At 40.3% G+C, this 109,908-nt stretch overlaps 2 protein-coding genes and 2 long non-coding RNA genes across 10 annotated transcripts; 2 read left to right on the top strand and 2 right to left on the bottom strand.

Annotated features, from left to right (window-relative positions):
• Positions 1-2,956: 2,956 nt before the first annotated feature.
• LIMS1 (LIM zinc finger domain containing 1) lies at positions 2,957-70,591 on the bottom strand. Of its 6 annotated transcripts, none has more exons than XM_077781552.1 (11): positions 70,492-70,591; positions 19,538-19,697; positions 14,252-14,318; positions 12,063-12,183; positions 11,077-11,226; positions 9,784-9,934; positions 8,912-9,004; positions 7,487-7,535; positions 5,306-5,381; positions 4,867-5,058; positions 4,385-4,481 (listed from the first exon to the last, which is right to left on the bottom strand). In XM_077781552.1, exons 1-10 carry the CDS (start codon positions 70,527-70,529, stop codon positions 4,911-4,913), a joined length of 1,053 nt encoding a protein of 350 aa, XP_077637678.1. In that variant the 5' UTR covers positions 70,530-70,591; the 3' UTR covers positions 4,385-4,481; positions 4,867-4,910. The 6 variants fall into 6 exon arrangements, with proteins under 6 accessions (XP_077637681.1, XP_077637684.1, XP_077637683.1 ...); XM_077781556.1 differs by lacking the exon at positions 70,492-70,591 and adding an exon at positions 21,876-22,348; XM_077781555.1 differs by lacking the exon at positions 4,867-5,058 and having other exon boundaries at positions 2,957-4,481.
• On the top strand, positions 22,353-26,028 carry LOC110478739 (uncharacterized). 2 transcript variants are annotated; one of them, XR_002466810.3, is made up of 4 exons: positions 22,353-22,538; positions 22,718-22,821; positions 23,937-24,083; positions 25,925-26,028. It is a non-coding gene; the product is annotated as an uncharacterized LOC110478739 (long non-coding RNA). The 2 variants fall into 2 exon arrangements; XR_002466809.3 differs by having other exon boundaries at positions 22,353-22,821.
• A 146-nt stretch (positions 70,592-70,737) lies between the features above and the next one.
• On the top strand, positions 70,738-72,533 carry LOC144248897 (uncharacterized). Its single transcript, XR_013342081.1, has 2 exons — positions 70,738-70,874; positions 72,153-72,533. It is a non-coding gene; the product is annotated as an uncharacterized LOC144248897 (long non-coding RNA).
• Positions 72,534-76,840: 4,307 nt separating this feature from the next.
• GCC2 (GRIP and coiled-coil domain containing 2) lies at positions 76,841-106,490 on the bottom strand. The gene is made up of 23 exons (XM_021545530.2): positions 106,358-106,490; positions 103,478-103,540; positions 102,741-102,825; positions 101,601-101,668; positions 100,363-100,467; positions 97,096-99,567; positions 96,357-96,426; positions 95,591-95,691; positions 95,412-95,510; positions 93,717-93,836; positions 92,158-92,322; positions 91,685-91,789; positions 90,960-91,122; positions 90,311-90,411; positions 90,097-90,174; positions 89,290-89,427; positions 88,272-88,393; positions 86,539-86,715; positions 84,785-85,002; positions 83,446-83,640; positions 82,464-82,603; positions 81,500-81,701; positions 76,841-80,422 (listed from the first exon to the last, which is right to left on the bottom strand). Exons 1-23 carry the CDS (start codon positions 106,457-106,459, stop codon positions 80,352-80,354), a joined length of 5,160 nt encoding a protein of 1,719 aa, XP_021401205.2. The 5' UTR covers positions 106,460-106,490; the 3' UTR covers positions 76,841-80,351.
• Between the last annotated feature and the right edge of the window lie 3,418 nt (positions 106,491-109,908).

The raw sequence follows: 109,908 nt of genomic DNA, 5'->3' as shown, positions 1-109,908 counted from the left end.
TAAAAATATAGATGGTGATAACACATTTATTACCGAAATAGTATACTCTATATATGTGTATATATCTATATATGGATCTATATTTAGATAACCAAAAGCTAAGTAACAATTCTGGCACCCACACCATAAGGACGTGGAACTGTTGGAGCAAGTCCAGAGGAGAGACACGAAGCTGCCAGGTGGAGGAGCATCTCCCCTTCGAGGATAGGGTGAGGAAGTTGGGGCTGTGCAGCCTGGAGAAGGTTCTGTGAAATCCTCATGGCAACCTTCTGGTATCTGAGGGCCTACAGGGAAGCAGGAGAGGGACTCTGTCTGGAACTGTAGTGATAGCACAAGGAGTAATGGGTACAGTTAAAAGAGGGGCAATTTAGGTTAGATACAAGGAAGAAATTATTCACTGTGATGGTAGTGAAGCACTGGTGCGGGTTGCCCAGAGAGGTTGTGGGTGCCCCATCCCAGGCAGTTTTCAAGGCTGGGTTGGATGGAATTCTGAGCAATCTGGCCTAGTGGGAAGTGTCCCCCATGGCAGAGGCTTGGGACTAGATCTTTAAGGTCCCTTCCAACCTGTAATAGTCTATGATTCTATAGTTTGTGGTTCAGAGCAACTATAAATTTAATCTTTAAGCATAAAGACCTTCTTCCTGAGATCCAATGTTCTAGAAAATGAGTCTCCAAATATTGTAGCAGCTGTGGTGAGAAGCCTTTTTTTCCAGACACTGTGGATAGTATAATTAAACAATTAAGCCCTAAAACACAGCTGGGAACATGGACTAAAATATGGACCAGCAACCCTCAAGGCAGGACAGATTTGCAAGTTGTAGTTTTACAGGTTTGGTGGCTCAAGGATGAGCCCTGTGGTGAAATTCCCAGCAGGAAGCCTGAGTCTACTCACTGGAATTAGCCATCTTTCCTGCCAGTTCAGGTGCTTTGGTCAAAATGAGGCCACTGGGCCATGTCTCTGAAGAAATGTAATTAAAAATTTCTCCAGTTCTCAATCTCAAACAACCCATTGACAGTCACAGAATTCCTGCTACACCTAAAATATACTGACAGCCTCACAGCTCTTACCCTCTTTGCAGGAAAAATAAGGAAACATAGCCAACTTTTACTTTTAAGACCAGCAACATCCATGTAAGACCCTGACTGAAAGAATTAATACCAGGTCCAGTACTTTGGCACTGGTCACTGTCTCACCATCGCTGTAGAAGGGCACCCCCTTGTTACCCTGTGGTCGCAGGAGCAGGCAGGACAGCATTGGCTCGAGAGCTGTCGCTGCAGCCTGACTGTGCTCATCGGAACTGAGCACAGGATGTGCCACTGCCGGCAGCAGGAAGGCTTTAGGCTCAGCCCTTCCCCCTAAAGCAACATCCACTGGGCTTTCTGGAGTGCTCCCTACTGCCAGCTTAACCAGGCTTTCTAAAGGAACTTCTCTTGCCCACGCATAATTGATCCATACAGCAGAAAGGGACAAAGCTTCTGAGGCATCCATTCCCAAATCTCAGGCTCATGGATTCCTTGACAGACTTTATAGGGGGTCATGGGTAGAAAAACAGTACTAGGCTCTGCCTCTTTTAGGGAAGTATGTGCAGCTACTCAAATATTTATAATACTTTGGACCAGGAAGTGAGCTTAAACATCAAACATGTAATTGTCCAGGCTGCCTAATTGCTAGCTTGCTGCCTGGCTCTGCTTTGCAACAGCTTTTAACTAATCCTCTTCATGACCATGTGCCAGGGTAGTTAATGACAAAGTTCCCAAGAGAGCAGTATGGATTTGGGGAACTCTCCACTTGAGACAGGACTCCAGTAATAGTATTTTCACCAATGAGGGTGATGAAGCACTGGAACATACTATCCACAAAGGCCTGTGAAATCTTGCATAGTGATATTCACAATTTGGCCAAGCAAGACCTTCTGCACTGATGCAACTCTGAAGTTAGACCCACTGAGCAGATGGCTGAGCTAGCTGATTTCTAGTGGTCCCTTCCATCCAGCATTTTTCCATACTCCATCAGTCTTTGAACCCTGAAGTACCCTCAGATGCTTTGAGTGCTACATCGTGGGGTCTGACATACATGCACTAGAGTTCATGAAACAGAAGGTGCTGCCTTGGTGAAGCATTCACCATCAGGAACTTGGAAATGGAAAAACCCAGCCTGTGTCAGGCCCCAAGGGCCAACAGAGTGGAGGGGAAATCTGAAGCCACTGTGCTGCAGATGGATATAACCCTGAACAATGGGAATATAAGCCAGGTCTTGCCATTCAGCTTTGGGGCTAGTGACCCTTCCCAGCTCTAAGCCATAAGGCTGAAGGAGGAGATGTACAGTCAATGTAACATGAAAACCTAGAAGTCAGTTTTAACTTCAGGAGGAAGCAAGAGTGTGTGTGGTCTACTGAATCCATGGCACAGTCCAAAATTCCAAAAGGGTTATTGTGCTAGTTAAGTAAATAATTTTTGAGGACATTTTAAGCTTTTATAGTCTTCAACAGGGTAAGGGACTGACTACATTTATAAATATTATCCTATTCAATAATTATGTAGGATAAAATAGTAAAAAAATACCCTACCTAGGAATAAACTGGAAGTTTTAGGAGACAGCTTCATTACAGTGAAAACAGGAGAGAAAAAGTTAACAGGAGGATGTATGTTTTACACTCAGACAAAATACTTTCTTTAGGAAAACCTAGTAACTGTGCCAATTCAGAAAATATCCAGAAGAATCAAGGTATTCCTTATGAAACAAACATAAACCTTAAGAAACATAAGGTTTCTTTTATGAACCTTAGAACTACATACAGTCAAATATGCTTTTAGGAAAGGAATATGTCTCTTTTATGTCAGGATAAGAAGGAAGTATTTACATAGTCACAGGTAAAAAGCTCAGGGATCCAAGAGAGCCTTACTGTTTTCCCACCCATCTCAAGCATTTACTCCAGAGAGGTAATAAGAGGTAATACAGGGTTTAATAACATGGGCTTTATTGATGACACAGGAAAGCAGATGTTTTAAAGTAACTAATTTTTCATAAACAGGAAAGAAAGTTTTACTTCCTGTTATGTAATTACATAAAATCTGTTTAAGTCACTAATGTACAAAAATAAAAAAAAAAGTTTGCATACTTCGTACCGTCAAGAAGACCTAAGTAGCTGTATTTTCTATAAGAAAGGGAAAAATAAAACAAATTTGCATGGACAGAAATCAATAGTATAAAACAATTAAATGTATGTTATAAAGAATTTTTATTATTTGTAAACTCAGTCCTTGAGGATGGCTGGCTAAAGAAGTAGATCCTAGCAGGATCAAACCTTGCATATTTACACACAGTGGTGTAAAAGTAATATTGCCAGTTAATTGAAATACACATTTTCAGTATTGTTTTGAAAATCAGTGAAGTCTAGAAGCTAGATTTTAAATGCACATGTTCACATTTCAAATAAAGTATTTCTTGCATCCTGTATAATTAAGGCAAAGTATGTTATCTTTTGAAAATACCTTCTATTATAGTTTATGCATAAAAATATGAAATAAAATATAAAACTATATATATATAATGGTAAACTGTTATGTATGGTCCAGCAGAATAAGGCACAAAAAGTAAATAGAATGCAAAAGCATATATAGAAGTTAATGTGTTATTTTAAGTGGAATATAGCAAAATTCAAGTAGTTCTGAGTATGCTCATTTCTTGCAATAGGAATACATTTTTTATATAAGTATCTCATGCTAAGCCTGATGTAGAAACATTCATCATGTAAGCATAATCTATAATTTTTATCATTTTATGTATGTCATTTGTACAGTGGCTGTATTTAAAAATCTGATAGTTTTCAAACCATTTGAAACAAGGCTCCTTAATGAGACGACTCAGCCTGAAATCCAAGTGTGAATTTTTCCAAGAGGCAAAGTGTACTGGTTCCCTGCCCAAATCACTTGAGCTGGGCGAGTTTTGTCTGCATGCTTAATATGAAGGTTAATATCTTCACTAACATAAATGACAATACACATCCAGAAAGTTGGGGATATTTGCAAAGTTTGTTTTCACAGGTGGTGTTCACAAGCAAATTTTCTCTCTCTGAAGAGTTCCACAGAGAATTAGGGTACAGAATGGGCCACCTGCATCAGTACAATGGCATTATTGGTCAGAAACCTTTCAGGTGAGCTAGTATTTATTTTGGAAGTATCGTCTGTTTGTCAACAAGTAAGCATACATTTATAAAGAACAGAGAATCTTAATATATTTTGGGTTGATAGAAGGCATGCATCAGCATCTGTTTTCTGACTGCAGCCTCAAAGCAGCAACTCCCCCCTACCCCACAAGTAGTATCTGTAAGATTTTCACAAAGGAAGAGGAGAGCAGATGAAGCCTTTACTTCCTTCCCAAAGTTTCAGCTAATTTCTTCAGTCTTTTCTTCAGCTCTAGAGGAAACTTCTCATAACACTTTTTGCAGACAGGCTTCATATCAAACTCAACAAATTTATTCCTAAAACAACAAAGCAAAAGAAACAGACAAAGTTTTAGCAGACAAGATAGTGAAAAAAAGAATTTTTAAAAATTCTCCTATCTAATGTGCACAAGCAAAAAAATAACCCTCCAATTTATACAAATACATAAAGTTACTTTTACAAGTTATATACACTGTAGACAGTGATTACAATACCCTGTTGAGTAAGTTATGCAGATTTTGCCCAAAAGCTCATATTTATTAACTGTGTAATTTAGAAAGCCTTTCAAATCTAATTGTAGACTAAACATAAGATAATGGAATAACAAGTTAGTATTTTAAGTTGCAGTTGCGTGAAAAATATTTTGGTTTTGACTGCCATAAGTTCATGCAAAAGTGCAAAAAAAACATCCTCAGGACTAACCACAGAAGAAAGGAGCAGAGGTGGCGGTGAGAAGGAAAAGAAGTTTACAAACAGATTGGCTTTTTCTTTTTCTGCTTCTCTTTCTCCTTTGCATCACGTTCCCGTTTGGCAAGTCGTCGCTTAAATTCATCTGGCATTTTCTCATAACAGTGTTTGCAGACAGGTTTTAGATCAATTTCAACAAACTTATCCCTTTAGAGTTAAACAAGAAAAAATAAAGGATGGAAAAGGAGAAGAGTTAGGAAGACTAACTGAAGGAAGACCTGAGGAGACAGCGAAAGAGATGGAAAGTACCAAGTGGAGCAAGAGGAAGAGACATTTATTCCTTTGATGCTGCTTACATGTTTTTCATCAGTAACAGCTACACTACAGCAACACCTACACTTTGAAGAGAACCACTGGTATGTGTTGAAGACATCACACTTATCCATAAACTTACTTGAGGGTTAACTTAGTGTTGCAAGTTGAACAAGCGAAACAGTTCACACACCATGCCTTATTCAGAGCAGACACAACTAGGGAGATGGGAAAAAAGAAATCATTAGCCTTACCAATAAAAAGAAAAAGCGATTACAAAAATTTTAAGTTTACATATTCATGAGGTGTGAAGAACAGTCATTGATTCTTGTATCAAGTATTAAGGACCATAATAATGTGGCCAGACTGGCGAGGCACATTTTAGAGTGTAATTAGCAGGACTGTGAAGCATTGATACAGCTGTCCCTGAGGCAAGACCAGCTTAACTTATTTCTGTCTCCTATTTTTCCCTTCCACTTCATCTCAAATCCAGCTGATCTCAGGCAATGGTTCTGTGAGGCCAGGTTCCAGCTTAATCAGAAAATGTTTCCAGCTGAAGAGCAATCCAGCACAATTGTGTTTATGTTTTCATAGTTTTATTTCTCAGATCCAGTTCAGAATGCACTGCGATCAACAGTTGCACTTCCCCAGCTGAAGTAAATAATGTGAGGCCAGCAGCCAGACACTGCTGGTAAATCAGCACTACCAAGGTGAAAAAAAAATGGACTCTCTTTATTCTTTGCTTTGAAGAGAAACGAATTATTTCCTATTTGTTCTGTAGGTAAATCCAGTTCCTGTTCTTTCTCTCTTTCAATACAACTTTCCAGTTTCCCCTGCCAAAATTTTCCTAAGAGAATGCGGGACAGTATTTTTCTTACCATGTTTTTCTCACTTGATCTCTCAATGTTTTTCTCACAGTGTTTTCTCAATAATAAGGAGTATCAAAGCATTGTCACTCAGAGGGTTTTTCCTGCACTATGGGGCAAGCATGTCCACAGATATACAGTTATTCCACTACTTTCCAGCATAACACTAGACAGGTGAAAGTCTTTGCTCCCAAGCATCCCCAGTAATGCAGTCATAAACACCCTCCTGGAAAACTGCTGCTACAGATATTTGTTTCACCCAAAAGAGAACAATACTGGATACCAAATTTGTGACAGCTGACTCAAAATTTGTGTGCAAAAATGAAAGAATAAATGTAATTGAAGACATACACTGAAAATAAAGAAATTAGTGTATACTGTATTATTTTCAGTTTAGAGACCAAAACTTACAATATGGGTGTTGGGCTATATGGTGAAAGGTTAGAATCATACAGAGATGTAGTTATCAGGAAAGTTCAATTTCTGCTCATTTCTGTAGAATTTTCCTGAAAATGAGGACTCTTTCCTCTAAAGCATTTTGAATTGTCATTCTGAAGGCATAGTGTGGTCCAGAAAATGCAGGGAAAGCACATCTACAGAATATATGTCTTACCCTATACTTCCATGACTATAAACTAGTTTATGTCACTTTTTGAATGTTAGAAGCTTCCTCCTACTTTGCTAATGCCTTTGGCCTAGATGAGGCTAATATAGTATTTACTTTGGATGGTAAATAGGCACATAATGTCACATTATTTCAGGTAGACTATTTTGCTTTCAGCATTTTATCAGAGATAGTTATCAAAAAAACCCCAAACAAACAAACAAACAAACTCAAACCCACCCCCTTCTCCCCAAAAACCCAAGCAAAAAATAACAAAACAAACAAATTACTTGCAGTTCTGCCTTTTTAGGACATATGTTTCCAAGTGTGATCATTCCTGGTTTTGTGACATTATCATAAGCCTAGATTTTCAAAAGACAGGTGCTTGCAATAGATAGGTAAATATCTCCAGGATAATGTGAACAAGGCATTAAAAAAAAATTCCTAACAGTGCCCACCCATGTCTTTCAGTATCTAAATATTTTTTCAAATTTGGCTCATGATCCACAAATTCATTTGTGGAGATGCCTGTATGCTCCTTCTTACCCTTGCATGTGTTGTTTTTTGAAGGTGTTGTGGCAGGAAGCCACTTCTGAGCATCTTCCAGCATCTCTGGCCTCTACATATCACTAAGGCGTTTCACAGTTTTCTTTGGCCATGGGATGGTCTTCTACCATCATGAAATGATGGTAGGTTTTCCTACCATTTGGTCTCTGACTAATCCCTTCTAATTTAATTTCTGGCCAAGAGAACATCTGTTTTTGTTTTAATGAAAACCAGGCTGCTTCCCCCTTTCACTTTTAAAGAGAACTTCCATCAAAAAGGAAACTTAAGGAAACAGGGAAGTGCTTACCATCTCCTTCAATGACACGGTTGCAATGGAAACAAACATCACCAAATAGCTGAAGAGGAAAGAGAAGTAATACATTTTTAATATAATGATTTTATTGAAGGTAGCTTATCAAACTAGCAAAATAACTATGTTTCAGCTGATGGGCACAATTGCTTTCCTGTTTGTTCCAGTGAAATAAAGAGAATGCTGGCAAGTCTGGTTTGGTTTGCATCATCTCATCACAAGAATTCTTGATAATATTAAAGATGAAAACATTTATCTACCTTTGATTCTCTGTAAGTATGACTTTGTTTTGTTTCAAGATTTCTCTAATCCTGAAGATTTGAAATACAGCAGTTGGTGTCATATACATAAGGTTACTAACCAGAAAACGTGACATTTAGACTAACATGCATGACTAAAACAATGTATTACTGTAACTGTAAGAAAATTCTATCTTTATTAAAAAAGGAAAATTTCAGACAAAAAATAATAATTATTTATCCAGGGTTAACATTTGTCCACAATATAACAAGAAGTGCCAAAAACTTCATGTATTTTTTTTTTTTTACTGTAGTAGTTAACCTTGGAAAAGACATCCACTCTTACAGACAGTTCTTGTCTGGTGTACATACCTGGCCCATCCTAGCTGCAACACTATTACTATGAATGTCACAGCATTTACAGTCTGCATGTGTGCCAGCACCAATCATCTGCCCTTCATCACTAATGACCAATTAAGAATCCATCTGTAATTAGCAGATGCCATACAACTCCCAGGTGTAACCCCTCCTCATGTATTTATGTAGGCAAGGGAGGTGAATGTGACATGACACAGATGGCTTCCAAAGAAAAATATGTTTATGTATCATGGGGTGGACTCCCCATCCAAGGGCATCTGTAGAGGGGTGGTGCTGCCACATGTAACTTCTACATAAATGCAAGCAGTCACTAGAGGGTGTCTTCTGACAAATTTAGTCTTGCAAGTCTTTATCAGCCTAATGACTGAGCAATGGCATATATCAACACACAGTGTCTTAGAGCAGCAGCTGCAGGGAAACCCATGCCACTCACTGGGGCCTCCAAACTGCAGTTAGTGAGTAGCAAATCTTCTTTAACTTCTTGGGAGAGATTAGTTGTCGTTAGCTGCTCTGATCCACAGACACGTCAAAGCCCCATAACAGCTCTACTTAAGTACCACTAAGCTTGAAGAACAACTTGATACTGATTGTCCTGGCCAGCCTTTATGAAATACCTGCAGTTTTCTTTTTTAATGCCACACAGATTAATAGGGAAACCTGTATAAATTAAACACAACAGAACATATACTAATTGCCATTACACCCAGAGGTGCCTCTAACGGAACAGAAGAATGTCCATGATTTTCCATCTCTATCTGATTGTGAGTTTACCAATTAATGCCATTTTAAAAATATGCAACCTTACCTGATTGTAGTGGGTTTCACAATACGCCAGACCTTTTCTCTCATAATGACGATGACCCAGGAATGGTTTTTCACATTTCGCACAAACAAAATGCTACAAAGAAAATTACAATAAAATTTTTATCTTTTGGAAGTAACGTTATTTTCTTCTGGAAAGCAAACTATGTCCAGTACTTGAACATGGCTGAGGTCTACTAAGCCATCTTGAAAAGCAGAGTTAAAACTTTTGTTTCCACATTTAGATCATTAAAGTAATATTTCTTTTAATGTCTTCAACATTTCAATCCAAAAGTTACAAAACAAAATCAAGCAATGGAGTCTCAATTTTTATAAATGAACAGAATTAAGAGTTATTAAATAATCTGCATTATCATTACACCCTTGTGAAGAAAGCATTTCTTAGAGGAGACTTTCAAAACAACAGAAGGAATAAACAATTTATCTAATTAAAATGGAAGATGTGGAACTAAATCTTGTATGTGGCCTTGAAATATGAACTCTCACATGAACTGTTCAAGAAATATGTACCTAGGGGTTTTATGATGCCTAGTAACATGGTTGCCACAGATTTGACTTCTTTTCCACATGTACTGCTTTGAACTTTGAAATTTTATTTTGTAAGGATCTTGCTCGGCTTCCTTTGAATTACTGATTTTAGTTTCACAGTCAAAGCTCCTCTGTAAGGTGGCAAGTAACTCCTATTTCACAGTGGAAGACCAGCCACAATAAGGCTGAAGAGGGATTTGGAGAAGGCATTTATAATCATTGCTGCAAACTTTGAGAATCCTTTCATTGAAATTGAACAGCAAAATCACAGCTAAATATGCTAAGGTTTACATTTGTAAGAGAGATCCTATAGCATCTGATGTTTACCTCCACATGCCATTGTTTGCCCATAGCATTCACCACACGGCCTTCAATTGGTCTCCTGCATGCCCCACAGATGGGGACACCCATTTTGTCATGGCAGGGTAAGCAGTAGAGTTCTCCTTTCAGCTCACGAGCATCAGCAGTAAGTTCCTTCCTGTTCAGAAGTTAATGAATTGAGAGCATGAAAAAGGTCACTCAAAAATGTCAATTCTTGAGAGTTTCTACTCTCAAGTGTAAAGTGAAGTGAAAAGTGAAGTGAAAAGAAAAATTAGCATTTGCTTTGGAAATTATATTTATACTACAGTAATGCAGCAGCATCAAATATAACACAGTTCACCTCTGATCTCAGTAAGCTGAGACCAGGCTGCAAAGAGAGGTGCACCAAGTCTCTCTGGAAACAGCTACTGACCTATTGTCATTCTGCTTAAGCAGCACAAATCTGCATGTGAAAGCTGCACATGTTTGGTTTATATTCTGGCACTTATCGCCAGTTTATTTTAGATTTGCATAACTTCAAATGAAAGTAAAATGTAGTCCTCTATATCTAGTTACATTTTCCTTGTACCAAACATCAGAGAAAGAGAACTACAGACCCACATGAGCTAGGTTTATTCATTTCCCATTGCAGAATCTTATAAACTCTACTTTTTAGTAATTTGCATGGTTAGATACTGAGAACAGCTAAACCTTAAAAGTGACTGTAATCACAAATACTCTCAACTGGTTGCCACTGATATACTGTTATTCAAATCAGTCTTTGCTGTGGCACTGATATAGTAGCTTCCTTTGTGCCAGAAATAAACTAAGAATCCATGCTATGTCCTACAATTCTCCATGCTCCAATGCTCATCCTACATCTCTGCATCAGTGCAGAATGTAGAAATGTGCAGTTTCATGTGTTGCAGAAGAGAGAACAAAGTTTGGATGCTGTTGAACTAAAAAAAAAAAAACCAATATAGGCAAGGCAGTTATTCAAACAACAGAAGAGAACCACTTCTCTTCCCCTTCTAGCAGAATAGTGAGCTATCATTTGACTACTATAGAAATGGTATCTGTGTCAATACTTTGTATTCTGTAAGGTACCACCTTGTCCTGTAGAGTCCAATCTTTCTTTAGTCCCCAGCAGGTCAGCTGTTCTTTGAACCCCACCAAGCCAAAAGCAGTAACACACATCTGGCCACAAGACATCCAAACCCCACCCCCTCTTATCAGTTGTACAGGACAAGTTTTCACTTTAAATTGATGGAGCAAATAAGCCCAGCATTTTCCTGTTTCCCTTTGTAGAACTCGGGTTACCCGCAGTTTGCACAGTTGAAATGATCAGGGTGGTAAGGATCGTTTTTGAATATGAGAGGCTGTTCATCAATAATAGCATGACACTTCTGGCAAATGTACTTTCCCAGGCCTCTGGCTTTTTCCTTGTTATGGCAAGGACGGCAGAGATGTCTGAAATGGCATAAAAAAAGAGAACTAAGTATTGCTACCAGGTACTAGAGTGCAAAATGCAAACAAAAATCTCTCAGAACCTCATTTCAATCAGCTCTTTTTTGAATCTTGTTAAAACAACTTCCTTGCTAAGGCAAATGAAGTTCAAAGTACCAAAATGATTGCCCAAGCTCAGGGTGATCATTCTAATTTTCTGTCACCACAGGAGTATCATTTCTTCATCTGAGTTAAAGCTGTATTGAAACACAGAAAACAAGGTTTCTTTGGGAGTCTCATTGATGAATGTTTTACTTTCAAAATCTTAAACATTTAGAAGCTATATAAGCACACAGGTCCTACTTCTGTAGAAATTCTGTATATTATATTATACATAAGAAACCAATGGCCATATAATCCACTTGTAAAACATTCTTTTGATCACAGCTGGCAAAAATATCCTACTCTTTGAGGGGTCCTACTGAACATTAAGCAATTATTATTAAATATGGTTCCAAACTAGACTAAAATTGGAGAACCAAGTTGGAAAAAGAAAGTAAATATTTTTATTTTAAAAAATACAATGCTTCTGTATCTGAAAGTTTTCTCTATTATTACATATAACAATGACCCCAAAAGGTCACTGGATAAAGAAAATGTTTGCCATGAAACTTGGTGTTGAAGCAGGCAAAATGTAGATATTTTAAGATCTTGTGGTTTTGTGATGCATGATTAGACCATGTCACAATGCTTCAGTTGCTCCATTCAAGCTGGAAAGCCTCAGGAACCAAAACCTCTCAGTCCCACTATTAGTTCATTTAATTTATGGTCAGTTAACAGAAGGAAGAGTGGAGACTTACCTGCCAGCATTCTTGACAAATCCAATATCAGCCAATACTGCTTGGCAGATATCACAGCAGAAGCAGTCTGGATGCCAGCTATTGTTCATGGCTTTAATAACACGACCAATAATGAACTCACCTGTAAGAAACACAACATCAGGATGTAAAACACCATACTAGACAAACTTAAAAGTAACTCACAAATGAAACCCTACAATGACTACAATCATAATTCCTTTCCTTACCTCAAAATTTGGTAGGACACATTGCTTTCAATATCACAGTTCTGATTCCAAACCCCGGAAATTTGGGGTTGTTTGTTGTTTTTTGTTATGGGTTAAAAGAAAACATTTTTTGCTGATAGAGGACCTTCTGCCATTTACATACAAGTCCTTCGACATGCACACTCCACCTTCTCCCTGCAACAATCCTCATTTGGTCCCTTCACTGTTCTCAAGCTGTTAAGAAATTTATGGAGTACTTAATATAAGAAGGGATTTCTTGTGTTCCAATAACTTTTCTCCTTCTTTTCTTTAAGAGTATGACAATTTAAACTTGCCATGTACATAGCAGAGGTTTCTACTCCACTAGGACCAAGCCTTGAAGGCATTCTATACTCAAGGTACAACAGAACTGAGCTTGGGTGGCTGTGGATTCCTGCAAAAAAAACTCCCATGGAATCCAAATGCAAAGGTGCAGTGAAGCTGCAGAACAGTAAATCCAACACAGACAACTTCTGACCTACCACAAGGAGTCCTGTCCCATAAGGCATTAAAAAAATAATGTGAGAACTATTGTTTTGCATGCAGTGTGACTGTACTGCACATGTGACTTAATTGTTCTCACATTAATTATCCATCATATGTGACTTAATTGTTCTCTATGCTGATGGACAGTGTGGCCAGGGGTTCTGAGCAGTGCAAAATGTGCAGGGAGCTCAGCCCAGTGCTGTCAGAGGCTGAGTTCTGGCTTTTGAGAACAACTCCAAGAGCTGCCAAAGGGAGCAAGCAGGCAGGTAATGGTGTGGATGATAACATCCAGCATGAGACTGTAGCATTCTCACAAAGTCATGGCTTTTCAAGAACAAATCTGATGGAGTCCAGACATGTCAGGAATGCTCAAGGCCTCATCACTGACAACAGCCCCATTGACTTTGTCTGTGTTTATTAAGTACAAGCAGTGGAAAAGCCCAGCTCTGAGGAGAACTTTGATGAGGTTTTAAGGGTGCTGGCAATACCAGGAAAGAGGATAGAAGCTGGAACTGTGGCAACTGTGCAGGAGAAATCCTGGAGATAGGCAGCATAGATCCTCACAAATTGGCTCAAACTCATTTCTTCCTCTACTTGTTCACATCTGCAGCCTTAAATTCATAGTTGCATAGCATTTGCTTCCCTTCCCTTCTCCCTTGGTGTTCACTGAACACCAAGTGAGCCCTCCACAAAAGGAAAGGCCTCACTGAGATAGCTTTAGCATGTTGCCAAAGGTGCCAAAGAAACACAAGGGCTTCCAGAGCAGTTTAGGGAATAGTCAAATAACAACTTCCCAGCTCTGGCCCAGCAAAATGTGTCACACACAGGGGAAAAAGAAAACATGCAAGTGATTACAACACAGCAGATGCACAAGCATCAACAGTGGCAAATAAAAAGCATCCCTCAGTATATCATGTAGGATGGACATTAGACACTGAAGCCCAAAAGGTATTTGTTTCCAAAAAATCAGCCGGGGCCCAGCTGACCATCACTTGATTGTAACACCAGACGATGAATATTGTCTCAATTTCTGTGAAGTAGGACAGCACAGGTGGGTTACAAGAGTCAAAGCAGATGACAAAGTCTTGTCACATGGTTTCAGCTACATGAGAAGGGACAAAATGTCAGCACACAGAGACATACAGATATAAATAATCAGGAGTATTACATATAACGGTGTATACAATCAGGAGTTTATGAATGGTCTGTTCACTGGATCATTGGCTCAACAGCTAGATTATTTACTAAAAGAATGCAAATTTTATTTTTAAATCCTACTGGTTTAGGACCTTTAGAAAAAGCAACTCCCCAGTTTCTCTGAAGTCTAGCTCATTCCTGAAGTTCAGCTACTCAGCTGAACATAAGCACCTCCCAGAAAACAGCTATAAGAACAGCACATCTTCCCCCAGTGACACTCCCATTTGTGATCTGTGTGAAGTATTTCACCTTAAAACTTACCACATTGATGGCAGCAAGGGGCAAAAAGCATTTGAAAATCATGTTCACAGTACTTCCTCCCTTCAAACTGCAAATAGAAAGAGGGATGAGGAACTTGCACTTAACATAAATGCTGCAACAGCATGGCGTGTTTCCAGATAAAATTAGGTAGTAAAACATGAGGGGCTGAGCAAAAAGACCAGACCATGAGCTACATGTGCTATGCATTACAATCCACCCACCTTAATTCACCTACTAGTTAGCATGGAGTGTTAATAGCAGACCATTTCTCCAGTACTGCTGAGAGTGTAAGGCATTTTCTGTCACCCATTTACATCACAAGAGATGTCTGAATTTTGACAAACTATTGAAACTGAGGCAACCAAACACATTCTGAGCAGGAAATTAGCTAACAAACAGCCTTGGCCAGCAGGAGGGGAGAAGGATTTTTCCCAAACCTATTTGATGTCTTCCTCACCCTACATTTCCTGTCAGAATGACCAAGCATAGCAAAGGGTGGAGGTTGGGATAGGAAGAACACCTAGGGGCAGAAGTCTTTGCATTTTGTAAAGAGGTTCAGCAAAAACATGAGGGGAAATAAGCCTTTTCCTTCATGATGCATATTTCATAGAATCATAAAATCATTTAGGTTGGGAAAGACCCTTAAGATAATCAAGTCCAAATATTAAAGAGCAAAGTTCACTACATCGATCAAATTAAATTGATTTTAAGGTATTTGAATTTTATCACAGCTTACATAAGTTCAGCTACAGTTCAAGCTTTCATTGAAAAAAACCCATATGGAATAAAAAGATTCAACAGTACTGCATTAGTAGCTTAGACAAAGAATATGTAAAAACATGTAGGCAAATGTGTGCTGAAATGAAGGGAAATATTTAGATACCTTCAGGCACCATTATTATTAGACACAAATGCCAATAAGCATGTCAAAACCAGGTAGACAATATCAGGTATGCTATCAAATGTTTGGATTTGAATGTCTCAGTTTAAACAGTGAAACAAGGAGGACAGCAGGAAACCCCGCTTCTTTTTTTCAACGGCTCTAAGACAAAACCAAGTGAATAGCATAATATACTACCCACAAAGAAAAGGATTTGTGCATGGACAGAGAATACAAAAATGTGTTCCAAGATTACCTGTTGTATAATATGAAATGACAAGGATCAAATACAATATAAATATAATAAATGCAAGTGGCAGGATGGGGATCTAATAAAACATTTCACCAGATGTTTATGGTTAGAAATCTGTGCCCAATCTGAATTGCACCTCTTAGGAACAGAAAAACATTAACTCAGACCTTTTCAGAAGTCTCTGTCAGAAATTTATCAAGTGCTATTCCAGTGTAATACTCTAAAACAGATTACTTTTTAATTTGGGCTTTTAAAAAAATTATAAAATTGAGAGGTACGAGGCTATTACTTTCTCAAGGAGTAATGGAAATTACTCGTTCATTGTGAATTGTACTTGCTTCCTGCATGATAAAATCCTTTCCAAACTGAAAAAAATGGAAAGCTTCCTGTTCTGTTTAAACAGGTGGTCCAATGGGGGATGCTTAGGTTTGCTTGGATTTCAAAGCCACCACACATGTTGATCTGAACAGACCAAACAGGTTTTCTTCCCCTCTTTGTTTGCATCAGGCAGGTTGGTCTCCATTTAGTCTTGTTTCTATTTTCAACCTCTGCTCCTTTGTGCTGCCCTTTGTGGATGACCCAGCAGTTATTATCACAGAAAGCCTTGAGCTTCTGTAACAAATCTTACAGTACATAGTTTAAAAGTAAGGTCATTTCACTGTTGTATGCTGAAGGTCCATGAGGTAAATGGCTCTGCATAAAAAATTTCACTGTAAAATAACCTCCAGCTTACCTGCATGTTTTTAGCTAACTTAAGTGGAAAGTCATGCACAAAAACTGAAACTTTAGAGATTGTTTCTCTAAGGCAGCTTTTGGTAAAAACCATTTTAAGAAAACACTTGAGGTACAACTGGAATAGAAACTAACATGACCATCTGTTCTGCCATTAGTATAGGACTGTGTACTGCTACCTGTAGAGAAACTCTACAATAGCAGCTCTAAGGAACACACACCCTCCGGGTGGTGGAGTAGAAGCAGACCAGAATTGCTACCACTTCACACTTAACAGCAAAGAACAGAGAACTCTACTGGAATGTGCTTGTGCTAACTTTTGTTTAGATTTAGTGTATAAAAAAACTTGCTAAAATGATGTTACTGAGCAAACTGGAACACAAATCAAATATACCGCCGTCCCCAGTTTCTGTGCAACATCAGGCATGCAGATCTCAGGAATCCAACTATCATTTCTAACACAGGCTCAAGAGGACATCCACAAAACCCCTGCTATGCTGTGCAGGCTCTGAGCAGTGGATGGGCACCACTTGTGCCTGTGAGTGACTTGGCCCCAGTGCCACAGCACAGCGAGCTGTGCTGATGGGGGTGCTTGCAAGGCAGCCCAGAGATAAGTCCTGCAGCACAGGAGAGCTGACCAGTTCCACCCATGGAACACAGCATGAAGGCTTATCATGGCAGTGTTTGACAGCAAGTGTGATAAGCAGCTTAATGACTAACTGGGGGAACCCTGCAAGGTTTGCAATAGGCAGGGGAACAATATTTGTCTTCCTAATTGCTAAGAGCTGTAAATCATTTCCAAGAAATACTAGCTTAGCTAAACCAGGCACAGAATAAACACAAGCTCATGCTGGACAATCAACAATGCCTGTGTATACTCACGGGAACCTGCTCAGAAAAACATATTACCTGGCCACACCTCCAAAACACCCATCTTCTCAAAGACTGCATTAAGCCAGTCTGAGCAAGATGTCCTTTCTGCCCCTTTTCTCCAGTCAGGTTTTCTTGACAGTGATACAGATTATCTCAAGTCCTGTGAGCACTGTCAGTCACTCCTGAGCACTCACCAACCTAAGGCCACCTTCTAACTGCTCGGGGCTTTCCTTCCTCTCACAGAATCACAGAATGGGTCATGTTGGAGGTGGAGTCATCTGGTCCAACCTCCCTCTTCAAGCAAGGTCATCCTAGAACACACTGCACAGAATCCAGGTGATTCTTAAGTATTTCGAGTGAGGGAGACTTCACAACCTCTCTGTGCAATCAGTACCAGTGCACAGTAAAGAAGTTCTTCCCCATGATCAGGTGGATCTTCCTGTGCATCAGTTTCTGCCCGTTACCTCTTGTTCTATTGCTTGGCACCACCAAGCAGAGCCTGGCTTCATCCTCTGACACCCTCCCTTCAAACAATTACATACACTGATGAGGTTCCCTCTCAGTCGTCTCTTCTTGAGTCTGAACAGGCCCAGCATTCTCAGCCTATCCTTATTTTGTTATTTTACCTCTGTAATAATTGTGGCAAGAAGTGTCTATCCTTAACTGAAACTTTCCACTTTATATGTAACATTTCTCAGGCTAGCCAGACTGAAAAAAAAAACCCCTAACAACATTAGCCAAAACATATTTAACATACAGTGTTATTTTTAATTCCTGGGACAATCTACTGGCACTCAGTTCTGACTTACTGTCTTTGAGAGCAGCACTTTTCAGTAAGAGAGTGCTCAAAGACCAATCATCATGAATATGAATGTTAACAAGGTAGCAGTAGGAAGCAAAATGCCTACATCCAGTATATCCAAGCACCAATAGGATATTTGCCTCTGCCACTGAGATTCAGGTATGGCCACCCATGAGCAACACAGAGAGACTGCAACATTCCTGAACTAGGTCCAAAAGTAGAACTTTCTTTCTGCAGTAGTCTCCTCTAGAAGATACGGGCTGCCTAGAGCATGATTTCCCAAACTTTTATCTTTAAGGACGATTCAACTGTCTGAAAGAGGTCCCTGGAATGTCTAATTCTTTTCTGAGTCAGAAAAAGAATGAATAAAGTATTCATTATTTAGAGAAAATACATTTTATTGGTTTAATACAGTTTTATGAACATAATTACAAATATTTTAGTTTTGAAATGTTCGTATCACTTTACATTTGCCTCAGATCTTAACATGTCAGGATGGAGTCTTTCCTGAGCCAGCTCAGTATATATTAACAATTGCAATGCAACTTGCTATGTATCCAGGGGGTGTTCTTTTGTTTCTATTTAATTAATTCTGCCTTGCAGCTCACCTTTTGATGTCTTATGGAACACTAGAGGCTAATTTACTACAATTTGTGTAACACTATCCCTAGAGCCTTTTGATCCTCAAACAAGGTGAGAAGATGCAAATCCCCAGGAATCCCCTTAGACAGTCTCTTTTGCAATCCACAGTCCTCCCTCAGCCTCTTCTCATTACCACATAATGTGGCTCTGTAAAATTAGAAATGCTTCAATGGAAGATAAACTATTGCGCTCTTGCCAAAGGATGACACCTGTATGTGAGAGCACATAATTGTTCCTTTTACACTCTGCTCATTTTCCTTTTCAGATCTTCATATGACACAAATCCTGCTACCCTAAGATGGACTGTAAGCTACTCAAGCAGGGCTTTATCTCTCTGACAGTAATTCCCTGACTCATACTACCTATTGTTCCCTATACTAATGACGGTGTATTTTATGAACCAGTCTAGAGCTTTCACTACCACTCTGTGCTGAGCCACATTCTGAATTCCCATGATAGGGGAATGTAAAAGAAAATGAAATCTATTACAAAATACCCTCCTAATCTGAGGCAAATCAACCTGGAGCTGAGAAATATGAATGTGATCAGGTCTTAACCCCTGAAAGTGTGTTAAGAACTGATAATTTCGAATGCTCTAGACTGTTAAACTTAAGAGTTTATCTTATACTGGCTCTGTCTGGTTTGGATCACTGCATGCTCACATACAGAACATCTCTTTTCCAACGCCAAACTGGACTCACTCAACTCAGTGATAAACCTCCTGTGGACCACAGGATGCTGAGATTTCCTTCTATATGACTTTCTCCTCTAAGAAGTATGTTTCTTATATATTTCTGGTATGATACATCAGATTCACAAGTTTCAGGGAGAAAATTTGCACTGAGAAAAGAATCTCCAGGATTTTTTCTCTCAGTGCTGGTAATATTAAGGTCCACACTTAAAGAATGTTATATACATGGATGTCCTCCAAATTAGCACAGAAATGCTTCTGGTTTTTTTCTCCCTTTACTGGGCATACTCTGTTAGAGCCCAGATACTCTCATGGGACTTTCTAAGCTATCCACCTGCCTGTAGCTACTTCTGCTATGGGAATGAAGGCTCAAGAGGGGGTATGGGGACAGCAGGGGTCTCTGCCCCACTTACCTCATAGAAGAGCCCTTCGGGGAACTGCTGAAAGCACTGGGCGCAGACGAAGCACTGCTCGTGGTACAGCTCACCATTGCTGTTCACAATTTTCTCGGCAGGGGCAAAGCCCCCCCTGCAGCGCTCACAGATGGCGTTTGCAAGCGCGTTCGCCATGTTGCTGTCATTCAAAAAAAAAAAAAAAAGAAAGAAAATTAGCCTAAGTAGACAACAACACTGGTCATCAGTCTTTCCCCTGCTCTACCAGGCCAAACTGCACCAACCTAATGATAAGCTGCTCAGCACAAGTTTTTCCATGAACTTCATAGCTTGCGGCATCTCCCTGCTCCCTAACTCTTTAGATAGAAACAAAATCCCTGTGATATGCTCTAATTAATTGAAAACCCCAAACAGAAACCTTGTCTCTTCAGACACATTTACAGGCTTTCTATGATGAAAAAAGGCAATTCAAAGTACTATAAGAATTATGATATACATTAAAATGACTGAAAACAAGGGCAAATATTAATGATTAAGGACTGGCATCACACAGTAAAACATAAATTATTTATTGTAAACCAATTCTAATACATACATATATAACTTCTAAACTATACATATATAATGGCATTGGTTCAGAGCTCTAAATAAACAATGTGAAAGAGTGTGCAGGATCTAGTCTGGCAGATATTAATGAAAAACAGAGTAGTTAAATAATTATCCTTTATATGAGCTCTGCATAGCTTGAAGTCATTTTACAAATTTAGTTTGAAATCATGGGATTTTTGATTGCTTTGTTAGGGTTTATCTCAGGGAGCTCGGCTGATCATGTGCCAGCTCATAGCCCACTCCAAGGCTAGGGGGGAGGAGAGGGTGGGAATGCTCTGGCTGCCCCACTGCGACCCATGCCAGGGATGCAAAGAAATATTGAAACAGCAACCTTGGTTGCTTCTCAAAGGCACAGGACCAAAAAAAAGGCAGTGTGGTAGCTGTCCACATCTGCAGAAGACAGTATAGCTGATTTTCAGTTAATTAAAGCCAGCAAAAGGCTCTTTTGGTTTTCCCTTTGCAAACATTCCATCACTCATATCTAGGCTCTCAAAACTCTGCCTTTCAGGATCATCCTTAATACCATGTGGTAACAGAAAGTAAATATAGGGCAATGGTCTAGTTTCATTAAAATGGGATGTCAGCTGAGAAAACTAATGACTCAATATTTATCTGGAAGGTTATTAGACAAGTGACATTATTTGAAACACATATGCATGCAGGCACGCATTTTGATAAGTTATCATGCTGTGCCTGTAAGTGCAGAGCCCACAGTCCTCTGTAAGATGCCAAGCCTTCCTTCTTATCTCTTCAAGGGGATAAGACCTTTGGGCTCCCACCATGTTCAATAGGAATTGAATTCATTCCTTGCACACTATCCAAGGGAGCAAGCAAACACCTAGCACGTGGTTCAAAATGGAATGTGTTTTATCTATTTCTTACACTGTCTCACAGAAGAGCCCTACACAAGGTCACATTTGACATGTTATTATTAGCTAGCACTTTTTTTTCTCTCTCACTTGATCTTTGCAGATGAGGAAAACGGTAACTGCAATCCAAATATCCACTGTCCTCACAGTGAAATGAGTGGGCAAATTTCACATGAAGATCAGACACAGGATGGTCTAACCCCTAATAACAGACAGACCTATGGACAAACTGCAGTGACTATACATATAAACTGTGATCAACTGTAAAGGTCATCAATGGTCTTCATTGACTGTGTATGCTTTCTGTGGGGCAAAACCTCAGTCAATTTTCCCATCTTCCTTATCAATCTAAATGAAGAATAATCACAAGAGAAACTGGGATCTTTCATCATCACTTCAACAGTGCTTGAGCATTAAGGATTCTAAGCACTGATGTACGTAAAGTACAATCCAAGCAAAAACATGAAACAAAGTTCAAAACCAAGTAAAAACAGTTTCCCTCTTCAGGAAAAAGTGCTTAACTTTGAAACACATCACATATGTAAAACTAGTGAAGTATGTAATACTTCTGCATTAATGAAGCGGTTTATCCATTTGCCCAGAATAACTGGCAAACAACCTGAAGGCAGAGAGACTACTTTAAAAATTCCAACACCATTTTTACTGCTGATAAAAATTCCTGATGCAATTCATGATGAAATTTAAAGCAACAATTCAAATTTTAGTTGTTACAACTGGCAATGTTTCAAGCAGAACAGTGGCAAAGGTTGAATGAGAGAACAGCTTGCACAGCCTGAGCCCCAGATAATAAAATATATTATGTACAATACACCAGTAATGTCACTGCAGTTACACCCCGAAGCTGAACAGAACAAACTTACAATCTTGCATAAAAATCACAAAACTCTTTGTAGAGTTTTATTTCACTGTGCCTACGTTGCAATTTTGACACCGGTTTCTCGCCTTCATTTCCTGCGGAGTTGTGAGCATCAGGAGTGACCTTGTAGGCAACCTCTTCATCCTCTGGGATGGGGAAGGGCTGAGCTCTGCGTTGGAAGTCCATCTCGCTCTGATTGCTTTCCCAGGTGTATATATTCTATGCTTAGACTGCAAACAAACTGTAGGCAAAGTCCGCAAAACAATATGCTGGACTTCCCCTTGTTCCCAGCGAAGTGATTTACTTTCACAGCTCCTGTCATGTAGCTGGAGCTACTCAGCACCCTGCTAGAGCTTCAAGTTAAAAGTTCAGCAGCAGGGCTGGGAGCCTGTCACGCTGAGATTTACGCAGGCTGGCTGTGCACAGAGAACACTCCCCTCACCAGGCCCTCATGTAAACTCGGATGCTGGAAAGGGTCTTCGCTGCTGGCTGCTGACAGAAGCTGCCCAGGAGAGCTGTGGTGTGAGTAACCTATGTGCAAATAAGTTTATCACCAAACTTGGCTGCAGCTTCTTTATGCTGTGGGGGCGTGAAGGCAGAGTCCAACAATATTTTATCATGGGCAAACCAACAGTGGAAAGCAGGATCAGAAGACTCCTGTCTCCAGGTAAATATTGCTTTAATGCTATAGTGTGTTAATTACATTGTAAAAATGACATTTAATGCTCCACTTGTGTCTTTTAAGTCATATGTGTTGAATTTATCTATGTATGTCTTTCCTCTTCTCAGTACTTCAGACAAGGGGAAGGTACAAGCAGATTGTTTGATTTCTGTTCTGTTTCTCAGGCCATTAACAAAACTGACAGGCATGCCATAATGGACAATACATGAAGGAGGAAAACCAAAGCTTTATTTCCAGTGATGTGCTGCATTTAGAACAACTATCCAATGTAAGAACACTAACTAAAGTAAGATTTACAGCTAATAATTAGACTCTTACAAGCTCTCCCTCTTTGAAGCGCAGTGTTTGTGGCACAGTGCCTGTGGGCTTCCAGCACTTTATAACTGCAGAAAAGGAAGGCTTTTGGGAAGCCCCCCTGAGTAACTAACTTTTGTGTTGAACTGTCTCAGCCTTGTTAGCAACCAGTTGAACTGCAGAACTGCATGCACTTTGTGCTCATGACACACAGCACACTGGCAGCTGAAGAATCTGCTAGTCTGTGAGGGGGCATGAGGAAGCAGAGGATGACAAGAAGGAGATGAGTACCAGGAACAAATAGAGAAACTAGAACTAAGATCAGAGAGTAATAGAATAATTTAGATTGGAAAAGACCTCAAGACCACTGAGTATAACCATTAAACTAATACTGCTACATTCACCACTAAATCATGTCCCCAGGTGCCACATCTACACATCTTTTAAATACTACCAGTGATGGTGATGCTAATACTTCCCTGGGCAGTCTGTTCCAGTGTTTGACAACATTTCCATGAAGAAATCTGTCCTGATCTCCAATCTAAACCTTCCCTGGTACAACCTGAGGCCATTTCCGCTTATACTGTCACAGGATATGACAGAATGTCCAGTCAAGGCTACAATTTCTTAATATACCTGCACCTTCCCTAGGACCTACCACAGAGGGTCTGGTTGGTGATGTTTTTTGGCCATATCTCTCACCACCACCTAAGACAGCTTGCTCAGCAAGCGTACAGCAGCCCACACGCCACTCTCCATGCAGGCCTGAGCTTGCATGCAGCCACCTTCCTACAGCTCAGCCAACACAGTCCCACGCTGCTGCTTCTGCTGACAAATTTGTGGAATGGGTTTGGTCAGTGTCTTCCCTTCACTTCCCCTCAACAAGGAGCAACAACCCCCTAGGCAAGCTATTTCCTTGCGTAGGTGGGACCCAGGCAGCATGACCCTGCTGATCTGCCTGTCTGTAGGTGTGATTATTCACCCTATGCCAGAGCTACCAGAAGTCAAGCTCTAACAGGCTAAGGAAGCTGCACCCTCACCACTGACACAGCCTGGCTGCAGCTCAAGTCCTATTTTTATCTGTCATAGGGCACACTGCAGATGAAGCAATGCTCAGGTTCTAGCCCAAGGCCAAAAAGATCTTGCCAGAGCACCACTGCAGTCCTGGAAGAAAAGGTTTCTGCATTCTCTGAAGCATGAGTGATGAAAATGTGCAGACTGCCAACAGACATGCAGGTATAGTGATGCCAGTTCTTCTTCATCTTGCTTCCCAACACTTTTTGCACAGGTCAGTGCTGAGCTTCTGTGGGCATAAAAAACTTCAGTGAGACTGACTACAGTGGACTAAAAATGCTGATTTATTCAGGATTAGTAAAGATAAATGAAGCCACTAAGATAATAAACAGCAAGTGAGCCTACCTCTTCCTCTTATCACTATCTTCTCAACAATTTCCCAACTCTTTTCCTGTATTTTGTCCCAGATCACAGACAATTCTCCTGGGAAGATGCTGCTGTAAATCAAAAGTGCCCCATAGAGACTTTTTCCTGGTGGACTACTACAGTTTTGCAGTAATCTGAAATCCACAGGTGACCAATGTGGTTGGAAACAACTTCTGCTGCCTCATATTCTCTTTGGTCAACAAGAAAACATTTGATTGCTCCTTCACCTTGCTACTGTGCAGTCTTCTGCATGGCTGTAGCAAAGCAAGTAGTACAGCAAGTTAGTGCAGTAAGATGTCCATCCAAAAAGCCTGGTTTTATCTTCCTAGTTTTTGTCAGGAGCAAGTCCTTCAAAGTAACAGGACTCCATATGTGCAGTAAGTAGAAGTTGTCTGGTTCTCCAGTCATATTACCATTGCTGCTGGAGGAATGACTCCAAATTTTTTCTAATAAACAAGAAGGAGCTTAACAAGAGTTTTAAAAGGGCCTTTATGCTACTGAAGCAAAACACAGCTTCTACTGTGAAGGTCTGATAATCCAGAGCAGCTGGCCATCCTTCTCTTTTCTGACATTTTATAGGAGGCATGCTGCCCAGATCTGAAATACATTGTTAAAAATACACTTCATTTTCATGAGGGAATTCTAGGTTACTCTGAGGTGAAGCTGTCCATGGAGAGTGAGAAGTATGTAAGGGGTTGTTTTGCAGCAGCAGCTTCCCAAGGGCATTCCCTGGGATATGGGACAAAACACAGCAAGCAGCCTATTGTTAAAGATGCAGTGCTAGGGAGAAGAAGTTGGGCGTTTAACTAGAAAAGACAGGTATGAAAGAAAAAGACAATCTCCTCTTGGCACACTGAAGATCTTATCAGAAGCCAAAACTGATGGTAGGGAAGGTGCTGAAGGAAATGGTAGAAGAGGGAGGGAGAAGTGTTCCACTGCGGTTACCAGAAGGGCTTTGGTAAACAATAGCAAAAATAGGCGCACTGCCTAATCCCTGCTGAAGGATGACTGCCGCCTCACTCCACGCTGCTTTCGCTGCACAGCTTTCCAGCCTGGCTGCCCATGCCGGCGGCTGCCAGGGGCAGACAGGGACTCTTACAGTGACGGCTCGGTGGCCAGCCAAGCCCGCTGAGCATTTCACTCCGTGCCACAAATAGCCGTGTGCGGAGCAGCCACGGCTCCAAACAAGGTGCTTGGCAAAGGCAGCTGCTGCCTGGCAACCTGTTTGTGCCACCGGGACATACAGCTGCGGGAGGAAACACCCGCGGGGACAGGCGGGGGATGAACAAGCACAGTGCATCCCACCTCCTCCCCCGCAGGCACGAGTGGGTTCATTCCAATGATGCAGTAACAGATGCTGTGCAGTGACTCTCACACGCAAAATACAGAACAACCTAGAAAAGAAGTTTGGCTGCAAAAGACGCGTGGGCTTGCAGTGCCCTGCTCTGATTTCTGCACCAACATTTCAAAGCACTAGTTGACCTTTTGTGAGGGTTTCTTATTGAAATTAAAAACACTCTTGGGTTCTGGTTGCTGCAATTGTTTATCTCTTAAGCAATAAAATACTTTCTGGTCTCCTAAGGCAGTTTGAAAAAAGTAATTAATATTTTATATAATTAAAATGCACATTTTTACAGGTTGGATTTTCACATGTGCTCAGCACTGCTCCAACTACTTCTTCTATTAAAAATTATGGAAAACCATCTTGAAAACACTGCAGTAAAAATCATGTGAATTCTGAGTGTTCCTGAAAGTTTCATTCTTTAGTCTTCACCTCAAAATACATAATTAAGCTTATGTGGTGGGAGTTTAAACAGGGCAAACAAAAAGGCAATTCTAGTTGTTTCATATCCTCCAGTATAAATTTATTCTAGTATAAACATGTCCAAAAAATGCTTTGGTCTCCATAAACAGAGAAGGTTCACATTCCATCTCTCCATAAGGAAGTAAATATAACTGGAATAGACAGGTAAGCAGCAGCTTCCCACACAATGTTTATCAGTCATTCAGGCACAGTGAAATATCAGTCTCTGACAGAATTTATATAAAGGAAGAGCAATATGCAACTACAGCATTTTCCTGTTGTAAGTAATATTTCAGCAAAGTATTGTGTTTTCTTCCTGCTGGTTACATCTATTACCAAATGAAGCATAAACCAAGTAATAACTTCTGTGTACAGATATTTGATACTCTTTAAAACATTCATCTCGTCCTCCCACACTACTGTTTCCTTCAATCCTGTGCAGACAGGAAAAATAAAACAAACAGTACCATATATGAGAAGCTCATGAACTCCAATAATTTTGTGTTGCATGTGACACAGCACATTATTGGCTATTCTTGAAATCTGCACCTGAGTAGTCAACTGCAAGTCTATTTCATTATGGTATCCAAATTCCTCCAACTCTATAAATTTTAAGGATACATTTGCACTGATGCATTTCATATAACACTTACATCCTCATTTCTAATTTAAGAATAATAAAAAAGGTCAGCCACTTAATTCTAGGGGCTGCACATCAAATGTTCCTGAGACAGTCGCTGTGAAAAGAACCATCTTTTCAAGCCTGAAAAGAGAAAATCAAGTCCACCAAGCTCTGAAAAAGTGACAGGACAAGAAGAAACAACCTCAAGTTGCTTCAAGGGAAGTTCAGATTGGACATTATTTTTTTTTGTTTCATGCAAAGGGGCGTCAAGCATTTGGAACAGACTGCCCAGAGAAGTGGAGCAGAGTCAACAACCCTGAAACTATTTAAAAGACATGTAGATGTGGCACTTGGGGACATAGTTTAGAGGTAGACCTGGCAGTAATGGGTTATTAGTTAGACTTGATATTAAGAGGTTGTTACAGCCTAAATGATTCTATGATTCTAAAATGCAGTAACGTATTTCTCTTTAGGGTAATGGCTTCCTTGCACAAATATTCAGTTCATGTCATCTGTCACTGACATCCACCAAAAATCCTCCACTGAATCCTCAGCGTACAGGCAAATGCCAGCCTTTGATTCTGCCTGAGTCATCTGCCTGCACTATGTGGAACCAATGTTTTGACAAGCTGAACATCATGATCTGAACAGCTCATCCAGGAGCTATAATTAATACTATGACTCAACATAACACCCCAGCACTCAGGAGAGACTTCCAGTACATCTATACAGCTCCTTGTAGGGCAGAGTACTGCAAAACCAGGCTTCCCAGCCCACAGCAAGATCCTTATTATAGGCACATCTCCACTGGAGACACCATGCTGAGGACTGACCTACAGCTTCAGTAACCTGCATGTCACACACATCTTTTATTACTTTATTACTATTAATCTACACTTTCAGCAACATAATCTCTTCTCATCTTCATTAGTTTGAGCTTCTATATGATGATGTGCAAGGTTTTTCATTGCCTGAATGAATTAATTTTTAGCAGAAGTACAATGTGTTATAGAAAACATCTCCTCAGCTGTTCTCCTCTCACACACACACCAAATTGTAATTATTAGTCACTCTGGGTTTCAGTTTCACATTTTTCTCTTCCTACATTCACTACAGCATCACCAGGCTTTAAAACCTGCAGAGGATGGCAGACAGCTAAGCCATCTGCAGCTAATACAGCAGCATAAAATAATAATAGCCCTAATATTCAACTGCCAAGAGAACAAGAAGCAGTTTATGTTCCTAAGACTCAAGAATGAGTAATGAGCCAAAAAATAACACTAACACAAAATAGCATTTTGAGTTCATTATGACAGTCTTAACATTTAGATAATGCAAACTAGAGGTCTTCATCTCACACTTTACATTTATCAGCTATTCAATGCTAGTAGCACACTTGTCAAGTAAACATGAATGAATTTCAATAGCAGCTTGTGCAAAGTTCCATGCATTTTTCTAGTAGAAGGTTTGGCAAGGTTTTTTAAACCTTTTTGCCAGGTTTTTTAAAGTAATGGTTTTTGTCCCAACACCTGACTAATCCTCAACGAGTAATGCAGCAGTGGACATTATTATATCACCTATGAGGGAAGAAGGTATTGAAGTTACCCCTCACAAGAATATACTGCTGGGATCATCCAAAAGAACAGCAGGGTTTTTGCTTGACAGAAGAGAAGCAATAGAAAGAGGGAAGATAAAAGAAGATTGAGCTTTCAATCAGAAGGGTTTGAGACCTGACAAGCTTCCTTTTGCTTTGCTACATACCATGGAATAATCTGAGGAGTAGCTTTAGGAAGCATTTTAGAAAGAACTTGAGTTTAAAATTATGCAATTACTTGTATATTTCAGGCAAAATTCATAACCTGCAACTTGGCAGCCTATGGAGTTATTCTACTCTGAAGCTGCACTTCTACAGTGTCCTTTAAAAAAGTACATATATTAGGACCAACTTTATGTATCAGAAATATAGGGTATGCTTCACTTCAGTTTCTGAAGTCAGTGAAGAAGAAATGTAACAAACAAAAACTAAAAAGCCAAATATTGTGCAGGACAAGTAGCTTTCAATACAAACTTCCCATACGGGAACAAGGGGACCAGCCAGAGCACTTTTGAGGCATGACTCTGAGCAGGAATCCAGTAGTTGCAAAGAAACAGAGTTCAAAAGGTAGACTCACCTTGGGATCAAGAACTTTATGATCTATGAAGAGTGTGGCATGCATGGATTTTATATGCTAGAGAAGACAAACATAATTTCACATTTGCTCTACCTTTGTCCACTCATTCCTTGCTGGAACAGCTTAAATATTTTGAATTCTTAATTTAAAAAGGCACAAGCTGAGAAATGCTGCCAGGTATTTCTATCTATGTCTGTCAGTATGTTATTTCCTTTGAGGCTAATAATGTTTGTTAATTCATTTTTTTCTAGTTCTATTATGCTCATTAGGGCAACCAGAAGCAGCAGAAGAGCTACAAGGAAATATGTCACAAAAATCAGGCTCCAAATTTCTCTTCCTGGACAAAAGGCTCCAAAAGATCAGAAAGGTTAATCTATAAAGACACATCACAGTATGACTTAGAATCTGCTGGCAAAATTGAGCAGTATCATCAAAAAACACTGCTCACAGAGTATTATATATGAAGCCATCAGTTCAGAATTCTACCAGCAACTACCTAAAATGAGAATTTCTACAAAGCTGGAAGATACAAAGATGAATACTGAATAATGGCAGCCTAAAGCTGATATGACAAATCAAGCAAGGAAAAAAATACACATAACTATATGTACTACACCATGAGATAATACACATGAAAACTCAGAGCATTGAGTGACTTAATAAATGCCCTGAGATTGCTGGGTGCAAAGCAAGACCAGAGGAGTTAAATGAAAGAAAAAACAATGCCACAAGCTCCATAGGAAGTCCCTGAGCCACAGCTGGTGGCAAGATGGGGTTACTACCAAGGGCAATCCCAAAAAAGGCTCACTCTTTCCTACTACCTCCCTCCACAGGCATCAGCCTTTGGCCATCCTCAGAAGCAGCATACTTGGCAAGCTGTTTCCATGCCTGGAGAGCATCATGTAAAAGGCTCATGGTCCTCTCGAGGACACTGTCAGCTATCTTCAGGTTTCCCAGAACAGCTCAGAGACCTCAGGAAAACAAAATTAAAAATATACAGAAAGGGAATCCAAACTTACAACCTTTTAAACTTTTCTCCCAAATACCTGCAAGTTAGTAATTTTTATTAAGTGGTAACATTGGCATAATTTAGTTTTTCTCTTCTATGTGTAAACTCACTTCAGTATGACAGGCTGCATTCAAAGGACAGCTTAATTATAATGAAGAATAATAAGCAATCACAGTACATTTTCTTTAGAGAACACCTCTGGTTAGGTATCATCAGGACACATGAAAACAACAGCAAAAGAAAGGTGCAATTTACCTTTAGTCAGCTAATCCTGTAAATAAGAGCAGTGAAAATCCTAATTGCTATAATTAAAATCCTAATTGAAGTTTACATGTTTACTAAAATCATAGATTTAAGAGGAAAAGCAATTATTGCTTTGGTTGATATTACACAAGCAGCAATCTCTGGTCTTTGGAGTCATGAGAGGTGATAGTCCGGGTGAGCAAGTCAAACAAAATTGCTTAGTTGTTATGCAATGTAGGAGACAGGGTGAGGGAGAAGGCAAGCAAAAAAGGGTGTGTTCTTCAGGAGTTGTTTTAACCCCTAGAGCAATGAAAAGTACAGCACAAATCAACAGTAAAGCCTCTAGTCATGTGGATACCTCAAACAAAGGTGTAATGCAAATTCTAGGTATCCCAATATTTAAATCTAACCATGAAGCATACTTTTGCTGGCTGTAAGTTACTCTAATTAATAGTACCAATTCAGTGTTACATTTACATGGACAAATCCCTTCTTCAATTAGAGCAGCTAGCAGACAAGCTGAAGTGTTTCTTAGTCCAGAGCTCCCAGGCACCAGACTAAAATGAGTATTTGTAGCACTCAGCTCTCCACTATTCTAGCAATTACAGTGTATTTAGTTATTAGGGAGAAGCACTTTTTTTTTTTTTGTCTTAGCACTTCTTTTAAAGTTTTTCTTGCTTTAATAAATCAATCACTTTTTTTACCAAGGTATGGAATAATTACTGCTTCACCTGTTGACACCAGCAGGGTGAGCAAGTTAAATAACTCTCACAGAAAACAGACATATAAATGTTTACACTGGTGATGCTATAAAGAAACATTACCAGGAGAAATTGAATTTAAGTAAGCTTCCAGGTGCAGACAGGTTTTTATTTTCACCTTAACTAGCTCTCAGTACCCTAAAGCATTTGAAGGCTCAACAGGTCCCTGCTTTCCCAAAAAGTTCCTGACCATCATCTTCATTCCTTCTTCCTAGGAAGAGCAGGTCTTCAGAGCTGATGTATGGCTGGAAACAGCTGTATACCTTGTCTGGCTGCTCCATATGTGCTTTTCATGGCAGGTTAAGGAGATTTGTGACCTTGCAAAACTCCTGAATGCTGTATCTCATAAAGAAAGGGAGACAGCCCTACCGTGTTGCCAATGGGGGGAATTTTATTCATGTGTTTCTTTTTACACTCACCTAAAAGCCTTGCTGTGCAGAGCCTATCCCCTGAAGGCTCAGTGGGACATAACAATGTGCTTATGCCTCCTGTTTCATCTGCAAGGAAAGTCTTTGTGCTTGACATTTTGGGGCACATCCACATGCCTTCCAGTCTGGAGTCAATGTGCAGAGGCAGGCAGGAGCCTGAACAGATCCAGCACAAGATTGTCTGCACCTACTCACATGCATGTACCCATCAGCTTCAGCAGCAAAGAGCAAAAAGAATGCAACTATAAATTAAAACTCTTAATATGGAAAACACCTACATTGCTTTCTGCACAGAACGGAGCAGTGAGCTATGAGTGACTGACAACTACTGATGGAAGCTCATCAATGCTTATTTATTGTAAATGCCAAAATTTACTGTTTGGTAAAAAACTTGAGATCAACCTCTTTAAAAGTTGTTTGTATTTTTAAAGGCATTTGAATGCATATGTACTTAGAAAAGAGAGCTACAGATAGCAGCTAACAGTGATCAAATTAATTTTTAAGTGTAATTGCAAAAAAAAAAAAGCCCAAAGATATTTGCCTCTTCTTTTGTGACTACCTTGTACTGAGCCTTGAGAACTAATAGTATCAATTCTTTTAGACAAATCATTCTATTTTTACAAAAACCCATGGGATGAGAAGGGGAAAGAGCAAAAATAGCAACCATACTGCTATGGCTAAGTGACTCCTAATGATTAATCATAAATATATGTGTACAATTTCCTTTCCATCCTGTTTGCTGAGAAAAGCAAGAAAGAATAGCTCAGCATACAGTCAGAATTTTTTACATGCTGTTTCTAAAGCAAGACAAGACCTACAGAAGACTTCATTGTTTTCCCACTAAATCAATATAGCTGGAAAAGAACAAGTCTACAGAACAGTCTCTTCTGAAAAGCTGATTTTTCATGTTGCATTTAGTTCAAGGATGGCTGCATCTGCTGCACACAGGAGAGAGATAAAGGTGCCTGGCATCCTCCTGCATTTTGAACTCTGCATCCAGGGAGCATCCTGTGTAATTTAGGTTTATGAGCTGGTGAGTCTGCTCAAACAGGCAAAGAGAGGTCTGCATTCAGCACCCTGGCCTCAATGGAGCTCTAAACCAAGCACATTTTTTGTACTGTCCAAGTTCAAGAAAAGGATGAGCTATCCAGACCACCTTTTACACAGTACAGACAGGCTGCAGCTCCCTAAAAAGTCAGTAAAGCACAAGTTGCATATCTAGCAGCAGATTAAAAGGCTGCCAGAGAGGTTATGAGGTTTGTTAAGTTATACATGGGTGAGACAGAAAGAGAAGTCAAATTTCCCATCCCCACCAATGTGCTGTGCTGTCAGGACAAATTAAATGTATGTCATACATGATATAACAAACATATGTTCTGGTGCACATTTGGGAGTTTCAGTACATTGTTTCACAGTTCCCTAATTATTAGTAATCTCACACATTTTAAGTACATATCACACTGACATTCCCAGGAAAGAAAAAGGCAGAATTTTGGCACCAAGCCCTGCTGAGCTGCTTTGTAATGCCAACACTTGGCTATGTCTCAGCTGCAGTTTGCAGGTACACAGGCCCCTGTCCCACCAAGCACATCTGGCTCCTGCTGTGATGGCTGGATCCAGCAGCTGAAATTAAAGATTTTAAATACAGAAGTTCTCCAAGGGTGACCTGGGGACACTGGCATCTTGAGTACCTTTTGGCCCAGGATTAGAAGAAGACTACTTGAACTGAGAAAGCAGGTTTCAGTGAACTGTTGCTTGAGGGCTGATATTATTTAACACATCTGGATTAATATGTATGTAAAACAAAATACAAAGGCACTAGAACAAAGAACTGGAGAGAGATACTATGGGAGGGCATTGAAAACCCATGGATGGCAAGATATATTTAGCAGACATAAAAGCAACCTCTTGTCTTTCTTATGGACTTTAGATACTCTGAAAGTATTTGCTAAGGACAGGCATCTAAGTGGCACTGGGAGAATATATGGAAAAAACTAGATCTTTCCATTTTTAGAAACTAATGAGCTTTCCCTCTTTGCTCCCAATTGCTCTTTGCCCCATTGATATGTCATAATCCTGTATTTTATCCTCCTTTTGTCATGGAGAATGCAGTAAAAATTACAAATAAGGCTGCCTTGCAACACACTGCAATATCACAATACAGGTTAGGAAGGAGTAAGGTTTAGTTTGAATAAGAACCAGCTTAAGCTATTAGCAAACACAAGATAAGCTCTGGTTGCAGGTATGGGTTGTCCCCCTGCTCTAAAAGCATCATCTGACCATGCTCTATTCATCTTCTTGTACCTCCAACACTCTGCCCTCTGCTGATTCACAAGCCCCTGATTCACAATTTCCTCCAATTTGGATTTTATTTCTCAAGACCAATCCCTGTTTCATGTGTTTCTCATCTCTAACCAGAAGAGGCTCAGGAGACTAAAACACCCAGACTTCTACTGGTGCAGTAAACACACCCCTTCCCCTTATCCAGCCAAAATGGTCTCATTCCTATCTTGGATATGCATAGTAATAACAGCAACACAACCATACAGAGCTAGTACCCATTTTTATGTATATGCTTTAAAAAGAGGCTTTTTCTCTCCCAAATAGATCTATTTTTTCCTCATTGCTAGTTTTGTACAAAATAAACTAATTGTAAAAATGTCAAGAATCTGTGCCCATCTCTTACTCTACTAAGTCTGGTTATTCTTCCAACTGCAGTCATATGAATATAACATATATACTGCTGATGCTATTAGAAATCCATCTCCGAAATCAATTCAGAATTAATACTACAGAGAGATACTGAACACACATACCAGACCTGCAAGTGAACACATTCCTAGAAGTGATATTTCTGACATCTCATGATAAATAATCTCTGTAAGTTACAATCATACATTTTGTCACAGTTGAGGTCCTTAGTTGTAAAAAAGAGTAAATCTCCCAGATCTGAATAACCATTCTTCAGAAATCGCTAATGCAGTTTAAAAAAACACAGTAACCTTTCAAATTACACAGCACTCCAACCTGATGCACAACCATTACGAAGGAAAAATAATCTAAAAATACAATGAGACAGACATTAGGAAATAGGAAGTACTTCCTCCCCACTGGGGCTTTTGTTAGCAGATACACAAGGTTCCTTTGCTGAGGAGCTTGAAGTGGGAATGGATTGCTTTCGTGCTGAGCACACTTAGAAAAACATCTTATCATTTTTACTTTTTTTTGGGGGGGGTTGTCTGCACTTACTCAAGTTACAAACAGATCCTTAATCTTTCTGCTCCAAACAGAGGCTTTTTGCAAATTAATTGTTAATTTTTTTCCAAAGGTTCATAGTAGCAGGAAGATAACCCCAGACATTAAATGGCTTTCTAATTTTTGGTCACCCTGGCTGAGTAAGGTCAGGCTAAGTGGCCCTGCTGCATTCTTTTGTCTAAAGCCCATTCCACAACAAAGAATGCCCCAAGAAGAAACTGGGAGCCCAGCAGCCACCCAGCTCCACACCACCAGCCTGGCACAGGGACTGTGCCACGATCCAAGAGGCAGCACAACCCACAGAACCTGGGTGACCCAGAACTAGCTTCAAAGCAGACGGAGCAAAGTTGTCAGGCTCCAAAATGTTTATTTACTTGCGAGTGCTGGCCATCAGAAGGGATCCCAAAGTAAACACTGGCTAGCATTTGCCCTTCCCAGAGTCAGGGAAGGCTGTCACACCACTGCCAGAACACGCAATGTCATCGCATGGCTCCTGCTATCCTTCCTTCAGGGGTTTTTCTGTCGTGCCTCGGGGCTGCTTCTCGATGCATGTGTTTTGCAGCGACTTTCCAGAGCCGTGGTTGCAATTTGTCTGTTACAACCGCGCAAGCGGGCAGCAGAGAAGGGCTCGGTGCCCTGGCAGTACCATCCATTTGCACTCACCTCAGGTTCTCTTCCTGTGACCCGGGCAGGACACTGTCAGGACGATCCCGTCTCCTCCTGTACAGACCTGAATGTGACAACTCTTTCAGCTGCAAGGCCGTCATATTCCCCTACCTGGAGGAGGGTTGGTTTTTTTTTAAAGGTGAGGAGGGGTGTTTTGGCTTTGGGTTGGGTTTCTTTCCCCCGCCTCTCCCAGCTGTGGTGCCGAGGAGCGCGCCTGCCAAGATGCCTGGAGAGCAGCGGCTGGGCGGTGTGTCGGCACACCTGCGCCCGCCGGAGCCACCAACCTCGGCAGGCAGGCAGGGCAGGCACCCGCCGAGCTGCTGCTTCCTGTTTCTCGTAGGTACACACCCTCCCAAAGGGCACCACATTTCCTTATCACTCGATCACACCTAAGGGATGTGTGCGACCGGCTCACCCCCTTCTCTCCAGCTTTCCTCCAACTCTCACCGCCCCAGCAGGCACGACCCTGCCCTGTGCTGGGCAAAGCAGGCGGCTCTGCCAGCGCCTCCGCACACATCTCCGGGACTGCAATGAGCTGTTCACTCTTTCCTGTTCTAATTCATGACAAAAGGAAAGTCATTAGAGCTATGAAAATTCAGAGTTACTCAAGCACTTTGGCAAGCTCTGACAGGGAGGTTAATGCAGCAAAGTGTGCCACAAACTTCAGTAACTAGCATTAAATTGCTCCTTTAGAAACACAACAGCACTGTGCGCATTTTTCTTTTTCTACCTTGAAAATCAGAAGAAAACCACAAAGTAATTGTCTTCCTATTCTCAGCTATCAAACATAAACTACTTTACCAGTGTGTCACATTTTGTAGTGATGGAGTGTCCCGTGTAATTGTAAAACAGGATGGAAGTGCTTGAAGTTTCCTGCAAGGCAGGAAGGCGGCTAGCAGGCAATTTTGCAAGCTCTGCATCTCATTTCATGTAGTAAAATTTTAGTAGTAAATAAAGCACTTCATTTCAGGAGGCATCAAAAAAGCTTACCACTTCTTGAAAAATGTTTACTATTTCTTTGACATTATTCTTGACACATATAAAAAAAACTTAATTCAGAGATTTTACTTCTACATGGTGATTTGGGAAGGTGTGTTTTTTAAATGAATTTCCATTTAATGAAAGCCAAGAAACGTAACAATTTGCAAGGACTGTTTTGACTATTACAGGAAACAAGTTCTATCTGACATGAATTACAGAGTTCATTATTGAAGTGTTTATTTTGTAGCAGAATATATGTAAGAGTATTTTTAATTTCACTAAAGGAAAAAAGTGTAATATAGATAATACTGGGTATATCATATGACACCAATTTTTTTGAGATTACCAGACTGAACACAAACTCAGTAGTTTTATATAATACTATCAATATGCTCCAGTCTGGAATCTCATCAGTGCATAATATTAAACATCACACAATGGAAAAATAACAAAATTGTTTTGGAAAAGGAATCACATAACATGCCAAACAGATAATGGCTGCAAAAACTCAAAGTGATTTACATGATGTTAGAGGGTCGCACACACTGAACTGTCAATAAGCTATATACATCTGAGCTCCCATCCTCAGAAAATAAAAGCAAGAACAATCACATTATTTGCCTAAACATGCTGTGTTCCGGTTTCAAATGAAGTATTTAAAGTTGTTTCTCAGTACTCAGTAGGATAAGCTTAAACATAATTAAATGCCAATTCCCTGCAGTCAGTCAATCAGCAATCCAATGAAAAGTTAATGCTGTTATGAGTGGAGGTTCAGGATGGCAAATGACAGATGTTCATGGCACAGCAGCTTTTATACATTACCAACAGTTTATACTCTGCTTTAAATATCTCCATACAAATGACTTATTTTTGTCCAAATGATCAATTTTAGATAATAATCTAAAAGTGATGAGTACATTTTTTTCTGTGAAAAAGCTCTTTGTAAACTGTTGAAATTAAACTATTACCTATAAATTTGTTCATAGATTCTTAGTCACTACAATAGGCATCTGTTCAGCATATACTGAATACTTTTATATTACACATAACACAAGCCAATAAAAAATAAAAGGACAATTCTTCACCCACTTTGCTGCACATTGCATTAATCTGAAACACATCACTTCATTAAACTTTTATCTCCATGAGCAGCTGCTGTGCTTGGGCAACAACTTTTACTCAAATGTCCTTGGAAACCAGAACTGCATCAAGACAGAGCATGCAAATTAAAGGAATACAGCAAGTCCAGACACAAAAATGAGTTGTTATACAGATCAAATCCACCTAAATATAAAGGAGGGCAAGATGGTTAGGTTTTTAAAGTAAGACCAGAGATTCAACTCCATAGCTCCATTTCACAGGCCTTTTCAGCAAACTCCAACAGGGATCCATGCTGATATAGAAAACACTTTCTTGGAGGGCTTCAGAACAAGCTGAAAGCTTTCTATAAGAAGAAATGCAAACTGGACTCATTTTCTGCCCTGTGGGATCACCCACGAATCTTCACAGGATACATGGTTTCAAACCTGAATTTACTGAAACTGTCAAACTCTAGGTTCTGAGTATCAAATACAAGTTATAAGGGTGTTTTTTTGCAGAGACATTGCAGAACACAAATGTTATTTCTCAACTAACTCACTTAAATGCTTCCACAAAGCAAATTCAATAGACGTGGCTTTCCAAGAAGAGCTTCCCCAGCGAGTGCCTCCTGCTCCCCACACCCCTTTTTACCTTCCTAGCCCCTATCTGCTGTTTATAATTCCTTTTTTTGAGAGATTACATTCTTCTCATGTGGGATGAGGCCACTTGGACCTTTCACATTCTATCAAAATTTTTGAGGACCAGCCAAGTTACCACAGCTTTTCTCATTACCAGTAATGCACAGCCTTCTTGTATATCCTGTACTTTGAAGGTTTACTCTTCATTTTCCAGCACATGATTCTTCCCTCATGCAAGTGACCATCCTTCTGCCCCCAGAGAAAGCCAACATTGCTATTGTGATGTGATGGATAATGATTGTGGTACCTCTGTCTTTCAGTAGAGGAAACTATTCCCCCATCTCTAACCAGCACAAGGTGGAACTGAGACAAAGTATGCAGTCCTTCATTCATCACAAGCAATGAATAACTTTTTATTATGTGGGACTAGGCTCATGGCTGAGTTTTCACAGCAGTCCTACAGAGTCCTAACTTGATACTCCAGGCCACCAGTGCTCTCCCTTAAATTTCTGTGAAAGTACTGCTGTTCTGGTGATTCTAGGTATTCAGCAGAATTTTCCAATTTAAAAATCTTTTAAGATAGACAGGTTATGCCTGGCTGCTTTATACTACATTCAAAGGGACATGAACAGCAATTCATTATACTGGAAAACATGTAATTGAATTTAGGAATAACAATAAATATCAAGTGCTTCAAATTCAGGACATTTCTTCTTCATAAGCCTGTATTTACAGAGAATATACACTAGCTATAGAAACCAGAAAAGATGAAGTTTTAGGTCACTTATTCCACACAGAAAAGTCTATGTGTGTCATCTCTTATTTCCTCTAGTGGCATGTTCTTGTTTTTTTGGGTTTTTCTAAACTTTGAAAAAACTACCATATCTCAATTAAATTTACTTGAAGATTTTCAAATCGATAGAAAAACTGTTTTCATGGCAGCACAGTCAGTCAAAACAATAATCAGAAGAGCATTCTAAGAACACCACAGGAATGCCTGTAGTGTGCTCACAGTTACAAGGTGGCTGCGTGCTCAAGGGAGCACATTCCTCCAATCCCATTTATCACTGGAATCAGTTTCCAGAGGAATGTGTACAAGAGTGACTGTCTTCTACTATTTCTCACAAGATTTGGAAGAAAGCACACTTTAAAGTGAAGGAAAAAGCTTATAACTCAGCAAAGAACTCACTGCAGAAAATGAAGGAAGGTGACAATAACCCTTCTGGCAGTTTTGCAAGAATCCCTGAAGCACCCAAATGATGTGCTGATGCCAACAAAGCTTCACACCTTTCTGGACCTGCAGAATGAGTCCTCACAGATGGGTTTGAGTGTCAAGGAATAGTGTACCACACTGTGAGTCCCTGCTGGGACAGGCACTGATGAAATGCACAGAGAGAATACTAAGCTCAAATGCTAGGGACACACACCATGAAACTAGGATTTCAAAGCTTCATGGGAGCTTAAACTGTTGATTCAAGGAGTTAAATAAGTAATTATATGTTTCCTTCCTTGTCTAATGTCATTCCAACAACTGTTTTGATGTTTCTTCCTGTATTCCACTTAGTGGTAAATCTATACTGAAGCAAGCAAATTTAATCTGTGGATTAGGCTAAGTACTGAGGCACTTGATCTATGTCCACACTACAAAGCAGAGATTTGGATTTACGTCCATGCTCCAGCTGACCAAGTAGGATTGTTGCAATTTAGTAGTTACTAGTTTTTGTTAAACCTCATCTACTAATGCCTGTCCTTGCCATACAAAGTATGGCACCAAGATGGTTGTAACCTGGTCTAGTGCAAGGTGTTCTGGCCCACTGCAAGGTGGGGAGGTTCAAACTAGATGCCCTTAAAGGTCCCTCCCAACCCAAACCATTCAATGATTCTATGGTGTGCTCAACTCTTCAGAGCAGTGATGCACTCATCCCCACTGAAGCCCTCTGGAATTTGATGGGGCAAAGGGAAGGCAGGGTTATTGTGGTGAGAACAGGGGTCCTGTCTCATCCTGGCAGTACCAAGGCATCTCCACCTCCATGGCTGGCAGCCCACAAGGTTTCAGTGAAGCATGGCAGAGATCCTTGCTCTCATTCCACATATTCTATTCTACCAATAAAAAAAAAAGCGAACATGGGAAAAGTATTTTGCTTTCCTTCTCCAAGCTCTCTGCACATGCTGCTCCATAAGCTCTTAAATTAAGCACAAAAAAAAAAAAACCTCCGCAAAAAGCACACTTTTCTCCAGCAAGCAGAAACCTACTTTGGCTGAGTTTTACAATACCTCCCTCTACTGGGAAAACACTGCCTTGTTTCTCGTGCCAGTATTTCTTCCTACAGCCAGAGGGAGGTACAGATTAACCAACACATATTTTAGTAATTCAGACCGAGGCCAAACTGAGAGCAGAGACGAATGAGAGACCAGAGGGTGAAGATGCAGGTTGGCATCATAGCCAGAAATTTATGCTGTTAATCAGCAGATGATCCATGCATGAGTAGGTGTGCAAAGAAGAAAGTGTGACACAACACGAATCAGTTTTGTCCTGCTATTTGTACATAAGTCTCTTAAAAAAAAGAGTGACAAACAAGCTGGCAAACAGTTGATGCCTTAAGATGGGCAAAATTACTCATATGGACCGGTATATGAGGGGGTAACATCTTAAAAGAGAAAGGAAAAAAAAAGCCCACACCAAAATGATGAGGGGAAGGATAGTTTAAAACCAGTAAAATCACGATTTAGATTAATTTTCAGAGCCCAGAACATGTGGAGAAAAACCACAAGCAATTCACAACCTGCATTTCTAGATCCAGGACCTATCCTGTAGGAATTACTGTCTTGGAATTAAAAACCTCTTCCCACAGATATTTTCAAAGCCAGTTGGAAATCCACCTTTCACATTTAAGCACCTTGGTTATGAAGATACTAAGCTGAAAAGCTTTATCTTTAAAACCGTTTACTTCTATTTACACTCTGCTACTGTAGGTATGTCCAGAAGGTTTACTTTATTCTATTATGATGAGATAAATTGCCTCTAGAAATGAGGGCAAAAGGCCCCCAGCTGGCTTATTGGGTAGTTAGAAGTTCCCCAGTGGATGCTACAAAAGACTGAAGACATTGCCATGTTTAAAAAAAAAAAATTAAAAATTTTAAAAAATTAAAAAATAAGCAGACCTAGAAAACATGTGGCAAATGAAGGAAACTGAAAACTGCCCAGAGAGCAGCTGCCCTGATACCCCAAGGAATTACCAACTCTGATAGTTCCGAAAGCCACAAGCCCTTCCAAGGGTGCAGAAAACTGACTGAGACATATCAGATGTGCAATTGCTGAGCCCTGGTTTGGGTGGAGAGCTAGTGGTACACCTCAAAACAGGTCCCAGACTGACTCTGCCCTTTCAGAGAAGGAATGGGAGTATTAGGAAATCTTAATTTTTCTCCAAACATCACTAATCAGGGTTAAATAAATGCAAACAAAACTACAGCAGACTATAAACTGCTTTCTCTGTTGACTACCAGCAGTTACTCTCCTGGACCCTTTGCTTTCTGTCTTACAAATACTTTTCAAATTACTAACACTCCATTAAAAGTAGAGAAAGAAAAGCTTCTCATCAAGGTTTTGTCTCCTTATACTGAAATGAAATGCCAAGGAGAGAAGACAGTGCAATCCCCTTGAGAAACCCTGACAACATGCACATGGCTTGAAGGTATCACCACCTCCTGGCACACAAGTAAATACAACCATGAAAGCAGTAGGTGACACTACTTCACAGCTCCAACAGCTGGTGTTTTAGAAGGACAATCCAACCCTGAGCTCCCAAGAGCGCCACCAGAGCCTTTGAATGCTGCTGGTTTTACAGTGTGGGATGGTGAATTTAGTACCCCAGAAAAAGCAATGATCCTGACTCTATGCCTGTAAAAACATCCATCAGCCACATCACACAGTCTCTACTGCCCAAAAAAACCAAGGCATGGAAAACACATTACAGAGGAAAGGGGAGGAGGCAGTGAGGGGATTCAGAAAACATTTCAGACAGCACAGGTCAGACATATTAAAAAGTGGTTCTATACTCTGAGCAGCATTTCCCAGAAAGGTAGAAAATGGTGTTTCCCTAGAGAATATCACCTTTAAATGCTCAGAAACATATAGTATGATTGTTTTTTGCATATACGCACAAATATATTATCTAAAGCAAAATATAGAAAGTAGATCAGGTGTCTGCAAAGAATGAAGCTGAATGCATGCAAGAACACTTAAAAATCACAGGTAAGGTGCACATTTTAGCAACTCAAAAAATTCTAAGATTTTAAGTATTTACATTTTGGTTTCAAAATTATTAAAACTTGTAATTCATATCCAAGCAGAAAAATCCATACTGGAAAAAACAAAACAAAACAAAACAAAAACAAACCAGTGCAAAAGAAATGAAAGTAATTCAACCTGGATATTTAGGATGATGTAAAATGGAAAAGCCATCCTCCCTTCCCGTAATGCTGTAAAAATTACTTTGGGATTCAGTATAAAACATAAAAATATGATCTCATATGGATTTTTCATAATATTTTAAAGCACATGAAAAACATACTTAAGATTCTTCTCTTAAATCAGAGCAAAAGCCTTAAACCAAAAATGCACAGCTACCCTACCGTAAAAGCTTTGTTTTGCTGACTTCTGAACACAACCACACCAGAAGCGACACAATTTCTGTAACAGGTAGGACAAATCTTTTCCTTCCACTGGAATTACAGTTTTGGGTTTAATGGTTCTGTCACGCAGTGTCCTCTTCCTCAGCCAGCAGAAAACCCGTAAGCAGTGGTGTATCTTCAAACTGACCGTGAATCCTCTGTTCTGGGTGGGGACAAAATAGTGTCCTAAAACCACTCCCAGTGAGCAAACGATAAAAAACTACTGGACATACCAGAATACCTCTGTGCATTTCCAGAACAACAAAGGACTTTGCTAAAAGTTCTGTTACCATGCTGCTTGCTGCTAATAGTAATAAAACCAGCGGAGACACAGCAATTCGTCCTCTTCCTGACTCTATCACCATTCTCATGCATGGCTCCTGCTCTCAAGAATTTCCCTGTAAATGACTAAAAGCCCATACAATTCATAGCCAGGCTGTCTGCCCAGAAGGCAGCACAATGTGCACTCCAGCAGATGCCTGAGCCAGACCCTCAGCCCCAGTGACCAGCTGGACACTTACTGTCAGCCTGTAGCCTCGCTGGCAGCACGTTCACAATGAGCAGCCTTTCCCATATAAAGCTTCACATCAAATGCCCGCTGTTTGCATGTTTTCACTGTGGTTATTACTGGTAATTGAGATAAAATAAAAAAAAATATATTTTAAGTGACTCAGCAAACCACTTCCTTCTTTGGCCCTGTATAAACTTGATGCTGTAAAGAAGAGAAAAAATATTTCAAAATTCACAGATGAGCTCCACAAATTGTATCATGCCAATTCTCCATCTCAAAACCACTAAGGACAGAGAAGGAAGCAAACGTTCTACTTCATAGGAAAGACTGAAGCTTTCATTATATACAATTGTTGTATGGTACAGAAGTACAAAACCATAAGAACAGTAGGACAGTATTCTAGGTCCTTTTATGGGAATAGCAATCCCTGGAAACACTGATGAGCAGCAAAGAGTCAAGCAGGGCCACTTCCAACGTATCACAAGCATCTGTCAGTGCCATGCAGAGTGGAAGACTGCATCTCCCTACCTTCCCACCTGCTGAGAAAGAGAAATACCTTCTGATTTTCTTCTTTTCTGAGATGAAGGCAGACAGTATCACACACTGAAAGGCTACTGCCATCTCTGACAACCTCCCCTAATTGGGGACAAAAACCACCATCTCACAGAGCAGGTTAGGGTAGTGAACCTGCCCAGACAAACAAGATATGTCTCATGTGGACAGAGACTCAAACTCAGTTTTTCTAAAGCAGTCTGAATCCCTGGGACACCTCAAAGGCCTCAGGCAGCTCTTTGCAGATTAAAACAGGAATACCCTTAAAATCAACGTTTCCCTGCCAGTTGCTGCAAAGATCTGTAAAAAACGGAACCTGAAACCTTGCTCACCATCAGTGACAAAGAAATTAGGCCACAACCTGACCTCTGCAGGGACATGCTGCAGGCAAAACTTGTTTCTACAGCAGTATGGCTTCAGGCTTCAGACCCATGACTGCCAGTGCACTCTCCTGAATGGTCAGACAGGAAAGTTTCCTTACCACCTGCTTTCACAGACACACAAAATAATGCTATGCCATACCAACAGAGCCTCTTTTGCTTTTTATTCATCATGTCTCTATATCCTGTTTCTTGATCCTATTTCTGTCTTCAGGCCACTTAACATTATCACTAACCCTTTTCTGTGGACAAATTAACAATGTAAGTTTATCTTTCCAAGCTACTGTTTCCCATACTGTCACATACTGCTTCCTCATTTGAACTTATCTCTTCCTGCAAAGACCCTTCAAGTACAAAAGCTGCAGTAAAGTTTCATTAAACTTATCAGTGGACAGTTACCCTCCCAGACGAAAGAATGCACTACAGCTTTGTCTCTCAAAATAATGTGGCAGACATCAAGGTAACAGCATTTTGTTCTTGAGCATGAAAAAAATCACAACAAACCAGTAATACAGAATAAGTGGCCTTGGTTGCTACTCCAGTTCATGTTATTTAATATATTGCTTGTATGCCAGCAGTTCTGCTTTTATAAAATGGCAAGGACAGTTTGTTGATTCATGAGAACTGCAAAAGCTGCAACACTTCATGGTTAATGTGAATAAGCATCCATTAAAAGGGAACTAGGAAAACAAGAATTAACCCTTCAACTAATGTTTTAAAGCATGTTTGAGTAATTGATTGCCAAGCTGGACTGGCTAAACCATATTTTTCAGTTTTGTTCACATCATAATAGTCGGCTCTTTTATCACCAACTTGTTTTCCAAAAGAGCTGTGCTAAAAGAAAACTTGTGAGCAAAATTATGACCAATGAGAGTAGAAAAAGACAAGCCCCAGAGAGACTATGCTCATAGGCACTGACAGATCGTTGCAGTCTGTGGTTGCCCAGACCAGGCCTGATGGGAAGTGCAGAGCAGAGTGACACAAACAGCACCAGATGAAGTCACACGGTCCAGCCAAGCCCATCAGCTGCTCCTGACACCAGGGCTTCCTGCAAAAGAGGTCAGCAGATGTAGCTCTGCAGTGATCATGAAGCTCCTGCACTAAGCATAGAATTAGACCAAAAAGTTAGTCTACAAGCAAAAGTTAATTAGGGAAGGGAGTGACTGGTTCATATCCACATTTCCACAGATGCAGAGTATTTTTCTTTGTTCCTCTAGCAGGCCAGCATGGACTAGAACTGCAGAACACAGGTAAAGCCAAACCCCCACAACTGCTCCAGGATGCTCAATACTGCAGCTTCTGGACAAGTCAGTGTCCTCTCTGCTTCAGGCAACAAGAGCCACCCTCTGCAAGCAGACCTTTGAGATGCCTGCATTGCCAGGAGCTGGGGGGAAAGCCAGACAGTCACACCCTGCAGCTGTATGCCTCATCACCCCCTGAAATCAGCGTCTCCGGGCAAAACAAGCAGAAGGAAATATGTACTCATTGCTCAGCTGTTCCAGTTTGCCGAGGGTGTATACACGAGACGGCCCAACTGACCTTGGAGCTCACCAAGTTCCTTTTTTCTCCTTCAGACACTCTTCCTTCCCCTTCCCCATACACTCCTTCCTCCCTCACCTTCACCCAGATGCAAGGAGCAGCCCACGTCTTCCTCTCTCAAGACCTCTCTCCCAGCCATCAAAATGGGAGAAGACTGGATTGGAGGGGGGGGGGTAGGTTAGTGAATGCAGCTGCTGTAGGGCAAAGGACCGGCGGCTGCCATACACAGCACGAGGGAGGAAGACGCAGGAAGATGCAGAAGTGAGATGTCCCTCATCACGAGTCCGGAGCCCCGGCTGCAGCCGCGCCCCCCCCGCGGCCCGGCCCGGCCCGGCCCGGCCCGGCCGCGCTCGCACCGGCAGGCGGAGCCCGAGAGCCGCGCTCGGGCCCCGGCAGCCCGGGCCTCTCCGCGTCCCCTGCCCGCAGCGCCTCCCCGCCCCACACCGCCGGGCTGGAAAGGCGAACCTGCTCAGAACACGGGGGGAAAAAGCTCCAAACGCCCCGGGGTTCCCCTTGCAGTCCCTCCTGTCAGTGTCATCACAGCTGCCGTCCAAAGCAGAGCCCAGGCCACCAAAAGCTAACAGCAAATCTATGTAAATCAGAGCCAGACCTCCAAGCCAGGCTGACTCAAACTCACGTAAAAAGTCACAATTACAGCCATTCAAATAAGACATTTTTCACTACGATGGTGGTGAAATGCTGGAACAGGTTGCCCACAGAGCTGGTAGCTGCCCTGACCCTGGAAAGACTCGAGGTCAGACTGGACAGGAATCTGAGCAACCTGATGGAGTAGAAGATGTCTCTGCTCACTGCAGATATTGGACTAGGTGGCCTCTAAATGTCCCTTCCACCCCGAATTCTATGAGTCTATGAAATGGCACCAATAGTCTGCTCTCAACTAATAAGAGGACAGACAACCATTTGTTTTCTTTTGAACTCACTAAAATATTTAAAGACAACTTTTTCCAAAGGGTTGCTGCTTCTCCTGAGCTAGGCCTGGAGCAATGCCCTAGGATGAACACATTGCTGAACTGAGGGCCCGTCACTAGGAAGTGACGGGAAACACCAGCTCCACCACTACACCTGCTCTCCTCATCGACTGTGGCAGTGGCAGAGCTGACTGGAGCAGGCTGCAAGGACCCAAGCAGATGGCACACCTGGCACTGCAGCACTGGAGTTGCAGCAGCTGACCAGAGAAGTATCTGATGTTGGGAGCTGTCAAAAGCTTCCCCTCCTCTAAAATGCCCATGAAAGGCAGGAGAAAGGCTTGACCTTTCCACAAGAGTACTGCTATTTAGAAGTAAGACAACATCCCTGCCATTCTGCCCAGCCTCTTCCTCCACACTGCCCATGACAGGGCAAGACAAACAGGATGGCTACACAATGCCCAGCACAACTGGATGGTTCCTTGCAGCTGCATCCTGATATGCAGGGAGATGCACACACCCTGCTGCATGGACAGCACTGCCATGGGCCAAACTGACACACTCATCAAAGGTACATCAGGACATGAGCCCCATTTCATGAATTCATTCTGAATTCAACTACCTACATTGCTGTACCTGTCTCCTTTCTGACACAAGAGCACATTGGAGGAGGAAATACTGCTTCAGAGAAAAAGGTGATTTTAGTTCCCGGGTAGGGCTATCATATCCCTTCCATTTCAGTTATAGAGACTACAGATGCACTAAAATACCATCAAAATAGATTTGCCATCCATGGATACAACCCTGTCCCTAAGTTTCAGTAAAGAAGCATGCACCAGCCAGTACATTTCCAATCTTCTCCAAGTGCTTTGTTGCTTTAACAAGGCCCCTCTGTTATCCTCCTCTGGCAAGACAACTTCTCTCAGGCTTTTTCAGTAATAAATAGTCTCTTCAAAATAATCTAGGGCAACCTTACTTTATATTTAATGCACAACATTTCCAAAATAAGATCTGTTTTTCTCTGCAGGCACATCATAAAACATGATAAGGCATTTTAATAATCCTTCAAATGGCCCAGCCCATGGTCATGAGTTCTCTTTCATGAGCACCACTCTTATCATTTCTCTTCATGAAATTTCAGCTTCTTGGAGCCTCTTTTCAGACTGCCAAGATAATTTTTAATTAATCTCCCGTATCCCTAAAGGTTTCTCCAAGTTAAGGACATCCACAAAGTTCGCAAGCCAACTTTCAGCTGCAACATCCAAGTCACTGATCAAGTTATTAAATACAAGTGATAAAAGAGAGAATTCCCGCAAGGTGTGATCAGGCGGGTTCTGTTTAGGGGGATCCTGTTGGTGGATCTGTGTCAAAACATCAATTCCTGTCCAAATGCTTCTTTTCATACAGCTGCACACCTCCCTTCAAGCAATTTCACCTAGACTGTTATTTCCAAACTGCAGTATGCCTTCTTGAAACCAAGTCCTGAGTCCACACTAATATGCCTTAAAAGGACATGATGAAGGAACAGGAGGAGGTATCAGCAGCACTCATGTGAATGGGCCACAGCGAGAGCGACAAGAGCAGACAAGTGGATACACAGAAGAGAATTTGTAAGGCTTATGCTCAACAAAGTCAATCACCATCACTCAAATCCTAAAGCCTCTTTCTCTTGTTTGCTTATGAAATTTTGTGTGAGATAGTATCAGCAGATACACCTAATTTATTTCCTCCTTTCTGTTTATAAGACATGCTCATCTGCCAGACCTGGAAAATTGGCTGCTTTGAAACGATCTGTTCTTAGAAATCCATGTGGCTCTTTTAATGCTGTATTATTCAGTAAGTGCTAGTTGTACTCATGACTTGCTAGGGTTCAAAGTTAGGCTGACTGAACTTTAGTTCTCCAGCAGCCTGTTTTTGTCACCATTTTCAAATAAAAAGATTGTGGGCAATCTTCTGGATCTTGTCTGGGGCCTCTTATATGAGCACTGAAAAAGCATTCCTAATAGGCTTAACAGGAGTCTGAATCATCCAGTACTACTGCTGGCAGAATGTACACAGTATTAAGCCAAAACATTAGAGAAATTGTATCACACTATGTTTGACATTAACATTATGAAAAGCATTCTTCCTCACCATTACTAATGCATATTATTATCTGTAAGGATTAAACAGGAAGAGTGGCAGCCAAGGGAAAATAAACAACATGCAACTACGAAGGTTATGTCTATGGAATGGTACAAAAGAACCAAAAAGACAAATCTCTTGTGAGACATTATTTGAATGGATCTGGCTCCATTCACCTCCAGGGTTTCATTAATGTTCGCTTTTCCCCGTGGGGTTATGTGAAAGAGGAAATGCGATAACGCCCAATCCGTCCTTGTTAGGCGCTCTAGCCCTTTGAACAGCCCTCGGCAGTCACACTGACTAACACCATCGGTAGCTGCTTTCCTCCCATACTCCCTGGCAGGGCCCCAGGGATCTCCCCTCCCAGGCGTGCTGCCACCAACCCGGGGCCAGCTGGCTGCCGCCGGCCACCCTGCTTCCCTTCTGTCGCACCTCCCTTCGGCTTCTGTTCCACCCATCAGGAGTCAGGAATAGGAATTACTCCTTTCCCCCTCTCCTCCCAATGATACCAAGTTACTTGTGCTTGGCATTGTCTCACCAGGGCACTGCAAGGGCTTGCCCCACTCCCCAGCCTTCACAAAATGCAGGCAGTGGCTTGGCTTGAGAAGGAAGCCCTGCATCCACAGCACCCGCAGACATTAACTTTGTCCTTGAATCTCAGAGCCAACTCAGGATTCTCTGGATGAAGGATCAGCCAAGGTGAGGTCTGTCTGGACTTGCCCACCTGGCCAGGGCAGGACCACAGGGCAGAAGAGAGTGTCAGGGCATAAATGCCTGCCCAACCTGAGGGAAAATGCACTGCAAAGACTGGATTTCATTTAAGCGTGCTTTGTTCAATGCTCAGACCAAGAAGCTGCACAGAATTATGTTATCTGTGGTAATCCTCCATGCAGCTATGAACTTCTAGAAAATTGATCAATTGTAGCACTAAAAAAAAGTTCATAAAGAAGCTGCACATTTAAGAACACTATTGGTGGAATAAATGTAGGCATCAGCAGAGGGAAAAACAAGTTATTACATACCAGACCAGTGAAGATGAGCTCAGTGAAACAACTTAATTGTTTGGAGGGGAATACAGTGAGTCATCTTTTAAAGTTTCAAGTGTTCTCAGTACAATTTCTCACACAACTCCAAAGTACTTCAGAGACTCAGAAAGGCTCTCCAATTCAGAAACCCCACCTATGAATAAGTGTTCGGATTATTGGACTTCCTTCACATTATTAGCTGGATCCCAGTTTGAAGAAATGTGTGTTCCAACATTAAACTGCCTTCAAATTTTTTATTACATACTGGTTGGCCTATTTGCATATTTCTCAAGAAACAGATAATATTGCCACATATATCTGGCACTGACAACTTCCATGCTCACCATTCACCTTCCCACCTCACCCACCATGCTACTGTGTCCTCTCCTGCCCTTCTCCCACCCTATTTTGGGAGACAGAGAAAATGAATAGTGTAAAGACTTGTATAAGAATTCATCTACTCCAAGAAGAAGAATGTTATGAACAACTAGAAATGTATGCAACATTTATCTCTGAAAGTCATAATAGCTTGAAGTACTTTAATTCAGACAGCCCTTCCTAGTCCACATGTCTGTCTTGTGTATCACTGCAGTAAACCTCAAGAACTACTCCACCCCTTCAGGTCAAGAGCAGTGAGGTCATGGATGTACAGAAATCACCCTTGTATTATCATCCAGTTCCCCTTCTGTCACCCAGAGGGATTGCCAGTCCCTGAGAACCCTCCCCTCCTCCCTCAGCACTCTCCTCTTCCCTCACAAATGGCTTATCCAGGGACTTTCCATATGGGTGCTTTTCCAGCAGCACAACAGGAAGGTGCCACATTATGAGCAGCAACACAGAGGCACAAGTGTGTGCTCCCTGTTGTAAGGAGCAAAAAGATACCATTCAGAAGATAAAACCAAAACAACTTATCTGTAATTATTCACCATCAAAATCTTGTCTTGGACCTTACAAACATAACTTTGGTGTGACTACTACCAGAAACTGTGAAGAATGCCAGTTTGTAGGAAGTCAATGCACATATTTACCTATTTTAAAGCTCTTGCTATTAATTCTGCTTTATGTGACAGTAGCTATGCAATAACCTTCCAAGCTGACACCAGCATCTTATTCCTTTTTTTTTCCCTGAAAAATAGGGGCACTTTACAACAAAGCAGGAAAGTCTTATCTGCAACATAAAGTAAGCTACTACTTCTCACTGTAACAAAACCAATAATAAAGAGGAAACAAGAATACTTTTATTATAAATCACATTTGATCACCCTACTGCTCAGTACGGAATAATAAATTATAAATAATTAATTTAACATCAACACTTTTTTTGCTTGCAATTCCGTGGAATATTAGAGATTCTGTAATTTCAGAACTGTATTCCTCTTGCAGCTTTACCTGATTTCGCTTATTTTAGGAAGGAAGAGGGGGTGTCAAGGCAGTCTGTCATTCCCCAGATGACTAACTGCTTTACCTATCAGTCCTCCACTGGCTACTTCCCTCTGCTATGTATAGGTCTGACTCTATAGTGTTTAAGTATCTCACGGTCCTTGCACTATTTGTCCTCAAGCACTCCTGTAAGACAAGGTGGTGTGGAACTCAGCTGGCAGCTCTGGAACTGGGACAGTGGCAACACCACTTATCAAAGATTTGGGAGCAGAAGATGGTACAGCACAGAGGACCAAATCCTGCTCTGGACTTGCATCCTTGCCTCAGACCACATGAAGTCTGGAGATACACTCTAGCAGAAAGGCTGCTTAGTTAAAAATGAAGAGACAAGAAATGGAGCAATTTAACTTGAACAAAAGGGAAGGATTTCAAGGCTCTCAAGCAATGCCCTTATTAGCAGCACAATCCCACCTCAACTTTGGATTTGTAGCCTGTTTGCTGGCTGGGCTGACAGTCTCTGCATTCAAGAGTCAGATCTGAAAGCGCTGGGTGGGAACACAGCTACATGGGATGTCCTCTGTCTATCCCACTCCTTTTCCTGAGTTTTTTACACTAGGCAGTCTGAAGAGAAGGAATTGCTTCCCTTGCACCAGTAGCCCACTTGGGTGCTCCTGTGGTGGCCATTAGGACAAATTCATGTTCATAATGTCACATGGGGTGACATTGAAGATTTACCTGAAGATTGTTCATCTGTCATGGGGAGTAAGATCATGCTCCTGCAGCCCACCAGAGGCCATCCTCCAAAGCACCTTGGCAGGTTCCTGCATTTTCATTTTTGGAGAGGGTAGGGAAGCATTTTTCTAAGAGAAAAGGAGCGGCAGGACGGAAGGAATCCAGGCCCGGAGGCACAGTGGGGTGGATCAGTGTGAACACTGCTCGAATTACCTCACCTCCACATTTGCTGCACCCTGACAATTGTGGCACCACACTTGCTACTCCTTGGCCTCAGTTACCCCACTGGCTGTGCCCCTTCCCCTTTACTTCACTTACCCGTCCTTGGTAAAAGGGACATCAGAAATAGGCATTTCACTTTAGGAGAAGAAAACAGCTCTTTTGCCTGCACTGGGAAAGCAGCCAGCTCCCATTCAAATCAAAGGCAAGGGATCACGTGGATGCATTTCAATTAACTGCACTGGTGAGGCAGGCTGCAAACAGGCTTCCCTTTCAGCCAGACACCTTCATTTATGTCTTCTGTTAGGGAGGTGGCGGTGTATTCAGCCAAATTAGGTGGGGGATTCATCCCATTACACAGTGTCTGAAAGCTGGGAGGACACTGTATGAGCAGAAGGCTGAATTTAGCAGTGCCATAATCTGGTGGCAAATAAGAGGAAAAAAAGAAATTTTCTGTCTACTACAGCTATGGCCTCCAAATTATTTTGACTGTGTACTTCTATCAGAAAAAAAAATTTAAGCTTGTATTCCCAGTATGGGTACATTTATTTATTTATAAATTATGTGTATACCGTTCCAACATCACACAAGGAGACTGCAGGGGTTGAAGAGCTGATTACAGCAAATGTCATCTGCTCACTGGTACTGGCCCATCACACAGGCTCTTATGACAGTACCACCATCAAATACTCCAGGGCAACTTTCAGGGAGCATCAGTCTCAGGAAGGAAAAAGAAAACAAAAGGAAACATAACCAAAAGAAAATCAGCACAAGACTTCTTGCAAGCAAGAGTGTGTGCCATTTCTCAAGAATTTTTTTCCCTTGAAAGTCATTTTTAAAACCTCTGTGGACACACACCCTTCATGAAAGAATGTGAGGAAGGAGCATTCACAGAGATTCTAAAGGCAACCTAAATATGTATCACATATGTGTTATGCATGTATACAATCATGTTCAGATAAATAATTACTTTCATGGGTTACACTTAACAACCAGAAAAAAACAGAGGCCTGAAAAACCAGAGTACTAACCTGCCGAAGTAGGTTTTTAGCACGTCATCTGTGCTTCCTCTGACAATGGGCATTCCCATTTCAATTTCTATTTACTTCTACCTGCTATGAAAATAGCAAGTCATCAAGTAATGAAGCACATCAAATACTCAGCATATAAATAAGTAAAAAGACCAACAACATCAGGTATGTGGTAAGGTACAGGTCATTTTTATTTGTGTGAAAAATAGGGCAAGCTTAGAACAACAAGAGCAGTAACAGAACTAGTATTACAATGATATGCTTATTTTTTCCCTTAATTAATTCCCTTATGGTAAGTTACATGCTTGTATCAATGATAGCAATAGGTAAGGAAAATATAAGTCCTAGACAGACATTGCTTTAACCTGGAACTTTCAAAGGCATTCAAAACGTATGAAATTATTTGAAAATAGTGCTGCCATACAGCTCAAAAAAGCTTGATGCACATCTTTCAGAATAACCCTCACCAGCCTAATTTGAGCATAAGACTTGGCAGAAGAAATGGAAATCCCCAGATGTTTTGTCTGACAAAAGGTAGAAGTGAATACTGTATACTAGATATTCAAAAAGAAATAAGTTTACTTGCAAAATTGACTTTCCTGCTTTCTAAGTAATACAGATCTGCAAGGATGCCAAACTATTTTGAACACAGCCCATAACAGAATTTATTCAGGACAGCAAAAAAAAAAAAAAAAAAAGCCAGCCTAAACCATCTTTATTTTACTACCATTTTTAGATCATGGTAATGCCAGTAACATTCAATTACTAATGTTGATTTCATTAAGAAAATACCAAGTTAAATTTTAAGAAGTTTGCTTGTCTATCAGACTCCTTTTTTGGTAGCTCTGATCTGCTACTGAAAATTGAGGCATCAGTCCAATAAAGAATAAGCCTGAGGGAAAAAAAAAGTCTTTGAATATTACTCAAAAAAAATCCGATAGTTCTTTTGACAGAAAGAAAAAGAGGAAGAAAAGCATTTTCATCTGAATGCACATATGGAAAAACAATCTGGGTTTCTTCAGATTCATGGGGGAAAAATGCAGAGGAAGTTTTAATTAAAAAAAACCAAACTGAACAGCCCAAGACAACCACACTCAGCAGCCAGGAGCTTAGCCACAGGAGTCCAGCTCCTCAAATCCCCACAGCACCTCCTGTGTGCCCTGCTCCCTGCCCCACCCCAGTGACCACCACATCACTGCCATACTGTGAAATGCAAGCAGGGACAATCAGGAGCAAAGCAGTGTTTTTTTGTCATTTTTGGTTCCCCCAGGACTATGAACATGCAACCCAGGAAGAGACAGATTGGAGCCAGAGAAACCCAGTAATTAATGCTGGTGTCTGCAACAACTAGAGATTTGAAACACAAGAATTTCCACCTTGACATGAGGAAGAACCTCTATAGACTGAGGGTGGCAGAGCACTGCAATTGGCTGCCCAAGGAGCCTGTGGAATCTCCCTTTCAGCAGGCACTCAAAACCCACCTGAACACATTCCTGTGTCACTGCTCTTGCTGACCCTGCCTTGGTAGGAGGGTTGGACAAAATGATCTCCAGAGATCCCTTCCAACCTTAAGAATTTCATGATTCTGTGTTTTATGGGACACATTTATTACTAATTGTTGAGCTTCAAAATAAGGGGGAGGCAGTTACAGTTACAGAAATGTAAAAAGACACTACCCATGCTACCCTACTTAAAATGAAACAAAAAGAGAAAACAAACAACAACAAAAAAAAGGGTGAAAACAAGAATTCAGTAAAATGTGTAATGTCAGGCATGTACTCTAATTTCAAATCTTATCTTTCAGGCTGGGCTTCTGGCTGTTCTTCTGTGCCATTTCAAGTTACTTAAAACTTCTTGCAGTCATTGCAGATGAAGCAGCTCAGATGGGATTTGCAGGGAATCTTCTTCCCACAGCAGGAAGTGAAGACAAAGGCCACAATAGGCAGAGACAGTTTGCATAGAAAAAGCTGATGCAGTAAGAGAGGGCTTCAGATGATGGACGGTGGGAGGGAGGGGAAGGCAATTACCATAATTGGTATTTTGGAAGCCACAGCCCATAAAGAGAAACAATGAAGTATCATCCTGTAAAGTCCAACATCCCACCAAGTCTGAATATGTTCCAGATTTATTAGTGGTTAAGAGTAAATGCTTAAAAGAAAGCATAGGAATTCCAGTAAATTAATTCAAGACAGTAATAAAGCCAGAGAATATGACATACACCAGTATTATATGAAATACAGTATGTGAAATGTAAGTGAGACTCAGGGGAGCACCTTCAAAACAATGGTTGGGGAAATGTTTCTGAACTTCCGCTGACATGAATGAGAACAGCTTCAGATGCTCAGTGGTTCCCAAAACCCAGTGCCTTCTCTTCCTGGGTTCATTACAGAAAAGCAGCTTTTTAATTATCCAGATTTAAATAATCCTGAACTATTCTGTACATAAGACTTGAAATTAAATCAGCTTTTCTAAAAAAAATGCTCAAAGTGGCCCAAAATTCCTTCAATTTCCTTTTTTCCCATGTCTATGACTTCCAGTCTATAAATGTTAAAAAGATATTAAAAATAAAATTAAAATTTAAATCAGCTCTCAGTTATAATCACCAGTGCCAGGAACCATGGAACAGCAACTATATACTGGAAGAGGCAAAAGGAAAGAAAGAGAAATTAAGATTAAATTTTTTTTGTTGTCAGAACAGCCACAGGATTTCCCACCGAATTCCTTTCAGCTAGGGAAATAAATATCTTATTTGTATGTGGATAAAGTACAACAGAAATGCACGGTTTTATTAAATATTAAGGAACTAAGATAGGCCAGCCAGGCCAAATGGCACATACCTGTCCAAAGGGAGGGATGAAGGGACAGTGCTCTGTTGCCATCACCTTCTGGACAGGAGCTGGAGGACAACACCCTCCTTTTGGGCTCAGAGCAACAGCTGCTACCCAGAGAGGAAGTTACTTTATTTTCAAGCCAGTCATTAATGTATGCTTTGACTGTTCAAAGGAATCTTCCCAAACACAGAACAATCAGTCCAATCAACCTGGAAGTGAGAGTATAAAAAAAATTCATAAACCAGATACCACTAAGGAACAACAGGGATGTTTTTCCCTCATAAGGGAGGAGATGAAATGCCAGTTCAAGAGTACCTTGCTGCTGATGCTCTTAAGAGCAACACGTTTGGGAAAGCAAAGGCTTCCTTTGTTTTGTTTGCTGGTTGTGTGTGTTTGTTTTTAAGCTTTCTTTTTCCCAAACAAACAACATCTGTATACCATTCCTGGCTTGCTCTCTGACCTTTAGCAAGTTGTCATTTCCTTGAAATCACAGTTCAGAAACACAGTTTACGCACAGCCTGTTTCACAGCTTCTTGGGTGGATTCAAACATGCTGCAGCAGGACGATGCTGAGTGCCAGTCCACAGAAACTTTCTTACCCTGACCAGATGTTTTAAAAAACAGTTGTGGCAGGTAACTTGTCCTGCTATAAAAAGTACCACCATGAAGATACCCTTAGTCTTCCAACAGCTGCCACAAATCCTGTGCTGTGTGCTCTGCCCAGTTAAACACAGACATCACTTGTGCCTGTGTCTGACCATGTTTGTCCCATCAAGTGGCATCATACATAAGTGTAAGCCCAACCCTAAACTGCACGTAAACTTACCAGTGTGCCTCTGAAATCTACCAAAATTTTTATCTTTCAGTAAGTGGAATAGGAACCAGAGATCCTTATAGCCCAAATGAAATCTGCCAGTACTGTTAACTGGAATAAAACATATCTAAAAGTGCTAGCTCCTTCTAAAATTCCCATTGCAGCAGAGTTATTCTTCTCTTTTTACTGGATTTTAGCAATCATTGTACTTAAAGCACTTCCTCTCCCACCCCCTTGACTTTTGGGATGCTACAATGGGAATGCTACAGTGTGAAAGCAAAAGTAGTCCAATCATCTGTTTAGTATCACATTTACTTGATACTGCAAGGCAGCAAATCTGTTCTAATATTGTCTTGCAACTATCTTCTTTAGAAATTGGCTTTTCCACAAGTGTTTAAAAAGGAGATAATAAAAGAGAGCTCTGAGCAGACCAACCAAGTGTTCAGCACTCAGCAGAAATCACAGCATAAATTAATTAGAAATGAAAAAAAAAAAAAAAAATCACTAATAAAGACTATGATTTCAGCACCTTAAAGGATAAATCATTACAGTTGTCCAAAATCAAATCTAGTTCATATGGAAGAAGGGGATGATACCAAATTAACAGAAATACTGTTTTTACCATTAAACCTCAATGTTCTTAGTATCACTGAAAAATACTTGCACAATGCCAACTAAGGCAAGAAACATTGAGCAAGCAATATAAATTCTTAAAAACCACCTTAGAAACCACAGTGACTTAGATACTGTGTTATATTCACCTTCCTTCTTTAACGTCTTCTGTACTGAACTGCCTGGCCACAGGTGATGCAGAGCCCCACAGCTTGTTGGATGCATCATAAATAATTAAAAACCTCTTGACCAAGCTGATGTGTAAACGTCAACTTCCCTGCTGCTCTTTTATTCATGTGTATCATTCACTAACCACTGTTCCAAGGCACAGCCCTTCTCAGACCCTGCTCTCTCTTGAATGGGTGTTCTCGCTTTGTCAAAATTTAACTAATGCAGAACATCACCACACCAAGAGATCCCCTGACCTCACCCCTGCCAGAGGCAGAGCCTGGCTCTCAGGCAGGTCGACAGGAGCCTCACAATCCACAGTTCCACGGACACTAACCCCACTCCAACCCCTACCCACTTGCAGCAGTAACTCCACTGCCAACCCATAGCTCAGCTCCCTTTCATGAACAGAACTCGCTGCAAAATTCACACATCAGAGAGGTGTGACTGAGCACTCACAAAAACCCCAGTGAACAGGAACCTCCTCCTTGCTTCTCCAACCATAACCACTTTGTTTGCACCAAAGAACAACATGCAGGCCACCACCAAGTGGGCAAAAAATGTAAATTAAATGATACCCGTTAGCAGTACACTGGGTTAATACACAACTTTGTAACCCTCCACTGCTTAAGACTGAAACCAAACTCATCTGGGCTCTGACCCTATGAGCAAGCAGACCTGTGGTCACAGTGCCTTGGTCCACTTTTCCAATTTTTGTTTTCTTTCACATTTTTACATTTGCATGGTCAGTTGCCAAACTATGCAAACCCAACTGCAGTGAAAAAAAGGCATAGCAGAGATCTGCTGAAAAAGCTGTAAGTAAAATTACATGGTTATATATATATATGTATGTATGTATGTATGTTACAATTATAATTTTTTTAATTAAATTCAGGTAATTTGTATTTAAAAAAAGCTGAAACGGCCTTAGTTAGTATTTATAAAAACAAGTATAAAGTATACAAAATAGATCAAATCCAGTGTATGACAACTTCAGTTGAAGACATTTTTCTATAGGCACAGGGATGTGACACTGGCAGGCATGCTGGACCCATCTGTGTAATAAGCAGCTGCTCTTCTTTAAATGAGAAATCAGAGATTAGGAAAATATCATCCTCTTACAAGGCCGACCTTACTGCATCATCCAAACAGAGCTAATTCAAAACAGTGATGATTTTATCCCTATACCTCAGACAAAGCAGCAAGGTTTCAAAGCTGACAGAATTAGTTTCCAAGTATTAGCAGGTATTTTGTTTTATTTGGCCATTGATTGATGTTCCACTTACAGACCCTTAAGACTACATCAAGTCCCATTAAAGAAGGTAGTGGAATTTCAATTGGCTTTGAGGAAAATTGGTTAAGACTTGCTGTCTTAATTGTATTTAACACACTAACCTCTAGAATTTGCATGTTATCAGAAACATTAAACAGTGAGAGGTCAAACATATGGTCATTTCTTCATCCCTAACATGCTGAAGCTAATCAAACTGGTGCAGAATTCTCTATTTATCTGCATACAGTCTTGAGGAATTGCCACAAAGCGTCATTAATCTATTTCTAGTGAAGTTAACACACTCCTGTAGATTTGAAAGAACTTGATTGTAAGGGGTCATGGAGGTAGTAGCTATGCAGAGAGCTCTAGAAGCAAGCAGTAGCACCCTGGCCAGCTAGCCAGAACTGAGCTCAGTTTGGCTCTTCATAACTACTGAATAAGCCAACAACCCCTGACTTCAGCAGTTTCCTCTCTTCTCCCCCTGCACATAAGTTATGAGTGCAACTGGCTCACAGCACAGCATCATGCCTCTGTGATGAAGAGAAAGGCACTGCTGCAGTGTGGGTTGATGAAGGACTGAAGATGTGTGTCCTCTGTAAAAGCATCCATTTTTTAGCACAGAAAATGTGTTATTTACAGAAGCAAAGAAACAGGATATACCTCAGCTATTAGGAAATCAAACATCATAGTATGCCACGATAAGGCAATAAAAAAATGATAAGGTACAGAAGGAAAAAACTCTTCAGGTGCTGAGAAAAGATAGGAGAGGCAGAATTACCACCTGGTGAGGTAGCCAGGAGGGCTCCCACACCCATGTTACTATGCAGGCTGCCAACTACTGCTTGTGTCTGGATGCTCCACAATGCTGTGACTTGTTTTCCTCAACTCCTTTGTTACTTATATGGAGCAAACTTTGCATGTCGGTGCAGGAAGCCCATGAGGATGGACATGGCAGTAAGGTCTGTAACCTTCACCTCGCACTGAGGAGTCTGGGACTCCTCCCCTGGCTGAGCTGTGCAATGTCACACCATCAGCTTCTCCTCTGGTATGCAGCCTCCTGACAAGGGGCAGGTACAACTTCCAGCATCCAGGACAAAAATGTCAAAAGACCATTTGTGGAGGTGACAGTCACCAAAGCACCCCTTGCCACTGTGCTTTTGGTGACACACCATCATCTGCTGAGGTTTTAAAATCTTAATTCCTGATGGTGCATTTCTTGCCTTGGAGGAAAGACTTCAGAAGAGGCACCCTGTGTTTATTCATATGTCTGACCAGGCAATTGCTAATAGTAATTTGGAGACAACTATTGCAATACCTGCTTGTACACAATGAACAGAGTTAAGGAAAAATTTATGGCAGAATCACTTAAGGAAAAAAAAAATCTGTATTTTCTCCTGCTACTCTTCTTACCTGTGTGGTTGGTTTAAATATTTAATGTGCTAGATAGATGTATGTTACAAAAAAGCTTATAAGGAGAATACAGAACACAGATGCACTCAACCCTCACACACAATTGTGAGGGCGAACCCAGATCCTGCTGAGGACATGTGTTTTGCACTTGAGTTCTTGGCTTCAAGGAAATTAAAATTTAAACTAATAACTTGACCTGAGTGAACTCTGGAATTTAACTTAAGGGCTCTGCATGAGCATGAGGACTGTATTGTCTTCAGACTAAATAAATTGGTTCTTTTTACTTAGATACATTTAACTGTCCATCAATTTCTGAAAAGCACGTATGTCCTTTTTAAATATTTTTAATGTTCACTTTAAGATAAGAATACTTGAAACAAATATGATCTCCTTGTCCCCCCTGACTTCTCTTAATATCATAAGGAAAAAAGCATAGGAAAAAGTTTTCAGTTAATGCAATTCTGTTAATGCCCTCACAACACTTCTACTTGACCACCAAAACATGAAATATTGGATACTGACAGCACCAATGCTTTTGCCTTATTAAACTTTAAATACACATGAACTCAATACCACAAGATCTCTGTGGTATAAAGAAAAACATTTTTTGAATGGTGAATTTCTTCACAATTAATTCAGGTAGACCCTGCCCTCCTTGCATCTCCAAGACCAGCTCCAAGAACATTAATATTTAAACCATGAACACAGAGCTGATCTGTTATTTTGAAAAACCTTTTGACTTGGAACTAAGGCCCTACTCATTTTGCATTTGCTTTCATGACAAAGGATTAATGATAGGTTAAAAAAATCTGGACTCAGCATCTCTTCACTATACTCCCCTCCCACTGTGGCACAGATAACTGGCAAATACCTGACAGTGCAAACCAAAAAAGGAACATTACTCAATATATAAGAGAAAAATCCTCTGCTTGACATTTGTACCATCAACACCCTTCATGCCTACACAGGCTAGACACTAGAAGACAGCTTTTGGTGGTGCAGTTCCTCCTCTGGGAGCACAGAGCCCTTCTTCCCACAGAAAGCCTCCCAGGCCACATTACCACCACCTCAGCCAGCCCAGTGATGGCTGAGACAGCTACAGCTGCTCTGCTGGGCACACAGTGACTGAGATCCCAGGCCCATCCCATCCCTTCTGTGACCTCTGGTGCTTGTTTTTGTACATTTAAAAACTTGTTACACTCATCTCATTTTTTACACCCATCTGCATTTTTATCTCTGTGCTATTTGACTTCACAGAAAATCCATGATTGAAATCAAGCCACTACACAGCTAAACATTACCAAAATCCATCAGGTAAAAATTATCAGACCACTTTTACTTCAGATAACACAAAATACTCATTATGTAATCCTGCCTTCATTGGGAATCTGTCCTGTCCTGAAAAGACACCAGTATCACACAATGACACTAAACTTCTTGAATGTCTCTCTCAAGTACAAGTTGACACAGCTATTCATAAATTAATAAATAGCCCAAGGTGAGCAGAAAGATTTCTCATGAAACCTAAGCATTAATGCAATCTTACTGTCCCTGGATCCTGTGCCATTTTATCATCCACTAGTAATTCTCCCAAGGGTGATGTCAAGGATCCTCTTAACTGTACGGTTTGCCCACCTCTGCATGGTAATGATAAAAATATTGATTTTCACATTTGTGACTCAGATGCAATTTGACACGAAGTCCAAATTATTTCCCTCTTACAGTGCATCAGCAATCACAAGCACAGAGAGCTTCACTCACATCAAAATGAAGCAGCCTCGTTAATACACAACACTGAAAACGTGGCACTGAAAAGGGCTTCATTTGCTCTGTACTTTTCAAAATGAAAGCCCAGTCCAGCAGCAGATTTTAATGCAGGCTGTGGAGGGGATAATAGAATGGTTTGGGTTGGAAGACAGGTCTGCCTTGAGCAGGGACATGTTCACCTTGGTTGGATGGGTAACACCAAGCAGAATCCCACCTTTCCTTGAGAGCCCTAACACATGGAACACCCCTGAAAACCCTCAAATCCTATCCAGGTCCTGCTGTAGTGAAGTTTGATAATCCCTATTCTTCACGTGACAGTAAGGAAAATGTGACTTTCAGTCTTAGACAAAGTTAGGAAATTTTGACCTTTAGGCTTACACCATGTGTAGCCACCAGCAATATTCCAGCCCTCCTCCCTCACTTCATCTGACTGCAAAGCTGTGGCAGAACTCATCTCTCCACAAAGCTAAACCCCACTGGTGACCAGACAGCCCTGTGCCAGTGTCTGAAGACAACCAGCTTCCAGCATGGTGTTAAGTGAGGCTGCACAAAGCCATTTCAGAAGGGAAATGACATGAGCAGGATGCCTATGGAGAAGGGGACCCTTTTCCCTTTGAAAAGAGACAAATTTTAACTGTGAGAGAATTCAACACAGGGGGATTCACCCCAGGGCTGTGAGGCATTTAGTTCCACCCCACCCCAGACTGTCCTGGTTCTGTGAGTTTCTTGTATTTAATTTTTTTTTTCCCAAATGTGAACCTGAAACAGTTCTTCAGTGTCTAAGCAGGGAGTCAGCCAAAAGAATAAGACCCACTGGCCTTTGGATTATTTCAAACAATTAACAATAAATTGCTATTGGATTATTTCAAACAATTAACAATAAATTGCTATTCTCTGATATAATTTCAGAAATCACACTTCTTTGATGCACAATAGCAAATGAGCCCACTAAAGAAGAAAAAGGAGGAGATATGTACTTTTTCTGGGAGATAAGTATTTTTCTAAATAACACCTACTCTGAGGATCATATTTATACAACTATTTCAACAAACAAGACTTTCTAAAGTCTGCTATAATCCACTAATGAGAAAAGATCAAAGAAACTAACAGGAAGGCCAGGATGCAATCAAAATATTTGATCAGTGAGCGGTTTTGTATCCAAGCCATAAACTCAAGGGCATTTCAGTGGAAGCTGTGGGAGGAGAAGGTGGTGTGAACACCTGGAGATTATGTGGTCATGGCAGATGGAGCCCATTAGGGGAATCCTCACACCCCACTGCCATCCCTGCTTCCCTCCCTGCACAGGGCACCACCAGCACCCACCATCCCTGGCTTCCCATTATTCTCAGTGCAGCTATGTTAAACAACCAAGGGTGGGAATTTTACTCGTTCTCCTAAATCCCACCACCTCCCCCACTAAAGTTAAATATTTGGCCTTTGGTTTAAACTAAATGGATTTTTGTTTTTCCTTTCAGAGCGGTCTCACGATCTCCGTGTGACCCCAGTGGGAGGACAGAGGGAGGCAGGGGACCCCACCGTGCACTCAGAGCACTGCCAGAGCCCAGTGAGTGTCAGCCCACTCAGTAGCAGAGATGGGTGTAACAAGTTTTTAAATACTTCCTTCCCCCTTTTTTTAAAGAAAAAAGAAAAAGGGAAAAGATACTAGTATTATCTGATTTCCCTCTTCACACCTTAATTTTTTAATACATATCAAACATTAAACAACTACATATTTGGATGCAACTCAAGGTAAACAATAGCTTTGATAGTTTAATTTTTGAAAAAAAAATAGAAAATTCTCACTTTCAAGAAAGGCTTTACTTTTACTTATTTGTATATTCTCTAGGTTATCAGCACATTTGCCTTTGCTTTTCTGAGAGCAATATACATGTCCTTGTAACCAGAGAAGTATGGGAAATTCTGGAAACATCCAGTTGTGTATAAACACTTAAAGTTCAGGCACTCTAATACAAAACAAGTACCTCTCTGAAATAAACATCTCCAGATGTTCTAACATATTTTTATATATAGTTATATATATATATATAAGATGTGACTCAGGCAAGGAAAGCCAAAAGAATGTTCTCATTTCCTGAGACTGGCTAACAAAAAGAAAAAAAATGTGAATGAAGGAACAAAGATTCAGCTTTTTCTTAACAGCAGCAGTTTAAAATGCTCCATTTCAAATCCTTTTTCATATAATCAGAATACTGCCTCTCTCTTGCAACTGCATGGACTCACAAAATGAAGTACATAAAGGAGAAAAAAATGTTTTCTGGGTTTTTAAAGTACTACAGAAATTTAAGTGCCTGTCCTTATTTCAGTTCCAGTGAAGCTGATCGACACCTCCCACCCAACAAGCCCCTCTCTCACAGCCTGCTTTGTCTCCAGGGCACAGTGGTCGAGAAAAAGCCAGCAGCCATGTGTGCTGTGGCTGCCCCACGGATCTGTCTCTGCATGGCAGAGCTCACTCAGCCTGCAAGAGCTCATAGCATATCTTGTTCATTTTTTTTTTCTGACAGTACAAGTGGGTACAAACAGCATCCAGTTCCTCTGGGACCTGAAAGCAATGGGTGAAGAAATCCCATGGGCATCTCCAGATCATGAAGTCTTGTCATACCAACAAATGTCAGGTAGATTTAAACAGGCATCAAGATGTGTCACTATTCTCTGTACCCTTTCTAACCATAAACTACACATCGGGGTGGCAGGACACGAGATTTCCTTCCTCTGAATCCTTTGAAGGTGAATTTCTGCAAACCAGTTCAGTGAGAACTATGACAAACCACTGCCAGGGTGGTTTTCCTTCAGGCAGAGCAGTAGGAGGGGACACCAAGCTGCAGAGAGAGCACACTCAAGTGCACTTTCCCCAACAGAAAGCAAAATTGCCCAGACAATCCTTCCACAAAAACCTGCAGGCAGATCCTTCTTCCAGTGCAACAGAGCATGGACTCCCAACCCTGACACCCCACCCAGGGCAGCCACAAGCAGTCTCCAGACCCAACCCAGACCACCACCAAACACTGCTCCCTCCTTCTTTAAATCCCCAACACCTTGTCACAGAACTCCACTTTTCACACCACTCTCTGCTGAAATAGCTATTGCCACCTTTCCCAAGTTCTTTCCCGTGAACATCACTGCCGCCCACAAGATCAAGGAATTGATCCAGATTGAGACAAACTCAGTTTTAAATCTATATATCTACCAATCTCCCTCACCATAGGTTTTCAGCTGGCTCAAGTCCCTGGTGCTGGCACAAGAAATGTTGGGGGACAGGAATGTGCAGGTCACCCTAGGTGGCTGTAGCACAATCACATGCTTAATTAAAACATCTCTGTAATCATCACTGCCCAAGGGAAGAGCAGCTGCCCTGGCATGGCCCATAGGTGATCTGTCCTGAATCACAACACTGGCCAGAGCTGGCTCTGGGAGACAGCCATTGCCAAGGGAATCTCAGCCCACTCACAGCAGACCCTAGCAAAACAAGTTACTTCATACAGCACAAATGCCCATCTCTCTGCCTTGAAACACAAGTCTGTCCTGCTACCAACACAGTTCAGAAGAGAACATATGCAAAGTTCAGTAATATGTGCCTATTTGCAAGCATTTCCTCCGAAAACCAGAAGGTATTGCAAGCAGAGGCTGGTGTGCCAATTCACCCCTGAATCCGCAGGGGCCGCCTTCCCCCAGCAGTGCCAGTGTCACCCTCTGCTACCCTGCTTGCCAATTCTATTTTTCATTCCCAAATCAGAGGTGGAGTGTGCCAGCAGACACCAAAAGAGGACTTGGAGATGCTGTAGTTCTCCAAGGCAGGAGGCTGACAGCCAGTTCCTTGCCCCAGCCAGGCAGCACCCAGCTCTGGTGGGGATGGCCAGGCCCTCACATAAGAGTCCTTGCAAAGTATCAAGGTCCCTTTCTTCCCTCTCAGGGTGGATTTGAAACTAATTCTCTGCCTGGTTCCCTCTCCCCACATCAATCCCACAGCTGCTGAATGTCAGTGTGGGGTCTGGACTGAAGCCAGTTTGCCATGTTGCTGCCTCCCAAATATTTGCAGGCGTTGCTGCATTGCTTTGCTGTGGTCTTTCCCAGTGCCTCCAACTACAATAAAGCAGCATTTTAATAGAGAAAACCCTTTTCATTTTGAGCACAGCAGCAACACTACGCTGCTCTGGCCACCCAGGAAATGTTCATAAAGTCATAAAGTCATAAAGCCTTAGCTCTCCAGATGACCCACATTAATTTCCCACCCATGATAAAATAAATAACCTCCTCCCCCCCATTTTAGCTCTACTCTTCACACCAGTTTAGGTTTTACTCAGACAACATCCACCAGTATGTTCTCAATTCTTCAAACTATTTAGTGCAACCAGTGTTTGAAACAACCCTAAATCGACATGATTAAGGAGCCACCTTCTCACTGAATTCTACAGAAGTGGCTGGTGAGGTTTTTTAATAAATCAAAAAGTGATGAAAAGAAGCTGGAATTCAATAACTTCTTATTCATCACATAAAGAAAAGCAATCAATATGAAAAATACAGAGCATAAAACCTCCTCCTGGGTGCCAACCATGTTGTAATGCTATTTTTCATGCACACTGGCTGCTCCAGACTATGCCATTTTCACAGAGGAACATGGTTTCAGCACGTAGAGGAGGTCCACTTTGTCCATAGCTTGTCATTGGCCACACCATCAGCTTCTGGCATCCTGCATATTGCTGACAGCCTCCAGATGCTGAGACAATTTCAGCAAACTGTTTAACATAAAGAGTTGCTGTGGTACACAAAACTGTAGTAATTACAAGGAAATTACAGTATCCTGACTTGTTTTCCCCTCTGCTTCTATCTGCTTAAAACACAGAAGTCAGCATTTTCATAAAGACTTATACACCACAGGAAGGAAAATGCTAAAATAATTGCAAAGAAGCATCCTAATTGGAAGAAAAATATTAACCCCAGGGCACAGTCGCCTGCTACATTTTCCCTAATTGTCAGACTGAATTAGGACCTTTCACCCTTTCTGCCCCAACAGCAGCATTTCTGCACAGGCTGCTAAGGGTGACGTGCTCTGTAGCACATCCCAACGCGACAAGAACAGCAGACCACATACACGGCTGCTTGGTTCACACCAGGCATAGCTTAGACAAGGGAAGGCTTTGGCTATGAAAACGTGACTGTCAGTTCTTGTCATCAGCACTCACCATCATGGAAAGGCCTGACACAAATAATTTCCCCACTGATAATCAAGCTGCTTTTAGCACAGCTAATAATTAAAGCCTCCTTATATTGAAAAGTAATAAGAGATTGCATTATGCTACAGAGTGAAAAACTTTTGAACTGGGCTTTGGAGGAGAACAAAGCACAGACAAATCAGGATGTGTAACCTAACACACAGCATGAAGTCACAGTTGCAGGAGCTGAAAGGATTGCCTTAAGTGCTCCAATAATAAATATTTCACTGCAACTTGAAAAATAATTTGTTAACTGTGCAAACCACCCTCTGTATATTGCAGACCATTAATGGTTCCCCTGCAGTAACTGTATGGAGCAACTTCTAAGAAAAAGACTTGTGCACTACAACTGAGATTAAACTGGAGCACCACATTTAGCTTCTTATTTAGAAACCCCTATCAGAGCCAGTAACACCATGAAGTGCCCCCGTTTTTCAGCTTCACCGTCTACAGTGGAATAAGAACTGCAAATCCAATGAGTCTGTACTACTTTTCCAAGTGTAGTTATACTCGGAGTCAAGAGGACCTGGCTTTTTCCAGTATTTTGCTGCCTGCTGGCCTGTATTTCTTCCTACAAAGAAAAACTCTGTTCTAGGAAACTACAAAAGCTTGAGATAATAATGGTTCTGAACAGAGAAGCTAATGTTTTTCTCTGAACCACATATGAAACTTATTCCAATGACAACACATCAAGATGAGTTCAGCACAACCAGCTGAAAAAGCTGCCCACAAAACTCAGAGGACATTTATAAAGCAAACAGGCATTGCCACAACGAGCTATCAGCCCCAGGCAGCACACCAAGCAATCCTGAACTGCCCACCACTACCCAGCACTGACCCACTGCACATCCCTCCTTACCCAAATCCTTCTATTCCAGGAGAGAGTCTGGTCTCCCAGCGTGACTGAGTGAGAAACTGTGCCTCAGAAACGACTGTTCAAGTGACAGCACCAGCCTACAAGTTCCTCTAGTTGCAAAACAAAAGCCACAGGAGTGACTCAAGTTCAAAAAGCTCCATAAAACAAAGAGAGAGAAAAAAAAAGTTAAAAAGAAGAGTATTTCCTTGTGCATACCTGCTGACCAGATGTCTGCTGCTTTTCCATGTACCAAATCTAGAGCAAGACCTCAGATCATTCTTTCCTTTTTTGTTTTCTTCACCAAAACTCAGATTACTTAAACTCTCTAAATGAGACCCAAAGTCAAGATACAAAACCCCTTAGGAATTCCAGCTTCTGGAGGCCTTTGAGATCACTTTACATTTTGTTAAAAGTAGGTTTGAATGAAATAGTCACATTTTTGGTGGGTTTTTTAAACCCAAAGAACCAAACCAAGAAAACACATCAATTTTTAATTTTCCCTCCTTATAGTTTACAAAATCTAAAGAGCCCTATGCCTTTGTTTCAACTTCAGTAGACTGGAATCGTCTATAGAAAACCCCCTCAGCCAGATGACTTGGAGCTCCAAGTCTCATCACTGTGCCACCCTCCCAGATGAGCAGCCCTGATGTCCTGGCTACCACCTCCCTCTGCTCCCTCAAGCCATGCTTCTGTGACAGTGAACCACACAGCACTTTCACCTCCCTAACCACAGCACAAGCCCTCATCCTCCACACAACCACTCACCCCAAAAGAATGGAACAGAGGAAGCCAGCTTTTATAGGCAAGGGGCCCCACGTCCAGTCTTTACTGGGCAAACATTTCTTATTCAGGGCGCACCAGCAGCAGCAGGACTCCAGGCTGACTCTCAGCCATAGGAGGATTTGCTTGGCCAGGAGGCAGCATTGCTCCTGCTGCTGTGAAGGGATGCTTGAGCTGCCAGCCATACCCCGGATGGCTCTGCTGCCACCAGCGTTTCCCCGGATGTGCTGGCCAGCCGCATGCTGCGGCAGGTAACCTCCCTGCTACTTCATCACTGCAAGTTTCTGCAAGCGGGGCCTCTAGTCTGACTTTGTCCCAAAACCTCTCACTGTGCCAGGGGTGTAGCTTAGTTCATACACTTGGAAGCGTGTACCAGCAGGGCAGCTGGCCCGCTCCCTGACAACTTCAGCAGAACAGATGCCAAATAAGTAATTGCTCTGTTTACCTGGCCAAAGAGGCAGCTCGGCCGGAGCACCTGTGCGGGGCTGAAAGACAGAGCTACGCGCAGTCGCGACCGACTGACGCTGGCGGCACAAACACTGACAACTCGGCCACTTTCAGGAATGCAGAAAGAATCCTGGCCTGGAAGCATCTACCACCCACTATGAAAGCAAGTGGCTGTTGGAACATCCGAAGAAAAAAAGTTACCTACAATACATATGGACACTTGAATCACATTATCGTGTTTTCCTAAACATGTGGCCACACTGCAGCTAGAGCAAAAGCTGGTCAAGGCTGGTGAGATCCTGCCAGGGACATCAGGGTACTGACTCTGGGAGCAGAGTTGGCTCATCTCACCCAGGATGGAACCTCTGTAGCCCAAACTCAGCCTGACTTTGCAACAGCCACAGTTTTTCTCCAAAGGTACGGCAGAGAGCTGGAGAAGCCTGCAGAAGTCGAGTCTGGGAAAGATAAGGCAGTCTTTAGACAGGCTAAAGTTTGTGTGCCAGCAGCCATCCTGTACCTGCAGTCCACGGCAGCTACAAAATCACTTTTTCCTTCCCTCAGCTCCACGTTTTGACAGATGAGCACAACACTTTGCCAAGTGCTTTAATTAGGGCCATTTCTTCCCAAGAAATAATTGCACAGGGCGAGGCTTTGAAACGCAGAGCAATGAGCAGGGCAGCCTTTGCTTTCCGTAGCTCACCCCATTAACCAGCCCCAAGATAGGACTAACCGTGGGATATGCATAAAACATCAGGAATCTCACCACATCCACACCCGAGGTTATTTACTATAATGCTTTTAATAGAGCCACCACCCGCCCAGGACAGGGCGCCTCTGAATGCGCTGGGCATCAGCCCGCGCTCACGCCGCTCCCCGGACGTGCGAGCCGCAGTTCTGGGCGTTTTTCCCGACCGCCGCAACGAGGGCACGGGGCCCGCCCCAGCGCGCCGAGCGAGCGCCCAACGCCGAGCGGAGAGAAGGGATTCCTGCAGTGCCCCCGCTGCGGCTCCCCCGGCTGCCGGGACAGGGAAAAGTTTCCCCGTGGAACGGACACTTCACAGCGGGAGCAGCACACACCCGGCACGGCTGCGGGCCCCCCGTGCCCTCGGCGGGACCTCCGCCCGGCCCCGCGGGAGCAGCGGCAAAGCGAGCGCCTTTCGCGGGCAGCAGCCGCTGACAGCGGCCCGGCCGAGACAAAGCGCCGCCCTCGGCAGCCGCCCGCCGCGGGAGGCGGGCCGGGACGGTGCGGGCGGCCCCAGCGCCTCTCCTACCTGTTACAGCTGATCCCCGCCGCCGCCACCCCCAGCATCCCGGCGGCCGCCGCTCCCGCCGCTCCCGCCAAGCGCTCCCCACCGGCGGCGGGCGGGGCCTCGCCGGGCCGCGGTAATGGCGCTGGGCGGCGCCGCCCGCCGCCGGGGGGCGCTCTCCGGCCGCGCCCCGCCCCGCTGCGCCCCCGCGCGGCGAAAGAGGGGAAGCACAGCCGGGAGATGGGATCCCAGCCCGGGAAAGAGCGGAGGCACCGCCGGGAGATGGGATCCACCGCCTAGCCCGGGAAAGAGGGGAGGCACCGCCGGGAGATGGGATATCAGCCCGGGAACGAGGGGAGGCACCGCCGGGAGATGGGATCCACCGCTCAGCCCGGGAACGAGGGGAGGTACCGCCGGGAGATGGGATATCAGCCCGGGAACGAGGGGAGGCACCGCCGGGAGATGGGATCCCAGCCCGGGAACGAGGGGAGGTACCGCCGGGAGATGGGATCCCAGCCCGGGAACGAGGGGAGGTACCGCCGGGAGATGGGATCCCAGCCCGAAAACGAGGGGAGGCACCGCCGGGAGATGGGATATCAGCCCGGGAACGAGGGGAGGTACCGCCGGGAGATGGGATCCACCGCCCAGCCCGGGAAAGAGGGGAGGCACCAGCAGGGCATGGGATCTCCCCGCACAGCCCGGGAAGCGGACGGGAGTCACTGCCGAGAGCTGGGGTCCCCCTCCCGCCGTGCTTCCCGCTGGGCCCGCGGGAGGGATCGTTCCTCTCCTCTCAGCCCTGCGGGACATGCGGCGGCCGGAACGCCCCGCAGAGTTACGCGAAGTAGGTGCCTGGGAGCGGCTCTTGCTGGTTTTGTTGTTTTCGGCTTTTTTTTTCTTTCTTTCTTTTTCCAGAACCGAAATTTGATGTCAGAACAATTCCAAGTATTTTCACTGTTTCCTACACGTGGTTGGGTAGTGCAGGGTAATTTGTAGCAAGGAAGCTGTCGCCACACCTCGAGGCGCCAAATATGCTTAGGTTACTTTTGTTGGAGCCAGAGTCTAGTTTAGATCAACATTATTTAAGCATGTAACAGCATTCATGAACAACGGCCTGGGGAAAGGCTAGCACCTCGGTCAGGCTCAGAAGTTTATAAAGTAAATGTAAGAAAGTTACCTCCAACGCTGCCAAACCTGGGGCTAAAACCTTCCACTTCACTTGGAGAGAAGTGACCTCATTCCAAGCAGGCAAGTTTCAAAGGCAGACTATTGGACAAATTAAAGGAGCATAATAGAAAAGGTGGTGTTATTGAGCTGTCTGTATTGCCAGTCATTGCTGTCCTTAATATCAGAACAAGGAAGTGGTGAGTTCGAATGAAAAATGCAAATATTTGCCTGCCAGGATTAAGGAAATATCTTTATGGCTCCAAGAAGACAGATCAAGGGAATATGTTAAACCAGTGAAGATCAGCATAGACAGGGATGAAATCAGAAAGAATAATTCAAATATGGAGCTCATCTACTTTGGTATCCATCAGAAACAGGAAAACAATGTAAATTTTGGGGACTATGATGCACAAAGGTATTTGATGGCTGTGCCAGAAGCATGTTTCTAGAGAGGCCTACAGCTGTAGAAACACAGACTGTCTGTAGTACTTTTGTTTATTTGTTATTTTTCTCCTTGGCAGGGTTCAGTTTTGCTTGCCAAGACGAGGAATCAAACACGGCAAGACTTTCACAGAGAATATATTTCTGCATAAAGAAGAAAATAGAATATATGGCTGAAAAGTGAAGGTGTGATATGCCAGAAGAGGGAGATGGGATCCTTCCCCTTTACTCAACATTGGTCAAGCCATACCTGGAGGGCTGAGCCTAGTTCTGGGCTTCCCAGTACAAGAGAGACATGGACATACTGGAAAGAACCCATCAAATGACCACTAAGATTATTTAGAGACTTGAGCACCTCTCCTGAGAGGAGAGACAGAGAGCTAGGATTGCTCAGCCCAAAGAAGATAAAGCTCAGAGACATCTTACCAATTAATAAAAATATCTGAAAAGAGAGGCTAAAAGGAAGACAAAGTCAGTATCTTTTTAGTGGAATCCAGTGACAGGAACAAAGGCAGGGGAAACAAACTGAAATATAGGAAGTTCTCTCTTAACATCAGGGAAATTTTCGCTGTGAGAGTGACTGAACACTCACAGAGGTTGTCTGTGGAGGCTGTGGAGTCTCCACCCTTGAAGGTATTCCATAACCATCTGGATGTGATACTAGGAATCTTATTGCAGATAGCCATGCTTGAACAGAGAGGTTGGACAAGTGACCTCCAGAGTTACCTGCCAACCTCAACAGTGGTGTGATTATGTTGAAAAACCAATCACACCACCCCTCAATTAAAACAATAAAAACCACAAAACAACCAAACCCAATCCCAAACCACTCACCCATTTTAACGGGTTTATCAGCAAAGCTTCCTTATATCATCTAAATAAGTAAGTACTCATTTCTGTGCCATGAGGAGGTAATATAACCCTTCTAGTTTTTTTCTAATCTGCTTTGGGCAGTCTGCCATTACTTGTAGGCAGCTTCATGGATGTCTTTAACTAACCTCAGCTTGTCTGCAAGGATTTCAGGGTCTCTCATTGCCGATCCTCCTGGGGAGCTGTACAAGGTGGCTGCCCCTGGCTGCTAAAGAGCAGCACCTCTGACCAGCACAGCCTGAAAAGGCAGGGAAGTGGCTGGGCAGGTGTGCGACTACCAGAGCCGCAGACTTCAAAACAGTAAACTCTGGAAATAATTAACAGGCAGTGCCAGCCGACAAGCGCAGCCGTTGTGGCGCTTCCTTTGGAGGGCACTTTAATGGATTTAACAGCAAGTGAATTGCATCATGTACAGTTTTCCAAGGCTTTTAAAGATGAAATCCCTAAAGCCTAGTTTGCTAGCAATATAATCTCAAAGTAGCAAAGGCATTCTCATAGAGAGTGGGAGAGCCTTCCCCAAACACTTACAAATGCCAAACACTAAGTACTAGCAGCTTTTGGAAACTCAAAGTACCAAGAAAAGCCAGGAATTCAGTTTCACTCCCCAGGCTGTCTGCACTTTGCAGCAAGTTTGCGCCTAGGGGGCTGATTTAAATTTTTGTTTTGTCTTGCTTTACAACAGAAATAACAATTCATAATTGTTATTAATTATCCATTACATAGCATTAGACCATGCTGGCATTCTAATTAACTTGTAACATTCAGTCCAGAATACTTAAGCAAGTAATTTAATAGAATTCACAAAGCACACACCACAGACTCATAAGGAGATCATTCCTTCCATTTCAGGATAATGCAGGCTATGGCGATTTTCTTCCTATGCAGTTTAAAGAAAATATGGTAGTCTGCCTACTTATTTCAGTTTACAAACCCATCACAAAGTTTTACATTCTGCTGCTAATGTACTTGGCATCAGGTACAGAAGTGCCATTATCCCCAGCAAGTCAGGAAATAGAGATGCTGAAATTAAATTCACAAAGGAAGCATGTGGCAAAGCAGAGAATTTGGACTCCATGTCTCCAGACCACCACATTAATCACAAAATTAATGCTGGTTTTTTTTTACTCTCATCTCTCCCTTTAAGACCAGAGTAAAATGCAGTTTTAAGTAGGCATATGCTTTTGATGTTCTGTTTCCAGACTTCTTTACTTTATTTTCCGTCACTGTTGAAATACCAAACTTATTGTACTGCAGCTGGCAGTGACACTTTAGTGACATGGACTCAGCAGCGCCAGGTTAACGGTTGGACTCTTTGATCTTCAAGGTCTTATGCAACCTAAGTGATTCTGTCACTCTTAAGTGACAGCACCGAGCTTTTACCTATACAGAGCTAAATGCATGATCAGCTTTGCTGACACTGAACAAGGCCATTATTGTAAGCCTGGGGAAGAAGTGAGAAAGGAAGGGTTATTGAGGACAGATGAGAAGGCAGCTGCTTGGTCAAAGAATTTGACTGCCTGTTTCTAATCACAGATATCAGCATCTTTACATCAAGTTCTTTTTCTGGAAATGAAGAAGTTTTTTATGATTTTGCCAGATTGGTATGAAGAGACATAAGCAACTTCTCAAATTCTAACTGTGGTACTTGCTCAAGCTTTTGCTTTCTTCCACAACTTAATGCAACTGCAGATGGTAGATTCATAGAATGGTTTGCATTGTAAGGGATCTTAAAGATCATGCAGTTCCAACCCCCCGGCCACCAGCCACAGGCAGGGATGTCTTGCACTAGACCAGGTTACTCAGATCCCCATCCAACCTGGCTTTGACTATTTCAAGGGATGGGACATCCACAGCTTCTCTAGGCAACAGTTCCAGGGCTCCACCACCCTCACAGTAAAGAATTTCTTTCTAATATCCAATCTAAGCCTATTCTGACTCTGAGAGCCTGTTAGCAGAGCAGCCCCATAGTTGTTTACCTTGATATAATAAATGGATTTAAATTGTAAACTGTGTAAGTGATCATGTCACACCTCCAAAGCTATGAAGCTAAAGTGACACTGAAGGAAGCTTTGACCATATAAGTAGGAAAAAATTTTGAATATATGGTGTCCAGCTAAATATTCTTAGCAAAGCTGTTAATGAATTAACAGGTGAAAAATTATTCAGGCTTCACATTTTTGCCCAACATTATTAACTCCACTAATCATTTGAATAAATAAGTTTTGACCACTATTTGATATCTCTAGAAACATTGCTATTATTAAAAGCAATATGTAGTTTGCTCAGAATACTGGAAGACATTTCAGTGATCATTCTGATATCCATATAAAACAAGTCAGATTTCTGCTTCATGCATTTTAGACACAGTATATTCGGCATCATTTTTTTTTGAAAAAGGGAAGGAGACTGGAAAACTTTTATTGATCAATCTCAAACCTCTGCAAAATTGATCAATAAAATTCCATGTTTATCATCATAAATTTCTGCTTCATGACAAGATTGGTACTTGTGCAGACACACTAAAAGGCTAAAGAAAAAACTTACAGCAGCACCACAAAACAGGTACTTTAAGAAATAATGACTTTTGGAGATCATGGTATTACTCTCACATTTTTTATAGTAAAAGTGTGTAATTTTTCTATTTCAAGCTTTTTGTCACTGCAATTCCCATCTTTCCCAGAATGTCACAGAACCTATCCTTAGCTTTCCTGCATTTTCTGAAAATCCTCTTCCTGCAAGATATCCACTATCCCCCACCACTGCAATAAACTGGTTTAACCAGTTTCCAAGAGAAAGGCTGGTGGGTAGTCAGGGCAGGGACAGAGAGCTGCCACCTCAACAACTGTTGAGGTGCTGTTGGTGCTGTTTAGGGTCTTTTATCACCACCATCTGCTTTTCTCTGTTGCAGAGGCTGTAGCCCTCTCCCACTGGAGCAGAGGGACCACCCCTTGCAAAGGTGGGCAGCTTCACCTGGACTGCTACAGCTGCAGGTTTAAGCCAAAGCTGTGACTAGATGCGAGAGGAATATTAACTAGTCTGTATAAATACATGGATGCTTAAGCCAAAATGATGTGATTGGCCTTCTCCCTTGGCAGGAGTAATGCTGAGCATCAGCAACTTAACTCTACAAAGGACAGTAATAACAGTAAAACAGTATTTGGGTAAAAGCCATTTTCTGAAGATATATAATAGTTTCTATGCTTTTTATTTTTGAGATGCTCTGCATGCTGCAAAGGGCAAGAGAGCCAAGAGCTAATACCTACCTCCCCTCCGGAAACTGTCTGAGTGTTCTCAGAACAAGCTTCGATTTTCAGGCAATGAAACAATAATCCCCACTTAAAGCCTGTGCTCATACACAGCTGCTATCTAGTGTCTATCAATTTAAAACACTTTCAAAGGCTGGTGTGGGAGGACTGGGACTGTGCCCATGCCCAAAAGAGCACACTGTTTTTGACACTGATTACATTTACCTTGGATTCTTAAGAAGCTTTTAGGCTGACAGTTAAAAAAAAAAAAAAAATTGCCACTACTAAGGCATGCTGATTTGTTGGAGCAGTAACTGATGTTCATTTCCATACTTTCTGCAACCCTCCTCTCCTTCATGTCTAATATTGTCAGATTGCTGGTGACAATCTAGTAACACATTTGAAGTCACTTAAATGAGCTTTTAATTCTTTTTTTAAAAAAAAAAAAAACTCTTTAACAAACCAATTTATTTTCTGTTCACCCAGAAGAATCTATTGCTGTAGTTGCCTTCCAAAACAGAGGCTGTGGATACTATACCAGATCCATAAAATCTCTTCAATATAATGGTAGAAAGTGCTTGTTTTCTACCTACCACCTGAGTAGCATTTTCTCAGGTAAGAACAGGCATTCAGGGAAAAGAAAAGGCACTCTGTTGAGTAAAGGTGAATTTTATTGAAGTGATGGCCACATGAAAAGGCCATCAAAGACATATTTCCAAACAAAATACTTATCTATCCAGACTAGCAATTCTGGAATTACTACAACAAATATATTTTTATCTCTTCATACATTCGGTTTCTCAGCTTGTGAGTAGTGACTGCTATTTGCAAGGCTTCTAAGGGAGCTATTTTCACAGTACCAACAATAGTAAAACTAGCAGGTAGTTTAGGAAGTACTGGTGCACTGGGTGAAGCTAAGGCATAACCCAAATGAAGCATGTATGTTTAAGCTGGCTTCAAAGTCACTTAGTACAAAGTAAGGAGAATTTTTAGGCATTCCTCCACAATTTCTTATATATCATCTCTTACCACAGCAAATAGATGAAGGGAGATAGATGAAGGAGGATTTAAATTTAGAAAGTAATAGAATCCTGTATTCTCACAGTTATACTTTGGGGAAGGAGGTTCATGAAAGAAAAAAAACAACCTTACTCTCCTTCAACTGGCCACAAGTATACAACAGCCTGACAAGCTCTGATCTTCCTGTCTTTCAGCTGGAGCACTTTTTGCTGCAAAGATGAGTCTGCCTTCTGGATAAAAGGGAAAATGAAAGACATATAACCCATTTCTAAGTCAGCATTAGACAGCTGAAAATTCAGCCACAGTGCAGGTTTGGGAATGCTGAATCACTCCAATTTTTGGTTTTTACTTAATATATAATCTGTATAGTGACAGCAGAATTACTATTATTATTATTATTATTATTATTATTATTAATTATTATTCCCTTCCTTATGCTTGGGTTGAAGGCAGCTGTTAAAAGATAAAAAATGGTCCTAAGCTTATAAACATTTTGGGCAAGGATGATATTTTCTGTGAAAAATTCTAATAAGTGTGGCACTGTAAAGGAAACAAAAAGAACCAGAAAGCAAAGTCAGCACAGTGCTCTTCTAAAAAAGAGCACCACAGTATATCAAGAAGCAGCAGTACTAGTTAAAACTTTAAACTGCTTTTTCAAAGCAAATCACAGCTACAATGCTGTACATTAAAATGCAAATATGATATAAAAAGTTCTCTATGCAAAATAATTCTGTTTCCAGTTCATGTTCTTCAATGCCATTTACTTTAATGTCTGTTAAACTTTATTTTCTTACAGTTTATTGCCACATAGGTAAGTTCTGGCAATCTTAGCAACAGAAAACAGTTTATTAACAGTTATTAAAATATTTTTACATTAATTAAGATCTCTATCTTTAATTGTAAAAAAAATATATTAATGCAAGTTATTCACTCCATTCATAAGTATGGTACTCAAATTTTACTAAAAACAGTGAGCATGCAACTCAGACTTGAAAGAAGTCAATAAGCAACTGGTATTTCATACAGCCAGTGATATATGTTACTTGCACACCTTTATTCACAGCTTACAATGTTCAATAATTTACACTTCTGAAATATGTGCATTTTAAGAGGAACTTGTCACAGCTCTTAAGCAATAGCAGAGACTAAATAATGTCAGCTGCAAACGGAGTATGAACTGAGTGAGACAAAGCCATACCCTTCTACTCATGTGCTTCCATTGTTAAAATCACAGCAGGAGGATGACTAGCACTTACTTTTATACATGCTTCAAATCTCTCCTGTTGCTGTTTTGGCATTTTTCTGAATGACATTAACCAAATCCAGCTGATTACGGAGTTGGAATCCAGTATCTGAGATCTGGTCCAAATCATTCCAAAGGCAAATGCAAGAAAGCCCAAACACAGCCTCCTGTTTGCTACCTACAGACACCTGAAAGACTCGTCCCTCACACTATTGTTGATCAGTTCTATGCCCTGAAAATCCAGCGAGGATGTTTTCCCCAGTAGCACAAACCATAAAGGTTCCAGTTAAAATATATATTGGAGAAGAAGAAAATAGAAGTGCTTAAGACAGTGGAAAAGATGTAAAATTCCTAAATAAAGCCTGTTGGCTTTGTTGATTGTGTACTGAAATGTATACAAGCAAAAAATTAAACCAAAAGCAAACTTACTGAACAGTTTATTCTTAACATGTTGCCATTCTGCTATTCATATGTTCAGATTAATCTCAGCCTGAAATAAGGCAATATTAAAGGAACAAGCATAATTTCCTCAGAGCTAAGGTAGATAGGAAAGGAAGAACTCTATTTAGTATTTGTATGGGTACCAGGGAAAGACTCTCTGTAAAACAACACAGAGAATATGAAAATACGAGTGAAAAAGACAGGAAGACTGGTTTAAACATAAGCAGGATTCAAATACATGTGTATGTTTTTAAAACTTTACAAATAAATTAAGATGGTGAAAGGCAATATGGACTGTATAAGAGAAAAGACAACTGAAATTAAAAAGAGGTGCTGTGTTGATAATAGAAGAAGAGATGGTAGAAATTTATTTTTCTTGGAAAAACCTTTAACATTCTGTTGAGCAACCTGGAACAGAGATCATCTCATCTGTGCAAATATCTGTGCAAACAATGTACACACACAGGTAAGGGAGAGAATAAGATCTTCAATCAGTAGAACATTTAAAAATGCATCTATTGAAAAAAACTTCATTCTTTACTCTCAGAACTTAAATATTAGGAGTCTGACCTGTGGGCTCAGATTCATTCTTTAGTGTCTTCACTATGACTAAGTCAATATGAGTAGTCTTGCCATCCAATTAGAGACATCATTACAGTAACGGAACATTTCTTCTTGGTCTTTCCCACAAACTTCCAACCTCAGATTAAAAAGCCCTAGCTTAAGTCTTTCTCATGAAGCTTCAGCTCACTTAGGACCTCTGAGTCTTGAGTATTATCCTAAGGCTTCCATAGATGCCATTAATCTCTATCTACTACAGTACCATGCTCAGGTGTGACAAGCACTGTATTTCGTACAGATTTTTGCACCCTCTACATTTTGTGAAGTGTTGCCTTCATGTTCTGCAAAAGTGAAATAATTTAAGAAAGACAACAACTTTAAAGCAGAAAATGCCCTGTTTCTTAATTATCTTACATTTTGTAGCTATCACAAGAGAGGAAATTTAAATTTCTTAAATGTGCAGAGTAACACTAACCATAAAGATTAGCTAGCTGACAGTGATATGTGAAAGCAACTGTAAACACTTTTAAATGCTTAAAATCTAAACTCTAGCTATTCCAGTTAATAAAAGGTCAAACTTTTAAACTGATATCAAAACAACTATCACAGACTGACAAATTCTGTTTCCAAGCTGTTTGCAATGAATTTGTCACTTCTAATAGTTCTTATTATCAGCTTTGACATTTACAAGAAGAATAGTTCACTGCTGCCAGAGCATAACATAGGACCATCTTTCAGAGCTACTGCAGGCTTCTTTCTTAGTGGAGCCTAAAAAGCTGAAAAAAATCACACAAAAATAAAACCCTGTAGTTCAATGCTACAACACCAACAGATCTACAGTAAGATTTCTCAGTTTTGCAGTTGTGGAATGTTTTTAAAGGTTCAGTGTTTCCACTGTTTTATCGAAGTCCTGACCAGCTGTGGAGGTACGAAGCCCATCCAGAAGGCCGTGAGGTACTCTCTTCTTCACCTGAAGGAGGAAGAAAAACATATTTTATATTATGTTAGACATCTATTATGTTAGACAGTGCATCATTTGGATACATATCCTTGCCCCAGTTCCTTCCCTTTATCCTTTTTCAAACACTGTCCTCAAGCTTGCTGAAAAAGGAATTCATTCTTGGGCTGACATAGATATGGATTGTACCACCAAGTCCACTTTACTATGGGTATTTAAGAATGTCTGAAAAAGGTAATTTATCACCATTCTCCAGAAAAATCCAGAACAACATCAACATACTACGATCTTAACTTACATCTTGTTTTTCCAAATGCACAGCCTATCATGGAATGCAATACTTGGAACACTTCCCTTTTTAATGTAATTTTTTTCACAAGTTTTAAATTTTGATATGTACATGTGTTGCTTACTGTTTATATTAATTCTACAATAAAATATAGGTCACTTGCTAATGACATACAAGCTACAGCTACTGTCATTGAGAAGTGACAAACAACCCCTTAAAAAGCCTCTAAGGGAACAAATGCTGAGAGTATTTGAAGCATTAGCAGAACATTACTGTACACAGAAATCCTGTGTTAATTTCTTGCAAATGCCTAAGTCTTTTTATGTCTTTCCCTACTTCCTTTATTTCTTCAACAAAGAGCATATTTTAAGATATCTTTAAATGTATTATATTTAAACTAATATTAGCTCTGCAGTACTGCCTTGACAGGAGCACTTTAGTTATCTGTTTAGAACATCTGCAAAGAAAATAATTCAATTATTATATACCTCTATTTTGACAAAAAAAAAACTCTACTAAAAACATGAACACATTAAATTTTTCAATTTATCACTGTCTTTGTAAAAGGTGAATGTTTCAGAAGATTTATATTTTATGTCAATTTTACAGTATTTGTTCTGTTTATTGAAAACTAAATAGTAACTTCCTAACAAAGAAAATGGTTTTATGACTAGTTCATTGGCATTATGATACTAAGTTTTGTTTTTTCTCAAAGGTCTACACAACAGACAGCACAGAACTATTCTTTTCCTTTTTCACTTTTCCTCTTTTTTTGTGACAATGTTTTGAACACCACCTACCTTGGGCAATTGCAACCAGCTTCCCCTTCTCTTCAGGGCTGAGTTGCAACATGGTGTCTATGACTGGGAGCAGCCGTTCCTTCTCACTTCCTGATTTCAGAAATATGAACTGCAATAGAACATTCTTCAAGTATTCTAGATTAGCCACAGACTTTTCTCTCTCTTGGTTTCTTTCCAATCTTCTTATTTCATTCTTAAGAAGCTGCAAATGAAGAAAAAAATACATAATACTGCTTGCCTCACTTAATGAAAAATTGAACAAAGGTCTTTTGAAGATGTAAAAACTGAATTGTGTAGCTTGCTTCAAAAAGACTAATGCATGTTTAGCAACATATTCAGGACAAATATTCAGTGAAAATTAAAATATATGATAATGTAGTAAGAAATAACTTATGACAAAAAATACCCTTTTTGGATAAAATTTGTGCAGTATAGAGCTAAAATATCAGTGATAAAAGAGTTGTAACAGTAGAACAGTTAAATAACTCAGAAATCTGATTATATTAATTTAAAAGCATTTTAGAAAAGAAAGCTTAGTACATTTAGAAATGGCTTCAGAAAGCTCACTCATACATTAGTTCAAGTCTTCTTTTAACTTAAGACAGCTAAAACAGGTTAAAGAAAGAAAACAGACAATGCTTCCCTTGAAACTTACTGCTTTTATCTAGTGACCCTTTATTAAACATTAAACTTCCCAACTCCTGAAGTTTTTTTGTAGAAGCTTTTACTCCAACACTCTTCACCCCCTTCCCCTCAGCCAACTAGAAACTGTGATGGAAAAAAACCCAAAAAAACTGAAGTATACTCTGGAAGCACTAATTAGACCTGTGGAATAAAAGCCCCTCCTAAATTATGTTTTATATCACCAAAATTTTATAGACTAGGATTTTCTGAAAGATATTTGGTCTAAGAAACAGACCATGGAAATTAGAGCTGTCCCCACATCTCCTGTGTGCCTGCTAACCTTTATTTGTTCCATTAGGATTGCATTGGTTGCTTCTGATTCACGAAGTAATTCATTCAAGTGATCAGCACTCTTAGCTGTTGTGTTTAGTTTCTGAATCAGCTCATCCTTGGTGAGATCTGCTTGCCACTGAGATGGTTCTGGAATTAATTAGAAAAGAAAACTAAGAGAAGGAAAATGCACTTGCATCTACTTCATACTAACTTAACATCAGGACTTGATTAACGTAGTTTCTTATGAACAAAATTCATGCAAAGTCAGAGTGCAGACTTAATGCACTCTGGAGTGCACTTAATGCACTTAGTGCAACATGAATGCTGCTGCTGCATGCTTATTTTCTGATCTATTTCTGTTTATATATTAGAAGAGGATTGGTAAAATAGTTCTAGAGTACCTCAAGATACATGGTTTTAACTTATTCCTTGTTTCCTACCCATAAATAGAGATTTTCAACATCTATTCATTAAGTGTTCAGTAGAATTTTAAAACAAGATTATATGACACCATGTATTTTTCTGGTTTTTGGGGACTCCTAAAACATTCTTTTTCATGCTGGATTTCCCTTTCCTAGAAAAAAAACTTATGAATAAAGTACTTCTAAGAAGCCTCATTAAGATAAACAGAAATTTTATCCTTTTACTAACGGGGTTATATCAGCACTTAACTGTCCCTAGTAGAGACTTATCCAGAATACAAAAATTTCTGTAATTATTCACTGACTTGCTCACCCAGTCTTTTCACTTTAAAAGCTCAGTTATATGACATCTTTAAATCACTAAAACCTGTAGAGATGTCCTACTGTAAGTCCTTAATCAATGAAAAGACTCCTGCAAAAGTTCAGGACAGTGTAAGCTCAGTGGCACTTGACTAGACTTGTGTCTTGCACTAAAAGCATGAAAACACAATGCTCTAAAATATTTAGAGGGCGCAAACTTCTGCCACCTATGTAGGCAAGCACTTCTGAAAGCCATATTCTACCTACCAGGCTTTGCTTCTGGTGAGTTCAGCAGTTGCTCCAAGGATTGAACATAGGTGCTGGCTGAGGACACAGACTCTGTGTCTGTTGTTTCCATACCTTCTCCCTCTTCCCTAGCCACAGTGTGCACATCGAGCACAGGAAGGTCAGTGTTCCGCCGCTCTCTCAAGCTCTTCGTTGCCAGATTTGCAACAGCTGGACCTGAAAGATACTTACTGATGTTCGTATCAGAATGAAATTGGGAGGGCTATTTGCTAGGTGTGACTGTCTCAGATTTTTTTATATACCACTCACAGTCTTCAAAATGCCAGGGAAGGTGAAACCAAAAGAAATAACCAGATACGCATATAACATTTATAATGGAAAAATACAGCCTTTCACCTCCAAATGGCCATTCCAATTAAAGTCTGGTTCTAAACCCAAACTTGATTGGCAATATTTATTTCAGTAACTGTGAAACCTTCATGTACATCTCCCTGAAGATGTGTTTTAGCTATGGTAAGAGTAACAAATACCTTTAATGCAAAATAATTTGCTTTTGCTTCAACCAGTCCTGTGGGAGGTGTAAATTGTTACTGTGTGCATGATCCTTCTACTTCATTAACAACTGAGCAACTTTTTAAACTGTTACTGCTACTTGGTAAATGTCCAATTACATCCTGATTAGAAACTTTACAGATATCAAAATAGCACTTGAGATTGAAGACATTCAAATCTTAAATTGGAAGAAGGATCAAATAGCAAGTATAATAAATAGCATGTGTACAAATAACAAACATTCTTAAAATAGCTTCTAAAACACTTTAGCTTTACACTTCATACTTGAGGCAGATGTCCAGCATGCTCCAAAACCTGAGACAATATGATAAGAACACCAAACATTTACAAAGTAATTTCCCTCCATCTGTCTGATACTGCAGATACTGCAGAATAGGTATCACTGGTGCAGATTCTAGAACAGAATAGTTCCAGTCCGAAATGACCAACAACTGAGGAATCTATAGGATAGCTATGAGGTTGCCCTCAGCCTGCTTTCTTCCAAACTAGACCAACCCAGAGTCCTCAGCTGCACCTCATAGGACAGTCCTTCCTGTCCTTCCACTATTTTTGTTGCCCTCCTCTGGATACATTCAAGGACTTTAGGATTCTGAAGCAACAGTATATAATAAAAAAGATGCATTCCTGACTTGGGATCTGTGGACTGATACAGCATGCTGCAGATTTCCCAGAACAAGTTGCTGGTGATTTTCCAGAATCAAACACTGTAAGCACATTTTAGCTTCAGTCTGAGGTACACAAATTTCTAAGCAACCCATGGAAACCTGGTATTCTGACTGGAAATTACCTCTAGTGCTTGGTTCACTCTTGAGTTGGAAGAGCTGAGCTTCTACTCTGGAGAGCTGCTGCTGAAGTGTCTCTACTGTCTTCCTGTGCTCTTCTTGCAGATTCCTGACCTGATCTCTGAAATTGTTCCGGAGAGCTTCATTCTGGGCTGTCAGCTGACTCAGTGCCTGGGCATGTTCTGTTTTGATGACCATGTTCTCAGACTGTATTGTGCAGAGTCTGAAAACAGTGCATGCACAAACAGTAAGACACAAGCAGTAAAACAGTGTAAGTTTTACATTTCAAAATTTTTACAGTTTGAGGCAGTTTTCAATTTTCATGTGTATGATTATCTTAGAACTATGTGTGCAACTCTTTCTCATTTGAAGTCCTCTTCTTACAGGGAAACTCTGAGACTGAAGAAGGTACACATTACTTATTATATGAATGCACTGTGCTATATAAACTTGACTTCCATTTCAGAACAAAATATTCAGACATCTTTGGGAAATAATGAAAGACTTAAGAGACCCTGTGGTCTAAACATTCTTAAATTCTAAAATTGCATCATGACTGTTTATAGGATCATACAGGGCATGTAATTTATACTCCACTTCCTATAACATTTATTTACAAAGCACTTACTTGGGACTTCTAAAATGTACCTTTCTAAGAAGGTAAGTTTATTTTTTTTAAACCTCAACTTTCAGTGAAGAGTGTAGCTGTTAGCAAGAAAAATGACAGTAACTCATCAGTTGTACTTGGTTTGCAGGTATTCCAGAAGCACACCAAAATTTTCACAAGCAATTAAATACATTAAAAAATAATAATATATAATACAGACATGGTATATTATAATAAATAAATAAATAATAAAGTCATAAGTAATTAAATAAATGCATTTATGGGAAAACTAAGCCCAGGACTTACCCTTATAAGCATACACACTTAAACAGAGCCCGAGCAGAAAAGACCAGTGTTTAGGTATAAAGGGAAACTACTCTGAAATGGGTTCTTTCCAGAAAAATGCAGAACATAAATTTGGTTGACTACAGTAAATTATTATGTAGCTATCAGGAACAGATAAAACTGTACAAAGACAGTGACAAGAAGTCAACAGTTCCTAATATCAATCAGTAATTTCAAATTAATACTTCATGTGAATATCTTTGTACCCTAAATGGAGAAGAAAAGACAATGATAGACTCTTTTTGTGGAGCTCAGGTATTAGATACTCATGTGACTTTAAAAGGAGTGATACAGATTAAACAGATTCCATTCACTTTGGAAGAAAAATATAGCAAATTAAGCCTCTGGCAAGCAAAAACTTAAAATACAGTACTTTCTGTAAGAAAGGCACTTAGTGGACAAGAACTGGGTATTTTGTCAATAAACTTGTTTGCTTTACATATAGCTATCTTATTTTTTTTTAATAGGAAACATCCATAAAATTTAGTAGAGTGGTACAACACAAATGTGGTGCTGGGCATTAGACTTAAAAGTAGTCAGTGTGCTTAAAAAGTGTTCATTTTTAGATCTGATAGTTACGAGGTAGGTTTGCAAAAATCTCCAATTCCCCCATCATCTACTATTTCACTGTCATTGTGGAAGCTTCTAATGGCTTGTGAAAAATAGCAAACAATCCTTTTGAAATTCCTTTAACTTTCTCAACAACATGCCTTTTCTTTGTGAAGTACAGTTATAGGCTTTCACATGCTGAGGTCTTAAAATTCAAACAAAATAAAATATCCATATCTATTCATCAGCAGACCATACTTTTCACGGAGTTCTGCTTCTTTTGCAACAGTCTCTTGAAGCATCTTATTGTGTCTTTCCAGCAGGGTGTCATGCTCAGACTGCAATGCCTGGAGTTCAGATGCATTCATCTGTGAATTATGCTGAGCATCTTGAAGCTTAACTTTAAGTTGATCTATCACCATTTCCAACTGTTCCCTGCACGTGGAAGAAAAAGAAATACACAACATGCATTTAAAATAACTACATTATTTCAGAACCTATATCATATCCACAACATTTTAGACAGCTGATCCAATTTGCGTATTTATTAAAAACTCAACACAGCACTAAGACCAAAAAAATCTTAGAATAAGCTGCAGCAGAAACAATCAGATTCTGTTTCAACATAGATAGAAATAGGTTTGCCACATGCCATCTGAACTGCTGGGAATGCAACTATTGGGGTAGGAAGCATGACTGATAGCACTTTTCACTTCAAAAGGGAACAAGACAGAAGGAAAATAATATATGGGAATCAGATGGGAGAAAAAATTTCTTCTTTAAAGTGGTGAGGCTTTTTTTTTTCATTTGTTTAGTAAATGTACATCAGTTCAATAAGACCAAATAGAGGGGACAAATGGTTGAAGTAGATTTTGAGCAAATTACTAGAAAGCAACATCAAGTCCATAACAGATAAACTCAGTTGGTCAGAAACAAGTCAAAATCAGAAATACCAGGAAGAAAAAATCTTAAGTCACATACATTCTTTTTTTACTGGTTTCTATGTTTATATATGCAGACACCTCCATTATCTCATGAACTGTCTATCTCACTAATCCTTAGTGTTAATACTTGTAAATAACGTCTTTGGGAATCATTTGTCATCTGTTTATTGGTTATCCAGTATTTCCAAGATGGTTCTCTCTAACAAAAAAATTAACAATACTAGAAATTCTTAAAATTCTGCATAAAGGACAGAGAAAGAAATGCAACTCTTACAGTTTGTTTGCTTCAAAAGCAAAAATGTTTCAAAAACCCCAAACCAGCCCTAACCCCAAGTCCTCTAACAAGGCACAAGGCGCCCTCTGGTGGATGTTTGGCTGCACTTGCCGGTACCGACTGCGGGTCGGTGTCAGGAACGAATCCTGGCCTTTCACATAAAAACGCCCAGCCTGGCACCAAGGGCAGTCGCAATGACTAACAAAAATAACTTGCAGAAACCGACTGACTTTTGCAGCGAGTCGAGACATTTTCTGAAGCAAATCTGAATTTACCTGGCTTATGACTGTACTTAAAGGATTTTCAGAGAACTTTTGGTAGTGTAACTCTTTCCTGCCAAGTCTTTTCCTCATATGATACAACATACAGGATTTCATAAATCTGCAGTAACTGATGACTGAATTGGCATCCAGAGCTTTACCTACACTTAACCACTCACTCCTGAAAAATTCGAAGTGAGCTCAGCTGAACTGAATCAATCTGCTCTTTTCTTTTAGTTGCAAATGGCACTTGGTTACTTCACATCAGAGAAAATGATGTGGCAAGACTACACAGAACGTGTGAGCTAATTTCATCTCATGAGAGTCATAAAAAAATTCCTAAGAGCTTACTTCTCCTTCCAACTGTAACAATAGGTGATCTACACAAAAATAATGGTTAAAAAGACAAATCCAGCTATTAGAAACGAATAGAGCACCACAACAGTAGGAACTGATAGTATTCTGTTCAGCTAGACAGTCAGATTACAGATCAAGTAAAAATGTTAGTTTTACCTTTCTTGTTTGGCTCCTTCAGATTCTGTCCGAGCAGTAGATTTATTCTTTTGCTGTTTTAGAACATTATGAACACGGACTTTGTAGCTCTCAAATTCTGATGTAACAGATGCTTGCTCAGCCTATCACACAGAAAACAAACTTGTAAGTTATACTATTGACTATTGCTCCCTTATTTCTCTATGTTGAAATGCATCTTACACTGAAAATAATTAAAACCACCTGCTGCATTTCCTTCTTTAAAATAGATAATTAAAACAGTAACCACCATAACAGATAATGTTTCTTTAGATTTTAGCTGAGTTTTTTCGAGAAGCTGCATTCAGCTGTTGCTTACCTGCAGGATGCACACCTACCATACAATAGTGGCCATAGAGTAGTGCAGTATCCCCATAAAGGTGGTTTGAACATAACAGTCCTACTATATTTTGAATCTGTTTGTCTCCAATGCAAACACTGCATTCCAGGACCATCTAACAGTGTTATATGAGCAAAAAAATCCCAGAAACAATAATAAACTTCAGCAACAGTGTCAGTTTTCCATTTAATACACCTGCCAATTAAGAAGCTGCTCATATTTCAGCATATTAAAAGGTGCTTGCAAATGAATTTTTTACAGCTTTTTTTTCTTTAAAGTGGTATCTGTGTTAATTGGTTTTATATGAAGCAAGTTATATTCCTTTTTTTTTCGTTTGTGCTTTTTTCTTTCAAGAATTTTCTTTTCCCTGAATGTGTATTTACTGATCATCTTAAATAAACCCTGGCTCCCCAGTACCACAAGTTTTTTCCCTATTGTAAATAGCAATATGCAAGTCCAGATGTTTCACTCCAAGTGATATATGTCAACAAGGACAGTCTGGCTTGTCCTTTATACCACCGTTCAATTACTGGGGTAATTTGCAATTCTTGACAGGCAAAAAGAGAAGAGTGAAAAATCTGCAAAGTATTTTTGAAGAAGCAAAGAGTGCAAGTAATCTCCCTTCTTAAGCCTTTAAGATTACTTCTAACACTGGAATACCTGGGCTGCTCTGCACTCTTCTTGCAGGGTTGCAATTTTTTGCTGGCAAGCACTCATCGTACGCTGGTGCTGCTCTGAAGACGTTCGCAGCTGTTCCTGAACTTTATGCTTTTCTGATGTCAGTACAGCCACTTGAATCTGAAAAAGTCAGTTGAAAATTTCACTATCATGAAAAATTTTCTTGCTTCTCCAAGGAAACATGCGACTGAGAACCTAGGACTCTACTACAGTAATTCCTGCACAGAACTGGTGAATACAAAATTAAAATCCAATAAAAATAGAATAAAAAAATATAGACATTGGTTACCATGTAATAATTTTTAAAATGTGATCCTGTTTAAAGAGAGAATTGAAGATATAATTACAATGCTGGGGTGGCAGCATTTACGAAAGCCAACCTCTCTCCCTTTCCTGCTTCTTTTATTACATTCCAATACATTTCTATTCCATATTACAGATAGACAACACTTAGGATGTTTGCTGACAATGTTGTGCTCTTCTGTTTTTAAACTGAACAACTTCCATTTTTAAAGAAATGTTAAAAAATATGTTCCAGTTACAAGCTTCAAACTCCACAGTCCTCTCCTTTGGTGGAAAGGAAAAGAGGAAAACGGGTAAATCCACTTAAAAAAATCACAGGAAAAAATATTTGGGGAAAGCAGCAAACAGACAAAACTCATTTAAGAAAACTAAAAGTAAAAATAGCACCTCTTTATTCTTCAGACTATATTCCATGTGCCCAGGACAAATCACACCCTTACTACTTAAATAAGAAAACCTGTACTAACGAAAAGTGAGTTTTCTTGCCTTATAGGCTTCCACTTGCTGTTGACTGGCTTCCAGTTCCCCTTTCAACGATGCCTGCAACATTAGATGGTCATTTTCCTGCAAGATAAAATTACCTGGAGATTAAAAAAAAAAACAAACCTGCAAACTTCAGTAACCTAAAAATTCAGCTTCCAGCTGTTTTTTAAAATGTAGCTTAAAAATAGAACACACAGTCATTAGGCTATGGACTTACAGCTTGTTTTGAATCAGCCAGTTCTTTTTTGGTTTTCACCAGGAGTTGTTTTATCTTGGCATTTCTTTCCTCATCCTGTTGCATAGTTGACTGAAGTGACTCTAATGCAGAGAAAAACAATTATATGCAAAGGAAACTTCCCCTCTTATATTTCCTTAAAAATGCTGGAAAATCCTTTAAAAATTCCAACAGATTCCTTAAGAGCTGCAAACAAGTAGCTTACAGTAACTTTAGTAAACTTTCCTAAGTTATCACAAAGATCATAAAATAAGTGAAACATTTTCAAGATTTACACTTGAGCATAGGAAGAAATGGAGTTTTCATATGGTAATCAGTAAAGTTTTATGAGAGTGGTATATCCAAATGAAACCCTTGTCAGCCACCGATATTTATAATTTATGAATAACTTTATCAGGTAATAAACACAGTATGACAGGCAGGTAAATTGGTTTTTAAGTGCTGAACACTGGATTAGGTGATAACCTAGTAAAGGTTATCAAAAAAAGACAAAATTACTTTCCTAACGCAACTGTTTAATATTCCCTGCAAAGCTTACCATCGCTTGCTGACTTGAGAAGTTGTTTCTGAATTGTATCTTTTACCACAGCTACCTATACCATAGTGACTTTTCTGTTTATAGCTTACTCACTTATTTCTTCCTGTAGCGTCTCATGTTTCTGTTTCTGAATCCCTGTTTCTTGCTCCAGATCTTCTATTCTGCTGTCTTTATCAGTAATCTTCTGATTAAGTTCTTTTACTAGCCTTTCATAATCAGCTATTTCCATATCCATCAGTGTACTCTTATGAGCATCCTGCAAGGTATACAAAATGAAGTTAGAGCTTACAATTTGCCTTGCATGTTATGACTTTTGTAATTCTGTAAAAAATATTCCCCATCAGACAAAGATTTCGTATCCATCCATGTCCACAAACATTACCCATCCACTGGGTTTCCATATCCTCAGTAAATAATCTGTTTTCAAACAAGAATCAAAAGCTTTGAAAAATATGTTGCTACTTTTATCAGTAGGTATTTTGTATGTATTAGTTTTTGTCATCTTTAGTCCTTACAACCAAGGCAATTTCTTAACAGTGCACTATACACGTACTCCAGACATCTGAATTCTATTCCTATTTCTAATCATGAAAGGCCATATAACCCAAGCTAAACAAACAAAAAATAAGACCAAAACCAATTCCAAAAGTACATTTCAGCTCTCCAAGCACACAACCAGGGGCCAAAGCCCTCACATTCTCCCTTTTGCAAGCCTCCAGCTTTAAAATCCTTAGAACAGAAAGGCAGGCATTCAACACAGCCAGATGGGCCAAAATCTTTGGTAGTCCACAAAGCACTAACATGGATGGCAACTCTACCTTTCTGGCCAGCTCTAGCTCTTGCATAGTTTTCTGCAGATGTTTCTTTTCCTTCTGAAGTTGTATCTGAAGCTCCTCTATTTCTCGGAGAGCACCACTATGTTCCTGAAATTTAAGCAGTTGTCAATTATGCAGTCCAATTTCAAAACAGATGCCAACATCTACACACACACAAACACACACACTTGTGTTGTACAAAGGTAGTTGATTCCTTTCTTAGGAAATCACTGTGAACCAGAGAAAAACCAACAACACTATGAAGTGGTTTTCACATTCTGTATAAATACCCCTAACCTGAACCGACAGCCTTGCAAAGTTCTTTCAGTGAACAGACCAAGTTTTCAAAAAGTCAAGTAACATGGAGGGAAAGTGCAGAACCTGGTCTATACAAACACAGTTTACAAAGGTCTAACAGAAATCACATCCAATCAAAGTCATGCTTCAGCCCATTCACCATCTCTATGAAGTACTACCTTTGTTTTCTGCTCTCTTAGAAGCTTTTCAGCTTCTAGTTCTTTGTCAGTCTTTGCTTTGGCTCTTTGTATCTCCAGTATCTGAGTTTCCAGCAGCTTAGCATTATTTTGCAGTGTTTCAACACGAGCCAGGAGGTCTTCATTAGCAGAGTGCAACTGATCATGCTGAAATTAGAACAGTGGAATGATAAAAACATAAGCTGCATTTATGTGCAATGTTAACAGATAAAATATTTTCTGTATTTAAAAAAAATACCCAACACTGATTTCTATCTAAATCCCGTACAAACAACATTCCTACAGATGAGTTCTGTCCAGCTTAATTCTGCTAATCCAGATAAATAAACAGATGAAATTAAAGCCATAAGCACATTTTGGTTATTTTGTTCAGTTAATTTGCCCAGCTTTCTGTAAAATGGCAAGAATCAAAGAAATCTGAAAAAAATACTCAAAAACTTATGCTTTCTGCATTATCACTGTCCCCTTGCAACAATACAGTATTTCAATACCTATTGCCACACTCCAAATACAGCTGATACATCAGCCTGTATTTATAAACAAATGATCATACTATTAACTCCTAAAAAAGGCTGAACTACAAGCTTTGACTGAACCACCAAGTCTTCCACCAGTACCTAGTAAGAACTCTACTGCATCAGGCATACTTTTGCAATGACTTTAACAGATTTAATTTTGACAGACAATTTTGTATGCTAGTCTTTATTTTGCTTATTAAGAATGAAGTATAAGTGAAAGATGTCAACTACCTAAACAGCATTTTATTTAAAAATTCTTTATAACTTGAAAAATGCAAAGCCTGCATAATCAGCAGAATATATACTATTAATTCTTATTTCTTCCCATGCTATTGACTACTGGCTTGTGTTTATAAGGAAACAGTGGCCTAGGTGGATCTTTAGTGTATGGGGAATTTAACTCCTAAATACCAAACCCACTGCAGTGAGCTTTGCAAAAATGTGTCTCACAGCCTCTTAATTACTATCCAAGACTCTTCTGAATGCCACTATAGTACTCTACAATGCATCCTAAAGTCTCATCCTTGTGAAAAATGCAAAATCCATAATTTATTTGGTATATTTATACATTCTGTTGATCAAACAAAAAAATTAAAAAAAACCAAAGCCACATTTTGTTGAAGAAATAGAAGAAAAAATGTCTCAGTTAAAGGTTACTGCACTTAACAAGAAGTGTAGGTGTGCAGTCAGAGAAACAGTGCAAGTTTGATACTTGCAGCAGAGCTGTAGGTCCAAAATCAAGACAGAGATGATCTGCTCTTTTCTGTGAGTTGACCTGGAGTAAATTAAACTCTTTCTATCTACCAAGTCAGACATTCTAGATATATTTATCTTTGTCAAGGCCCAGGTAAGATACCAGATGTTGAAAAGGAACAAATAAACCACTCTGAATTTCAAGTCACTATTTAAAACACACTTAGGTTATGAAACTAAAGTAACAATCACATGATTAGGACTTGAACCCAATAGGCAGAATTTTCTTATGGTACTTATCGATAGATCAGACCCACATAAAGAACTGACCTGCTCAGATGACACCTGTAGCTGTCTTGTGAGGTCATCTATCTGACGTTCAAGATTATTTGCTTTGCCTTTTTCAGAATCCAGCTGTTCTCCTTGCTTGTCGTATTCCATCAAAAGATTCTTAACACATACAAACACAAAAGCATGATTTTTTACAAGATGTATTGCATAAGCACATTGTATACCTCTGAGGTGTGCTTACCTAGTATTTCATTATGTGAGTTGTCTTACTGCAACATCAGAAATATCAGAATGAAATTAAAGCTATCATTCCATTACACGCTCTGGGAGAAACCCCTTTCAGTTCATGACATTCTAGAATAATTCAGGTTGGAAGACAGCTCAGCAGGTGTCTCCCTCCTGTTTAAAATAGGGTCAGCAGTGAGATGATACCAGGTTGCTCAGAGCCTTGTCCAATCACGTCTTTCCAAGGACCTGCCTCCTAAAATGGAGATGTCTACTCCATTAGGCAACCTATTCAAAAGCTTGACCATTCTCATAACAAAAATGTTTATTCATGTATCCAGTTGGAATCTCTTCCTTCAATTGAGGACTACTGTCTTATCATGCACCACCATTAATAACCTGACTCTCTTCCCTTCATAATGTCTTTGTAAGTACTGGAAGACTCCTGTCAGGTTCCTTTGAAGTTTTCTCCAGGCTGAGCAACTTCTCATCACTTATTCCAGTCCCTTGACCACCCTGGTCATCCCCCGACTGAAATCACTTCAAGTTATCAATGTCTTTCTTGTGTTTGGGGGGAGAAGGAGGGACAAGAGTGGATGTAAGACTCTCAATGATGTCACAGAATAATTTAGATGATTCTTTAAGATCATTGAATCCAACTGTAAACCCAGCACTGCCAAATCCACCACTAACATATGTCCTTAAGTGCCGTGTTTTTATTCTTGTATATAAAGTGCTTGCTGTGTTTACTTATTATACTTTAAATACCACCAGGGATCGTGATTCCATTGCTTCCGTGTTCTAATGCTCAAGCATCCTTCTTTTAAAGAAACTGTTCCTAATATCCAATCTAAACCTCTCCTGGTACAACTTAAGGACATTTCCCTCTGTCCAATCTTGTTGCTTGAAAGGAAAGACTGATCAATCCCCACCTGACTACACCCTCCTTCCAGGTGTTTGGAGAGAGCGATAAGCCTCCCCTGAGCCTGCTCTTCTCCAGACTACATAACCTCAGTTCCCTCAGCTTCTCCTCCTAAGTCTTACAGGGAACAGCTTTCACTCGGGGAAGCAATGCTGACTCGTCACCTGCTTCTGCTTCATGTGCCCAGAGATGCGCTTCAAGAAGACTTGCTTCCAGGAAATTACAAGCTTGTCTTTATCATTTAAGAATTTTGAAACTGATCTTCAATTTTACATACTTTTCGGAATTCACAGGGATTTATTTTTTGCCTAGCAACATATTGATTGGTATGTATGATGCCAGATTCAAAAGGGTTAAAAATAGCATTCCAGTAGAAAGGAAGTGTCTCATTTTCTTCTGACAGCAGCTGCATGGTTCCCTTAAGAGAACCTTACATTTCTTGATTCTGGTATTCAACTGCACTGACACAATTTCTTTTGCCAAACATAATTGTGCAACTAAATAGCAACATATATCCAGGCTAGGCTTCAAACCCAAAGTATTTTCTGACAGTTTACTATCTTTAGTGAATGCGGCACTATTCTTACCTTATAGCTTTCAGCTCCTTGAATTACATCTTTCATTGAAGCAGACAATTGATCTTTTTCTGATCGAACCAACTCCAATTCTTCCTTCAGAGTCTGCATCTTATTAAAAAGAAGAGTGTGTCATTAAAACAAAGCCCTCCATGCAGAATCTTATACATATTAGGAAGTAGTCAGGGTACCTCTTTTCGGCTGGCATCTAATTCTTTTTTTGCTTTCACAGCAACCACTTTAATTTTATTTAGCTTCTCTCCTTTTTCAGCAGATTCTTTTTCAAGCACCCCTAAAAGAAATACATAAGAAAATTTAAAATTACACCTTTCCATTTCTTCCCAAGACATGAAATTAAACAAAATAGAATTAGAACAAAAACATCAGCATGACCTTAAAGCCAAACAAAATATACAGCAGGGGGTCAAGCATTTAATTTGAAGCTAAAACACCCAGACACAGAGAGAATTTAGAGGCCATCTTTCCTTGGACAATCTTTCCCCATTTCAGAAGCTTTCATCACAATTAAAAGTGATATTCCTGTCTACTTCTACATAAATCTAACAACTCAGAAGCATTTTCCTGCTTTTGTGTTGGGGTAACTGCAATTAAGCAACAGCAGTTTTGGCAGTGTTGCTTCCCTTTCCTTCTGACAGCCTCAGGGATTCTTACTGATAAATTTCCCACATTAAAAAATAAAGATTAAATCCACTACACTGTTTACAGACAGATGTACAGAGGAAGAAAAAGCCTTAAAAACTACCAAATCATATCCAACTTAAAATTGCTAATATTTTAAATTTACAATGGAAGGAATACTGTAGGAAGATGCACTAATGTCCACTTCCCCATCTTCCTCAACTTGTGGAAATACAGGACAATAATGCAAAGAAAGAAAAGGTATCTATCCAAAGAAGCCAGACCGTTTATACAGCAGGAAAAAAGTGAGAAAGATACCAATTTTTTCTTGAAGCTCTGCTACTGAAGACTGTTGATCAGTTTTCCCAGTCATTGTCTCCATTAAGTTCTGTATTATAAACAAAGATATAGAAGTATTACAAACATTTATTTGTGCTACCTGTTTTGTTCCTAACAAGCCACCAGAAGTTTCAACTACAGCTAAACTATGTTCTTACAACCAGGAAAGCCTTTATGAGCAACTTTGTATCAGCTTGGTGAAAATACAGTTATGCTGAAAGCAGAACATGTTAATCTTTTAAGAACTGCTTTCCATCCTGTCCAAGAACAAAAAAGGGGAGACACCCTCATTCTGCAGCTGTCAGCTTTACTAAACCAGCAATTCCTGAGACCAGAAGCTAATGCAGATCAAAAAGTTTTGTTTCAGATGGAACCACAGATAGTTAGATGTGAAAGATTATGAGGTCAGGTAGTCCATCTAGTCAACTGATTGCTTCAAAGGATATTGATGGGAATAAAGGTTTAAGTACAAGCAACTTTTGCCAAAAAAAGCATTATAATTGGTTTTGTTTAATTTTTTTTTTCCTGGGGGAAAGAAGGGAATTTTGGGGGTGCTAGAAAACTCTGAAATATGTGCTTTCTAGGAGGGAGACTCAATTTGAGGCCAAGGGAAAAAAAAGAAAAAAAACAAGAAAAGAGAGAATTGAAAGTATTTTTTGAACCTTAATTCTGAAGACTTTAGAGGTTTAGTCTTTATACTTCAATAACAAAATATAACCTTTAGAGAACTCAGTTCGTCTTTCACATTTCTAAGCTCAGTTTCCTTTTGTTCCAGAATGAAATTTAAGTCGTCATGTTTTTCAGGTCCTTTTTGCTGTTCTTGTAATTGGCTTTCATAAAGAGCAAGTTTTTGACTAATTTCTTCAGTATTAGCTAAAAGATCTTGATTTTCAATCCTTGTTTTTTCGCTGGCATTCCTCAGCTCCTGGATATCGTGTTGAAGCGCTTCTTTTTCAGACAATACTCCTTCCAGTTCTTCTCTCAAGAGATTTTTTTCTTTTTCAAAATCCTGAATAAGGGATCTATGTTCTCTATGTTGAGTTGCATTCTCTTCCTCTAATCTCTCAACTTCTCGCTGCAAACTAATGACTTCTTCCTCCTTTTGTAGAGCAAGGCACTGCTCTTCTTTAATTTTTGACAAGCATTCATTTGCAATTTTTAACAAGTTAAGACAGTCATATTCTTCATTAGAATCTGAAATGCTGAACCCCACTTGCTCAAGTAGGTGGTACAGCTGTGTTCTTACAAGGGATGTGTGCACTTGTTCATTTTCAAGTAATGCTGATATATGGTCTTTTTCTGCAGTCATAATTTGTAGTTTCTTTTCTAAGTTTTCAGACTGCTCTTTCAATACTAAACAACTATCTTTTTCAGATGTAGTCCTTCCTAGCTTTTCACTTAATTCACCTTTTTCCTGACTGAGTTTCTTATTTTCCTCATGAAGAGTGTACACTTCAGATGAAAGCTGTTCTTTATCACGCACCAGAGATTCAATCTGTTTTTCTAGTTGCTCTAGCATTTGAGTATTTTCACCCTTTGAAGTTAAAGCTTCATTCAGTCTCTCTGTTAATTCCTCTACCTTTTGTTTCAGGTCATTATTGCACTGGTTAGCAACATCTACTTCTTGCTGAAGTTCCTGAATTTTAACTTGTTCTTGCTTGCACGTTTCCTGAAGGGTTTTTCTCTCTTCACCCAAGCATTTTAAATCATTTAAAATATCCCTGTTTTGATCAGTAAGAGCAACGATCTTCTCTTCCAGTTCTCTTACAGTAATCTCTTTTTGGTCAATGGAACTTGTCATTGCGCTATTGTCCTCCTGAAGACTAACGATTTTACATTTAAGTTCTTCTATCTCTGACTGATTAGATGACAATTTTTCTACTTCTTCCTGGAGGCGATTTACAGTTTCAAGGAGAACATCCCTTTCATTGAAAGCAGCTCGGAGTTTCTGCTGCAGCTGACTAACATCAGAAGCTTGCTGTTGTTTCATAGATTCAAACTCCTGGCTGATCTTCCCAGCAGATTCGCCTAGCTCAGCCTGTAGAGTTTCCATTGTTTCTCTCAGGCTATTGTAACTGGACACTGCTTCTTCCTTCTCCTGAGTTAGCTTTTCAAGTTGTTCTCTAAGTTCCTGCATTTCAAAAACTAATGCCATCTGCTCTTTTTCAGAACCAGATAATAACGTTTCATTTAGTTCAGAAATTTCTCTCTGGTGTTGATCTTTCAGAGTCTGAATCTCTAATTTGTGCTCTTTTGCAACAGTTTCATAGTGCTGTCCTGCTGCTTGAAGCTCCAATTTTAGTTTTTCAATTACACAGCAGTAATCTTCTTTAGTAAGCTGCAATTCATTTATCTTAAAATCCAAGTCTTCCCGCTCATGAAAGTACTCATCCTTCATACGATGGATCTCCTCTTCCAGTTTTATCTTGACATTGCTCATATAAGTTAACTCGTCTTTTAGTATACTATGCTGTGACTGGAGTTCTTCTAAACTGTGCTCCAGGTACCTAACTTTTTCCTCCATTTTTGCTTTTACACAAGGTTCTTCTTGTGTATCTGCAACATCTCTCTTGTTTTCTAAATTTTTATGTAAGACTTCTCTCAGCTGCTCCAAGTCATATTCACGCTGGTCAGCCTGAGCACTCATTTCATCCTGGACATTCTTCTCTGTCAAATTGTGCTGTAACTGATTTATTTGATTTTGCTTTTCTTCATTTTCTTTAGATGATATTTCAATCTGATGCATTAGTTCTGACAACTCTTCCTGATGAGCAGTTTTTAATTTTTTAAGCTCTTCATTCAGAGTTTTTATTTCATTATGGTAACACTGAGAGTTGCTTTTAATAGTTTCTTGCAGATATGTCACTTCTTTGTTTTTGTCTTCATTTACAGCTTCCAACTGCTTGTTCAGACACAAAATTTGCTCCTCATAAGTAGATTTCATTCTTTGGACATCATCTTGTAATCTTTTAACTTCTTTTTGACTATCATTGTAACATTCAACCTGTTCCAGCAGCTCTATTTGTTTCTTCACTTGTTCATCCAATTCCATCTTCAGCTTTTTTAAATCCTCATTGTGCTTGCATTGAGCATTTGCTAATTCACTCTTCAGAGCTTTTATTTCTTCCAGAGAGTCAATTCTTGCTTGTTCCAGTTGCTTCTGCAATTCTTCTGTTTTAGCCACTGCAGCCTAAACAAACAAGCAAATTATTAAATACTGGTAATGTAGCACACAGAATTTCCAAGTGAACTATTTACAATAATGAATTAGAAAACCTAGTAGTCCACAGTTTTAAAAACTGCTATAGCTTTTAAATATCTAACTGTATTAGGACAACTCCATTCAGAAGTACAAGAGTACAAGAACATTTGCAAAATGAGAAAGAAAAACTAAGTCCTAGGTCATGTTTACCAGCATAATTTCACAAAATGGTCACAACAGACTTTAGCTTTAGCAACTATTCTGATAATGTATTAAAGATCAGATAACTTTTAGTGCATCAAATTCAGGTATCTGGAATATAACAATGTCTATCAATTGCAAGCAATTCAGTCTTTATCATTAATTGAGATTATTGATATAATATAGGTGCCATAGCTGACAGGCTCCTCCTTATGAATATCTAAAGGTAAAGCTCACTTGAATATCTAAAGGTTTACCTTGTAAAGGTAAACCTGTGCTCCCATGAAAAGATAAAGCTGATTGATCTAAGCCTATGTAGGCTTTTAATGCACAGACTGAATTCTTCTTGCAGCTGTGGATCTAAACAGTGTACATAAGGATTTTTTATTTATTATTATAAACTAGTGGGTGCAGAGAAAATATGCTTTAATATATAATGCCTTTATATTTTTTTAGAGTTTTTAAGAGATAGAACACAGGTAAGTGAAGAAAAATATTAAAATTAGATAGGCTACAAGCAAAGCTAGAAAATAAACAAAATTCTGAAATATTTCAGTAATGTTCCACAGCTCATTTCAGTACCTCTGCTTCTTGCTTTATTTGAATGTTTTCTTTTTTCAGAGCTATGCATTGCTGCTGACTTTCAGCTTTTTCCAGAAGCACAACATCCAGCCTTTCTGTGAGAGCCTAATATAAAATGAGAAAGATCACTGAAAGAAGGGTTTCTTAACAATGAAAACACTGATTTCTGCAAAATGTAGGAACTCACATATAGATTATGACACTTTATGTCAAATAAACACATCAGTCAGCAATTTAAAAATTGCTTTCAGCCCAAATACAACTGAAATGAAACAGGTAGACTAAAACAATGATTCTGGGTTCTTTTAAAAATTGCACTTGTGATGAGCTAATTTTTTATTACCAGGTGATGATAGTGAAGTTCCCTCTCAGTAGAAAAGAAATCTCTATCCAAATTATTCAAAATAATTATCTAAGTAAGAAATTATTCCTCCTCACTACCAATTTTCAATTTCATATGCTATGACCCTTATCTTGAGAAAACATCCTAAAAGCATTTCTTGTGACATGCAACTTTATGTGTTTCTAATCTCATCAAATGACTGTCTCAGAACTTTTCTACATGGCTGAAGTCTTTCTGCAATGGTCACTCCAAAATAAACTAAAACTGGTCTAACCAGCCACAGGAGGAAAAGTCTTACAGGGGCCATTCATAGTCACAGAATAGTTTGGGTGGGCGGGGACCTTTAAAGGCCATCTAGTCCAACCCCCTGTAGTGAGCAGGCACATCTTCAACTCCATGAGGTTGCCCAGAGTCCCATTCAACCTGATCTTGAATATTTCCAGGGGTGGGGAATCTACCACCTCTCTGAGCAGCCTTTTCCAATGTTCCACTGCCTTCTGTGTAAAAAAAAAAAAAATCTTCCTTACATCTAACCTAAATCAACCCTCTTTTTGTTTAAAACCATTATCTGTTGTTCTATTGCAACAGACCCTGCTGAAGATCACATCTTATGAGCCCTCTTCAGGTACTGAAGTGCTGTGGTGAGTTTTGCCTGGAAAGTGTACTACTCTGTACTATTCCTCACAGAACCAAGAGTGTTTGCTGGCAAGTGGAGTAAGGATGTGAGGGGAGAAGGAAAAAAAAGAGTTTTAGGAAGTGTCTTGGATTCCTGCAGATTGAGTCCACTCAATTTGAGTCACAGTTTTCAAGCTATTAACTATTTACCAAATTAATTCTGCGGATTTATTTCAGCCAACTTTACATAATACAATAGAAACAAATTACATGTTCCTACCTGAATAATATCATCAGCTCCTGCAGCAGCTGCTTTAGATCGGAGTTCTTCAATTTCTTTCTCCAGTTCTTAAAATGTAAAGAAATTTGACAGTATGTATTGATGCTGAATTACAGTAGCAAATTTTAGTAAATCCTGTACCTGACAACACTTCTATTTAAATCAGAGAGGTCTTTTAGTTCATCAGCTTTTGTTTGTTACTGAGTGATAGACAGGACTAACAGAAAGAGAACAAATATTCATTACTACTTCTCCAGTCCTGACCCCAAAGCATGGCTTCCTGAGGAAGCAAAACTTCCTTGCTTGGATAGAGGGACAACAGATAGAAATTTTTCTCAAGATCATCTTACCTTCTATTTCATGGTCAATTTAAATCAGAGGAAAGATACTCAGTTTCTACTGTTTCTTTAAAAACAGGCAGCAAGCAGAACAGCAAGATCTTATGAATAACCACACTGAGGAAAAGCCTGGTACAGCCCATTTCTGTATTGTTATTGTTTCAGAGGGCAGCTACCATCAGTCAGCATAACTATCATTCCAAACAAGGGGAAGTGACACCAGTTCAAGCAGTGGGCCACAGGAGGAAAAGGGACAGCAGAGTGAACAAGGACAGTACATGAGAGCACAGATTTACAGGGACTGTAAGGTGTTAAGCATAAAATTTTGTTTGGTATATTTTATAATTTATTGTTAAAGCAATAAATGATCAAATATAAAGTAGCAAAGTATCTTAAAGAAGTCACTGTAGTCTACAACAAACTACACTCTACTAATTATGCAAAAAAATATGAGACATTCCTGCTCCCATTTGCTTCCTGAAAAGCAACCTGCACCAACATGGGGAACAGACAACGATAAATCCCACTTCAACTTTTCCACAAGCTACACTGTACCATCATGCCACACTGTCAGACCAAAATTAATTTAATACCTTACAAAAGCAATGCTTCTTTTCTTCTCTTTCTTAATCAAATTAATTCAATCCTTATCCTCCCACCATAAATAGCAAAACTGAAGAAAAATAAAATCTAGTATTTTTGCCTAGAATTTAAATCTGCCTATCAAAAGCACACAGTGATATTTGAAAAGGTCAGGTAGTGCCAAGCATTAAGGCATAAATTGCACTTTCCAGTAAGATACCTGCACATCTTGACTTCACTTTCTGTATAAGCATCACTTGCTTTTTTGCAAACTTGATGAGGTCTTCTTTGGGCAATGTGTCCAGCTGTAAAGAAACTATGTATCAGAGAAACCAGTTTCCTCTAACCCAGAGGGAAATAGAAACAAGGCATTTTAGCATCTGACTGCCAAAAAGCTGAATTTTAGGACAAGAAACTCTTGCCATACATTTGCAAGAAGAGTAACATTTCAAAGAAGAATAACAGTCCAAGTTACTGATGTTCTGCTATACAATTCTATTATTTCAATTACATAACAGAAACTACTCCTCATTCTGTACATGTCTGAAACAATTCTGAAGCACACAATTGGGCAGTGTCAGTTAGGAAAACTCAGTTAGGAAGGATTACAATTCAGTAATACAATTTGAGCAATATTTTTAAAGTAGCTTGCTGACCTAACATTATCATTGTTTAAATTTACTTCCTATGTATGCAAAGATGTCTGAGTCCATTATGAAACAGACTGCTGCCAAAACTAGATGCCATTAATAATTTATCAAATATAACAGGAAGTGAACATACCAAAAAGATGTTTTTTCCTCTCATGATTTCCAAAACACTTTATCTTAATGTTTATAAGTTAATTTTTCGTGTCTAGAAGAAATGTTAAAAATACCTTTGTCTTCCTAGTAGTCAGAGCTTGCATGCTAACCCTTACTGCTAGCCAGATAAATTAGGTTTGTGAAGACTGATTACCTTGGATTTGCCTGATCCTGGTGTTCCAGAAGACCCCACCACCTCTTGCCCAGCATCTTGAACCTACAACAAAATAAAGTACAATCTGCAGTAACAGACTTTTTGGTGTAAGACTACCAAAAGAACTAATTGTAAGTCTCCAAACAGAGAGGAACTGAATATAGCAAAAGCACAAGAAAAAGGCAAACCAAAAATTTTAAAACAACATGTATTTGTAGGATGAGTCAGAAACAATGGGAAAAGAGCTCCTGTGATTATTAGAACAGCAGAATAGAAAGCTCCCAATGTCCAAACCAGTATGATCTTATGATTCCATTACTGAATGGACATGTAGAGCTGATACAGTATTGCAAATTAATTTTATTTACAAGCAGTTTCAAAAGCATGACTCACTATCTTGTTCTTAAAAGAGACATTAAAAGAAAAAAAGCAAGAGCAGTAACAAAAAACCCAAAACCAAACCAACCAAACAAAAAAACCATACAATCTCTCCCACAAACAACAATAAAAAAACCCCCAAAAAAACTTGTATCGGAGTTGCAGTTAAATCAAACTTTGTGAACTTTTAGACTACATAAGCTCCTAATCTTTCTTTGTTTCCTTCTTAAGCACACTGGCTCATCACTAAAATTGTTAGCCTATCAAATATATTCCAAAAGACTCAGAAAAGCCAGGGCTCATTTGGACAAATTACAACCCCTCTCTTTATTTTTTTTTAAGCATACTAGTTCCCACTAGGATTGCTGGCCTAACACACATATCTGAAAAGGCTCTGCAAGTTCTGTGCTCCCTATCCCTAAAATACACGCAAAATGCTTCCTGCCTTCCACTGTAAATTTCCACCTGGGAGACTGTTACTTTACAGTGATTTATATGGGATATGCTTATATATAATCAGGACCACAAAGAAATGTATGCAGCCATGATGCTGCGAAGGAAAAGGGAACAGACTTCCAATATATTAGGAATAGCACTTCCAAGCCTTCACCTTTACCCTACTTTTTTCTTCATACTATCTATCATATATGCATGAGTATAAAAGTGAAGAGGTGTATATATAAATATTTTTGTATCTCTAGATGTGTGTGCGTGTGTGTGTATGTATACACACCTACCCTCATTTTTATTCTGCTACTCTCTTCATTCTGCCAAAAAAAAATCAAAACCCTTATAGTAGAAACTAAGGAAGAACCACACTGAATCTGATCACTATGAGAATGGGCAATCACTAATAATTTAGACAGAACAGGTGATACAGATAATAAAAAGCATCACCTTTAGAAATATGAGTTCAAGTACAGACCAAGGACAAAGGCAGTTATAGTCATCTATGCACACATATGCTAAGTATTTGGGGTTTTTTTTAAGATAGCAAAAAGAAAGTATTAGGAAAAAATGTGCTGCACAGCATTAGGAAAAACAAAGCTATAAAGTTTCAGATTTTCTTAGCATGTAGAACTTTGTCAACATTTATACTCCTAATATTTTAGCACTTGGACAGCATAATGAATTATAACAAACTGCATGTACTGTTCAGAAAATGACAGCTCACTACTCTTCATACTACAGCAAGGTCAGATAAATTTTCTTCTCACAATACTTTTACTCCTTACTATTTTAATCTAATACATACAGAAGCATAATCACTTGCTGTGTAAAACAATGCATCCAGTTTTGCTGTCCTGGTAACAGAAACCAGGCAGCTCATGTTGAGGGCTTCACCCACTTGAGTTAAAAGAAAAATGAGGAAGATAAGCTACCAAAAAACCCTGAACTTTTCATTGATTAGTTGCATCCGAGCTGTAAGCCAGCAGCTACTATGCTTTTGAGTATGCTTTTGAGCCCAACACAATCCTGCATGGTTTCTAGTCCACCATTCTGACATCTGGATGCTTCCATAGTTTACCGATATACACACACACACACACACACATACATACATTCTTTTTTTAGATTATATTTCAAGCCTACTTTACCCCCTACACTTAAGGGTTTCCAGGACACACTTCAAGATGCTCTATGTATTTTAACAGCTATCTATCCCTTACTTTTGCAATAGCTTAATATACTCTTAGAAAGCCTAACCAATGCATAAATGCAATATATTAGCCTTTGCTGTGAACTGTGGCATTAGTGGCCATCATGAACAGCAATTTTCTGAGCAGTGTGCAACTATTAGACATCACCAACCCTAAGCGTACCAAGTGACATAAAAATGCTTGTGATTGCTTCAACCAACAGTGGCATTGAACCTCTATTAGAATGTGGCACACGAGCAGCACAAATACTACCTGAGGAGTTAATTTAATGTGTGAACTTAAAAGTCCTCAACGCTACCTTTAGATTTGCCCTGGTGTTTATAAAAGCTACACTAGACACAGACCCTTCAGTGGTTCTATTTGTTTGCGTTGGTAGGCGTTTCACAGCCGACGTCCTGTTAACACACCGGGTCCCCTCAGTGAGAAAGGAGCGCTTGTTGTCCCGTGGGCGCTGTCACACAAGTGACCACTCAACGCCCGGCCGTGTGTCACCGCGTGTCGCTGCCCCCGAGCCCGCGCCAACAGGGCGGCGTCCCCGCCTTCTAAGCAGGAGGGGCCCCACAGCAGCCCGCACGGGCGCTCGCATTTCCGCAGGGCAGCGGCGGCGGCAGGGCCCTGCCCGCCCCCGGCGGCGGCAAAGGGCGCCCGGCGGCGGCAAAGGGCGCCCGGCGGCCCCCGCGCTGCTCCGGCCGTACCCGGGAAGGGACAGGAACCCGCGGCGTGGGAGCGGCCGGCCCGCACCCTCCCCGGCCCCCCGTGCCGCTTGCCAAGGTCGCGCACCGCCCCAGCCGCGGTGACCCCGAGGGCTCCGCGGCCCCTCAGCCCAGCCGCGCCGCGTTACCTCCATGGCGGGGCCGGCCGGCTGCAGGGGCGGGGAGATCGCGGCGGCACAGCCGCTGCCAGCGCCGCTACATCCTCCCCGCGCCGCTTCCGCCTCCGTCATCCCGGCACGCCGGGCCGGCGGGGCTCGGGCCGTCCGTCAGGGAGCGCCGCCCCGGGGGCGGGCGGGGCTGCGCCGGGCGCCGGCCTCGTGCTCTCCGCCGTAGGAAGCGGGGAAAGGGGAAGGGTACGGCTGCAACACCCGTGCACCCCGCTATTCCCTGTTCCTGAAGGGCGCCTAAGGGCAAAGCAGCGCTGCAGGCTCTTGTCTCACTGCCACCATAAGGAGAATGTGAGGTGGAGGGTGATGTGCTCGGGCAGAAACGTAGCGATTTAAGACCCGATTTTTAATACCGTGATGGAAACGCAAAGTGATTTAAATTATTTATCAAATAAATGCGGCGGGTGTCAATAGGATGGTGCCAGACTCTTCATCAGTGCCCAGCGACAGGACGAGGAGCAACGGCCTTAAATAAAACTACAAGAAGTTTTACCCCAACATGAAGAAGAATTTTACTTAAAGGGTGGCAGAGCACTGACACAGCTGCCCAGGGGGCCTGTGGATTCTCCCTCTGGAGACATTCAAACCCCACCTGGATGCATACTTAGGCACATGCCTTGGCAGGGGCGTTGGATGACATGATCACCAGAGGTCCTTTCCAACCCTAACAATTCCATGGTTCTGTAAATCCAAAAATGGATGTGAAGGACTACCAGAGCAAATAGCAGAACCTAGGTGTTATGGCTTGTAATTTCATGTTCTTAAAGAGACCTTTTACGCCTGTTTGAGTAGATGTTTGAGAGGAGCAATGCCTAGTTTAAAGGGCACACATTTTTCTTTGTAACCATGCATGCACTTTGGTAGTGCCTGAATAATTTTTCACATTTCATGATGAGTAATTGATTTTTAATGAAAAGTTGCCTGGGAAAAACAATTTAGGTATATTATTCTGTTTATGGTTCACTAGGTGAATACTGAATATTACTGAATTAATTATAATGTCATGAGAGAATATGTATTTTTATTAAAAAGGAGAGTCATTTGTTGAAATGCTTGTCTTGGAAGAATAATTGCATTTTTTCAAGTCTGCTTACTGTCATTCTTGTAAAATTCAAATGGCAAATAGTGACAAAAAGCAGAAAGGTTCTTCACATATACCTAAGAAAGTATTTTTTTTCAGCCTCCAAGGCATTCACTGTCCATTATATATATTCATATATATCTATTTATGCAGCTACACAACTGTAGCAGGAGCACATGTTTCCGTGCCCATAGAGGTTGCTAGCAAGGAACAGATGTCCCTAACGAAAAAGCATGACAGTGTTTTTTCATTACTTCTATTATTATATTTTTTAGACGCTTCAGAGGACATTAAACAGATTTATTCTTTCCTTCCCCTTTCACATTGAGGTACTCTGAACTGGTTACCTATGTCTGTGTTGCTCTGATCTAACATGGGGATTTCATGCAATTTCAAGAAGAGCCTTTTGAGACAGAGTCCTTCCAAAACCATTCCATAGCAGAAGCTTTTCACCCCAAACTATGCCATACTGGCTCTGTGCTTTGAGGTCAGCCTCCAACTGAATTTGAATATTTGGGAAGAACACTGTAGTAAACTAACCTCTTTTGGGAAACCACAGAGAAAACAATGGTTCATGCAAATTTGTTCCGTCTGCTTATCTTCAGACAATATATATTATATATCAACTCTTGGGTCATCTCATTATTTAAAAAATGAGGGAATTGATTTTGGAGCTCATCCAAGGCAGACACAAAAGAGTTTTCAGAGATATTAGTACTGAAGACAACAAACTACTGGCTAACTCATTGCAGGCTTTCTGTATCTGATTCTGGCTACAGACCACTCAGCCTTCCTCTATTTTATGTAATAGAGTTTAGGTATATTGTACATTTGAGATTGTCTTAACAGTCTTTCATTCTGGCCCTGAATTGCAACAGCAATTGCAAAGAATCCTGGTTAGGGAATGGTAGAAGAATTAAAAAAGTTTCTAGAATAACTGTATGAAAAAAGATTGAGGATTTGGACTGTTGATTGTTTCAGTTTGTTACAATAAAGTGCAAGTTGCTCTGAAATTTGTGAGGAAAAATGTTGATTTGTACCTGCAATAGTATGATAAAGTTTTTTTAAACTATTTATGAATTGTGTCTTACCTATCTAGAAGGAGACAGTAAGCTGATAAATAATAATAAGTGCAGCTAATTTGAGACAAGATAAGTGAGAAAAACAAGAAAAATTTACATAGTCCATATATCCCATGATTTTATTATCTTTGTAAAAGATAATTAATTCATCTTTTTAAATAGCATTGTCTATGTAAAACAAGATTGCCAAGAGATTTATGAGATATGTTGGGGCAGAGCATAACAAATTTTCAATTCTGCTTTCGTTGAGAAGCCAAGTCCCACAGGGCTGTAATTAGCCCTTACATCAAGGCAGGGTACAAATGCTTGTTCACTATCATTGGAATTATTAGACCTGTAAGAATTTTCTGAAGAGCACAGAATGAGAAAGTGCCTGTAATTTTGCTACTGGGAAATGTGTTTTCAGCATAAGGGAGCAGATGCTTTAAATACTTGCCACAGTAGAATCTGTCTTTGCAACAAGTTCTGAGAATTCCAGACTTAGTTTTGACCTATGGCAGACCAATCAGTTCTTGCTTTGAGCTGCTTCTATGTGTTTTTACATGCCAGGTTAATACAAAGGAAAACAACATATGAATTTATAGTATGTTAATTTTTCTCCTCTGTTTGGAAACTTAAAGCACACTCCCTGTGCAAATGAACTACAGATTATCTGGCTGACTATGGCCATTTTGTAGGGTTGAGATTCAGTAGGATCCCATAGGAGTTGAATGGTACAGTGAAAAAAGAGTTTTATCTCATTTTGTGTGTGAAGGATTTGGCTAGGTGTTAAAAAATTAGACTGTATATGCAGTCTGTATATACATATACAGATTGTATAGGACTTTATATACTGTCTATACAGACCTTAATTCTGGTCTTAAACTGTAATAGGAAACAGAGGTGGGTAGTTTGGTGTTCTCACCATCAAAGTCCAAGAAGCCTTTTGATAGATTAATGTAAAACTCACACAAGGAAGCATTTTGTTTTCATACCTGGGATGAGGTCTGTCTACAAGACTGTTCTGTTGTTGACAGAACATGAAAAACCTTTAATTGCACACAGAAATAGTAGCAAATGTAGCTGAGTGTTATTGGTAATATAACAAATTACTGTAAATCAAAATGCCCAATTTTAACAAATAAAAAAATTAGTTACCTTAATTTTTAGGTGCCTGACCTAAGATTCTACCTGTACTTATATTGCCTGTACCAGAGCAGGACCAAGTGTAGCTTACTTTCAACATGATGCCTGTGTCTCCACAGTCATGGTAGATGGATATAATTCAGTTCAGAAGGCAGTTTGAGCACAGCTGATAGATACCAACTGCCCTTGCAGCAGCCTATGCCAAAGCCCTTCTGCAAAACAAT

This window comes from Lonchura striata, chromosome 2 (assembly GCF_046129695.1).
Source record: "Lonchura striata isolate bLonStr1 chromosome 2, bLonStr1.mat, whole genome shotgun sequence".
In the NCBI taxonomy this organism is placed as follows: Eukaryota; Metazoa; Chordata; class Aves; order Passeriformes; family Estrildidae; genus Lonchura; species Lonchura striata.
Note: the sequence above shows the minus strand (reverse complement) of the source record. Positions and strands in the feature narration are given on the sequence as shown.

Bases quoted from the DNA above. Each gene is read 5' to 3' on its own strand.
- LIMS1 (XM_077781556.1), bottom strand. From the start codon at position 22,057: ATGGACTTCCAACGCAGAGCTCAGCCCTTCCCCATCCCAGAGGATGAA. The intron at 14,319-19,537 runs GTAAGTGGGGCA...TTCTATTTGCAG, and splicing joins CCGAAGGGCTCTTCTATGAG to TTTGAAGGGAGGAAGTACTG. The intron at 9,005-9,783 runs GTAAACATCAGA...TTTTCTTTGTAG, and splicing joins GCAAACAATGGCATGTGGAG to CATTTTGTTTGTGCGAAATG.
- GCC2 (XM_021545530.2), bottom strand. From the start codon at position 106,459: ATGACGGAGGCGGAAGCGGCGCGGGGAGGATGTAGCGGCGCTGGCAGC. The intron at 90,412-90,959 runs GTGAGTAAGCTA...TCTCTGCATTAG, and splicing joins GACGCTACAGGAAGAAATAA to AGTCACTTCAGTCAACTATG. The intron at 86,716-88,271 runs GTAAAACTAACA...TTCCACGTGCAG, and splicing joins GAAGGAGCCAAACAAGAAAG to GGAACAGTTGGAAATGGTGA.